The sequence below is a fragment of the Nuphar pumila genome, chromosome 5 (assembly GCF_984573655.1).
Source record: "Nuphar pumila chromosome 5, dmNupPumi1.hap1.1, whole genome shotgun sequence".
NCBI classification, from domain to species: domain Eukaryota; kingdom Viridiplantae; phylum Streptophyta; class Magnoliopsida; order Nymphaeales; family Nymphaeaceae; genus Nuphar; species Nuphar pumila.
This window is the reverse complement of record NC_143253.1, coordinates 129,368,618-129,512,796: the sequence shown is the minus strand read 5'-3', so window position 1 is coordinate 129,512,796 and position 144,179 is coordinate 129,368,618. Positions and strand designations below refer to the sequence as shown.

Genomic DNA, 144,179 nt, shown 5'->3' with positions numbered 1-144,179 from the left:
ACTCCATCAAAGCAGTCCTAGATATCCACAACTAAGTGAGTGTGTGAACAGAAAAGTTTTGCATCCAAGAAATTAAATAACATGTGATGTGCTTGCATCACTTACTCAACATGGGTATTTACCCGATTTAAATTGCTTTTGCATTTTTATTTTTTTCTTATTGTTTTTGCATTGCATTTTTAGCAGCATGCGATGCTTAGCACTAAGCATCGCGCAATTAGCTCAGCAACGTACCTACAAAGCACAAATATACAAAACAATATAGGGAAGAGGCTCGACCCCTCCCTAGCGAAAAAGAAAACATGGAGGGGTCAGAGTCCCTCCCTCGCATCTCGTAAGACAGGGAGGGCGCTCGACCCCTCCTTGGCGAAAAAAAAGGGAGGGGGCTTGGCCACTCCCTCTCATCCCGTAAGACAAGAAGACGGGGAGAAGGCACAACCCCTTCCTGGCAAAAAAAATAACATGGAGGGGGCTCGGTCCCTCCCTGGCAAAAAAAAAACACGAGAGGTGGTTGAGCCACTCCCTCGCATCCCGTAAGACAGGTAGACAGGGAGGGAGCTCGGCCCCTCCCTGGCGAAAAAAAATAGGGGAGGAGGCTGATCCCCTCCCGCGCATCCCGTAAGACAGGGAGATAGGGAAGGGCTCGATCCCTCCCTGGCGAAAAAATAGGGAGGGGGCTCGACCCCTCCCTGGCAAAAAAAAAGGGGAGGGGGTGGCTTACCAGAGGTCTGATGTGGGTCGCTGGTTGCCGCAGTGGAAGCGAGAGGAGACACGAAGGGGGGGGGGAGGGTTCTTGGGGTGTCTGCCAGACACAGGGAGGAGGAGGTGGCTGGGGCGGTCGCTGGTTGCCGCAGTGGAAGCAAGAGGAGACACTGAGAGGGGGGGTTCTCGAGGTGTCTGCCAAACACAGGGAGGAGGAGGTGGCCGAGGCAGTCGTCGGTTGCCGCAAGGGAAGCAAGAGGCAACACAGAGAGGGGGGGTTCTCGGGGTGTCTGCCAGACACAGGGAGGAGGAGGTGGCCGAGGCGGTCGCAGATTGTCGCAGGGGAAGCGAGAGGAGACACTGAGAGGGGGGTTCTCGGGGTGTCTACCAGACACAGGGAGGAGGAGGTCGTTGTGGCGGTCGCCGGATGTCGCAAGGGAAGCGAGAGGCGACACGGAGAGGGGGGGTTCTCGGGGTGTCTGCCAGACACAAGGAGGAGGAGGTGGCCGGGGCGGTCGTCGGAGAGAGGTAGGTGGCTGAGCCGAGCAACGTGGGCGAGAGAGAGAGAGAGAGAGAGAGAGAGAGAGAGAGAGAGAGAGAGAGAGAGAGCAAAGTTCATTTCATGCCCTAGATGGGCGTTTTGCATCGAAAATTCGCGACGGACCAATTCCATCTCCAAATTCGTCGCTAAGTAGCGACAGAAATATTCCGTTGCAAACACTGTCACAACTTAGTGATGGATGTAATTCCGTCACAAATTCGTCGCTACTTAGTGACAGATTTGGCGCCGGAATTGGTTGGTCGCAAATCTCGCAATTAAATCAAACTTTAGAGACATCATTTTCTCTCGCTAATCCGTTGCAAAATTACGACGGTTTAATTCTGTTGCTAATTGATGTTTTTCTTATAGTGAGAGGACATGAAATGGGGATGAAAACGATGATCAAAATCCGTGCAGGGATGGACTTGCGCTTTCCCCTGCCCTGCCCCATTCCCAATCCCAATTAGTAAAATGCTAAAATACTCTTTAGGGATGACTGTGGACCGAGGAAAAATGAGGCCCCGCCCTGCCTCGCCTCGTTTGGACCGAGGATGGAGGACATGAAATGCGGATAGAGGCAGAGATGAAAGTTAAAATCAAAACTCGTAAGAGGATGAAGGGCACCGGTGGAGACCTTGTCCGCCACCCCAATCCCGGTCCATTGCCATCTCTCTCTCTCTCTCTCTCTCTCTCTCTCTCTATATATATATATATATATATATATATATATATATATATATATGTGTGTGTGTGTGTGTGTGTAATATTTTTTTTGCAAATTCAACCTTACAGATGTGTTCGGCGGCATGGTGAATTTTCTAGGAACCAATTGCTGGATAGTGTATTTTAAATGAAAAAAAATAAAAAAATTGGAGGCTTCAATCATTATAAAGATTGTGAGCTGTTGATTTAAAGCATTACAAAATCTCATCTATGCATTATGATCAGATGATTCAAGAGCTGATCCTTGTAAACTGGAACGTGTAAATCACATCTGTATGGTTAGATTTAAATGAAAAGAACAAAAAATCTATGAAAACACAATAGTTCTCGTATTCTGGTGACTATATATATATATATATATATGAGTCAACCCAACCCAATTAGGCCCATGAACACAACAGGCATGCCGTAGGCCGAGCATTCAACAATAGGCCGGCCCGTCAATTGATGGACCAATATGGCATGGTCGACGGCTTGTCAGGCTGGGCCGAGTGAACCTGTTACCCAACCGTACACAGAGACGAAAAAAGATCAGGTGCTATCACATTGCACATTTTGTATGTGCTGCTGCATATGTGCACCCACCGTCTGCTGTTGGTCCCCATAGCTCACAGGCTGTATGAAAAAGTTGGAGAGGAAGCTCAGGTACGGTAGCAGATAAAAAATGTGCAATGTAATTGCACCTTATGTGGTTGACGCAGAGACTGGTTTAGCTGTCAAACTGATAATACAAGGGCGTCAAGCTTCTTGTGTGGGTTCTTCACAAATTCTAAACTACTTGTGGGGTCGATCATAGGCTTGGCTATCAGGCATCCATCGGAAAAACTTTCTACCCACCATCATTTGGAAGGTAAAACGTGGACATGAAATTCACTTCACATTGCACCCTTAGAAGATGGTTTTTGTGCTCTTTCGGTGTTTTTTTTTTTTTGCAGTTTCAACCCCATAAATGTGTTGGGCATAGTTGATTTACGTGGAATCCACACCTGGATCATATGTTTTCGATAGAAAAAATGATATTTGGTGCCTAAAAGATTTACAAAGATTTTGGATTGTTGATTTTTTGAACCTTATAAAAACCCACCCATGTGTCGGAATCGAACACTTCAAGAGCTGATCCCTATAAAATCAAGTACATAGATCACATCTGAATTGCCAGAATTTAAAAATAAAACAAAAAAACCTAAAATACCCATTAAGCACTTATCATTAAGCATATTTCATTAAGCACCTGCCCCTCACTCTATACATACATACATACATATATGTGTGTTAGTTTGAAGGTAAATTTGATTTTCCAGTGGGCATTTAAAGATGACAACTAATTACTAATCTTAAATTTAGAAATGCAAAAGATCGATCATAAGCCTAGCTAGAATCCAGATCTTCATTCACTTTAATTGTGCTCATGGTGATTGCGCTACAGGACCTTACACTGGCAAACATTCTCATAAGGCCAGGTCCCTTGTTTGACAATGCACTCTACGAGTCAGCAATTACAGATGAGAAGTGTGGAAGCGTCCAGCGTGCCTTCATTGTATGTGTGGAGGACAAATCCATCGGCATAGATCTTCGCCCCTGGATGATCGATGCATATCCACCCAGTGTGGTGCGAGAGATTGAAGGGACAGACCACATGGTTATGCTGTCCAAGCCCAGTGAACTCAGCACTCACCTGGTAGAGATTATTGCTGATACTTGCACTTAAGTATTTGAAGAAGACTCAGTGTAAAAGAGGTTACAGTAGCATGTTATTATTCAACCTGGTTTTGGGTGTCATCTAAACAGCCCTTAAGGCTTTTATTGTAGTTAAGAGTTGGATTAGTGAGTAATCTTTCTTGTGTATGGCGTACATACTCTATACAAACAAGTGCAGTACTTATCTGATATTTTATCCAAACACCTGCGTGCTTGTAAATTACACTTGATCTTCTCTCAGTTTAACTTATAATCAAACGAAACCAGGTCAAGTTATTGGGTCATCAAATTTTAACCAAACACCGCAGTAATACAAGATACATTAAGGGCTTAATTATATATCTTTGGTACCCTCGAGGGTATCATACTCTCTAGTAGCCTCATTGATTTTCCAATATTTGCAATGAAAAGATAACTAGAATGGTTAGGGTTGCACTATTTTAACCAAAGAATCTCATGTTGTAATCCCATTGAGGATAACTTAGAGTTTGATTGACAGGTAAGAAAGGGGAATTTGGGGTAAAATTAGATAGCTGGATGGTGAAGTCGCACTATTATAATTCAGGGGTCCCGGGTTCAAATCCCATCAGGTGATATTGAAAATCACCACCACTGGTGATATTTTCAATATCCACCCTCATTATGATGGTAGGGAGCACTACCACGGAGAGCCTTTTAGGCTCCTCTCATGGGCATTTTTATAACACCACCTCAAAGGCATTTTCGTACCACCGTGACATTTTAGTGCTACTGACATGCCTCTGTGCAAGATGTGTGGTGGTGATTTTCGTTATCACCAGATCCCAACCCGGGTTGTCCTCCTACTTGCATATGAAATAAAAGAAGGGGAATTTAACCCCATGCAAGTGGTTGCATCCTACAAGCTAAGTTCCTAATTAATAAGAGCGGATCAGGTCAGTGGCACCCATGATATTTGTATGCTCATTTTTACCATTCTTCTTCTAAGGACCAAACGCATGGATGGTCATGTTTTAATATCTGATTTCTTTTGCTTAGTAACTGTAATTTTTGGGAGTTGGGGAAGTGAGGCGTTAGTTCCATTTGCAACAGAAGACCTAGCAAGTTTTGGCAATTAAAAACAACATTAAAATATTTAAAAATAAGCCGAACAGCTTGGTTTTACGATACTGACAACATTGATGAAAAGTATGAAGGGTGGCGTGGAGCGGCCCTTTGATAATAGCTTTTTTTTAATCTAAGAGCTTAAATGTATGTTTTCAAATGTTAGGTGAAAGTGTAAATATCCCAATAGTTAGTTACCTTTTTTTTTGTAAATCTCATGAAACGGGAGTGAAGCCTTCCACTTTCAAATTTTTTAATGAAAAGAACTACTTTATTAAATTGAAAATGATATGGATTGCAAACCTAGAGTACTGAAACCAAGTAGATCGTACTCAAAAGCAATGCGACTAATCAATGAAACATCATTGTAAACATTAATTTGCCACCACAAGACTTTTATTGTTATATTGTCATTGTCAGGGGCATATAATTTTTCGCAAACCCTCGTTGGGAGTCAGCACATGCTCCATTCCGAAGGCTGGGCCTGGGACAGTCATATTGGGGCACATATTTGCTACAATTGGTTGTATATAAACTAGTTGAGATCACACAAGCTGAATCTAGCTGGGTGGTGTGTTCAACATAGTCCATTTAGTAGGAATAAACTCTTGGCCCATGCTTTTTCAATGAGAAAATATATGCTTTTTGAGTCAAGAATATTTGATGCATTTAGGACCACCGAATTTTGCATCAGTGAATAAACCAATACACACATAAAATGCCAGCAATCCAAAAGCTAATTCCTACTAAACTGAGCATGTAAAATCACATCTATGAAGTTTTAAGTTTTTGATCCAAAAACTTCGTAGATGTGACCTTACATGCTTAGTTTAGTAGGAAATAACTTTTGGATATGAAGTTATCTTTACCAAAAAGCAAAAAGGAAAAAAAAAAGGGCTTTGCTAGGTCGATTGTAACTAATATAAACCCATGACATTAATTCTAACAAGGAACAAGTACGCTTAGCCAAACAGAGCACAAACTGGTTCTATCAAAATGAAAAAAATAAAAAATAGAGCACAAACTGGAAGGGAAAGCAGACCAGGCTGAGCAGCTGTAGAATGGGAGCTCATACTGGATCAGGTCTCACCTAGTTGTTCTAATAACGTGGTTCGGTTCGAAAGAACCAAGGTCCACGGTCAAGATCACTCACAATAATATCTCATGAGTGATTGTTTCCTTTAGGTTTCTTATAAAGAGAAGGTAGGCACAATGAGAGCTAACTTCACTTGTCCATCGTGAGAAGAGAGTTTTTATTATATGAGAGAACGTTTGTTACAAAACGTGGTCTTGGATAGATGTCCAGCAATTTACAAAAACAGGAAAAAACTGATTACAAGAATGTACACAACTACGTTTGGAAATGTGATCGCATAGATCACTTTCCTTTTCATTTTCTAAGAATCAGTTGAGGAGGTGAAGTCTGCAGAATTGCCTTTCCTTACCACTTTTTTTCACTGATTTGGATAGAGTCCACTGAATGTGTCTTTCCTTCTTTGTGGTGTGAATCGGTTTCCTTAACATGCCCATGCAAGCTGAGTGTGGGGTCCCTCACGTTGAGCTTAGCATGAATATAAGTGAATTTGATAAAAGGCAGTGGTTTGGTCAGGCCATTAGCTAGTTGATCGTCGGACGAGATGAAACGAACATGAAGATGACCTTTGCTGACATGGTCACAAATAAAGTGAAAGTCTATCTCCACGTGCTTGGTCTAGGCATGAAAAACAGGATTGGCAGCTAGATATAATGTGCCAATATTATCGCACCAAACAATAGGAAGTGTAGGAGATAAAAAGCCAAGTTCATTGAGCCAAAGTCAGCACAGTCTTGAGACTTGTAATCAGCTTCAGTATTGGACGGTGCAATAGTTTTCTGCTTTCAAGAGGACCAAGAGACAATGTTGAGGCCGAGAAAAATACAAAACCACCAGTGGATTTGTAATCATCTGGGAAACTAGCCTAGTCGGCATCTAAATAGGTACTGAGTTGGAGCAAGGTGGATCGTTTGAAGAGCAGATCATAGTGGAGTGTGGCCTTTAGGTAGCAGAAAATGTTTAACGACAGACCAATGGGCAGTGGTGTGTTGGTGCATATACTTACATAGCTTGTTGACAGCAATACCATGGTTGGACGAGTGAGGGTGAGATATTGTAGACCTCTAATGATGTTTCGGTACAGGATGACATCCAAGAAGAGAGGAGAGTGATCACGAGTAAGTTTGGTGTTGTAACTCATAGGAGTAGAGATGGGCTTCGCTTCAACCATAAAAGCTTTGCGCAGGAGACTTAAAACATAGTGGTGTTGACACAAGTGAAGCTTGGCAGACGAGTGCATGACTTTAATGCCAAGGAAGAAGTGTAGTTGTCCAAGATCCTTGATAGAAAATGTCTTATAAAATACTTGGGTGAGCTGCAAAGTTATATTCCAAACCTAACTGTCATATTGCTTGGGTCTAGTTTGGGTTGAACAAATATTTGTGCCACTCTCCATCTTTGGGGACAGGCCTATCAGTTGTGGGGCGCAAGGCCTGATGGAGGGCAATCAGGTTCTTAATGCATAAATTTTGTGCCATGTGAATGCACCCGATCCAGACTCGGTTATGGTACACTACAAAAAAAATGTTAATTAGCGACGGAAATTGACGATGGATTATTTTCATCGCAAAGTTGTGACGGATTAGCGAGAGAAAAGTAGTCATCGCTAAATTTGAAATTTTTTGTGGAATTAACGACAAAAATATTTCGTCTCAAACTCCGTCGCTAATTAGCGACGGAAAAGCTCTGTGTCAAACTCTATCGCAACTTAGCAATGGATTAGCGACAGAAATTTTCCGTCGCTACTTAACGACGGATTTTGACACGAAACTTTTTTGTCGCTAATCCGTCACTATTTTTTAATATAAGCCCGTCTAAGGCGTGAAATTCCCTCTCTCTCCTCTTTCTCTGATTACCCCCAAATCGGGTTCTCAGTCAGAGAATCCTAACCCTCCGCCTTTGCCTCTGTCGACCTCTTAGCCTATGCCAGCCCCTTTGCCTATGCCAGCCCCTTTGCCTCGTCGACCCTCCCTGCATTCGGCTACCTGCCGCCGGCAACCTACGCTGAATCCACCCCGTTGTTGCTCCCTTCCCTAAGCCCCGATCCTCCCCTCACCTGAGGTCACAAGACGCCAGAACCTCCGTGTGCCATCTGCCACTGGCGACACCCTCTCTCTCTCTCTCTCTCTCTCTCTCTCTCTCTCTCTCTCTCTCTCTCTCTCTCTCTCCTTTTGTTTTTCGGCCAACAGGCAGGGGCTGTGCCCCAACTTGTCTCCCTTTTCCAACCGGCAAGCAGGGGCACCCCTGCCAATTTTTCTGATAGGTCGGCAAAAGAGACACCTCATGCCGCCTGTGACAAAGAACGGGACAGAGGCTTTGGTCACCTCCCTCATTCCTTCCGACCAGCAGGGGCTTTGCCCCTGCCTGGGTGTTTTCGGCATGCGGGGGCAAGGCCTTTTCCCCACCCGTTCCTTCTTTTTCGTCAGGGAGGGGTCGATTTCCCTTCCTGTCTTCTTTTTCTTGGGTTTTGAGAGAGAGGCTCCTCCCCCTCCCATTTCTCCTTCTTCGTAAGGGAGGGGTCGAGACCCCCTTTCTGTTGCTTGGGTTACGAAAGAGAGGTTCAGCCCCGATTATGCCTCTCCTCTCACAACCGCCATTGTCCCTCTTCGTCGTATATAAATGTGCATTGCATTATATAAATGTGTATTACGGGTACGTAGCTGAGCTAATTGCACGATACTCGGTGTTAAGCATTGCATGCGGCTAAAAATGCAATGCAAAAAAGAAATAAGAAAAAAATGCAAAGGCAAAAGCAATGCAAATCGAGAAAATATCCGTAGTGAGTAAGTGATGCAAGCGCATCATATGTTATTTACTTTCTTTGATGTAACACTTTCCAGTTTACACACTCACTTAGTTGTGGATATCTAGGACTGCTTTGTTGGAGTTCCAAGATCATGCTAAGCATGATTTGAATGTATGAAAATAGAAGTGCTCTTATTTTTGTAGTTCGGAGTCCATGCTAGTCATGATAGTAGTTAGCGAGATATTGGAGTGTGTTTATTGTAGGTACATGTTTGACATTATTGTGATATGAATGATTGAATATATTACAATGTTTGACGTGACTGTATCCATGCTTGTATGAAGTTATTTTTTAATTAATTATGCCCTCCATGTAAAATTATATTATGAAAACATGCTTAAATTGAATATATCATGTTTATGAATGTGATTTCATCTTTCTAAATATCTTTGTGATATATATATATGTGTGTGTGTGTGTGTGTGTGTGTGTGTGTGCGCGTGTGTGTCATGTATTCATGTTTACATGAAGTTATTTTCGAATTAAATATGCCCTCCATGTGAAATTGTATTATGAAAACATGCTTAAATTGAATGTATCATGTTTATGAATGTGATTTCATCTTTCTAAATATCTTTGTGATATAGGTGTGTGTGTGTGTGTGTGTGTGTGTGTGTGTGTCGTGTATCATGTATCCATGCTTACATAAAGTTATTTTAGAAATTAATAATGCCCTTCATGTGAAATTGAATTATGAAAATATGCTTAAATTGAATGTATCATGTTTATGAATATGATTTCATCTTTCTAAATATCTTTGTGATATATATATCCAACAATGCATGATAAATTTGATATTTTTTCCATCGATGCATTTTTATGATTCTCTTTTAACTGGTAAAGATAATATCCATAACATTATAGGATAAAATAGCTGAAAACCATGAATGGATATACCGTAGGATAGTTGATAATGAGGTGTCGCTTGAATATATGGATGGTGTTGACAGTTTTTTTGAATTTACAATGGCAAGTATCAGTATAATAGATCTCATCGGTCAGATCAGGTGTCCCTGCACGATGTGTAAAAACAATCAATTTGTAGAACCTTATGGCATTAGACATCACATATACAGAAAAGGTTTTGTGAGTGATTATCAAAATTGAACACTTTATGATGAAGAATTTTAAAACAATTTTGATGTACGGGTGGATGTGGTGCACGATAATCCATATATGCAACAATTTTATGCATATATCATGTCCATGATAAGATCAAGAGTTATATAACTGATCTAAATAATATTTTTATTTGTTAGAATATGGTTCGTGGAAGTCACAACGACCGAGCACCCAGTGGTAGAGGATCAAGTGGAGGCCATGATAGCCAGTCTTAGCCTTCGCCTTCGCCTTCATGTAATGCTTTGATAGGTATATCATTTAAATAATTATATACTTGATTAGTTTAAATGTGCATTGTGTGAATTTCTAACTCATTTTTTTATAGATGATGTTTCATGTACACATGACCCACCTACACCAGTTATTCATACACATCACGAGACAACGCCGGATGCAGAGTCTTCTTAGTCTGACACATGATGACTCATTCAAATAGTGTACATCGATAGTCGACCGTTTTCACTTATCCAATACTTATCTTATAAATAGTGTATTTCGATAGTTGATTATTAATGTGTACCAATTCATGTGGAGTGCGATGTTTGAGCCACAATAAGTAATACAAAAAATTAGGCAGTCACTACTTCAGCATCTTTCAAGATTGATCGCTCAATGGAAAGAGTACTCGAAGGAGGTGTTGGACAGATTGTGGTCATCATTCATGGTATACAATTGTTTATCATAGCTAATGTGTTTCATATTTAATTTTTTTTTATAATCATGTATAATAACTTCCTGAAATTATTTTTAGGCTTTGAATCGCTTTGTGACTACGAAGGAGGAGCAGGACGCGAGGCGGGTGTGGCAGAAGGTGGTTGTCAGTCAATTTGCCGATATGCTGTACAATATGAAGGCTACAGCAATAAAAATATCTGGTGGGATAGATGATCCACTACAGTGGAAGGGTCATGGCCCTCCTACTATCAGGTCAGATTATTGGGATGCAATGTGCGACAAATGGACGGGCCATGAATTTTGAAATCGCTCAGCAAAGGATGCATAAAACCGAGCAAAGATGCTCGATGCCCATCTACACACAGATGAATCTAGGACTTTTGGGAGCCACCAGAAGAAAATGGTAACTCATTCAATATATATTGTTAAATTTATAAGTATTATTGCATACTTTTAATTGTTTTTTTTATCATTTAACCTCGCAGGAAGCAGAAAAATGAGGCATTGTGCCTTACAATGATGTGTTTGTTGAAACACATAAACATAAGAGCACGAGAGAGTTCTTATCAGAGAAGGCGAGAGCGACAACAGTATGTATTTATTGTATTAATAAATATTGCAATAAACAAGTTACCATGAATATTATAATTCTTAATTATTAATTCATACTTTAATCATTACTTTGTAGGAGTCATACGAGCAACAGATGGTAGAGCAATATAGCGATGACTCCACTCAGCATCTGCCTTCTGATCATGCAACATGGGCGACTACAACTGGTGAACCAAAAAAGGGTCGTGTGTTCGAGTTTAGGAGTAATATGAACACCACACCAGTCGTTGCTTCTTTCGGCCAAGGCTCTCAGAGTTTTCCAGCCAGCATCAACTCTCAGCATCCGATTAACCCTACTAATTCTTGGGATGGTGTTTGTTAGCTTGTTAAGGACACAGTGCATAACTTTTTATATGAAGTCATTTTCGATGTTGTCCGTAATGAGTTGTGCGGCTTTTTTTGGGACATGGGAACTTCGTCTGCAGGTGCCCGTTAGGTATGAAAGTTCCATGTCATTTGTTTTATGTTGTTAGATTTCAAGCTAGTATATGCATGATTTCACCACATATGCGCATGATTTCATCACTATGAAATTGTTTGACAGTCTTATAACACATATATGCATGATTGAATCACTATGAGAGTTTTTTGACAACCTTAGAACACATATAAGCATGATTTCATCGCTATGAAAGTTTTTTGACTGCCTTATAACACATATATGCATGATTAAATCACTATGAAAGTTTTTTGACAACCTTAGAACACATATATGCATGATTGAATCGCTATGAAAGTTTTTTGACAACCTTAGAAGACATATATAAGCATGAATTCATCACTATGAAATTGTTTGACTGCCTTATAACACATATATGCATGATTGAATTACTATAAAAGTTTTTTGACAACCTTAGAACGCACATAAGCATGATTTCATCACTATAAAAGTTTTTTGACTGCCTTATAACACATATATGCATGATTGAATCACTATAAAAGTTTTTTGACAACCTTAGAACACATATATGCATGATTGAATCACTATGAAAGTTTTTTGACAACCTTAGAATACATATATAAGCATGATTTTATCACTATGAAATTGTTTGACTGCCTTATAACACATATATGCATGATTAAATCACTATGAAAGTTTTTTGACAACCTTAGAACACATATAAGCATGATTTCATCACTATGAAAGTTTTTTGACTGCCTTATAACACATATATGCATGATTGTGATACATAACTCATTTATTTGACAACCTTATAAACCATATATGCATGCTTGAATCACTATGACATTTTTTTGACAACTTTAGAACACATATCTGCATGATTGAATCACTATGGATTTTTTTTGTCAGCCTTAGAACACATATCTGAATTTTGTTAATGTCATTCACTTTATTGCTAGTCTATGTGTCATTCATCCATGTTACTTTGATTGTCTTAGATTAGGTGCATTGCATATAATTTATTTCATTATATTTTGTTTATCAATACTAACCTTTCTGTTCTCTTATAGGGTGTTGGAGATAATCAGTGTAGAGGAGCTGATGAAGGCATCAATGAAGGGCAGATCGAGACAATGAAGAGGATGATGCTCCGAATCTTGGGGATGATTAGATTCATATGTTGAATTTGTTGCACCTTCTTATTGTTTCAAACGAAACTCTTTGTATATGTTCACTTGTAAATAATTAGAACTTGGCGAGGATTATAGTATATCGATAAATTTTTTTCCCTTGTAACTTATGTTAAATTTGTTTCACCTGCTTTGTATATGTATTTTTTATGTGTACTTTATTTTTTATACACAAGATATATAAATTGTATAACGAGAAAAATTTTCTCGATATTTATATTTTAAATAAATTTTTTTTAAAATTTTTGTGATGGATTAGCGACGGATAATATCCGTCGCTAATTAGTATCGGCATTCAATTTAGCGACGGATTAGGAACGGATATTTATCCATCGCAAAATTGAATCAGTCGATGTTTTGCGACGGATTGTAATCTGTCGCTACAATAGCGACGAAATTAGCGACGGATGTGTATCTATCGCAAAACCAAATCTCTACGGATTAGCAATGGCCTCACGACGGATCATAGCATTCGCTAATCCATCACAAATACATCGCTGAACCAGATTTCTTGTAGCGGTAGACCTGAATATTATTTGAGTGGGTTAAATTGGGTATCTGACACAAACCCAATCCATTGATTGCCCTAATTAATGCTTGATAACCAAGTTGTAGGCAGAGATTAACCAAATATCAGTGCATGGTGGACTGTTTTTTCATTCAAATTCTTGAATGGCCCCTTTTCCAAATGCTACTGCAGAACACCAAAATAGTTGCCTCAGCAAACAACCGAGAGAAAGAGAGATCTGGCTGAACAGTTAGTAAAATAGGAAGTGGGCGCTAGAAGCGATTAGTGAAGTATAAAGCCAGAGGCGAGGATTCAAAAAATGCTTGTGTGTGAAGTGTGGATCATTTGGAAACATAAGTAGGAATCTATAATTGAAGCAAATACGAACTGGGCTTGAAAAATTACATAAAACATGTGCTTTTACTCGAGTACATTTTTTTAAGCCTTTTGTTCAAAAAAATACCCAATCATATTTTGGTTTTATATCAAAAAATATTTTAAAAAGTCAAATTTTCTACCGTGAAAAGTGTATTTCCAACCTTAATAAAAATTACAAATTTATATTGAAGAATCAAAGCTCCAAAATTTCTGAAGTGTAATAAATGCAGAAGGGCATCTTTCCTATTAAAATGGGTCAGACCTTCTCATATGAGAAAACACACTCCTGTCTAGCATTGCTGGGCCATCATTCGCCAGGACTTGGTATAATCCATAGATGGGAGCAGGAAAAAGAACGTTGGTGATTCAAATAACTTCAGAGCAATGAAATTCGTGTGCGCCCTCTTTTAGGGTGTTTTAGAATTCAGGAAATTCAGTGGAATTGGAATCCTATTTCACTAAATTCTTCTTTGCAGCTAAAAAATGAGGCATGATCCAGTGTTCGGCTCGAACACCTAACAGCTGTTCAGCCCTTTTGAAGGGAGTTGTTAGGTGTTCAGCCCAGAACACTGGATCTGCTTTGCTAGAAAAATTGCTCAAGGGTTTATTGGATTTGGATTCTAATTTCACCAAATTCACTTTATCCAAGCACATAAGGGTCAAAATTCTCCAAAAGGCTTTTCCCTGGCAAGTTAAACCTGCCCTGGTGGTATGGTCACTCTCATCATGTCACCTGTGTTTCTGTGATGATCATCAGGTCTAAGCATGTTCAAAACTTCAAATCGCATGGCTTGGAAGTTACTCGAGGGTACCATACTCTCTAGTAATCTCTTGATTTACTAAATTTTTGCAATGAACGATTTGTGGATTTGAGGGCATATAGTCAAGATTTTTGTAGCCGTTTTTAGTGAAAAACATGCATACAGGGTTTCAAAAGAATATAAAGCAAAGATCCAGAATGCACTAAAACTTCACTCAAAAAGAACCCAAAAATTTTTTATCATTTATTGGGACTTGGAAGTTATTGAAAAATAAGGTTGAAATGTGTGCACGGGTTATGATATGAGATCATATCTTAGAGCTAATTTTTCACATATAAAATGAGTACCAATAAATTTGCAGAGAAAAGCATCAAACTGCCTGTGTGCGTGTGTCAAGCGCATGATGTTTTCTCGGTTTAAAGTTAAATGAAATGAGACACTCACTTAATAAGGCGAAGATATGTTGAGGGCTTATCTTTGGTTCCCTCGTGGATACCATACGATCTAGATACCTCACTTGATTTTTGCAATTCTTGCATTGAATACTTCGTGGGTTTGATTATAGATGTGATCTCCATAATCTTCTTAATGACAACAAACATTTTGATACGTAGACGAGGTCTTTAATTAAGAGAATCTAAAGATTGACAATCCACAAAGAAACAAAAACTTCATCTTAACAAAAAGACATTACTACAAAGTACAAACCAAAAAAAAAAAAAAGATTTCACCAATTACAACTAAATAAAAAAACAAAGCTTAATTAGCTCTACACGCAAGCCAGTTCTTTACAGGACTTATTCAGAGCTTACTGGTCCTGTGCTCACCCATTTCATCAATCTGTCATACAAAGATACGTGTCAACTTAGTTTATCTTAAAGTGATATATTTGTATGTTTTCGACATCCAATTTCTTGAAATCACTAAGCTTCCTGGTCTTGAAAAACCTGCCCCAGTTGTACTCCTTGTACTTGGGAGGGTTCTTCTCATTCACCATCTCCTCTAAAGGCTTCACCATTACATGGTGAGCAGGGTTGAAAAAGAAAGGGATAGAGAATCTCTCCCTCTCTGAGTTCACCACAACCCTGTGCTCCACGCTCTCATACTTGTCATTGCTCCAAACCTGAAAAAGAAGAGTCGATGCCCATTTCAGGTCATTGCAAATTACCTGTTGATCTACAGAATTCACTCTGGAACTTTGAGCTTTTCTCACCTGAATTATGTCGCCGACATTGATGATATAAGCATCCGGCTCAGGCTTCACATTGATCCACTCGCCATCCGCCTTTCGTCTAACTTGGAGACCTCCCACATCATCTTGAGCTAGGACGGTGAGGGCGCCAGAGTCTTTGTGGCGGCCAACACCAAGAGCAAGGTCAGGAGTAGGACAGGGAGGATAGTGATTGAGTCGGATGAAGGAGGTCTGTTCTTGGAAATGACAGTTTAAGCGAGTTGCAGTTAAACCCAAGCTCAGTGAAATGAGCTCCAGAAGCTTGAATGCTAACTTTTCCATGGCTTGGGCATATTCCTTGCAAGCTTCTCTGGTTGTTGGAACAATAGGAAACAGATCAGATCGGAGCGTAATCTTGGTATCAGGGAATTTATCAGGTCGTCAATCAGACTTGCAAGAATAACTACAGAACATAAATTGTCTTAACTTTCAATCACTCCTTTGGAAGTCGGTAGATGTAAGCAACTAGGATATGGTTGAATTTATCAAAAAAATCATCTCAGCAGTATACCAAATTAGCTAGAATAAACTATTATTGAAATTAAAACAGAGAAGTTTTGGCAGGCTTTCCAGTGATATGGTAACAACCTAAAAGTTAAGTACTAACTAAAACCATTGTCACAAATCTTGCTCCCTGCAAAATCTTGAAAGTCCTGAACTGATCCGATATTTCTATAAGAGGTAAGATTTTGAAAATGTCATGTTTTTTGGACGTTATATCAGATTTTGAAAATGTGGCAATAACATCCCATATTTTCAATTAGGATGCTGAAACTGGCTTTGGCTATACTAGGCCCCGTTTGGAAACTACCTGTTGGAGGTAGCCGGAGTGAAAGTATGCCAAAGTCGTTTGGGATGGATGCAGTTGTAGGAAATAATGAAACTGGAGTGATATTGGACGACTTTATTTTCACGTTTCACTTTCCACCTGAATTAGGTGGTAGTTACCAAGTACTACACTATAGTTCCCACACCTGTGACTGCTCCGACGACCTTTGCAACGCTATTCCTAGTTTTAATTTCAGCTTTTCAGCTGCATTCCAAACAGCCACAAAAATGAAACTCAGCTGAACCGTTTCACTTATCCCAAACAACTGTGTACTGGTTAACCACAAATTTCGAAGATTCCGTATTTGCATCCCTAGCTGCCACAACAGGGCCTACATAATCAAACTGACCCAACGTCACGAGTTCGAAACCTAGAGGTATACGTTCTTTGTTGCTGTTTGCGAAGCCAAAGCTGGGTGCGTTGTCTGGTGAGCATGGGGGCCTGGGATTTCAGTAGGCTAATGAACTCCGTGAACATAAGCAGTTTTATTTTTCGGTTAACAAAGAAAGAATAAATAAAGGTACGTAACGCACAAAATACCAAAGAGTCCGTCTTCGGGGGAGAACACACACCACCCTCCCTTCTAAAAGACTTGCAAAACTGACAAAATATTTGTCCTAATAAACAGGAGGCACATGATCATCCTCGTCAGCATGAATTGTCCTATCCATATATGTGGGCCCTACCACCTCTACCTTCCAAACTTAAAACTCGTGGCTCAGAACTGCTTGCCCAAGAATGCCGTTAAAAATTAACTCTTTTTTAAAGAGTTATTTTTAGGGATGGCAGTGGACCAGGGGAAAGCAGGGCCCCGGCCCGCCTCGCCCGGTTTGGACCGGGGATGAAGGGGATGAAACGGGGATGGAGGCGGGGATGAGGGTTAAAATCCATCCCCATTCCGGGATGGAGGCGAGGATGGACTGACACTTTACCCCGCCCCGCCCCATCCCCGCCCTTCCCTCTTCTCGATAAACCCTAACGCAAACCCCTTTTCCTCATTTTTGTTCACCTCCCCTCTCACACAGCCTGATTTTTTCCCCTTCTACCTCCCCGCGTAAGCTCCTCCTCCTTCCTTCGGATCCTTCCCTGTTTGCAGATCTGTCAGAGCCGCACCATCGCCGTGACCAGTTGAAAGCCAACCATTGGAAGCCACCGTCACTGACCACCAAAGCCTCCTCCATCGCCGCACCACCTTCGGAAGCCAACCGCTGCTGTGAGCCTGATGTTGCTGCCACTTATGTCGGGAACCTCGACTATCGCCACGTAATCTTCTTCCTCTCTCCCTCCTCTTTTCTGCAACCCCCATTTTTGGGTTGTCGGGGCTGCTAAGAGCCACCATTACCCCATCCCCGCCACGATCCCCACTTCATCCCCGTCCCCGCCCCCACCTCATTCCCGTTTGAACCGGGGATGAAAGACATGAAACGGGGATGAAGGCGGGGGTGGAGGTTAAAATCCATCCCCATGGAGGTTCTAATCTTGAGGCAGGGCGGAGGTGGAGACCTTGATCCCCGCCCCGCCCCGCCCCGCCCCACTGCCATCCCTAGTTATTTTAGTGAGTATATTCATTTGGTCGTTCCCCACAGAGGTTCTACAGGTGGATGTAGGTTCGAAGTTACGGATGGAAGTGGACCGGGCCGCCGGCAGGCACCTCCTCTCTGTTTCAAAATCCTGACCTCCATTCCTGCCTTCATCCCTTCATGGGTTTGGATTTTAACTTCACTCCTGCTCCCATTCTCGTTTCATGTCCTCCATCCCTGGTCCAAACGGGGGAGAGGCAGGGCCCCGTTTTTCTTATGTTCATTACCATCCCTTAGAAGGATTGGGTATAGGGTGGGACGAGTCAGGAGAAAGTGTAAGTCCATCCCCGTGCATGGGTTTTGATTTTAACCTTCATCCCTGGACCTGATCATGGAGGGTGATAGTGTGATGAATACACAAATTTTTGTGCAATCACATTGCATCGGATCTGAACTCCTTCCGTAACAACTGTACCAAGGGGAATTCTAGGGATGTAATTTGGATGACACTCCTGGTGTTTGACAATTATGGTTTACCAAAAATTAATTAGGTTTTCAACTTATAAAAATTTGGTTGACAAAAAACATTTTGGGTTATTAAAAACTTAAAACAAATTAAAAAATAATGTTAGTCATTTTTTGGTTAAAAAAAAGAATATGAAAATATGAGGGTCTGACCATTTTCCGATAGGATGATTGGACGACATTTTTTTTACAAAAAAAGAAAAGAAAAGATTTCAACCATTTCCAGCCGACCAACGGTCGGAAAATGGCCGAACCGGTATTGCCCTGGCCAGGCGGTACCAGTCCAGCCACTTTCCGGTTAACCGCCAGCCCAAAATGGCTGAAGTCTGTTGTGGCTGAGGGAGAGGGTGGAGGACGTTGGAGAGGGGTGATGGGAGACCCTTCTCCCTGATAAACCAGGTTTTCAACCTAGAGGAGGGTTTTTTTTTCACTTACCTAATTTTTGGCAAAATCAGGTATTGGAGCCGTCATCAAACTGTGAAAACTTGGTTTTGAACCTAAAACCAAGTTTCGCCCAAAACTTGGTTCCTAACCAGGTTTTGGGTGTTATCCAAATGGTAAGCAACCAAACAAAAAACTGAACATGGGAAACAGATCCCTAAAAAAAACGATCCTATGTTCCTTGGCCACCAAAATTCTTGCGATATTTTGAAATTTATGGTTTTTCACAAGAAAATCTCATGAAATATTGGCATATTTTAAGAATATAAAGCACATATTAAAAAACATATATAAACATGCAAATGGTATAAAAAATATAAAATCTTGATAAAAACACGATTTCTTCGAAGGAGCCGTTATTTCGAAAATACCTTCTCGTGTTACAACGGCATTTGAAAAATCACGATAAAAACAATTGTAATATTTTAGAAAGGGATAATATTGGCTACGGTAAGAAACCACCTAGTTGGAAACTGTGTGATGTACATGTTTGGGTTAGCAGAAATCGGTGCTTGGATCATGTTATTCTTTGCAAAGATTGAAAAATCAACAGCCTACCATGTACCATACCAAATTTTCAACCCTCATAAATTTATATTTATGTCAAAAAAAATATGATACAAGAGTCTATTACTGCTATTTTTGACCATGCTGTCAAAACAACTTTTTACCAACAGTTCTAGCTAGGGGTTCCTTACCCACAAGTGTAGCCAATGTCACCCCTTTTATTAGAAATATCAGTGATATTTGTGACTACTATTTTCTTTTCTTTTTATTGTTAACATCCACGATGGTAGTAGTACTAGTACTCCCCGATATTAACGCGTAACAAAACTAAAGTTTAAAGTTATTTTTCATTCTTTCTCTTTTATATTAACGTTAAATTGCTGACCTGAACTCAGGCGGGTAACGGGGCCACTGGTTGTTGAGGGCCTGCAAGCCGTGGTCACCGGCGAGGTGGGAGGAGGGGAGGAGGGTGGGCTCGCAAACGACGAAGTCGAAGACCTCCTTCCAATCCCTCACGTTCTTGGTGTGCTCCGCCTCGTAGTAGCCCAGTGGGTTCTCCTCGTCCCTCTGGCACCGACGCTTCTCCTCCGTCGGGAGACCGAAAAAGACGGCCGCGCCTGCATCCACCCTCTCCCGGACGCCGGAGGGCACGCCGTGGTTCACCACCTGGAAGAACCCCCACTTCTCGCACGCCATCCCCACCTTCAACACCAACTCGTCGAGGCCGCCGGAGACCGGCGAGAGGTCGATGAGGGGGACGCCCTCCGCCGGCAGCACGTCGGCCGCCCGACGGTTCGGCCGGTGCTCTTCCCCCTGCAGGAACGCCGACTCCAATTCGAAACCCATCTCTCTCTCTCTCTCTCTCTCTCTCTCTCTCTCTGTAGATGACGATATAAATAGGGTTTTTTTCCACCTTTACAGAGTACTAGTTCAAAACGCTTATCCAAGTCATCTCCAATTCAATTTGTTGCCATTGAGCCAATTTACAGTGTTCTCCATCTATCCTATGTTATATTTAGACCAGCCAAATGGTTTTTTATGCGTCTGCATCTTATTTGTGCATTCAAACACCTTGTTGCACAATTAAAGTTAATCTTATAATTACACTCGTGTCATCCTTATACCAACAACTAGCCTTCAGTGTCCTCCTCTTACTACTATGAGATGTATTTGAATTGATGACTAGAGAAATGTTATGAAATAAGATTCACCTCAAAATCTCATTAAAACTATTTCAAAGATTTTTCCAACCAACTTCTTAAGGAGGAGAGCACACTGAGTCAGGTCATGAACCCAAACCCTGAACCTAGGTCAAGTCAAATATTGGTCAAAAAGCTTAGTTTGACCTAAGCAAGGGCTTGGTCAAACCTCCAAAAACTCTTAGTCGAAACCGAATTAGGTAGAAACCAAGTCAAATAAGACAAAAACTAGGCAAAATTAGGTCAAACCAAGTTATATCAAACCAACTGGGTTGAATCTAGTCAACTAAAACCAACCCTTCTTAAAAACTTAGTCAAACCCTTCCCAATCATATCCCAAGTCTTAATTTGGGCAAGAACCTAATCAAAATTCTCAAACTAGCCCAACTTAGGTAAAAAGGGTCATTTTTGGTCCTTTTTTATGGACTATGGACAAATTTGACCTTTTCAAAAGGTGGAGGGTCAAGTATGACTCTTATGGTGAAAAGGTCACTCTACTCCTTTGTCCCATTTGGCTTTTGTTTTTCTCTATTTTTTGTTTCTTAGCCTCTTTTTTTTTTTTTTTTTTTGGGGGGGGGGGGGGGGGTTGGGAACTTGGGAGGGCCTAAGGAAGGGGACATGGCCAGCAGCTTTGCTGCACATTGTACATTTGTATGACAGCAATGCCTGGTACACCATGCACAGCATGGTTACCATACTCATGGCACCATGTGCAGCAACACTATTGTTGTGGTACCATTCATAGCATGTACCACCATGTGTGTACCATCCTTAGCAGCAAGGGTAAGCTGCGCACGGCATTGCCATTTGTACCCACTGTGCATGGCAATGCCATGGGTAGTATGCCCGGACCCTTTATAAAAAGAGGCCTCAAACCCCCATTGAGGGGGGCACGGTTTAGAAGAAAATCATAGGAAAGAGAAAAAGAGAGTGGGAAGAGATAGAAAAAGAGATAAGAAAAAAGAGAAAGGGAGAGGAAAAAAAAAGGAAATAAGGAAAAGAAAGAAAGAATAAAACATTTTCCTAGCCCCCTTCACTATTTAACCTTGTATTTTCCAACAAACCCACAATTGTTATCCCAAAACCTTTAGAACACCAACTTAGAGACCCCCTCTTTAATTTTGGACTTGTTGAAGGATCTCGTCATGCTTGTCACGTTAAAGTAGGAAAAGGCAGCCTAAGCTCACATTGAGCGCTCTTTCTCTCTCGCCTTATTTAGTTCTCTAGTTATTTACTTGTTTTACATAGGTTTTTAGAGAATCTCATATGCATATTTTTGTTTTGTTTTTGAAACATCAGTAAAAAATTTATTTTATATGTACTACGGACTCTTATAATAGGGCACTGCACCCGTGTCATACCAGCACCTATGCAAGTGCGATACTTTGACACGGCTTCCTTTGTGTCAGGTGAAGTCAATCACACATTGATTGTGAGCCCAAGATAGGAGGGGAGGTGGAATTCAATGCATCTCACTTATCCCACCTACCCTCTTAGATAGATTTGTCAGATGGGACTTGAGAGATGGGAGACATTATAAGAAGCATGAAGACTGTTATGGATATCAATGGATTGAATTTTATCTAATATCCAACCAAACCCATCTCCATTTAGTTGGGTTTGGTAAGCCAAAACCATATCTAGATGATAATTGGATGCAAATATGGCTTTGATTTTTGCAATTGAATCAGCTGAATATCGAGATTTGACAGGCTTAAATCCACTTAAATGAAAAAAAAATGAATTTCATATGAACTTTTCATAGTTTGAATTTGTATCCAAACCTGAATCTGTTTAACCAATATCCAATTAATTAGATGCAGCATTGGCCACAACCAAGCCCAATCTCCCAAGTCACATCTCCCCATTTCAACTTCAGCCTTGCTACCCATTATTTTTTTTCCACTCTTACTATGTCTTCTTCTCAACAAAGGCTTCCAAACAAAGCCCTTGTATGATCACATACCATTCACACATGAATAGAACAAATAGCATATCTTCACGATATTCAACTTCAATGATGTTAGTAATGTATCCATATCAGATAACATCATTAATTGTCGAGTTTTTATCTGTTGCATTGAATAACTTGAAGTTAATTTAGACACTGATAACAACACCACTATTTCGAGACTTATTTATTTTTTTGTGGTGTTTCGTATGAAACTAGAAATTATTTATGACAAAAATCGTGTATCTTCTTACAACTTTTCAAGAATACTAAGAAAGCCATATTATTTCATTTTGAAGTTCATCATTAGTATCTTCATCATGTAGTTGACAAATCTATTACATTGAAAGTGATTAGATATATTAAAAATATGCATGAGAGGACAAGGTAGTAATTTCTTACATGGTCTCAAAACTAATCTACAAATTTGGCCTTATGAATGAGCTCAAGTTCGTGCTGACCCTTTGAGCGTTGACTCTAAAGCGATATTAAGTGTTGCCTACAAATCCAAAATTTTGCCCAAATGTTAGAAACTTATTTTAAAAAAATTATAAATAACAATTGAATATAAAAACAATTGTAATCTAATGAATATACGGCAATACAAATTCATTATTGAATATAATGTATGTACGGACTTGGTTCAATGTTGAGGGCAAGAGATTAAAAAATTTAAATTGAATTACTGTCGGCTACAACATTAACATATTCATAATTTTTGTATAGCCTATTAAACCTTGTCTTCACACCATTAAATACCTAAAGAAAAATATAAAATTTTCTTTAACCAGATATCTCTTAGTGATTGAGTCTTCAGGCTGACTTCTTTTATGCACATATGTTTTTGGCTTACATAAGCACCTGAAATATGTATACATCAATTATAATCATTAATAATAGATGATTGGTTAATAAATCACAATAGTGTTGCATTTATAAAGTATTGTTGTATGTACCATTTGATAGGATACAACCATAGGCATGTAACCAACCCACCCAACCTAACCTCTCATACTAGATGAACCGGTAAATGCACCATGATATCAAAAAATAAGGGCAGAAAAATCTTCTCTAGATGACACAATATCAAAACAATACGCTCTTCCAATTGTTGTTGTTCATCCTCGTTCACAACCTTCAAGCACAAGTTCTTGAAAAATATGCAGAACTCAATAAGCACGGTAAAGAAGAATATGATGCCTTAATTAGAAATAAAACTTGGACCTTGGTTTCTGCCCATTCGACCCAAACCTTGATTGAATACAAATAGATTTAAAAAATAAAGAGGCATGTTGATGAGTCCACTGTCAAACATAAAACTCGTCTTGTAGCAAAAAGATATAGTCAATACGAAGAAATTGATTATTTTGAGACCTTTAGTCCTCTTATCAAGCCTACCACTATAAAAACTGTAATGTTCTTTGCCATAAGTTTTGGTTGGTTCTTCCATCAGCTAAATGTCAATATTGTCTTTCTTCAGGACTTTATGCAAGAAGTGTATATGGCTCAATTTCAAGGATTTGAGAGTGGTAAATATCTTAACCATGTGTACAAACTTAATTATTTTTTATATGGGTTAAAGCAAACTCTCAAAGCTTAGTTTGACTTTTTCACAAAGCCTTTCATTGCAAGATATTGTAATTAAGTCTCTTCCTACTGGACATTTTGAAACCATAACAAAGCTTAATCTCACCTCTAGAGAGATGAGCTTGCGAGGGTGTTGAAAGACAAGAATCTAAGGTGGCCAAGGACTCCTCCCAAGGGCTAGACGGTTTTGGCGAATCCAAGGAAGTCGAGGACTCCCAAGGGTTGGATGATTATGAAGAGTTGAAGATTGGTGTTCACAAGGGTTCTCATTGCAAGAGTCCTGTTGCTTTAAGAGTTCTTAATGAGAAGAAATTGCAGATGAATGAAGAACATTGATTGAAATAAGTTTTTAGTAAACTTTAGAAATCAGTTAAGATATATTACAATAAGGAAACCTTAAGTTTCATGATTCCTATTGTATCCAATTAACAAAGATTATAAATAAACCTCTCATTCTCTTTGAAAATCTCATTGAAGAGAGAGAGAGATTCGTGGATGTAGGCAAGCCCCAGCCAAACCACATTAAACTGTCTTTCCTTTTCCTTTTATGATTGTGTGTGTTCGTTCTCCTCACTCTCACGTCAGACCCAAATTTATCAACTAACAATTCATGAGTTTAGGCAAACGAATGAATTACATTTCCTCATAAAGTGGCAATCAAAGGGCACGTTTACTTAGCCCCAAAGGAGGAGAATGATTCTCATTTGCCCCGATTCTCATGTACAAAGCAGGTATGAGAAAAATGGGGGCAGTGATTTGAAATCGCATTTGAACCTATTTTACTTGCTTTTCATGTGATTCAAGTTCAAATCCTCCACCTTATGATTTTGAATCATGTGGTTCCGGAATCACATTTTTGAAATTAGGTTCCATTTGTCAGGCCTGTGAATCTATGAATCAGATTCATCAGAGGCCCTTGGTGATTTTGATTCTCACGTAAATGAGTCACCAACTCTCATTTGCAAATGTGAATCCATTTCTCACCATTCATTTTTCTGTTGTTTGGTTAGCCATGCCAATGAGGTTCGTTCTCTGATTTGCATGAGGGTCCAAATCTCATGAGACGTTAGCAAGCATAAAACGTCATTTCAGATCAAATGAGACGCAAAATGTAAACTAGATTCAAATGTTTAAAATAAGTCAGGAATTTACAGTGATCTTGAGAGCAAAAGGGAAACACTAATCCTTAATTTCTTTGGAATTCAAGCAAAAAAGGGGAATGGTCAAAAAAATGGATCCGGCAGAAGTGTTTGCCCCAGTTTGCAACACTAATATCCATTTAAAGATTGAGAACAATGAGAAGTGAATTCATTGTCAAGAATGATGATATGAGTGCGGATCGGGTCATTGAGAAGGATGTCATTGCAATACTAATATCCATTTCAACACAACGACTGCACGATGGGCTTGCTGAGTCAAACTGCGAATCTGGTCACAGTAAAAGAAGCTGATTGGGCGCTCACCACTGGAGAATTTTGCTGATTTCATGCATTATGCACATGCATATAGTATGGGTTTGGAAGCAGCAGAGGAAGCTTTGGTATATGAACCAGATGGTATCGAAAGTAAAAACCCATATACTGCATTCAAACTTTTATGCTGCTGCTAGCAGAAGGGATGATGTCGCTTGGGTTAGGCGATGGATTAGACCTCAGAGTGCTGCTGGATCAAGACCAAGAATGAATCTCACGTTTTTTGTTGCTAGCAGTCAAATCCACCACACATTGAAGCCGTCCAAGTAGAGTTATAAAAGCCAGAAGAACATATGATCATATCAGATAGCTTCACTTGCATGCACTAGCTTAGAATTGGTGCCGCAATTAGACTCGTGGACTAAAAAACCAAGCAAATTACAAGGAAAACAAGATTCAAACACAGTTTCAGCTCCAGAGAAAGGAATGGCCCGGCTGTGTTAAATCCTGTATAGCTGATATTTTCAGTTATTATCTACAAACGTGAGTTTCCTTTCAATTGGAAATCCATACAACGAGTATGAAATGCATCGCCAAATTCAGTTCCGTTTGTGAAATAAAAAATACAGAAGTAGGAAATTCCAGTATTTACAGAAGCCGATGAAAATTCTGAAAGACAAAATTGACAAGGAAAAATGCCAGCAAAATAAATATGAAAAATAACTCTGCTGCAGCTTCAGTGGAACTTGGTTAGCAGTTCAGATGAGCGCAGGTGCAATTTGCTCTGCTTGTAGCTCATAAACAGTGTAGGATATTCTAGATGGAGGCCAATAACGAAGTATGGACCTGCCCACAATACTCTTTATAGGAAGCGGACCCCTGCAAACAAATTCAGCAAAGCTAGTTAGCCAAACACAAGAAATGCCATCGATGGATTGGAAAATGTAAAATCATGATGGTACTTGAAACTATTCATGTGTAAACAAAAAGTAGCCCACCAGAGGCAGGCAACTCCTCAGATCTATTCTTCCAGTCAGAAATTAGATGTCAAAGAGAATAACAGTTAACTAGTCATTAGATATATAATACATCAGGAAACACACATACCAATTATGGGAATCAAGACTGTTGTTGCGATTGTCCCCCAGCACAAATACATAGCCTTTAGGCACTCGCTGCATAAACAATAGAACAGAACTTTCAGAAGAAATTCAGGTTGCGACCATTAGTTCACAAGCAGCTGATCTCCAACACAAAATGTGATTTAGTTACATATATGAGGGTATGATTAACTGCATCACTACTGTTTATTACCAGCTGAATCATCCTCATGAATCAACCATAACGCAGCTGGTGACAAGAATGGCTTATGAAAGGTGGACCTCAAGAAGAACACCAATCTGAAAGTAAAACAGTAAAAGTGGGTAGTTGTTCATCCTGAACTTTTGAGTTATCCACATTCACAGTATGAGTCCAACTTTTAGGCACTAGTGCTCTTCCCTGAACTTTTGAGTCATTCATTCACAGTATGACACCAACTTTCAGAAACTGGTACTTTTCCTCATCCTGTGGAAATTACAACCATCTCTTTCTAACCTAACCGAGCTAGCTTTTCTGCAGACTATGCACCAATAAGTTCCCATGATCGCAGAGGTAGGAAGCATAGGTCTTAGGAATAACTTAGCTCATAACTACCAAATCAATAGCGTATGGAACAAGCCAACTCAGACAAGTTACTGTTCAGATTAAGCTGCAATTTTACACATTAAATGCTACAAGCGGAACAACATTTAGGAGAGAAATAGTACCACTTCATCCATTTCATATGCAAGCGGCTCTAGGATGAAATCTTCGTCTTGAACGATGCCATTCACCACCAACTTTCCGTCTCGAACCTGCCACAAGAGGAAAAAAAATCTTCTAAACTCTTTGTTACAACAGATGACAAAAGCCGAATCATAGCATGCAGAGCGCTCACCTCCACAGTATCCCCTTCAATAGCAACAACTCTTTTGACAAATTCATCTCCAGGACTGTAACCGTTTACCTGAGAGGGTCAATTGGTAGAAATTATCATGCTGCGCAGCAACAATAAACCAATTAATCGTCGAAATTGCATAATCCTCAAAAAAGTAAGTTTCACCTGTAAGGCAGGAGGAGCTCTGAAAATAACTATGTCAGCAACCTCTGGCTTCTTGAAAAAGTAGGACACCTGGGATATTTGCAATCATGATTGAATCAAGATGGTGCAATTACCCATAAAATTGCATCTACCAAGTGCAAAACAAAACATTCATTCCCAGAAATCTAATCTGGGTCACATCTCATTGTCAACCCAATTAGCCATCATGAGTTGGAGCACTAAATGTTCTTGGAGAAGATGATCGGAAAAAATAGAGCATCAACCAACATGACAAGCAACGGATGGTGAACCAAGAACTCTAATTTCTTACGAATAAGAAACTTCTAAAAGAGAATATGCACAAAATGGTTTTTTTTTATTAATGACCAACTATAAGAAAGAAAGAAAACAAAAAACAAAAGGAGCAACAATCCAATCTAATTTCTCCTCGTTGTCTCCATTCGCACAAATAACAAAACAATCAAGGCTCTTCTCTAAACCACAATTCTCATCCTTAGTGATCTAGCTAGAGATGCTTAAACTATTCTAGCAACACGATAACAGGGGGAAGTCTAACAAAAAAGAGTTAAATTCGTCCAATGAAGATGATCAAACAAAACTAAAAGTACCTTCTCTGCTAATATCCGGTCTCCCACATCAAACGTGGGATACATCGACCGCGAAGGAATCGATCTCGGCTCCGCCATACATGATCGGAACAGGAGCGACACGGTCACTGTTGTAAAGAGCATCTTCGCATCATCAGACCTGAAATTAACCCACTGCGGGAGCCAACTCCGGCCCTTTGAGCTCTCCTCAAGGTGAGCCATGTTCTTCCCCGAGTCCTTCTCCGTCTCCACCAAAAGCCCACCATCTTCCAGAACACTACTCTTCTTCATGCCCACCCTTTGCTCAGAACCTTGAAAGAACTCGTTGCATGGAAGCCACTTCGTCCCCTGGAAGAAGGGAATGATCGAAAACGACTTCAACCCCGACGACACCCCAAAGACGCCCACTGCTGCTGAATCCGAGTAAGAAACTCCGGAGATTTTCATGGCGGAGACCAACCCAACCAAAACCGGACTCATACATTTCTCGGGGAGAAGATCGCCATTGAAGTGCCCGTAACTCCGGCATGCCATGACTCGATACTGGCTGCTCGCGCAGGAATAATTGATCGAGGATGGCTCGAGATCAGCTCTACGGTTTGAGAAAAGGACCCGCGACCAGCAGCAGTCGTGGAAGAGCCTACAGTTGCTGGACCTGAATCCGGCGAGCGACTGCGCGATGTATCCTGAATACGCCGCCGTGACCCTGATCGCCATACCGGAAAATTTTTGGATCTGCCGGATGAACCGATACACCGAGGCCTCGAAGAGTGGAGGAGAGGCAGACGAGGCGGAGATCAGAGCGCCATCGCCGGAGAGAGAACGAAAACCGGGGAGACGGCAATGGAGAATATGGGGAGGGGATGAAAAATTGTGGAATTTTAGGAAGGAAAATCGGGAAGATTCGCCGGAATACGGGAGATCAAAGCTCGGGGAGGGAAGAAATTGGCGAAATTCCGACCTGACAGGTCGGAGAGAAGCCGCACAGGAGGAAGAGGAGGACAACAACGGAGCGAGATCCTCGGATGGGTTTATATAGTGCAGCGCGAAGTCAGATCAGTGAATTCGCCCCCGATTTTGTAAAACGTTTCATTTATGCCACTAAGAAGTTTGGGTGGGTAATGAGCCGCGGGCCAAGTTGACCCGGGTTTGGAGTCAAGGTTTTAGGCCCTGAACCGATTAGTTACCGAGCCAAACCCAGCCAGTTATAGCTATCGGGATAGATATTATTTCTATTTACCTAATTAGTTGCATTGATTATATGAGAAATAGAAAGATAATTAGATGGATGCATTATTCTTTTATTTAATTCATTGTTTTTGGTATTATATGAATTAATTTATAAACTCCATTGAAAAATAACCTAGAAATGGGTTTGGGTAGGATAACCTAGAACAACTAAAAACTGCAAAACTCGCATCCTGGAGCCGACCCATTTGCATCCCTATCTGTTGGTCATTGACAAGGATGTTTCTTCTCTTGGTTTGGGTTGGATATCCTACGGACTCGAAATCTTTGGTGTGTGGCTCTACACCATCAAATTTGATTGAATAAATGGCATGGATCTCGTAAGAAGGATAACAATTTCATGATTTTTTTTTAAAAAATATGATTGAGCTATTTTAGTTGTAAATTTGGAGCAGAGGAGACCCAAAAGATGATTGGATTTGGATCCCTAAGGGGTTTCCAAACCAACATGGATCTTAGTCCATATGTAACTATTCTAGATCCAAGAAAATTGGGTTTGATAACTTCCATGTTTTTTATTTTGTGGGGGTTGCGTTACGCAATCTGATGGCGCAGATGGACTTATATGGGTGTGTTTGGATTTAGGAAATTTAATAAGATTGAAATCCTATTTTACAAAATCCTTTGGTTGCTTTCCATTCATAAAGAGAAATTTAAAGCTTCGTTTGGGAACTGGCAGCTGGGATGGGAGTTTCCGCAATCAGGGGCCGTTTGTTTCATTCCCACAAATAAGAAGACACCATGAAAAAGGCATTCCATGATGGGAAGGCCATCCCAATGTGAAAATTTGCACATGGCCAACGTTGTGAAAAGAAAGTCACGATGACTGTGGGCCCCACAAGAAAATGGAGTTGACATGTTTGTTTCACTTGCATATGAAAATTTTCATGGAGAGTTTCATTAGTAAACCTTCATTTTCACGTGTAAATTGGGTGGGTGGGTCATTAGTAGAGCTGGTAAACGAGCCCAATGAACCAAACAAGGGCTGTTTGGGCTCGGCTCATTTACATACGCACTGTGTTGGGACTCGGCTCGTATGGCTCATGTGAGCCAAGCCAATCTGAGCACGTATAGGTTCGAGTCGAATGAGCCAAGCCCGAGTTTACTCGCCTAAATAAAAAAAGAGTATTTTTTTGAAAGGGTTTATACTGAGAATGTACCCATGACCTGTTAAATGCAGGTGTGCCCACCAATCTAACATACATTTTTTACATTACTGTACTATAAAATTTACATAGCATATCTAAACGAGCCTATATGAGCCGAGCCAAGACAAACACCTCTTGTTCATGCTCGACTCGGCTATGCATAACTAACAAGCTCATGTTCGGCTTGCCATCCAAATGAACCGAACACGAACTAGTTTGGGATGAGCAGGACCGAGTTAAGGCACGAGTTGCTTGGTTTGTTTACCAGCCCTAGTCACTAGTAGGGGTGGTCAGGCGGCCCAATGAGCCAAGCTGACCCGATCCGCCATGAGCTGGGTTTGGGTCAAGGTTTTTTGGTCCGGGCTCATTAGCTACCGAGCCGAAACCCAGCCCATTATATATGTGGCCTGAGTCGGGGTCAGCCTGCAGGCTATCTGCCCGGCCTGACAGACCTGAGTAATTTATTAATTTTTAATAATATAAAATTAAAAAATTAATTAATTGCATAGTAACTTGGTAACCATTATTACCGACCCGTTAGTAAATGAGCCGAGTCCGTTAAGAACCGGGCCAAAGCCCGACCCATTAGTAAATGGGTCGGGCCATCTTCGGGCTGGGTCACACTTAAAGCCCGAAGGGCCGAAGCTTTAAACATGCCCATGCTGGGCCGGCCACGCCCGGCCGCCCCGATGCCCACCCCTAATCATTAGTCATTGTCCTGATTGCAAATGTCAACTTTCAATAACATGTTTCCATGAAGCTGCTTCAATTGGTCCTCACAAAGAAAGGGTCCATCGTACGGCCAAGATTTGGCACATCCGTGTATAGGATCTGGCCACCACCAACCAAATTGTGAGTGTTACAGAGTTATTAGGTTACTTTGTAGCAGGATGGAAATGGCAAGAGGCATGATCAAGCAAAGGTGACTAAGTTCATGAAGTCTCAAAATACTACTAAAAAATGTTTGATCATCAACCAACAAATTTTCAAATTTTTTTATCACCCAATAAAATCAACCTGTCCCTCAGTCACATTAACTTTCATGCAATGTCACAAATCTTGTTTTTTTTTTTTTTAACAAACTCATCAATGAAAACCTTTTGTGATACAAAAAAAAAATTGTCCCCAATTCCAATGGTCGTCTATTTGGTACCTCTGAAATGCCATCCTTACCACTTCCATATAATTCTATCAGCAAACTCAAAGTTTATGGTAAAAACTTGGTCAAACTACCTTGGTGGTCGACGTTAGGAGTGGCCATTTCTTCTGCCTACCAAACCAAGCTTTATCAGTTTGGGTTGATTGTGCTTTGACCATTTCTTCCTTTCCTTGCAGGAGCCAAGATTTGTAGCTGGTCTAACATATGGGCCAGGCTCAGTATCATTTCCCAAATTGAGTTGGATCCACTAATCAGTTTAGTCTCCGCCTTTTTTTCCCTAGCTTCTAGAACGTGTCTGGATTTAGGGTACGCTTGGAAGAGAGAAAAACTCTCGGAAAAAAAAAGATTTGTTTATGAGAGTTTTTGATATGAGAAGTTTTCTAAAAGAACTAGTTTGTATAGCATGAGAAAAACAGAATAAAAAAATGTGAAAAATGAGAGAGAGGAGGAGGAGGGTGGTGGTGATGGTGAGATGATGGGTGGTGAAATGTGGTGAGATGGGTGGTAGAAAATAACAATAAATTCTCTTGGTATAAAACATTTCTCCACCTCTCCCGTGAAAGAATGTTTCCTATAACAGATTATACCTTTTAGAAAAACTCTCTCAGACAAAAAGTTTCTCTCGTCTGATAGGATCAAAGATTTTGTACGGATCTTTCATTTTTGCATCATTTTTCCATCTTTCTGGCTTCCAAACGTGCCCTTAGCAAACACACAAGATTTTCTTTGCCAATGATTCAAACAAGTTGGAAATTTGTGACGCATGCACATACGTAAACCAAGCAAACAAACACTAAATTCTTACTATCATGATTATGACCATTGGTACAGTCAAACATATTAAAAAAAGGAAGATGGATTTAGAGAAATGTTTGAGGTGTGGCTGTAAAAAGAGTTCCTCAAAGAAAGGGCGGTTGGATTGACAATTGATGATCATAATCTTCATCAAATCAGACCTCAAACACTACAAGAAAATTGTTAATTAGCGACGGAAATTTGCGACGGATTTTTTCCGTCGCAAATTAGCGACAGATTAGCTAGAGAAAACTTTCTTAATGAATCCGTCGCTAAGTAGCGACGGATTAGCGATGAAAGTTGTTTCATCGCTAATTCGTCGCTAATTAGCGACGAATTAACGACAACAAGTATTTCGTCGCTAATTCTCAATACAAGAAAAACATTTTAGCGAGGGATTTAGCGAGGGAAATTTTCCGTCGCTAATCCGTCGCTAATTAGCGACGGATTAGCGACGGAAAATTTCCGTCGCTAATCCGTCGCTAATTTTCGATTTAAACCAAGCGCGAAATTTTCCCTCTCTCCCTGTTTGAAATTTAAATCGACCGCGCTCGATTTAAACCGAGCGACGTCGGAGAGCTTATTGGAGAGCATGTACATGAGAGTGGAGGACGGTGACGCCGGAGGACAGTCGGCGATCGCTGGAGGACGTCGGCGCCGGTTGACGGAGGACGACAATGCTGATTCACGGAGGACGGCGACGCCGGAGGACGGTCGGCAATCGTTGGATGATGTCGGCGCCGGTTCACGGAGGACAACAACGTCGATTCACGGAGGACGGTCGGCGATCGCTGGAGGACGTTGGCGTCGGTTCATGGAGGACGATGACGCCGGTCCACAGAAGATGACGGCGACGCCGGTTTACGGAAGATGACGGTGCCAGTTCATGGAGGACGGCGACGCCGGAGAGCACCGGTTCATGGAGGACGGCGACGCCGGTTCGCGATGAGGCAGAGCGATCGTTATGTGCATGCAATGCCTGTCGGGTGCGGTATAAGTCCGGCTTAGTGCTGCCGGAATACCGCCTGACAAGGATCAATTTTTTTTTATTTTTTTTTAAAATTTAGCGACAGATTAGCGACGGATAATGTCCGTCGCTAATCTGTCGCAAATTAGCGACGGAATTAACGACAGATAATTTTTTTCGCTAATTAGCGAGCAAAAAATCGCGATGGCCTCTATCCATCGCTAATCCGTCGCTAAGCCGTCGCTAAACAGTTTAGCGACGGCTTAGTGACGGATTAGCGATGGATAGAGGCCGTCGCTAATCCACGGTTTTCTTGTAGTGAAATGGGACCAATTTAAAATTATATTAACAAGAGCCAAAGATGTTGATAGTTTGGATCTGTCAGCAGTATCATTAATACGATAGGGACCTTCATGTGGGCATTCAAAAGCATTGCTTCATATGCACTTGAGGATTGATATGTGCCAGTATCTTGGGGTATGTAAGACATGGATTGGGTGCATTATGAGATTTGGGCATTTGGAGCAGCATTTGTCAGGTTCGGTAGACAACCCATAGTGTTTTTTATATTTTATTTTTAATCAATGGCCAGTTAAAGTATAACTCACATGGGCTGTTAAAATCGGTTCACTAGGTGAATGGGTTTCTTAAAAAATCTAAGAATCAAATCGATGGAATGGTTTGTGAATCGATAACTTTTTACTATTAGATAACACTTGTCATTAAACAATAAAAAATATTTTAGAAATTTTTAAATAATTTTTAACCTCTTAAAAATATTAAACAACATGAATTAAAATAACACCCACACGATTCACGACCCCTTTTGAATCGATCTGAATCAGGCGATCCAGGCCAATTCAAACCGATTGTAACAACACTGGTGCGACCTAACCATCCAATTCTACCACATTAGATTGCTGGGACAACTCATAGTTGCCAGAAACAGGCACATGTATTGGTGTGAGGTTATGAAGTGCAGCATTGGTATGGGAGGGATTTAAAAAGGCTAAAGTAGACTGGGAGGGGAGGCCGGGGATACCTTTTATTTGAAACACATATTCATACGATAGATTTTAATAAGCATTGATAGCTAAGGTTTTTATAAGATTTAGTATAAGTTTTTAAAAAAAAGTTTATACCAAGTCTGTCAAAAAATAATAATAATTGACAGAAATAGAAGGCGTTCATACGGCCCAACTTAAAAATATTTGTCATCATCATCATCATCATCATCATCATCATATATATATATATATATATCATTTTCTCAACTTACCAGCTAGTACCACTTGTCCAACATGGAGTAGTATAATAAAGGAAAATATCTATGTTAAAACGACGACCACCAGCTTATCTTAAACAAACTACAATACATCCCTTAGCGAGCATTTAAAAGTCATATTAGATATTTCGAATACAATATAATTAAAGACATAGCACCCACATTGAAAATGACACCCAGTGCCACCAAAGAAGTGCAGCCCACAAAATTTTTATTCTTATCAAATTTGGTTGATTTCAGTGAGTCATCCAGAAGATAAGAAAAGTGTGAGGAGAGTTTGGACCTGTTATGGCATTGAAGGAATAGGTATAAGAAAGAAATTCTCACAAGGGTTTCTCGCACCTGGTTAGATGGATCTGCACAAGGCATTCAAGTTGAAGGACGTCAAGAGTTTCATAATTCATGGGGAGATTTTTTGTGGTGGGCAGAGGGAGGGAAAATAGTATTCGGGACACCGATAAACAACTGAAATAGGACATTACCAAAGTGGGCACCGCTTGCTGGTCGGAGCAGCTAGCGCATTTTACCTTGTGTTGGGACATTGCAAGTTTGAATCCCAATTGTATAATTGTATAACTGATAGGGGTTTGTTTAACCCGAGCTTGCCTATAAAAAATGAAAAATGATCGTATTAGACAAATATAATGTGTTTTTCAAAAATGCCTTAAAATTTTTGAAATCCGCCTACTTCCTAAAACAGCAAATAAAAAACTTTTTAGGACTTTTTTACCCTTTGCAAAAAATAACCTCACAAAGTTCACGTGATAAATAGTTTCACCCGTTGGCTAATGCAAAACCTCAATTAAATTTTATATTCGCATTTTTTTTGTAGTCCTCAAGAAGCGTGCAAACAATTATGTTATTTATGTGGTCTTCTCTGTTAATCATAAAATCTCAAATACTTTAATAAAATTGTATATTTTATACCAAAGTTGCTAGATATTATCCGAACATTTCTTTTCCTTTCTTTAATTGTCGCTTAAATGTATATTCACACCTATTTTTTTTTTTAGTCTTCATGAAGCACAAAAAAAAAATTTTGTGAACCTTCTTATGATCGTAACTTCGCAAATACCTTAGTAAAATCACATATTTTATACCAAAGTTGTTGAATACTGTGTGAATTTCCTTTTTCTAACCCTCACTTAAATGTATATTTGCGCATTGCTTTTTGCAATTCTCACAAAAAGCACAAATATAACTTATGCAAACCTCTTTTAATCGTAACTTCACAAATAACAAAGTCAAATCACATATTTTATAAGAAGATCACATATCTAATTGTGTGGAGAGACACAAATATATTGCTAACTATGGAGTAAAATCATATATTTTATAAGATCATATACTTTTTATTATTTATTACAAAATTCTAAAAAATTGCAACTCTTATGTTATTGTTTGCAACAATTATTTGCAAAGTTTCTTAAAATCGCAAATCCATCATTTTTTGTTATAATTTATTTGTTATCATTTAGTAGACATTTTATAATTCAGCAGACATTTCTTGTTATAATTCAGCAGATACTTACAAAATATTTTAAAACTATATACAATTCATCTGTAATATTCAAAACTATATACATTTATTCTCAACATACATTTAAACTATTATAAGTATTCAAAGTTAAATTATGAAATAAAAATTCAATTATAATTACATCTACTGACATTTACAAAATATTTTTACTTAATTACAATGATTTACAACTACAAAACACTACTCATAGCTCCTCGTTGACCCTAGCATAGTTATTGATAAACTCAATTTGATTCTGTATAAAGACTCCATATTCTTCATGTGTAAGAGCCAACTTTACATTTGCTTCACTTGCATTCTTTATGTGCATTCGACTCATTGACCAACGTTCATCCTCCTCATTCTCCTTAATGACACTCTTTTTAAATGCACTGCTTGCAAAATGTTGAAATTGAGCAACTACATCCTTATCATCGTCGGCAAGTACTATAAAGGATAAGTCAATATTTTTGCCATCGTTGTACCAGTCTTTAAGTTCAGAGAAAAATATGATGGGGTAATTGATCGGGTTTTTTTGTAATCGTTATTTTAAAACATATTTTTCATTGAAATACTTTGGAAAATCGCCAATCAAGTAATAAAAATCGACTTTCCACTATCGTAGTGAGTACGGATCAATCCACAGAGAACAGGATACACTCAGATTAAATCAAACAATTATACTTTATTGATATCAAACTTGTTCAATTACAGTGAAAAATACAATGCGAACTAAATTGAACAAGTTATGAAAAAGAGGAAGCGACGAGATGACTCCAAAGTTTAACGGAATATGCTGAGAACTGCAGTTTTGTATCACCTGCAAAACACAAAACCGAAGTTAGTTAAGCTACCTTGATGATTTAAAAATGGTTAAGTTTATGTTAATACTAAATGTAACTACGAATCTAATTTATACAGAAAACGAGAATTTACCTGAGCTAGCTCCTTAAACTAATTATTCTAACCATGAAAACATCTCTGGACTAATATTAGAATCATGATAAACTACTAAAAATCAAAATTAGAATGACTACGTAAATTAGAAAAAGACAAATATACCCCCATGCTATATGAAACCCTAATTCTTGATAGGCGATCGGAAAACGAAACGTAGACAGCTCAAACGGAGTCCGATTAGAGTAATTTTTATTCTGTTGAATTTCTGACAGAGTCAGAGATTCAACGAAACTTTTGGATCTTAAAAATCACTTTTGGAGCTCCGGATATAAGTGTCACAAAATCAGATAGAAGTATGAAACGAGCCTATCTAGAAAATCAAGTGTTGCGAGGGGTCAAACTATGAGGAAACCAACCCTAACAGTCTAATTATCGAACTAATGCATGCATACACTACTTATTAACCTAATCTTAATGTTAAAATACTGAAAATAACAAATCAATCACAAATTCTCGTCTCTTGAATCGACAATCCCGGCTAAAAGTAAAACCCTAGCCGGTTTGAGTCATATGAGCAAAGATCAATGTGACAAAAGTCTAGAACATAACCAAAAGCTATTTAAACCTAACTACACTATTTACCAAAGTATAGATTAACCAATCGAACACAGAAACAAGCTAGAAACAGGAAATCTAGTCAGTAACTTCTTAACCCTAATCTATTACTCAAAGCGAAAGTTAACTAGGCTACAACTATGTCAAGTGAAGCTAATGTACAACTAAACTAATTCACAAGCAAAATACACTACTCCTAGTCTGAATCAACCTACTGAACACCAATTAAGCTATTAGAAATACATTTCTATAATAGCAACCAATCAACTATATCGGGGTCAATAACCATCTAAATTGAGTAGGCAAAGACTACTCAAGTTTTTTTTTGGCATTCGGGTTGATCAATTGCTAAATTTCTAATTAACTATGAAGAATAGCTCGTCTAAATTCTCTCAATTGATCAACACAGCATACATGATCTAATTAGCACCTAAACAAGACCGTAGCATGAAACTACCAGAGAATCAATAAAGCTTATGGATTTTTTCAAAGCTAACATCAACTCACATACCATTAAACCTAAGCAATTCTAGCACCCAAACTAACTAATATAAAAGCAATTCGGAAAGCATAGCTAATGTTGCCTAATTTAATTCACAAAATACAGAGGGACTAGTAAGCACCTATTGTTGAACAACAATTCAGTTGAAAATCCTAATGCCTAACTTGACTAACCTAAAGCTGGAGCTAGTTAAGGCTAGGACAAACCAAACTAATCACATGAATAAAAAATAACGAATTAATCCTAATATTATCTATATGACTTCACTATAGCAAGGAACTACATATCAAAATTCTGCTAAAACAGAGAAATCACCGAATAAATCCTATATGCACACAATGGCCAAACCGGTTAACATGAAACAACCCTACTCAAGGCAAAAATTGGAACTATTCACATTATTAAGACTAGATTGATACAACCTACTTAAACTCTTAATTAACTAATGAACACCTAACTGATTACTGGTAACACAGAAAATTACTAACTACACAAAACATAATGCTTAATCAATCTACTAATTAATAGTTAAAACAACTAAACCTAAGACTAACACAGCATTATACAACAACTACTCACGTTCACCCGCCCAAATTGAAATACATCTAAGACATTAAAACAGGATTTAAACAATCAACAACTATTCTAGAGAGTTTAACATATCTACATCTGTTGTTAAAAGAAAATGCTTCAGCCGGCTAGATTAAATCTAGTTGGTTTCAGTGCTAGAGGGAAATCCAATTCAAGTGACAACAAAAATTATCAAAAACTCAAGCAAAGCCTAAAATCTAGACTCGATCTACATGTTGTTCCAAGCATCAACAGACTTACACTATGGCTAGAACAAAATAAAACGCAAACACAAAAAGATTCAAAACAAGCAATCGGTTTTAGCTAAATGAAGGGGGGAAAGACGACATACCGAATTTTAGGATGTCCGACGAATGGGAAGGTAGGTGGTGAGCGGTTCAAGCTCCGAAAGATGTGATTCCCAGACTGCTAAGGGTGCTGCTATCCCTGTCTATGGTTGCACGATGCTGAAGTTGTTGTTCAAGAGGGCAATGCCGAAGATGGAGGGCAATCCAAGCCTATCTCGGTTGGGGAAGGAAATTGGCAAGAAGAGATCGGTCTTTTTAGTAGTGCAGACAACACACCACGAAGAAGCAGCACTCCTCAATGGCTGCTTCACCTTTACAACACAACCACAGTTAGGGGTTAGCACAGAAATGGAAGTTGGAGAAGAAGATGAGGCGAAAATGATAAAGAAAAAGGGGCGATGAGGAAGAAGACGATGAAAAGGGGAAAAAATGCCATGGAAGGATGGAAGAGGAAGGGGAGGAAGGCTGGAGAAGATGGATGAGAGGAGAGGGTGTCTTCTGGTCGGCGTAAATTCCAAAGCAAGAACGAGAATAGGGTTTTGCCTTTTCCATTTTATAGGCAAGGTGTCTTTTTCTGGAAATTCCAGAAAAAGGATTAAAATGAAAGTTATTCTTGGGCGCCCTTTTTGAGGGGGGTTTTCTATAATTATTTTTAAAAATCGAATTTGGGTTAATGTGGGTTGAATTGGGTATGTTTTGCCCAAATCCAAGGCCCAAAATGGGCGTTTGGATCCACTTTTGACCCATATTGCTTTGAGGCCCGACCTGTTTCACTAAAAATGTGATATCTCTCTCGTTTTAAGTCTAATTCAAACAAAATTTGGATCATAACTCAATGACATTTAAATTCATCTAAGTGAGGGTTCTAAACTTATAAATGATGCATTTATGTAATAAAAATATATTATACTTATGAGTAATTTACGCATCATCAATATATAATCTTTTGTCCTATTCTTTATTATCAGAAGAACTATTTTGCTAACTATGCTAGGGAGACCGATTGGTTGTTGAACATAGCCAAATTGCAGGATCACTCAATTGGCCGCTTAGCATTCAACTTCATCCATATTGTGCAACCAAATGTTCATCATCGCAATGACCTTTGCTTGCATAACTATATCTTGATTCCCCTCATCTTCTTTTGTGTCTTCTTTGGAGCACCACTTTACCTACATAACGAAATTTCATTTATGGTTAATCGTATATTATATTACTTATAAACAAGTATAAAATATTATAAAAAATACTTACATTTGCCCATGTCAGCTTTCACAATAATTTTAAGTAATGGGAACCGTTAGAAATGTAATGATTAGACGCTCATCGATCAATCCCCTTTTTTGTTGCTTGACTGGTTTCATATTGCAATACATGAAAGTACAAGAAGAATGTGACCTCTTAGGAGCCTTCTAATAGATATGTGTTCCCATATTCAAACCTATTAGGATTCATACAATGATTAACATATTAATATATAGTATATTATATCATTCATGTTAAATAATATTTTAGTTTAAATCAACAGTTTATGTACAAATAAAGGAATAACTACCTTCAACAATACAAACATGCTCGTGATGTTTATTTTTCCAGTTTATACGCTATTCAGACCTTCATAGATGTGTGCAAATGTGGTTTTTACCTATGCATATTGGTCGACGCGATTCAAGTCTCCCACCAGTTCGATATACTAACTATGGATCAACTTTCTACCATTGTCGATAAATACACATGTGCTCAAGAAGTAGAGCAAAAATGCTCTTAGTTACTTATCTCAGATATTATCGGTACCGGACTTCCCTCTAATACATGATAGTTTCTCCTTCATTCTCCTCGTCCTACTGGGGTCAAAGTGATTCATCAGCTATGATAACTTCAATCTTTCTCTTATGTGTGCATCATCATTAGCTCTCAAATATATATCACGCATGTGCTTAAAATCTCTCCACCATTGTCCACTCATTGGTTCTCCTTGACACTTAAATCCAGTGATTCGTTATACGCCCTTCAACGTGATGGTCATCTCAATATCTCTGAACTGAAATGTGATGATTACCACATTCCAGAACTACACAATGGCCTCTAAGAAAGGGTGATTCATGTTCAATGGTGTAATCTCAAAGAATTTTGAAAATGTATACTTTCAAGCATGCCCTTCGCATCTTTCGATAGAGATAAGAACCATTGGTGTCCTTCAAACCAGTAGAACTGATGCATGTGACCTATTGGATCACTCTCCTCGCCTTGTGGGCTCTATGGATCGAGTATAGTTTGTGAAACTTTATACCAAACTGGGCTTGACCCAAGTTCTGATTAAAACCAGCAATTTTTCAATGTAAAAATGATAAAAATTATTTATTTACCGAGTATGGACCGGGTCGGGTTCATGTAGTTCTTATTGGGTTCGGGTATGGTTTCTCTTATGGTGGGTTTGATTAATTAGACCCAGGTTCGGACCCGATACCATACCCAAAAATTGGGGCCAAATATGTTTCCACCTAGGTCCGAACCAAACTTGACCAGTTAATGCCCCTAGTTCCCGACAAACAGTGTCTAGTTTTTATAGGTGCAAGTTAGGGAGATAACACCTCCTGGGATTCAAACATGAGACCCATCGGTTACATAGTGCTAACCAACGATCCATCTCATTCAATCCCGCAGCAAATGGAATCTGATATGTGACTTGGACCTTATTCTAAGTAGGGCCCTAGTTGTGGACCCTAACCCATATGACCATATCTATTGGGTCATAGTTCCATTGTTTGAGGCCATTTGAGACCAACGTAATAAATAAATCTCATTCTGAAGAAAACATTGGAGAGGAAAAATCTCCCAATATATTGAAAATTTTGCTTTTGTTGAGAAAATATTGGCATAATATAAAACATTAATGTACAGGTATATAAAAAATATAAATGATATACAATATCAAAAAAGTGCTTTATCACATTAGTATTGTGATAAAATTGCGCTATTTGCAAAATAGGCAATATTCTAGAATTATCACATTTTCTAATCACTATATGGGCTTTTGAGAATATTGTGATAAAAAGCACAATGCTTTCAAAACATCTTTTATGTTTGTTACATATCTATTCATAAATTGGCTCGGTTGGATCTTGGTCGATCCCACCCAAACTGTTTGGGTCTGAACCATTAACAGACCTACCACAACATTGTCAAAACCATTCAAATTAAGCTTATAACAAGGAAAGCATTTAAAGATTATATAAAAACAAGAGAAAGTACACAATATTGTTGGAGAAGTGTGGAGCATGTTTCCTACCTTGATATAAATTCATAATTTTTGCAAATCCAACTTCATGGTAAATTGGCTGGAGGTTGTAGACCCGTAAGTTGGGGTTTCAGTTCAGGCCCCGAAGTGAATTTTTTGAAGAATAGCTATTTATTTTATCTTAGTCTCCTTGTATTCAACAATACTAGTAGACTTCATGTAAAATTAGTATACTCGCTCTGTATTGTGTATCTCAATCAATAAAGAAAGAAGCTCATTGTAATTGTACATATAGACAGTTTTTGCTGATGAACCACGTAAAATTTTTGTTTTTGTGTATGGGTTTTTTTTTTTTTTTGCTTTTTTCATGCTTGTTTTTTTATTCATCTGTAGGTCGAAGAGTCATTCCCTAGTACATATTGTAAGCAATACTTGTTTACAATAAAATGTTGTGTTTTCAATAATGAGAAGAAACCACCGTTATGGTGCGGATGTCTCATTACTGGTCCAAAGGTGTCACGTTGATTGTATCCCATTTATAACATGAGTCTTCACCCATGAAAATCCATCCATAATTCAGGGACAGGAACAGCACTTGGTCATAACTTGACAATAACAGATCCCATGCAGCATATATGTCAATTAGATATCGATAAACATCACTTTTCAATGAAAATGCAGATTACATAAGTGCTGTTCTCATGTATTTTGGACGAACACATGATGTCAAATATTGGGCTTCAACACTTTTGAGTGTTGTGGGGTCCCACCCGGGGTTTTCTTCGCTTCGGCCAGGTTTCTCATAAAAAAAAACAGTTTTTGAGTGTCCAAATTTACTTTTATTTGAAACCTTTCACATGAAATACAAGTCCACACTAATCACTAAAAATTTTCAATGTTGGCTATCCCAAAAAAAAACATAGGACTATCCATTGTGTATTATTATGAAAGCCAATCTTTTCTAATCTCCCTACCATTACTTGGTCAAAAGTGAAGTCCCAGTTGAAAACAAGGAAATTTCCTATGATGCTTCTAAGATGAACACATTTCCTTCAGCATTATTAGGGCATGAAAGAAAAAGGTGTCCTCAATAGTTCTCTTGTCCCAAGCCTAGAAGTAGAAGGGACAAGGGGGAGGGTCGGCCTTTTATAGTGACTACTATGGAACTTTTGCCGTGCTCACGAGGCTTTGCTCATCTGGTATGAATCACTTAGAATGACACCAAGCTGAAGGGATGTCACGAGTTTGAAACTCAATGGTGTGTACCCCTGGATATGAGGTCAAAACTGAGTACACTCCTTGCTGGGCAAGTGGACCTGGAGTTTTTACACCAATGAATTCGAGAGTGAATAATTAAGGTGATTTTCCTCGGGGAGAAAAAAAAATTATAGAACCTTTATGGTTCGGTTCAAAAGGAAAGTTAAACCTTTTGTAGCAATAATAAAATGAATTTGAGTTAAACAAATAGGATATCATGGAATTAATGGCAAGAGAACTTCCCAGATCCACTTTGCTCAAACGCTCCAGCAAATGGATACTCTAATCATGGTCACCTCTAACCCTTACATGAGAAGTCATTTCTTCGAGACATCGCCAACATGACACTTAACATAATAATTCATTCAATTTGCCAAACTATTGAATGAGCATAATCATATGATTTATATAATTGTTAGTAAGAAAATGAGTTTTAAATCATGTGATTGTGACATATAAACAGCTTTTTCAAAAACTTTAGAAATGAGCACCTACGATGTATTAAAACTTCACAACACACAGTGTTTTTGTGCTTGTACAAGCAAACCACAACCTGGCTAGGTGGGTTGGTTTAAAGTTTTCAAGTTGAAAGAGGTTGGGAGTTTGATCCCAGATCTTTGCCTTAAGGCTTAAGACAAATGGATAACTATCCTGGCTAGCAGGGGAGAGTATTTGTGGAGTTTTACACTGTGAACAAACTCAGGTCCAATGACACCTCTCAGCCTGTGACATGACATCCAAACCATAGTTATAGTTTTTACACATAAAATTATATATAGGTAAATATTGGATACTAGAAGGTAAGAAACTAATGAGTAGAAATCACTTTTTATTCAAAAACTTTTAATCTTTTGTAGATCAAATGTCATATTAGTTTGTTTAGTAAGAAACTTGTTTTGAATCATGTAATTATGACAAGTAATTAGGTTTTTAAATAGGTCCAAAAATCAACAGCCAGGTTACATCAAAATTTCATAGCTCAAAAGATTACATGTTTACATCAGAAAAGCACAATCCAAGGCTTGATTCTTAGCAAACAAACCATGTTGAACACATCTATGTGTTAGATTGAGTCAATACAACGTGCACCTATGATTTCTAGCTCATTAGTTTCTTACCTTCATTAGTAGCAAATATTTTTCCTATATATATATAGAGTAATGGGTAAGTGCTTTTTTATGCCTACCACCAGTGGATAGGGGGTTTTCAGGTTGTTTTTCAAAAATTTGACCATACATATGTGTTTTGCATGATACTAGAAAATCACACTTGAATCATGTTTTTTTGAGAAAAAAAGATGATTTTTAAGCAACAACAACTACGCTTTCATCCCAAAACAATTGGGGTCGGCGATATGAACCAAAAAAGAAAATCATTATGGGTCCTCCACATGAATCCTTCTCCTCCAATCATTTCTATCCAATGCCATGTCCTCAGTGAGGTTCAAAGCCTTCATATCCTTTCCCATCATCTCCATCCAAGTCTTCTTAGGCCTACCTCGACCTCTTTTGTCTAATATATTTTTTCCTTTATCCATCCTTCTAATTGGAGCATCATTAGGCCTTCGCCGAATATGTTCAAACTACCATAAACGATTTTCTCTCATCTTATTTTCAATGGATGCAACGCCTACCTTCTTATGTATCTCCTCGTTTCGAATCTTATCTTTTATTGTATTTCCACACATCCATCGAAGCATACGCATTTCAACTACACTCATTTTTTGAATATGATGTCTCTTGGCAGCCCAGCATTTTGTACCATATAATAAAGCGGGCCTAATTGTCGTCCTATAAAACTTTCCTTTCAACCGCAATGGCATTTTAAGATTGCACTGCACTTTTCTATTTCATCCACCCAACCTTTATCCTATGGTTTACATCTTTATCAATTTCTCCATCATTTCAAATGATAGATCCCAAATATTTGAAACAGACATCCACCGATATTTCTTGTTCGTCAAGCTTCACTACACTCTCATCACTATTGTGTTGCTTACTAAATCGACATTCCATATATTTTGTCTTACTCTTACTCAACGTAAAACCTCTTGCTTCCAATGACTGTCTCCATAATTCTAACTTAGCATTAACCTCAGCTCTAGACTCAGCAATCAAAACAATATCATCAGCAAACAACATACACCACGGCACATTTTCTTGAATTGATTTTGTAAGCTCATTCATCACTATAGCAAATAGGAAATGGATTAATGCAGATCCTTGATGTAACCCAACTGTTATAGGAAAATTGTGTCACCCCTCCACAAGTGCGGACATTGGTTACCACTCCTTCGTACATATCTTTAATTATATTAATGTACTTTAGAGAAACACCTTTCTTCATTATTGTCCACCAGAGAACATCCCTAGGTACTATATTGTATGCCTTCTCTAAATCAATAAAAACCATATGCAAATCTTTGTTCCTCTCTCTATATCTCTCAATAACTTATCTAAGAAGATGTATAGCTTCCATAGTTAATCTTCCAGGCATAAAACCAAATTGATTCTCTGATATCATGACAACCTTCCTCAACCTATGCTCAATCACCCTCTCCCAAAGTTTCATAGTATGACTTATGAGTTTTATACCACGATAGTTTGTGCAATCTTGTATGTCACCCTTATTCTTATATAGAGGCACCAAAGTACTCTTCCTCCACTCCTTAGGCATCTTATTTGTCCGCCAAATCTTGTTAAAAAGCTTTGTCAACCATTCTAAATCATTCTCACCCAAGCATTTCTAAGCCTTGATAGGTATACCATCTGGTTCAACTGACTTTCTTGATTTCATTTTCTTTAAAGCCTCTCAATTTCTTTCTTTTGAATCTTGCGCATGAAGTCACGATTCATCTCATGAGAAAGAATGGAGAAGTCTCCAAGATCCTGAGCATGACTTCCATTAAAAAGCTTATCAAAATAATATTTTCATCTCTCCTTAATCTCCTCATCTTTGACTAAAACCCTTTGAGTTTCATCTTTAATGCATCTAACCATACTCAGATCCCTCGATTTTCTATCTCTCATCTTTGCAAGCCTATAAATATCTTTCTCTCCCTCTTTGGTATCCAACTTGTCATAAACCTCCTTATATATCTTTTCCTTCATGTTTTGAACTACTTTCTTAGCTTCCTTCTTTGCTATCATATACTTTTTCAAATTCTCATTATCATGACTTTTACTTAGATTTATATAACACTCTCTTTTAACCTTAATAGCTAATTTTACATTCTCGTTCCACCATTGATTTTACTTTTCCAAATTCTCATTGAATATTTTTTAAAATTATAGACCATTGATTTTTGAATAGTATAAAAACTTAACTTGGTATTGGAATCGGATAATCTAAAAGTCGATTCCCATAAAAATAAAAAATGTCGATCACATCTGTATGATCAGATTTTAGAAAAAGTAGAAACAATCTTTTCAAAGCTTGGTAGGCACACGGTGGGTAGAAAAAGCATCAGGCACCTACCCATTACTATATATATAGACTGTGGAAGCGTTCTACTTAAAAATGCCTGCATAACATGTATGCGGAAACAAGGAACTGCCCAAATTTGCTGTAATTGCAAGTGGGTGGTCCACCACAACAAGAGTACTAAAGCAAGATAAGGCAGCATTCAGCATGAGATTAAGTCACTAGGATGCCCCACTGGACCACACGTTCTGGAGTCAAGAGAGCGAAACCCATATGGTCATTTCAAACACTGAGTCCAGGGAAAATGGATTTTTCAAAGGTCATATTTAGCGTTCACACCATGTATGGCACTTTCCCAGCAGCCAGTGTCTTGAATAAAGACATTCATCAATAGAAGTTTGCTTGGCCACTTGTGAGAATCACATTTTCACCTGCCGCAAACGTTAGAAAATGGGGCTGTGAGAGAATGAATTGGGCACGTTTGTTGTGGTGACAAATGTGGATTCCTCAACCTGTGATTGTTGGTCGGCCACAAGTTCACACTTGCCACCAACTTCTACACAAGTTAATATATACGTCTCAGTTTTTCACAATCGAGATTTCATAATCACAGGCTACACATTCTCATGTCTCTTTTTGTGATAAAAAATCACATATAGCTGGGAAAGTTCAAAAATCATAAGGCAAAGCAAACGTCCATTCTCTCGATTTTGTGAGAGTAGGAGTCACGGGGTTGACTAATTTGACTCCAACGTTTTCATGAGAGTTCTCTTTACGAGAGAATGATTCTTATAAGAATCACAATCTTTTCAATTGTGACACAAAGCTGTAGGACAAACAACTAGCTTTGTATTGTTTTACTTTTGGATTTATAAGTTTTCTAAAACAAAATCAGGATAAAATGAAATGTCACCAACTTGACGGGATGTCACGAATTCAAAATCCATGGGGAGCGTTCCTTGCTGAAAGGTCCAATCTGGGTCATGTACTCCTTAGTGGGCAGGAGGAGCTCATGGATTTTACCAATTAGAGGTCTGTCAATATGCGATTGATGATAGGGAATTTTTCCTTGACATACCCCAAAAAAATAAAAATAAAAATCAATTTTCTTCATCTGGTCCTGATGAAGACCAAGGATCTTGGGCATCAATGTGGCATTGATTCTTCAATCAGAACCAACGAATGAGCTAGATATTGTTGTAGGCAAATAAAAAAGTTCATAAAAACATGCCTGTTTTTTGGCCTATTAACGAACACACTTTACTTTGGAGATATTATGAATACACTCCTAGTGAGGTGTGCATTTGTAAATAGACCAAAAGTTAGGTGTGTTTTTGTAAATTTTTCACACACACACGCACATATATATATATATATATATATATATATATATATATATATATATATATATATATATATATATATATATATATATATATATATATATATTATTAGATTTTCGTGGTTGTTTCTAAGTTGTCACCGTACATATGTGATCTATATGCTTATTTTTATAGGAATCAATTCTTAGAGTATTTGATTTTGATGCATGGATAGGTTTTTATAAGGTTTCAAAAATCAACGGCCTACAATATTTATAAATTTTTGCTGCTCCCAATACCAATTTTTTTATCCAAAATGCATTATCCAAATATCATTTTCTAGTAAATCAATCGTGCTGAACACACATCTATGGGGTTGAAATTGTTAAAAAAACACCAAAAATCTAATAGCATCTCTCTATATATATCTCTGTACATGTATAGAGAGAGAGAGAGAGAGAGGGCAAGGATGTGAAAATCTTTGACATGTCATCAACAGGAAAGAATGGGATAAACACCTTTGGTAATTTCATTATACCTATGCAACATATTTTAAATTAATATACTCCACCAGACAACCTACCAGTAACTTTTGGAAATCGCCAAGTATAACAACACGGAAACAGCCTCTAGAAAGCCCACATCTATCAACAACCAAAGCTCTTAATTTTGCATTAAGAAAAATGCATACTGAGAGAGGTCCATATTCAGTTGTCTTGTAAGATCTCCGGTATGCTTTTTCATGCGGAGGAGGGAGGAGTCTTCAAGGGGTGCAAAGTGTTGGCATCGGTCTCTATATCTCACAAACTCTTTGTGGATGACTTGCTTATTTTTGGTGAAGCTTCAGATAAAAAACTTGTGGGCACTTTGGGTGGTCCTAAAACGCTTTTCTAAAATATCCGACCTTCATATGAATGAAGAAAATTGTCAAATTTTGGTGCTTAATGATCACTCCGGTGTCTCATAAAGATTTGCTTCATCTATTTTTAATTGTGATTCTGGAACTTTATCTATGAAATACCTCAGTTCACCTCTTCATCTGGGGGTTTCTTGGAAATTTCATTGGAGTGAAGTTGAGGACAAGATTTGCCAAAAGCTTTAATCTTGTGATTCTCGATTACTCTCTAGAACGGAAAGGAACAACCTTGTTCGATTCAATATCTCTTTCATAGCATTGCACTTCCTACAAGTTTTCAAGATTCTTAAGAAAGTTGAAAAGCGCATAAATGCATTGTTTCAAAGATTCATTTGGCAAGGGTCTATTGAGGAAAACTCTAAAGCACTCAACCTCTAAGAAATGGAGGCTTGTGAATTCATAATCTTGGGAGATTCAACATTGTGCTCCTGGCCATGGAGGATTTCTATGAAAGAAGGACTACTTGGTTTAATATTCTTTGAAAAATATGATTTGGCACGTTGATCATGGAGTTGGCATGAAAATCACAAATGTAAAAAGAGATCCGGGATTTAAAAAGGTTGGGTAGCATCCTTAAACCATTTTAATTTGGTGGCTCGAGTCAAAGTTGGTAATGGCTTGAGGATGTTGTTTGGCAAGATGTTTGGTGTAGGGGAACTGAAGCTAAGAGACAAATTCCCTAACCTATTTTCCGCAGAGCGAGCAAAATATTGAAAGCTATGTGAAGTTTGGTTGAGTAGAGAGGAGCTGTGGGATATAGTCCTAAGAAGAAACTCGACTGACTTGGTTTTTTGAGAGTGGGCTGAGCATATGGCTTTGCTGCAAAACTATCATATTTCGCAAAGAGAGGATGAGGTGAGTTGGCCTCTAGCTAGTGATGGGCTATTTCGGGCTCGTCATTATATTGCTTTCTTGGTTCACCACCTTTATCATGGCTTCCACTGAAAGCATTATGGTCAGCTGGCCTACTACTTCGTGGCTCTCTTATGGGCTGGTTGGTTCTCAACGATGTGGTCAACACCACTTTAGACTTAACAGGTAGAAATTTCATCTTGCTAGTTGGTGTTTGTTATGTTTGTGCGAGGAACAGTCTACAACAGCCAACGGATTTTCAAGAGAAAGGCGACAGATCTGGAAGCCATTCTTTAGCAGATTAGGTGAGGATTGAAAGATCATGTTCTTAATAAATGGCCTAACATCCAAGCTGATTGGCTAGGGGTAAATAGATCTGATACTTCATTGTCGATCTGAAATGGTGCATTGCAAATGGCCCAAGCAGGACTTGAGATGGATTGGGGATTGGAGGGTACTCATTGATAGTGAGTGCCCCATAGCTTCACTCGGACCCTGATGCTTTTTTTGTCTTCAGCTGGACTGGTATGAAGCTGCATTTTCTCTCTCTTTCTCTATGCAGTGGCTGGATTTTGCAGCAGTTGATTGGAAATCATCAGATTGTATCTGCTTTTATTCTCTGTTTTTCGGTTATAGCAAGTGATACCTCATCGCTTGCTGCAGCCTTGTAACCCTTAATTTTTCAAACATGCTAATGCATTATCCTTTCTTTCAAAAAAAAGATCAAATTAAGTCATCACGGCCACAACAGTTCAGAGAGAGAGAGAGAGAGAGAGAGAGAATTGGGTCTTTCGTGTGAACAACTCAAGCATGTTTTAGTGCACCATAGGTTTCTATCGACAACAATATAGAAGAGAAGCCTGGCGTCATTTGGTAAGACACCAAATTTGCAGTTTGTAATCCTTAATGAAATGCCTTTAACAACCCTTCTGGTACTCCAAATCATTACATTTCCACTCAACAATGAAAGAACTGAGATTTGAGCATTTGAAATATAAAAGCCAAGAATAACAAGTCATATCTTCATTTAATTTGAGCCTGTAGATACGTTTTCATTGCTCATTTATCATAAACATGCTTTGGATTGAATTGATTTAACAAAATGACTTGAAATGTCATGGGCCTACTTTTTCAATAGGCAAGTGCGGTGTGATGGTCCTTCTTTACCACCGTAAGCCTTCCTGTTGCTTTGTCTTGGGTATAGAATCTTTCGCGAACCCGCGATGGCGCCAGACTACCCAGTCTCGTCAGCCTAACGGTCAAAGGCCACACAATAACACTTTTTCATGTGCTGAATCATTTTCATTGACCTTGTACACCACCTCATGTGCAGCTACCTAGCAGAATTTGATCAAACACAATTTTAAATGTGAATTTCATCTAGTTCATGCCGCTTAGTGTATAGCTATGTCATACCAGGTATCACTTTCGAAAAGGGCACAAACTTGCCTTAGCCTTGCGTACCATGAAGCGTATTACGACTCCATGCGCACGTTACAGCAAAATCTTGTCACTCAAACAACAAGACCTTGTAGTCCCCAGAATACCATAGCAAAGAGCATCACCCAGACTCATTCGTCGGCGCCTAGGCATTCACTCACCTAGCTCCAAGTCACCATACTATGTTGGAATCACCTAAGATGATCCCTAGAGGAATTAGCCCTAACTCACATGCACTTTCGTGTGTTGAACCGCTACATGTGGGAAACTCCTGCAAGCCGAGAGGTCCTTAACCAAATCTCTAAAGGCAACATCATCTGATCCGCTGGCATTGTTTAGCCAAACAATGCTCCACGTTTGTGCCACTATACAGTGGTGCACTAACGACGATACCATTGTCTATCGCATGCAATGCTACCACCGTATGTCACTGATCAAGCCAACGCACACTGCGCGCTCCTACACTTGATGCATTTTCTACTCAATATAACTTCGCATTGCAACTGTCTCATTTTGAAAAATTGGTCTGGGATATTCTCCCCCAAACAAACTATTGTCATCCTCGACAACGTCGATGCAGGTAAAAACACAGTCTTAAGAGATATGTCAGTTTTCCTTTGTACTTATCTTTGGTTTACTTCTTTTCTTTAACCTACTCAACTTGTTCTGGTTTTCATCCACCCTCGCCGCAACCTTTAACAAGCCAAGTCTCATTCCTTAATGCGCCTCCAATCACTTAGACAACGGTCTTCTACTCCATCAACATCAAGCATTCTTTGCTCGTGGGATCCCAGTACAATCTCATAAACAAGTGGGTCATCTTCGCCCGCACGACAAACTTGTCATCTTCAAGCTCATGGTTGGGGTGCCTTTCAACCCCAGCAAGAGTAATTTCAAGTCCTTCATGGTCCTCGTAGAGAAAGACGACCACCAACACATGTCGTACGGATATCAACTCCCTTAAGGCACCAACTTGTGGTTTTTCAACAGTCTAAACTAGTCCTCAAGTTGGGGATGCATACTTGTGTATCACCCTAAAGTGGTCATTCAAAGTGTCTTCTTGGGCACTCGTCCTCACAAGGGGTACCACACCCAATGTTGCAACTCTCATCCAAAGCCAGCACGCTACAACTCTCATTCAAAGCCAACAAAACATTCTTGCAGAAACTAAAATGATGAGTCATGATCAACAACTTTTTTGCACACACAATTCATAGAGGAATTGCCAAGTCAAGGAACCAAAACAATGAGCATTCTACTCAAGATAGGCACTCTGTTAACCCACAATCTTGGGAGAGAATATATATGTTTAGTTGAGTCTCCCATACTCAAATGTGCAAATCCATCCAGCTGAATCCAATGTGCATTCTCTGTATGCACAAAGCAAACGTCACGCTCCACCTGCGAGCCTAACGCACAACTAGTAGGAATCTTTGGCTTATCTATGTTCCCTTAGCCAAGTGAATAACAACCTTACACTTTTGTTTGTCATCGACAAGATGACCCATACCACCCTGCCAATATCTTGCTTTTGTATTCAGTCAACAATACTTTAGCTGCACAAATTTGTGAAACCAAGATAAACTATCATTGTCCTCTTCAGTGTCGTACTCAATGAACAACAAGGTCTTCGTGAATCTTTTTGCTCTGATGTCAATTGTGAAGGTCTCTATGAATCTTTATGTTCCCCTGTGACCTACTTTGTATAGTTATGCCTAGAGTCTGTTTTGCTTTGGTTGAGTCTTAATATCAAGTGTCGAGTCACTTGTAACTTTCTCCAGGCCACCCTTGTACTTTGGTTCAGGTTGATTAATATCCTGAAGGGTTAGCCTATAGATCTGAACAGTGACAAGCTTGCAGGCAAAATTGTGAATGAATGTAAATGTGAAGAGCTTTCTTTTGTTCACCCTCGTTGTGATTGCTTTCGAGTGATTGCAATTTCTCTCCCTCTTTATTCTATCGCTTTCTTGCACTATTAACTCTCAAAGCTTCTGCAATGGAAAGTGAGCGATCGGAAGGTTTACGATGGTAAGGAAGGACCATCGCGTCGCACTGGCCTATTGAAGAAATAGGCCCGTGACAAGGGATACCAGATCTCGTTCTCGAGCTGGGGAAGGGAGTCAGGAGTCGGTGTCAAGAGACGTGCTAACAAGCCGCGCTTTGTGAACAAGACATTATAGCGTCCTGATACAAATTACGTAGCACTAAAGAAAAGGCAGTTGTCGAAGCTGAGGAGATGGGTTCACCTCGGGGCCATGAGTAGATGGTCGAGACTGTCAAATGACTGGTGGTTGATGTAACTTCGCATGAGGAAGTGATTTCACACGCAGTTGAGTCATTTGGAGGACTGGACAACGAGGTGACAAGCCTGCGAGAGCAGGTAAACTTGTTGATATGACAGGTTACTTTGCTGACTACGATAGTAGCCACCCTGCAGACTAAAGTAGGGGAGCTTGAGTTGACGAACTGCACTCTGCAGCCGATAGTTACCCTAAATGGCAGAAATGGCGATAGGTCATCAAAGATAGATATGCCGAGGTCAGCTAAATTTAATGGTTTCAGGGATAGAAAGTCCATAGAGAACTTTTTGTTCCAGGTGAAAGACTACTTGGATATTCAGAATGTATTGACCGAAGACCTAAGGGTGAAGGCAGCAGCAGCTCTACTTAACGAAGATGTTATAGCCTAGTAGAGACGAAAATATAGCGACATGAAAAGAGGGTACTGCATAATTGATACCTTTGAAGCCTTCAAAATTGAGCTACGAAACTACTTTATGTCGAGAAATGTACAATGCCAAGCTTATCGGATAGTGTCAAAACTCAAGCATACTAGAGCCTTGATAGACTACATCAGGACGTTCCAGAAGCTCATGCTAGACGTACCCAATATGCCAGATGAAGAATGACACAATTGGTTTATTGTGGGACTACAGCATTGGGCACAGTCCAAAGTGAAAATGAGCAATTCTGAAACTTTGAAAGATGCATATGTGACGGTCGAGCGACTAAAGGATACACAACGCAAGTCCTTCACTGCATCGACTAAGGCTGGAAAGAAGCTGGCCCACGAAGGCAAAAAGGAGGATCAGTACAACAATAAAGGTGAGGTGTCGACCCAACACCATTTTGACAAGAGACAGAATTGTAAAAAACAGAACAATAACGGCAATAAAAGGTCGGTTGTGACTTGTTGGTTTTATGGTGATAGACATATCGCTAGGTAATATCCAAAGAGTCTCGTGAGGGACAACAGGTAGGCCAATGCAATACAGGCAGAGAGTAGTGACATTGAGGTCGTACAACCAATGATGGGATCCATGCAAACAATAAACGCAGTTAGAAGTTGTGCAGCCTAGTGCATGCTGGTTAGCAAATAACTCATGTATTTGAAAGTCATTGCGAATATAAAGTTTACTACGTCAATGATAGACTTTGGAGCCACACTTAAATTCATCTCGCGAGAAGAGGCAGAGCGGTTGGGCTTGAAGCCTGAGCCAAAGCAAATGACCATCAAGACAGTGAACTCTGAGGCCAAGCTAATCTTTGGTGAAGCAAGGGATGTGGCTATCCAAATTGGGAGTTGGGCTGGCAAAGCCAACTTCTCAGTGGTGTCCCTAAACGACTACAAAATGATTTTGGGCATCAAGTTTCTTCGCAACCAGAATATGATGATGTTGTAGAAGTTCAACTCGTTGACAATCATGGGGCCAAACTTTTCACACACGGTGCAGTGTCTTACTCTTAGAGGCAAGTTTTCAATGATATATGTTATGCAATTGAAGAAGGGTGTCAAGCGGGGAGATCAGACATCCCTAGTGGTCGTGCACAACAAAGAAGGGAAGGTGGGAACAACAGTGTCGCTGACCCTTACCCCACGATTGGTTGAGTTTCGGGGAGTGATGCTCTCAGAACTATCAAAGTGTCTGTCGTCGAAACGTGAGGTCGACCACAAGTTATAGTTGACCCCTGGAGCAAAGCCCCCTGCCATGGTCCCTTATCGCCTGGGGTCGGCTGAATTAAAGGAGCTGTGTAGACAGCTAGACGAGAAGGGAAGACCATCCTTTGCCTATCAATTTGTTCGAGATTGACACGAGCAGACTGAGCTGGCGAAGGCGTTTCTGCACAAAGCAGCCAAGAGGATGAAGAAGTGGGTGGACAAGCATCGTCAGCCTGCTAGGTTCCATATTAAGGACCAGGTGTTGGTGAAACTTTACCTGAATCGCACAAGCATCTTCCATGGACAGCACCACTGACTGATCAGGAAGTACGAGGGACCATTCACCATCACCAAGAAAGTGGGCAACCTAATGTATAAGCAGGACTTGCCCCCAGACTCCAAGGTGCACCCATTGTTTCACGTGTGCAAACTGAAACTGTTCTATATGGACAAGGGAGATCTGCAATGTAATATGCCACAACGCGCTCCTATCATGCAGAGGGTCTCGACAGCACAACGGGCCGAAAAGCATTTCAGTAAGATCCTTTGCCACAAGGTCAAATACTTTGGTGAAGCAAAGAAGCATATGGTGCAGTGGGAGGAGACAGCGAAGTCGAAGTGGGAGCCAGCATTCCGAATAAAGAGCCGTTATCCAGCTGAAGTCAGGGCCTACCATGAAACAGATGACATTGAGGGCGACGCATGATTTGAATGGGGAAGCCTGCTCTCATGTGACCTACTTTGTATAGTTGTGTCTAGAGTTTTTTTTTGCTTTGCTTGAGTCTTGATGTCAAGTGTCGAGTCACTGGTAACTTTTTTGGGGACATTGTTGTACTTTGGTTCAGGTTGATCAATACCCTGAAGGATTAGCCCATAGATCTGAACTGTAACGAGCCTACAGGCAAAATTGTGAATGAATGCAAATGCGAAGAGCTTTCTTTTGTTCACCCTCGTTGTGATTGCTTTCGAGTAATTTCAATTTCTCTCCCTCTCTATTCTATGCACTCTCAACTATCAAAGCTTCTGCAGTGACAAGTGAGCAACCGAAAGGCTTATGGCGGTAAGGAAAGATCATTGCGCCACACTGGCCTACTGAAAAAATAAGCTCATGACATTAACATTATATCATCAAGTCTTATTACGATATGAGCTGATTTATTCTCTCCAAAAAAATACATCCCAGGGTTAAATAAAAAATATTTAACCTAGTGCATCTAACTAACTAACTAACTAACTAACTAACTAACTAACTATATATATATATATATATATATATATATATATATATATATATATATATATTGCAATACACAATCATTTGTGCATTGTAATAACGTTCACAAATAGGTTTAGGACCTAACGTACCCCTCAAAATGATCATTATGTAATTTTGACACTAGGAATTTTTGTCATTTAACTCTTTTTTTATTGTTGAACCTAAACGATCCTACCCTCAGACACCCTACACATTTTCCAAAACTGTCCTCCATCCACCTACCCCTAGCCCACCTTCCTACCACCAAAAAATGGTCGGACATATTCGAAGTTGCCAGAATCGCATCCTTCAGGCATTTTTCTGGCCATATCATAGAATCTATGGCCCTTGTTGCAATGTTCTAATACCTATGATAAAACAAACTCAATATTCTATAAAATAAAAAAGTGAGCTTCTTTGCATGAATTATTATGTCACGACATCCTCCAAACCTCAGCCTATCACACACCATTTGATCTAATGAAATAAATTTTCAAAAATCAAGGTTAATTGGGTTGGTGGGAGCTCTCTTTCTTATTAAAAGAAAATTGATTTTGAGGTTTTGCTTTCTTTGTTTCAGAGTATGGAGGGTGGAGCAGCCATGGCAACCTTTCTTTCGGTTCGGCAATGTCTAAAATGTGATGCAGGACTGCAGATTTGGGAAGAGTGAGGGCATTTCATGGCTTCTATTTAGAGGTGAGGAAAGAGATGTTCTGAGGATTCAATATGATGGTGGATGAAGATGAACTCAAATGGCAGTTGAAAATGGATGATAACAACCACGGTAAGAAGGGTATAGATGTATTAGGAGATTTTGGAAAATAAGGAGACGAGGGATTAGGTTGCTCTCTTTTTTGTTAGGTCACCATAAGGACCCTCCAAAAACTACAGTTTTAAATGTTTCATGTTAGATCTGAACTGTTAGATGTGTTTATCATTGTTTGCTCAGTAAAAAACATGTTTTTGATTAAGCATATTAATGCTTAGACATGTATTTTAAAAGGTAAAAAATCAATGGTTTATACTGTACTAAAATCTGGTGATAAAATATTCACATTTTTACATCAAATCAATATAAACAAAGCTTGTGTCTTAATAAATAAGCAATGATAAACACATCCTAACGGTTCAGATCTAACATAAAACACATAAAAGTATTGTTTTGGAAGGTCCTGACAATGACATAACAAGAAAGAGGGCAGGATAAAAATTATAAAACCAAGCATGTGGATCACATCTATACGGCTAGATTATAGAGAAAAGAATAAACAAATAACGTAAATCGTAGTTCACACTGTAGTTCTCATACTCTAGGGACTATATATATATATATATATATATATATATTGAATGAGGACAATCCAACCAAAGAAAGACCTATCAACAATCGATGATGATCAGAAATATTCCTTATCTGACAATCGAGTTTTTAATCAATCAGACTTTACATATTAATTTTTTATCATTTATTTAGTGACATGTTTTAGATTATGAATTTTCTATTTAGATGTGTTTTTGAAAGCACTAAAATTTAACAGCCCACAATACCTTGTATTTTAAAGTTTTAAATGAATTGTGAAATATCAATTTTTCAGGTTTTGAAAAAAAGTCTAGATGTAAAGTCTTCACTTAAAGCATGTTTTTTACTAAATGAACTATAAAGAACAAATATATAAGGTCACATCGATGACACACTAAAACATTGGAGCTGGGGAATGGTCATTATTTGTAGATTTTGTTTGGATGGCCTCCCTGCCATTATATATATATATATATATATATATATATATATATATATATATATATATATATATATATATATATATATATATATATATATCTTCAAACACTTAAAGTGTTTGAAGATTGTTAGGACAAAGCGTCCCCATTGATCGCGTAAGATCAAACGGCAACGCTGCTGTCTTTTTTTTTTTTTTTTGCGCTACAAACTTTTAGTGGTAGTCTTGACCGCTAAAAGTCTGGGCGAAAAAATGCACATTTAGCAGTGGTTCAAAAACCTCCACTAAATTGTTTTTTTCTTTTCAAAAAAAAACACGGCATTACACCGAGTGTCTGAACAAGTTTGAAGGAAAAACCCATCCGAAGATACTGGATTTCATATATATATATATATATATATATATATATATATATATATATATGCTACAGTCATTTGTACATGAAATCTAGTATAAAACATGTAATTTTCAACTTTTGAGCAGTTTTTTGTTAATCCAAACTTGTAGATGTGGTATACATTATTTGCTTAGTAGAAAATAGATTTTAAATCATGTTGGTGTCAAATTTGCAGCTTTTTCAAGGGCTTCAAAAATCAATGGCTCGCAATGTGCCAAAATTTGATACGTGTAACCCTTAAGAACGCGAATGAAAGGCTCCTTTTATGGGGTAACATTGGAGTGGGGAGACAGGCGAGTGCCTGTGCATGTGGGCATATGAGTGTTTGAATTGTCAAATAGAATTTGATCCTCCGAAAGTGGCAGGTTGTTTAGCATGTGCATACTGCACAAGCACAGGCACAAGCATGCGTGCTCTGTGGTTCCTGTACTGTATTAAAGAGGTTTTGCCAATAAACATACTGAACCTGTTTAGAGGCCAGGCAAGGCTCACAGGAGTACGCCTAATAAGTCATAGATATTCAAATAAAATTGTTTAAAAATGTTGAAAAAGTGTTAACTCACACATGAGGCCTGTTCCACCCAAAAAGCAATATTCCATTGACCTGGTGAGTTGACACGAGGGCTTCAGATTGCAGTTCCACTCATGGCCTGGTGAGTTGACACCACTGTTTGAGTACCTCACTACTTTCCTTAAAGAAAGCTGCACCCAACAGCTCTCAAACAAACCTTCTGTATACTCTGTATACACAATGGATGGCAAATAGCACAACACAGACACCCTTGTCCAAAAAATGATGATTTTTCAGACACTGGATGGGAAATAGCAGAACAGCACATAAGTTCCTTGTCCAAAATGCTTATTTTCAGGGACGATTTTAGATCTTAGAAGGAAGAAACAGGATTTCAAGCAATTAGAAGTCAAGCCTAGAGAACCTAAGTTAACATCACAAACTACGACATTATGAAACAGGGTTCCACCATATTCCCTTGGGTTGTTCTTAAGATTTCCCCTTTCAGAATATAGGAGGACAATACAGGAATAATTTCAGCTTTACTTTTTAAAAGATAAAGTTTAACTATCGTAATAAAAAGGAAAAATAGGACAGCTCTAATAAAGTAACAAAACAACAATAAAGTTTCACTTTCCATCTATGAAAAGCGTCTCAGAGAAAGGTGTGAATTGAACACGGAATACTCCACAAGCCCCCTTTGGAGATACCAAGGAAAGTTGGCACTGATGATCTAGACAGAACTGATCCCTTAATGGGTGTGCAGTCACCATCTGCTGTAACGTACATGACAGCCAGCATTTTGCTTTTCATTCCACTTCAACATTCTTGTTTTAAAGATCAATCAGACAAAAGAATAATGTGCTTGTAACTTCAAATCTAACCTACATCCTAATTTGCCCAAATAGAAGCCAAAAGTTGCAATTGATTATTGGCATGATGGCATCACAATAACCATAGCATAAAAGGGTTTAATTGTCTGGCCAATCACATTGAAAAGTTCTATAAATACCCTACCTGAGCTATGGATAACAAAGAATAGCCATGTTCAGCGACCTAACACCCTTATATGCAGAAACCTAGCTTTCCTACAGACAGAATGAAAGACCTGGTAGTGGTATAGGTAACAGACATCACTAGTACACAATTCCACACAGAAAACTCTGTCTATTATTCACATCAGTACAGGGATAAGACCATACCTTATGGCGACCACCAGCACATGGGTTCGGTGGTTTATTCCATCTCTTGCACACTGGAACTGCAACCAGGAAGCAGATTGGTGTGCAAGTGATGGAATATGCCATTGATCCATGCAATTAAAGATACAGCTTAATTGTTACCTGAAAGATGTACGGAGCTTTGGTCTACCCAGGTAAGCTGCTTCTGCATCTTTCTGTGAGCTATGAAGAATAACAGGCACACATGGATATAGATGCTTTAGAATGTACAAGTATTCTAATGCATGTGCATCCATGTGTGGGTGTGTTTATGTGAGACCTCTTCCTTTTGCTAGGTAAACTGAGGAGCTTGAGATGGCTTCTGAATTTCATTACACAAGAAATGATGGCACCAAACCTCATGCAGTAAACAACAAACATAACTACCGACTTGTCTCAAGACTTTTTGGAAGACATTTGAGCAGGATAGTATGGTGGTGGACATTGCTCCAAACTCTAGCACTGCTTTTCCCAGTTATTGATGGTCCTTCACTGTAATGCTCAGGCAATAAGGATCTTTTTCTCTGGATGGAGCATGGTTGTCGAGAAAGATAACTTGTACCAAGGCCTTTGAAGATGGTAACCTTCAAGGTTACTGATCAAGCCGGCCAACCACTACGAAATGTAAGAAGGCACATTGTTGGAAAAACTTACTTTTTGTCTATGTAAATATATTATTCAACAAGTATGTTTCTGGGCTTCCTACATAATAAATAAAGCTTCAAAGCAGAGGAAATAGGGAGCACATACATTTTTCCTAGTAAAGTTAGTGAGTTAAAAGAATGCATCCAACTGTAATGATTATGTATTTCCATCCACTAGCTATCAACAAATTGAAGGTCTAAAATATCTTGTAAAATTCTGAAACAAAACAAAGGGCCGCTTGTAACTATGTAATCCTTGGTGAAATAGATGGTTAAGATCTGTTTACATTTGAGATGGAAGCTCTCATACAAAATCATGTACAATATTCAGTAAATTCTAACCATGATGCAAGCGAAAACATTGTATCATCATCATGACTATGGTACCTGGACACTCCATTTTGCCCTCCGTACCCGCGTCAACACCTGGACACACCATTTTACCCTCTGTACATACAAGTTTGTATTCAATTAATAATTTATAATTACATTTTCAGTTTATAACTTTATATTTCAGTATATACTATATATTTTAGATATAGCATATATATTTAGATTATATTCAGTTTATTTTGAATTTATTTTGTATTTATGTGATATTTAATATATATACATAATATATATATATATAGCCGTGTCCCCGAACCCACATTTTTTGGAATTGCCATGTCGTACCATCCATACCTGAACCCATACCCAGGTGACATAGCATCATGATAAAGCTTCCCAATTGGACTTTCTCATCTGATCACCACCCCTTGGCAAAAAGAATAAGAAAAAAAACTTAAACACGGTGCACTTAAAGAAAGAAAAAACAAAAAATAAATATTAGGAAGGAAGACCCTTAGGAAAGAGACTGCAATTAGCAACCTGCGTAGGCATTCTAAATACATGGGAGAATTTCATGTGTTCATCAAAATATGCATCTTTGATAATTAAGAACTATTGACTATAAATTGGATTCTATTAGATTTCAGATATTTCTCAAGAAAGTTTGCAGTTGTGAACCAATCAAGGTAAAGCTAAACATCTCTTTGGTGAAGAAGACGTGAGCAGGTCAGTTTTCAATCTTGAACATGCTATTGAAGTTATCCAGAAAGAATAGCACCTACTGTAATCATTCCTAATGTTTGAGACGTCTTTAGAGTCAGGAAATGGAAATGGCATTTATATAACTATGTACAGTTGTACACGCTTGTCTTGCAAGCAAAATATAGTGCCAAAACACAAACACACATGCACATAGTAAAAACAAATTATGTAACACCATGTTCTAATGGAAAGTTCTAGAAAACCTCAAAATAGCGTGTTGATATTTTGATCTTTTCTCAAACGTGTTTCATATTTCATGATTTCTTTACAAAAATTTCTTTAAGCCATATATTTTCTTCCACTGTTCTTTGTCCTCCATTTCTTTTGCTTTCTTTCCCATTCTCTTGGATAGGGATTGCAAGAAAAGGCCTCCATATCATATCTCTTTGCCATCTTTGACTCCAAAAAGAAAAACAAGATATAACAGAAAGCCATCTTGCACCAAAGTAGACGAAAAAAAGTGCATAGGTTTAGTAGGAAAAAAAATTGGGTGCTTTGTTGGTCAGGACCAGTGTGGTCCGCAACACATAGGAGCATCCAGATGGGCATTGGGAAAACCCCAGCCGGTTTGCATCCATGTATTTATATATACCCACCTTCAAATATAGTATACATATTTTTTGTTCTCTTTTTTTTCATAAGTTGGGGTTATACATAACCCCAATTTGATTTATTCAAAGTCACCAAATGGTTTTGAAACAACAACTCACAAAGATTTTTCTACAAAACTGTTTTTATTTTTTTCTCAAACACAGACAACTTGGAAGTGTTCTTCGACGTTTCTCTTTTGAGATCAATCATGACTGGCTGAATGCATGTGTCCTTATAATTATATCAGTTCCACCACATCAATACATAACAAGGACAAATCACATCTGCAACCTATAGTTTACTTTCCTATAGGTAAATCTTTTATTTTCCAACTTTTGAAAATTTCAAGTGCCCCTAATTCGTCATTCATGGCTCCTATCCATTCACGGTATTTTTTGGCTTGGTTGTAGATAGTTGGTTTAAAATAAGACAGGATTTTAGCTAGACAAGCTCTATACTGGGGAGAAAACGATTCGCATGAAATGAATCTATCAGGAGGCCTGGGAACCTTGCTTAGTTGTCAAAAGATGCACCTAGGCTCCACCTAGGCTGGCTAGGCGTAGGGCCACCGCCTAGGCTTATGGGTCTAGGCAGTAGGGCCCTGTTTTTTACCTACGCTGCCTAGGTTGTCTATGACTAAGCTGCAGGGACATAATTGTCATGTTTTTTAAAAAAATTGTCTTTTTTTCTTCTTTTTCTTCTTCCTCCCAGCCCAAAAGCTTTCTTTTTTTATTCTCTCATTTTCTTCTTTTGTTTTGCTTTTTTACCTTATTTTTTTCTTCTTCCTCTTCCTTTCACTCCTCCGATTAGTTGTCAAAGGCGGAGCCTAGGTGCCGCCTTGGCAGCCTAGCCGAGGTAGTCTCTCGTTCTGATACGCAGTTGTACACACATAAATATGTTTTCGATGTAATTATATATATTAACACATCATAAACATATATTATAAATTTACAATATTATGTGTTTATATTATATATATAATTATATATATACATATCTATGTACTTAATTCATATATAATCTATAAGCGTATGAATTATCTATTTGACTGTTTTTATGTAATATAACTGTTTTACAGTGTTCGACAACATATTATTTGTCTATTGCTTATTGTTGATTGGTTTTATGTTGTATACATGTTTGTTATTAATTTTAGTAGTTTTTTTACATATTTTGTACATTTTTTAGTTTTTTTTTATTTGGGGTACCGCCTAGGTTTAGACTAGTCTTTTTATGGGCTCAACGCCTAAGCTCTGCCTAGCACCTTTGACAACTAAGGAACCCTGTCAGATCTTCTAGGTTCACCTAAATGTTGTCTTTCTAAGTTGGAATAGTTTTCAAAAGCACTAGGTTGTTTGTCATTTCCACGTCTACTATATTGAATTACTATGGGCTCAATTTGTTTAAGATTAGCACCATCCTGGATATTGGGTTGAGGGTCTTAGTTACCAACATCACTAACCATGCAATCATCATTTCTCTTAGGCTATGTAGTCAAAAGCGCTAGGTGGTGCCTAGTCGGTAGACTCTTAAAAAGACTAGTCGAGGACTAGGCGGGACTAATCGGTACCCCAATTAAATATAAAAAAAGTACACAAAATATACATAAAAATATGTTTAATTCTTTTATGAAAGATGATTTCATTATACAAGTACAAAATTACATATGCTTTCACAAAATATATTAATATACATAACCAGAATATACATATATATAATTGTACATACACAAATATATATATATATATATATATATATATATTTCAATTATTCATAACATATTCAATATAATCAACAAAATAAGTTTTCAACCTTTCATAGAAGCACAATAACACATACATATATAAATAACATATTACATAATTCGTAATGCTAAACATGCTTTCAGGCTTTTGTAGAAATATTCATCAGAAACAAAGTAATACACACATATATAAAAAACATAATCAATTAAAATTAATTGTGCATGCTTTTAATGTTTCACAAAAAAAATCCTAAATGCAAAGTAGCACACACACATATATAAATATAATAACTAAGCATGTTTTCATGATTTCACAGAATAAATCACATAAACACACACAAATACATATAATTATATATACACAAAAAAATTACAATATATATATATATGAATAGTAAAAAATAAAACTTCCCTCATGCCTAGGCGGAGGTAGCTTAGGCGTTGACTAGGCGCCTTAGTCGGTGCCTAGTCGGCAAAATTAGTACTTTTTAAGGTACCCACCTAGGAATTGCAAAGCCTAGGTACTTTGCTTAGCCTAGACTGACTAGGTGGACTAGTCAGGACCACAAAGCTCTTAGGTAATAATTCAAGCAAGAATCTGATAAAAATACTTTTCTTTAATAAATAGACATTTATATAGACATAAAGTTTGTCTTTGTCAAAATCATAACACCGAAATCCGTTTTGGTTTTCTCCGTACCCAAGAAATACACAAGGTATGGCTTTTGAAGAAAGCTTGTCATTTTTGTTGGCAAGGACAAAACATTAAAATTTTAAAAGGCCTTAGTCTAGAATAATTCAAAGAGATTTTAAAGAGTTTTTTATAAGAAGAAATATTTTGAAGTTTGGTAGACGAAAGTCTATTGATAAGGTAAACAATGGTTAAAGAAGCTTCAGCCCAAAACTCTTTTGAAACATGTTTTGAAATTAGAAATGTCCTAGTAGTTTCAACATTCAACTATGTACCTATGTTTTCTTTCGGCAAAACCATTTTGTTGAGTGTAGGCACAAGATCTTTGATGTAAAATCTCATTTGATTCAAGGTATTCTTTGAAATCATTTGACATAAATTATTCACATGAATCGGAGTGAAAGATGAATATATTTGTTTTAAATTGATTTTTGACAAGGTTATGAAAAACTTTGAATATTCCAAAAACTTTATGTTTGTGCCCAAGAAAATAAATCCTAGCAAATCTAAAATATTCATCCACAAATATCACAAAGTATAACCACCTTTTGAATGAACGAGAGCGAGATCTCATACATCCGAGTGCACTAATTCAAAAGGTTGTGATTAGTAGGAAAAGGAAGAGGTTTCATTTTACCAAGAATGCAATCGGTATAATAAATTTCTTTATTACAAAAAAATTTCAAATGTGGTACATAAGCCAATTTAGATATATGCTAGGATGTCCTAGCCTTTGATGCCACAAAACATTTGTAAATTATAACAAAAAGTTTTCATTAAAAAAACAAGTTGATCTATGTAGTAGAGGTTTTCTTCTCTAGGGCATTCCCCAATCCGCTTGCCTGATGGAAGATCCGGCACCCAATATTGGTTTGATGAAAAAGAGATACTACACCCAAGGTTAACAATTTGAGAAACAAAAATTAGGATCAACTTTAATTTAGGAACAAATCTAATTTTTTGAATGAAAAAAATTGAAAACCTTTGAAAATTCCTAATACCCTTTATATCAAGAGAGGACTTGTCGGTAGTAAAGACACGTTTTTGTTGAATTAGTGTCATAATCGGAAAGTAAAAATTTATTTAGGATCATATGAAAGGAAGCTTCGGCATCTAAAAGCCAAGAAATCTTACCCGGAGGAGATGATGTAAATGTTAGAAGTATTGAGAAAAGAGAGGGAAAAGAAGCAAGGGTTACGAAAGGTTTAAAATAGAGAGAGAACGAAAGTTCTATTCAATACAATGCATAGTGAGAGGGCTCACTCTTACATAAAAAGGGTGGAACCCCCTTAGTGTGCAGCAAAAGAAATTAAAGTGACTAATATACCCCCTCTTATTAGGTTATGTACATAAGGATCCGATTAAGTTATATTACACATAACTATACCACTATATATTACACAGATTTTTAATAATCCCCTTCAAACTTGGAAGGATGTAAAGGAATCATTCCAAGTTTGGAAAGCAAAGAACTGAAATGCAAAGGAGAAAAACTTTTTGTAAACACAGTTGTAATATGATTCTTTGAACTGACATGCTCCAAAGCTATAATTTCATCTTCATAAGTCCTTATATAGTGTCAATCTATTTCAATGTGCTTGGTGCATTCATGAAACTCTGGATTCTTGGCAATGTGAATAGCACTCATATTGTCACAATATAGTTGAGTTCTCTTTTCACATAAAATTCCTAATTCATTTAATAGTCATCGTATCCAAATAATCTCAGCCACAACTTGAGTCATAACTCTATATTCTGCTTCTGCAGTAAACAAAGCAATTCGTTGTTGCTTCTTGCCCTTCCACGAGATCAAGGAGCTTCTAAGGAAAACACAAAACCCTATAGTGGAAAGTCTATCTCTTATAGAGCCTCCAAAGTCAACATCATAAAAAGCTCTCAACTCTTTGCCAGTTGAGGATGAGAAAAGCATGCCATAGTGCATAGAGTCTCTGACATACCTGATGATTCTAAGTATGACTGTCAAGTGAACTGATCGGGGCGCACTCATAAACTGATTGACTACATGAATTGCATGATTTATATCTGGTCTAGATATAGTCAAATATATAAGACTCCCAACTAACTGCTTGTATACTACCGGATCCTCTATCTCAACACCATCAGTTGCCCTCATCTTCAAATTTGCCTCCATGAGGGAATTTACCTGTTTTGAGTCATCTACTAATCTTGCTTTCACAACCAAATCTATAGCATACTTATGTTGGGACAAGTACAGTCACCTTCGAGAGTAAGCTATCTCAAGCCCAAGAAAATACTTTAAACGTCTCAAATCTTTCATCTCGAGCATATTAGCTAGTGTCTTTTTGGTCTCTTAAATATTCTTTATGTCATCTCCAATGAGAATCATATCATCAGCACAAAGAAGCAATATACATTTTCCAAGAGCAGAGGAAGACACAAACAAAGCAGGATCATGGTGACTCTGCTCAAAACCAAGTGACCTCACTGTCGAATTGAACTCAAACCAAGCTTGAGGTGCTTGTTTGAAACCATAGAGGGCTATGCGAAACCTGCACACTCTACCTTCTAGATCCGAGTATCCTTGTGGTAGTTCCATATACACTTCCTCTTGTAAATCTCCATTCAAGAATGCATTCTTGAATCTAACTGCTAAAGATTTCACTGATGTATGGCAGCTACTGCTAGTAGGGTACGAATTGTAGTCATATGAGCCACATGAGCAAAAGTCTCAACAAAATCAATTCCAAAACGTTGACTATAACCCTTAGCTACCAATCTGGCTTTATACCTCTCCACCGACCCATATGTCATTGTCTTTACCTTGTATACCCATTTGTTGCCAATAATATTTTTCTTTGAAGAAGGTTTTACTAGTTTGCATGCCTGCATTCTTTCAAGTGCATTCATTTCATCAACCATGACTCTTGTCTAGAACTTTTACGTACCTGAGAAGACACAGAAGAAGATGATAACTCTAAGTTTTGTTGTTGTCTTGGATCAGATATTGCAGGAATGGGATCAGGATTGGCCTCTTCACTTCCTTGCTCTTCCACTTGATCTAAAAATAAATTTTCAATCACATCTTCATGTCTCCTTGAGTAGGTTTGGCCAAACCTATTTTCTCTATCCATGACTTGCTCCCGTTTCTCCCCTTGACTCTCCATCCTCTCTCTCCCACTTTCTCTTGCTTCAAAAGTAATAAAAAAAAGACAAGTCAGACTCATTTTCTGTATTTTCTCCATACTGACTAAAATATAACTCTCTTAAAAAACATGTTGAGATATCCACACTTGCTTTCCAACTGGATCATAGCACTTGTATCCCTTTTGATCATCAGTGAAACCAAGAAATCAACATTTGACAACTTTAGGAGATAACTTGTCTTTGTATCTGTCAAAGTACACATTCTAACAGAAGAGCTCTTGTTGTCTCCAAGATATGTTTTTTTTTTATCAGCTACACCATTTTGCTCAGGAGTGTAGGGACGGGACTTTTGATTAACTATACATCTCTCTTGCAGGAATCCTTCAAACATATAGCTAATATATTCACCACCAAAATCAATTCGCAAAGTTTTAATCTTAGCTGCAAATTAATTCTCAATCATGACACAAAAGCTCTTAAAAAGTTCACAAAGATCACTTCTATTTTTCAAAAAGTATATCCATTTAAATCTTGTACAATCATCTATAAAAGTCACAAAATAAGATGATCTTCCTTTTGACACAACAGAAGAAAGACCCCAGACATCTTAATGTACCAAATCAAAAGGACTCTTATTCCATCACTAGACTTGAATGACAAGGCATGACTCTTGGCCAATTTACAACACAATCTTTGACATGATTTGACACAACTAACTTGGATTTTTCAGCACTTTCCAAAGACACTAAACTTTGCAACCTAGAGCTAGAAATATGTCAGAGTCTTTGGTACCACAAAACAAACTCATCTAAAACTGAAGCTCCATATTCAGTTCCAACTTCCTCTTGCTTCCTCATATCAATCCAGTCCAGGTAGTACAGATCTCATTTTCTATGTCCAATCCCAATTTTCTTTCTAGACAACTGGTCCTGCACAACACAACCAACAGAAGAAAAGATAACATTACAGTTAAGTTTGGTAATTTGATCAAAAAAAATAAGATTCATAACAAAGGATGAAACATGATAAACTTGAGAAAGAATAAATTTACTACCAAGATAAAAGTCACAAGTAATTGAACATACTTTGGAGACAAACATAGGGGAACCATCTGCAGTACGAAAAATGTCACTACGGGGATGGCAGACTCATGAGGTGTCATATGGCATGAAGCCCCAGAGTCTATTAGCCAACCAGTAAAATGAACTGAGATACCTAAAAAAGCAGTACTAACAGAGGAGGCAGGAGTGACAAATGAAGGACCAATGGCTGACTGAGCAAAAATCTGCAGTTGTTGGATCTGATGTTGAATCTCATGTTGAACCTACTCTAACATTTGAAATTGTCCACTACCCATCACTTCGCCACCAGCAAATGATGGAGGAACTGATTGCTCATCCTTGGGCATTACACCCTTACTCTCAGTAGAAGCTGCATATGTACCACCTTTCTTTTTCTTGAGAATGAGAATAATTCTTCATATGGCCAAAGCCCTTACAATAGTGGCACTGAACAGAATTAAGGTTACCTTTTCCGCCAAATCCCAACTCTCCACGTCCTCCAGTCCTACCACCACCTCTTCCACCAATTCTACCGCCCATCTACCTAGATACAACCATGACAGTATCCCCTGAAGAGAATGATCCAAGAGACTTTAACTTAGTCTCTTCTGCAATTAACTATACAATGACTTGAGTTGCATATGGTAAGTGAAAACGATGTAAAATAACACTCATCATTCCATCAAATTATGGTTTGAGAGCCATGAGAAACTCAATAACTCTGTTAGTCTCACTATGTTGATCAAGAAGCCCCCAAATAAGTCTGACATTATGTGCAAGACACATTTAGTACATTTTTCACATTTCTTCTGGCCCTCCATAAGTGCAAGGGCATCCCAGATTCTCTGCATATCTGAATAAATTTTCTCAATGGACTTACTTCCTTGGCGCATACTTCTCAACTCTTGAGTGAGTTGATAATGCCTTGCCCAGTTCTCTTGCCTATAAACTTGACTGAGTTAGGTCCAAGTTTCTTTTGCCTCATGAAATTTTGAAATATTCATGGCAATTCTACGTTCCACAGACCCAAGAATCCAAGCACTAACTCTCGCATTGTTAATGACCCATTCCTCTATAGACTTATCAAAACCCTCATCAGAAAACTTGGGTTTTGTCTTTGAACCATCCAAGTAGCCTCCCAAGCCTTTCCCAACAACCACTGCTTCCAAGAAATCAGCCCAATATTTGTCCCATTTAACTTAATGGAGATAATTTGAATCCCTTCCTTCTCCATGTTACCTCCAACAATCAGTATTACCAAAAATGGAAGGAATTAAGTTCACCAAAATGCCAACAAAGACACTCCAAGAATCAAGTGGAAGTCACAAGGCATAAGCAGAAGTTACAATGCACTTTATATGCACAAGAAATGTTGAATCAACACAAATACAGCACAAATAAGACAAATAGGGGCTAAGTCACAGGGACTCGGCAAAACAGGTGCCGCACCAGCGTCGACGCGATGCGACGCGGGTGCGCGTGCGGCACCAGGTGCGGTCAACGCACCCAGGGTCATTTTTGTTCACTTTTTGGCGTTAAAAAAAAATCCCCGATGAAAAGGAGGATTAGGGCAGAAATTTTTTTTTTGCCACTAATCTCTCCTCTCCTCTCCCCCTGAGCTCAAGCTCTCTCCTACCGACGCCCCAACTCCACCTCTCAAGCTCCTCCTCTCCTTTCGCAGGTACGTACCCTCTCTCGCTCTCTTCTTGTGTCGGCAGGGGAGGGGTCGAGCCCCTCTTGCACCCTCTCGCTCTCTTATTGGTTTAGCAGGGGAGGGGTCGAGCCCCCCCTCTCTCTCCCTCTGTTTTCAACAGGTGAGGGACCGAGCCCCCCCCCCCTCTCACTCTCTTGTTGGGTCGGCAGGGGAGGGGCCGAGCACCCCCTTCCCTTCTCGCTCTCTTGTTGGGTCGACAAGGAAGGGGCCAAGCCCCCCCCCCTCCTCTCTCGCTCTCTTGTTGGGTCGGGAAGGGAGGGGCTGAGCCCCCCCTGCTCCCTCTGTTTTCGACACAGGAGGGGTCGAGCCCCCCCCCCCCCCATCTCACTCTCTTGTTGGGTCGGCAGGGGAGGGGCCGAGCACCCCCTTCCCTTCTCGCTCTCTTGTTGGGTCGACAAGGAAGGGGCCAAGCCCCCCCCCCCTCTCGCTCTCTTGTTGGGTCGGCAAGGGAGGGGTTGAGCCACCCCGCTCCCTCTGTTTTCGACACAGGAGGGGTCGAGCCCCCCCCCCCCCCCCCCTCTCGCTCTCTTTTTGGGTCGGCAGGGGAGGGGCCGAGCCCCTCCCCTCTCTCGCTCTCTTGTTGGGTCGACAAGGGAGGGGCTGAGCCCCCCCCTGCTCCCTCTGTTTTTGGCAGGGGAGGGGCCGAGCCCCCCCTCTCGCTCTCTTGTTGGGTCGACAGGGGAGGGGCTGAGCACCCCCTGCTCCCTCTGTTTTCGGTAGGAAAGGGGTTGATCCCCTCCCATTTTTTGGCAGGGGAGGGGGCCAAGCCCCCCCACCCTACTCCCTTTGATTTCAGGGGAGGGGTCGAGCCCCCCCTCTCGCTCTCTTGTTGGGTCGGCAGGGGAGGGGTCGAGCCCCCCTCGCTCTCGCTCTCTTGTTGGGTCGGCAAGGGAGGGGCTGAGCCCCCCCTTCTCCCTGTGTTTTCGACAGGGAAAGGGGGTCGAGTATAATTGATTTGAAAATTTGAATGTATTTTTTTTTGTGTTTTCAGGATAAAAATGACGGATAAAGGAAAAGGACTTGCATCATCCTTGTCCCAACATGTGAGTTTTGCTGCTAGTTTTGCTGATAGTTGCAGTGGGATTGATGATATGGGGTCACTATGGGTACATGTAGATAAACTTGTAAAAACTAGAGAAGGAGACGGTGGAAACAAGAGATTTTGATGCAAGATCTGCGAAGAAGATTTTATTGGGTCTTACACAAGAGTGAAGGCTCATTTATTGAAGATACCAGGACATGGCATTTCAGCTTGCAGAAAAGTTGATGAGGCGCAATGCAAAGACAATACAAGAAAACACAAGAAGAAAGAAGAGAAAGGCAATGGTCGATTCTTGTGCAGTTAGTGTGTCATTTGCAAGCCACCAAGAAGATGCTGAAAAAAAAAAGTCAATGTAGGAGGTAGAGGAACGATACAAGCAGCATTCAATACATATGGAAGAAAATAATTAAATAGAAAAGTTGGGAGGTATTTTTATTCTGGTTCACTCTCATTTAATGCGGCTAGAAATCCTTATTGGAAGGATTTAGTAACATCCTTGGCAAATTGTAATTTGAGTGGTTATGTGCCTCCAAGTTCAGAAAAAATATGAACCACACTTCTTGCAGAAGAGAGGGCAAATGTGGAGAGGTTGCTGGAGATTAAAAAATATTCATAGGAGCAAAATGGAGTTTCTATTGTGTCTGATGAATGGACAGATATTCAAAGGCGTCCATTAATCAATTTCATTGCTTGTTCGCTTAGTGGCCCAATATTCTTGAAGCAGTTGATGCATCTGGGGAATATAAAAATGCAGAGTATTTGAAGGGATTGTTTATAGAAGTGATAAAAGAAGTGGGTGATCAGAAAGTGATACAAATCATTACAGACAACGCTCCAGTTTGTAAAAGTGCAGCGTTGAGTTTGGAGAGTGAGTACCCTCATATTTTTTGGACTCCTTGTGTAGCACACAGCTTAAATCTAGCCCTAAAGAGCATCCGCAACCCCAAAGAAGAAGAAAATTCGCAAGCATATGCTTTATGTTCATGGATTGAAGATTTAGAAAGAAATGTCAAAAGCATTAGGAATTTTGTTGTTAACCACCATCGTGTTAATGCTATATTTAATAGGCATTCTGATTTGAAATTGTTGAAGGTCGCTGAAAAATGTTTTGTGTCCATCATTGTGATGATGAAGAGGATTAAAAGAGTGAAGAATGCTTTGATTAACATGGTGACTGATGAAAATTGGACATTCTATCGTGCTGAGGATGATATCAAGGCTCATGAAATTAAAAAATTCATTCTTGATGATGAGTTTTGGGACAGAGTGGTATACTTCTTTTAATTTACGCAACCTATTTGGGAAATGTTAAGAGAAGTTGATAAGGATGAGCTCATGCTTCACAGAGTTTATGAAATGTGGGATAATATAATTGAAAAAATACAAGCTATAGTTTTCAAGCATGAAGAAAAAAATCATGCATTGGATGATTCAGATTTTTTTAATCATATTCATTCAATTTTAGCCAGAAGATGGGATAAGAGCAACACTCCTTTGCATTGCATGGCACATTCTCTTAATCCAAAATATTATGCAAATAAGTGGCGGGCTTGTGGTATTGGTCGTGTCCCTCCAAATTTAGACCCAGAGCTATAAAGACATAGAAATATGTGTATGACAAGACTTTTTCCAGAAGCATATCTTCTACATCAAGTCACACAAGAGTTTGGAAATTTTTCATCTTCGAGATTATATGGACCGGCATTATTCGTGAGAGAAGAAGATAATATAGATCCTATCACATGGTGGTCAACATTTGGATCAGAAACACCTCTTCTCCAACGTCTTGCATTAAGATTGCTATCGCAGCCTGCTAGTTTATCTTATTGTGAAAAAAATTGGAGCACATATTCTCGAATCCACAACATAAAGAAAAACAAACTCACCAGCAAGCGTGCAGAGGATTTAGTATATGTTCATTCAAATCTTCGATTACTTTCGCGAAGCAATGATCAACACAGGTACTAATTTGCTCTCTTTGTTATTTGATTATTTCTTAGTTTTCATTTAAATATACTTGTATTGTATTTAACATTTTAAAATTGGGTTTGTAACGCAGACAAGGAACATCCAAATTTTGGGATGTAAACCCAGAAGAGTGTGACTTTGAGGGAGAACATGATTTCAACATAACAAACATGGATTTAGCTGAGCCCAGTATTCCTTCTAATGATGCATTTGATGATGAAGAAGAAAATTATTAACACCCATTACTTCATCAGGATATACTTTGGTATGTAATTTAGTTCTTTTATGCTTTACTTATTTGATTGATATTTAGGTCGATTTATGTAATTGCTTTACTTATTTGATTGATAATTTGATATTTAGGTTGATATACTGCATGCATGATGAATGATATTATGACAACATTAACTGTTAAATGTTAAACTGTTAAAACTTCAAAATTATATATATATATAATTTTTTTTTACATGTTTGCCCCTGCCGCACCCCCGCACCCGGGTTTTTTGGAAGTGTCGCATCCCCGCACCCGCACCCGCACCCATGTGACATAGAATAGGGGCAGTCAACACTTCGAAAACCCTAAATATAGCTTACCGCAAGCTATGGATACCTCAACACTTGCTCAAGTCTCCTCCAAAACCCCAAACCAGCTGTCCCAGAGAGTTTTCTTCAACTTTCTATAGCAAGCACGATCAAAATAGGTGCAGCACCAAACACATCAACTAAAACCCAAAACAGAGTTGCCACCACCTATTCCTCTCTTGAAAAATCCTCAAAACTCTCCAATTCTGTGTCTAATCCAAACCAAGTTTGGTTTCAGATTTTCTAATGCAAAAACAACCCAAACAATACCGATCTCCCACCCTAAACCACAGATTCCCAACTCTATCCAGATATGCACCTTAAAAACCAAAAATTCTTAGACATCCAATAGAAAATCCAAAACTTACACAAATCTCATGAGATTTGCTTAAAAATCTCCTAAAATCACCAACTAGTGGATGCTCAAGTCAGCTTCTTCAACCCCAGCCACCACAGCCAGTCGTTGGGTAGGATGAGGATACCGGCACGTCAAGGACGAGCTTCACTATTTGGGTTGAATTTGCTGCACACGAGATGCTTCTCCTCCTCTCTTTTACTGCAAAGATGGCTCTGATACCATGTTAGAAGTATTAAGAAAAGAGAGGAAAAAGAAGCAAGGGTTACGAAAGGTCTTAAGTGGAGAGAGAACAAAAGTTTTATTCAATACAATGCATCGTGAGAGGGATCACTCTTACATAAAAAGGGTTGATCCCCTTTAGTGTACAACAAAAGAAATTAAAATGACTAATATAGCCCCTCTTACTAGGGTATGTATATAAGGACCAGATTAAGTTATATTACACATAACTATACTACTATATATTACATAGACTTTCAATAGTAAACACAATGGCTCCCGAAATGGAGGAAGAGGAGGTTTTGAGGAGTGGTTGTACGGCCTCCACAAGTTGAGACAAAATCATGATTCCAATGGATTTCGAATCTTCATCGATTTCACTCTTGTCATCTTGGGAAGCTCTCACGGATGCCACCTTTTTTTCTTCTCTTTGAATTTTGGGCAATAGGGCTTAATGTGCCCCAGTTGTCCAGAAAATGTGACATATGATCTTCCTTCTTGCATCATCATTTAGAGGTTTCTCGTAGTAAGGCTTGAAAAAATGAGGTAGTTGTTGGCTCCCAGTATAGATATGCTAAACAAATTATCTTTAGATTCGGACATGGATTTCAACCTTATCTCCTCCATACAAACTTGGGCCAATACTTCATGTAAGGGAAAAGATTTTTTCCTATGAATGATATTCACCCGAACTTGTTCAAATTAGGGTCTAAGGCCTAAAAAGTTTCCCTTAAAAAAATTGCTTCTTTCTTTGGAGAGCATCATTTGGAGTTTCCCATATTAGCTCTAATTTGGCAATTTGATCCCAAAGGTTTTTTAGAGCACTATAGTACTCTCTAACGGTCTTGTCACCTTGCTTATAATTATGGATCTGATCTCTTAGATAGCATTTGTGAGAGACATCTTTTTGGGTATAAGTTTACCTAATAAACTCTCATGCTTCGTCCACCTTCTCAAACTCAAGTATGTTGGAGCATGGTTCTTCAAGCATACTCCCATAAAAAGAGAAAGGACCTTGGCATGGCCCACTTCCCATTCTTTATAGGTTTTTTGTATTACAATAAGGTCTTTTCTCTCTTAATTCCCTTCAGAGTTTCTTCTTTAAGTTCTTCATCTTCTCCTGTAGTAGTTTTTGTGAGAATAAGTTGAGATTTCGGGGAGGAACCATCAACATATTCCCACAACTCGTCCATTAGGATCCTCTTTATCGTCGTGACCCACATATTATAGTTTTGCCCATCGAACTTGATCGGAACAATAACGACCTCTTTATCATCCATGGGAGAGAAAAGAACAAAAGAGAGAAGATGATGAAGATTCCTCCAAGATGCTTTCACACGAGCACACTAACCTTCAACACGAACACGATCTTGAATCTACAAGCTCCAAGAGCCCCCCAAGGCTTTGATACCATGTAATAAAACAATAAAATAATACAAGATAGTGCCTCTAAGGGCTACAAGAACACAAGAACAAAGTGCCACTTATGGGCAAAATACAAATTCACAATGAATCTCACAAACACAAGCCACTAAAGGGCCACAACATAAAAAATATAAATGATATTAAGTGTAGAAAATGCTTAGAAAAGCATTACAAATACATGGGGAAAGATCCCTTTTATAAAGCCAAAAAGGAGACAAGAGGGCTAGTCCAACTAGTCGTTGGACTAGCACAACGGCTAGTTGGACTAGCCCAACAGTGAGTTGGGTTGTCCCAACAGATATAATATACAAAAAATAATAAATAATAACATAAAAATAAGCTTTCAAATCTGCCCCTACTAGGCACTGCCTATTACAATCCAAAAAAGTCTAAAATGCCCTTAATGGGCATAACCTATTACATGCATATCCAATATATAAAATATATATACATGCATGTATATATACACAAAATATGTACAACATTAACAATATTTGTTTTTTTGTTTATATAAAATTTGATATATGTGTGTATGATTGTTTTGTGAAATGATGAAAATGTGCTTAGTTAATTACATCTATATCGATTATGTTATATATATATATATATATGTTACTTTGCTTTTGGGTTTTTTTACTATGAAACGTTGAAAGCATGCATAGTTAATTTGAATTGATTATGTTTTTTTATATATGTGGTTACTTTGTTTCTAATGAATTTTTCTATAAAAGCGTCATAGCATGTTTAGTGTTATGGATTATGCAATATGTTATTTATATGTATGTGTTATTGTGCTTCTGTGAGGTTGAAAGCATATTTTGTTGATTATACTGAATATATATATATATATATCCCAATCTCTTGGAGTGAAACACAAAAATCAAAGCCACTTCACAACCAATCACAATCAAATAATCTTATTGTGTTTACTTATACTACATTGTTTATTCATTTTCACTTAATGCTTAATTTATCATTTTATAATTACATTACAGCTTGCTATTTTCTCCTCTCTATGGCCCTACCAACCCCCACCTTTTTGCCTCTTTTAACGTGTATGTCTCTCATATTTAACGACCCTTTCTCTCAACCAATGAAAACTTGGCAAGTACCCCCCTTCCTCTTTTTCAATACCTTTCTTCTCTCTCCATTTAGTCACCTTAAATGCATTTTCCAATGTCCCTTCTCTCACTTATTCACTCAGATAACTCTCTTCTTATTCCATTCGCACGTAACCCCCCATTTTGCCAATGCATTTTCACCCTTCCCCATGCAGAAAACCAATTGCATTAATTCTCTATCGCTCTCTCTCCAATCACAAGCTAAAAAAAAATATTTTAATAAATAATAATTTAATGCTACTTGGTCCTATCACCCATTTAATGTTTCATCTTTTAATTTTTATAAAACTATCATTATGAGCATCCCATCTCTCTCTCTCTCTCTCTCTCTCTCTCTCTCTCTCTCTCTCTCTCTCTCTCTCTCTCCAAAGCAGTTAAACATCAAAAACCTCAATAAATAAAAATGGTAAATGATCCTCATTTCCAATCTTTTGGAGCATCTGCACATACTCATGGGAAGCAAACCAATTGACTTTGACTGGTGCAGGTTCATTTTCTTTTCACTATTGGCAAACTTTCTCATCTTTTTGTGATGTTTGGTTTTGTTTTTTCCTTATAATTTTGGATTTGGATGGTGTCTTATTTGACTTTTTTAATGATACTGATGTTGCAGATATAAAGATAGAAATTGGGATATTATGTTGAAGCATGATAATACCTTCAATTAGAGATATTTTCACATGATATAGAGTCCTCTAGGTTTATCGTGGTGAACGGATTCTGGTCGCGTTTCGTGTTTGATTGTAAGTATTTTGTTGAGTTTCATATTATGCATCCCAATCAAAGTTAACTATCACCTTCTTAGAACTTACTCTTTTTTCTGTTCTTTCTACCATCTTCTTTTGTTTAATCATTCATTGGTGTAACTTAGCAAATAGAAGTTTATGTGTTGTATTTTTCTATTTATTTATTTATTTGGCTCCTCTCTCTCTCGGTGCATTTGCATGGGTTTTCTACTAGTGTGTGTGTGTGTGTGTGTGTGTGTGTGCGCGCGCACCTACAGTTATATATGTATATTCTGGTTATATATACATATTTTGTGAAAGAATGTGTAATTTTATACTTGTGCGATGAAAACATCTTATTACCAGAAGAATTAAACATATTTTTATGTATATTTTGTATATTTTTTATATTTTAATTGGGGTACCGACTAGGCCAACTAGCCCTGCCTTGTCCTCGACTAGTCTTTTTAGGGGTCGACTGACTAAGCACCACCTAGCGCTTTTGACTACATAGCTCCTTACTAAACTTAAGGACATTATTATCTTGGATGCCTAAGTTGGTATGGTCAAAATAACATGATTGATTCTTCTAAAACTAACATGTCACAAGCACACCAAGTGGAAGAGGCCTTTACAGACCAAGAATTTTGCCAACAACCTCATCTACTATAATAAATATAAAAACTTTTAATCACATTCTATCAAAAACAAGCTGCTTTCCTCTCCCAATACATGTAGCTCAAAGCTAAGCAGAAATTCTTTCTTGTAGCACTTTGAACAATTTCAAACAAAAGTAGTAATCAGCTAGAAGCTGACAGATCAGAACAAACCTAGAGTACCTATATATCCTCAATAACCAAGATTCATGAACTTGGTTTGACACATCAAAAACTTGAGAATCATTAGGTCCATGGATCAATTGCATCATTCTTGATCATCAAGCTAAAAGGTTCCTTCTTGCCATCTGCTGCAGTTTTAGAAACAATAACTTTATGGATTTTGACTGTAGGAGGATCCAAATCCTACTGAAAGCCTTTAAACAACTAGAGTGCAATTTCTTCTCAACAATATCTATACTTTTCTTTCATATGAAAAGCAAGTCTACCATCTACTATTTAACCACACAGAGAACATAACATGGTGTTCCTCCATTAGCATGCATGTTTCTTTTGTCATAATAACTGTAAGACAATTTCTGGCAGCAAAGAGCAAGGTGAACTTGATGGCCACTAAATTCAGAATGGTCCTCAATTATTTCTCCACCTTTTAGTTCAAAGTCTCAATAATTAAAAAAATTAGTTACTTGGAATAGGCTGTTCCATTCAACTTTGTGGAATTCAAGTGGGAAGATGAACCAAATCCACCATGCTCTTCTATGTTTTCTTGTCAGGAAAGTGTTCTTGAGAACGAAAAGGTCTTGGGTTTTTAGTGAAAAGAGACTGTTAAAGATAAACAGTATGATGCAATAACTAATAGAAAGGTATCTTTTATTGTAGGAATTAGATCTTATGAAAAGGTTTGACAATCCTACAAGACATTCTTCAGTTTATCAATTCTCAGAAAAACAATTCCACAGAGGGTTTTCAGCTCCCCTAGATCACCCATCATCTCTTCAGGTCCCATGTGCACTTTGACCTATCAAATAGAGAAGGGTGAGTCGCATCTTGGATGTTTCTCCCTAAGATTGCCACAAGTTTTGACCTCTTTTGGTGAAATGACATTCTGCAGTCTTTTCTGGAGCCGCATTCCAACCACCTTTCTGCAGTTGTTGATATGTTTACAATCACTGACCTGGATTAGCTTATAAACAATTTGCCAGGAAAAATAGCTTTAATCATTCACAATAAATGGCGGCTTGTTCACTTCAGGACGGAGCCATTTGCATATCTATTATAATTCCAGCAGCAGCTTAATACAAAAACTTGTAAGGATAGCATTTCCAACGAGAAACTTTCAACAACAGAACCAGAATGCAGGCTTAGTGTGAAATCAGCATTGTTAGATTCTTGTCCTATACATTGTTTACAGGATCAGACTATTTGAAATAGGGATGTAGTCCTATATTCACCCTTTAAAGCTGTTGGAAATTGTCTTGGAATGCAGCAAAAATTATCTACTCCATGGGGAAGCCCTTTGAGTGCATAAACTTTTAAGTTGATGGAATGATGGAGTTAATTTATATCAGACTAGTTAATTGAATGATCGGTTTTATTCTGGATTATTAGGAGTGACTCTCAGATACACAGGAGATGGAGCACAATGTGTGTACGAGTATGAGGATGTTGTGCACACACACACACAGACATATATATATATATATATATATATATATATATATATATATATATATATATATGTCACATGGCTTAAAGAATTGAAAATAACTAGAAAACTCATTGAAGTTCACCCAACCCATGACCTGATATGGAGATGATCAAATTCACAAATCAACTTAACATGCAACCCAGAAAAACCAGACCAATTAATAAAGCAGTGAAACTCGGTAATCATATGTCATGACAGAGTAGGAAACATGGATTCTTCGTGATTGTGAGAAGCAATTACAGGAGTATGATTATGAAAGAAAGCTTTGATGCAGGCGGCTTCCTCTTGAAACTGTTACATTTTGTTGTTGTTTATGAGGCATATGAGTTACCTTTCTCTTTCTTTTTCTTTTTCCTTTTTCTTTTTTTTTGCAGAAGAGAAATCATGGAGAGACTAGGGTGTCCTAGTAACAGTCTGAAATCCTGACACTGGATTAATAGCGCCATGTTGGAGCTCATTTCTTGGAAACCCAACCTGATCCCAGTATTCCCAACAAAAGGAAACTCATTAAAAGCAACTAAGACAGAATCAGGCCATACGAAGCAAGTTTTGAAATTGACCTATACAGAAGAAAACTTATGCATTTCGGAACACAAAGAGACAAAGCAGACACATCACCAAACCTTTCAACAAGAAAACACATTTTGGCCCATCATCCACTTTGACAGAACCTTCTAATTCTTCCGGGTCTTTTCAACATGTACTTTTGATCTGAATTGATCATTAATTTTTGGTAGCACGTTAATCACATCCATAGACTTGTAAGAAACAAGTGAAAGATAAACCACACCGAACTGATTGGATGATTATGGGAACTAGATGAAACCAAACAAGACTACTGAAATAAAGGGGAAAGTAATTCATTTTTTAATTCATGCTGAGTCCTTCACCACCATAGTGAAGCATCTGTTGCTTGACAGAACAAAACCAGAAATCTGAAGCTTAAACTCATGAACAACAGCATAAAAATTGACAAATCAAGACCCGTATGGACCAATCCAAATTCATCCTGGATAACTCAAGAGACGGCCACTACAGCAATTAATGTTAAGTCATTAAGCAATTCAAGACTGAAGTCCAACAGAAACAAACTGGAAAGAAAACCAAGCATATTTGAAGTGATAACCATCATAAAGAAAGCGCACTTTCAATGCTCTGGAATCATTGAGACTTGAGAGATTCTAGTTAATCTAATAAGATTTTCTCCCACAATATGTGACTACACAAGTTTCCATTCAGATACAACAGCCTGCCTAGAACGCAATCCAAAAAAAATCAAACAAAAGCCTGTCGTTTTGATCTACCAGCTATCAAAAATAGGTACCATTGGACGTGAAAGAATTCCTCCTCAAATATTCAAGGATTCAAGAGATTGAATTTAGGACTGTTGCTGGTTTCTAGGCTACGTTCAGAACTACATCCCCATTCATCTGAAAATAAATAAATAAATAGATAAATAAAGCATGAGAGACATTCAACTCGAAGAAAGAAAGGAAAAAAAAAAGGAGTGACAGGAAGTAAGGTCCAGTTCTTACAGATGCAGCAAGCTCTTCTGCTTTCTTATCATCAAAACCAAGAAGAGCCAGTATCTTGTGACCAGCTGAATTCTTCTCTGACCAAATACCGAGCAGCAAATGAGTTACAGTCACCTCCCCACTTTTGCCTACAACAGAAATCTCTCTTAGCCACAACTTAAAGAGAGGATGAGGAAATAATTCTTCAGATTGTCTCAATGAAAGCAAATCATTATGAAGTTTTTAGGCAGTTGGCACAAAAAACACCAATTAACAGATTAACACTAATTGCCCACTGTGAAACTGGAAAACTTGGTAAAGTCTTTGTAGTGGTAAGTTAGCAAGGGTGAATGATGCTGGAGAGAAACACACGAAGGAAAGTCCAAACAAGGAAACATCTATTCAAGACACTTGATAAAAATAACAAAAGCCTATGGCCTGTGTGAGGAGATTTTTTATTTCATGTATGGTTCTGCTTTTGCATTTATCAACATTTCAGCACTAGGCACTAACATGGTTATTTGCATGATTCCTAATACAATATTCAATAAATATTAAAGACATTTATTATTTGTTACATTGTTGAGAGAGAGAGAGTACTCCCACACGCCAATTCAAACTTACAATAGCCTCAGACATTACAAATCTTTCATGCTTACACGTACATAGATTGGTGATTGATACACGTGGCAAAAAGCTTGGCACTAATTAATTTGACCTTTGCAGGAAGGTGGGAATACCTTGGTGCTTCATGCAATGGCAAAATACAGAATCAGCGACATCATCCAAGTACTCTGATTTTCTTAAAACACAATGTACTACTCTAGTACTGAATCTTTTGTCTACGAGTAACAATAAGGTTTGACCACAAATTTTCAAGACGCCAGAGCATTTGATCAAGCAATTTATTTCCATTTGTTGTTTCACCAAAATAACTAATTTGTACCAGCTAGATAGAGTCCAAATGACATGCCCCATCACAATCTGAAGCAGCAAGAGGAGGAAAGTAATGCCACACGCAATTCACCAGAGATGCACTAGCTGAACTTGGTTGTGAAACTCAAATATCATCTTTGTGATATGCACCAACATCCTCCAATGTCTCTCAAGCAGATTTTGAATATCTAATAAAGAGGTACGAAATCTATGGGCAAGCAGGACAAAGATAAGTAGTGGTCGACATACCTGATTTAATTTTTTTATCCACAGCCCAATCAAGTGCCCTCTGTGCTGGATCAGTCAACGGTGGATGTTCAGGACTGAAGAAATACATATCAGACTTCCCAAGCAATTTGATAGTCTCCTCCCGCACTTTAAAAAGTGCAACGCCATTATTGCGCAAAAATTTTGATGCAAAGCTGGTTCCTGACAACAGAAGATAAAGAACAAGAAGAAGCCCGCAATAAGCAAAAAAGATGATACTAATATTAGATAAGACCTTCAAGAAAAGAGGAAGAGAGTGTTAAGATATTGTACCCAATATATATATATATATATATATATATATAAACTTGTATGTAAACTGAAGTATCCATCAAGGGTATTTCAGTCATTTCCTTTTGTAATAGGGGTCAGCCCACTAGGGCCTGATTTGTGATACCTTTATTTTTATTTTTACTTTTATTATTTGTATCATGTGACTGATTGGGACAGCCCAAATAGTCGTTGGGCTGCCCCCTTTGCCCTTTGTTGTGCTTATAAATAGGGATATTCCCTATTATATTTTTCCATGCTTTTCTAAGCATTTTTAATGAAATATCTCTTATATTTTTACTTGTGACTCTCTTTGTGAGTTGGTGTGTATCTCCATTGTCAGAGTTCTTTTGGTCCATAAGTGACCACTATTTTATTGGTATCTCATTGTAGCCTTTGTGACACTCTTTTGAGATTTTGTTGGTCTCATTACATGGTACCAGAGCCATTGGTTAAGGAACTTGTTTGTGTGGACGTGAGAGTGTGGATCCTGTGATCGTGGGCTCGTGGTATCCAAAGAGAATTTTGCCTTCATTCTATCTTCTTTCTTTCTTTTCTCTCTCTTTCTCTCTATCTCTTCTTTATAAAAATGGAAGATGATCGAGAAGTTGTCATCTTCATTCTCGTGAGACTCAATGATACAAAATATGTAATCTGGTCATCCATAGTAAAATTGAAAAAAATATGAGAAAAGGGTCTATGGGGTTTGGTTGATGGCACTGAAAGAGAACCTAAGCTTATGCTTACCAAGACCGAAAATGTCTAAAGTCGTTGTCGAATATGAAATAAGATGGAAAGAATGGAGGATGGGTCATTCCAAGATCATTGGATGGCTCATCAATAGTGTTGACATCAAAAAGTGTTCAAGTTTGACAAATTTTGATTTTGCTAGTGATGCATGGAAGTATCTTAAGGATATGCATTATCTAAAAGACAGCTCATGTATGTAATGTGCAAAATAAAGTCAAAACTATGAGAAATGAACATTAGGAAATATTATAATGCTCTTTCTTTTTTGGGGATGAATTGGCTCTTTTAGAGCCTAAGTGGCATTGTCCTCAAGACGTAGAACTCCGCGAAAATCAAATCAAAAGAGAGCATTTCTACCATTTTGTTAATGAGCTTAGAGCTGAATTTGAAGGGACCAAATCGGCTCTCCTTCATAGAGGTGTTCCCACCATAGTTAAAACTCTAGAAGAATTGACTATGGAAGAGAATAGATTGAAGAACAATTCCTCTACCAAAGACGAGGAATCGGTGCTTGCTATGTCAAGGCCCAAAAATCACACAAGAACTTATAAACCTCTTCACTTTGGAAGAACCTGGAATGACTATGGAAGGAGCTCAAATGACTATGAATAAAAGAAGAGTGATAAATTAATATGCAACTTTTGCAATGAATCGGGTCACATTAAGCCATATTGTCCAAAAAGAAAAAGAGAAGATCGAAGAGATGAAATGAAAGATGCCTCTATGGAGTCATCTAGCGAAAATGGTGGTGTAGATGAAGGCTAAAAAAATGTCACTTTCTCAACTCATGAAAGTCCTTCAACTACTACTCAAGGCTCATGCCTCTTATCTTTTCGGTGTGGCCATCTCTACATGTGTGCACCCCGGTAAGACTTGGATTCTTGATTCCGGTGCTTTTTTCATATAACTCTTAATGAGTCTGTACTATCTGAATATTACATTAACCCCAACAATTCTTATGTTTCAACCGCAGATGGAATCTCTTTAAAAATCAAAAGCTTTGGTACTTTGAAAATTTATTCTAAAAATAGCCAAAAAATTTATGTTCCAATCATTAGAGTAGTACCTAAACTAAATCTAAATCTTTTATTTGTTTCTCAAATCACCAACCATGGATGTAGTTACTTTCTCATCTACTAGTTGCTTAGTGCAGGATCTCCGGTCCGAGAAGCCGATTGGGTGAGGCCATAGAAGAGGGGACCTCTACTACATGGACAACTTGGAACTTTTCAATCAAGCTTTTTGTAATTTTGTTGAAAAGGAAATTGAAAAGTGGCATAGAAGGTTAGGACATCCAAGCATGTCAAAATAGTATTTATTTCTCTTTTTTGAAAATTATAATGAAAAGGAATTGGTTTGTGAAGATTGTATTCTCGAAAAAATGAAATATTTAGATGTATAGGGGACTGACACCAATTATGTATAAAGGAGTTGTATCTTATTTTGTTATATTTGTGGATAACTATAGGAGGCACACATGGATTTATTTTCGTAGACTCAAATCCGATGTATTTGATTGTTTTCAAAACTTTCATAGTTATGTCAAAAATCAATTTAAAGCCTCTATCAAAATATTTAGATTTGATTTCAGAGGAGCATTTTTATCAAATGATTTCAAAAAATACCTTGATCAACAAGGGATTATTCATCAAAAATCTTGTCCATATACATAACAACATAATGGGTTGGCCAAAAGAAAACATTGGCACATCATTAAAATTAAGGCTCTTTTTATATCAAAAAATGTTCCAAAAAGGTTTTGAGTCGAAGATGCCCTTATGCCATCAACCATTCTTGGAAACATTTCTCCTATTGAAAAATTGTTTCAAATGCCTCCCGATTATAAAAGATTAAGAATATTTGGTTGTAAATATTTTGTCATTTCTAACAAAAATATTAAGAAGCTCTCTGCTAAAGTCATCCCTTGTGTTTTCTTAGACTATGCCGAGAACTAAAAAGGATATAGGTGTTATGATATCGAAAAGGATACTTTATGTTTCAAAAAATGTTGTTTTCTTGAAAAGGAAAATGGATTTGGAAAAATTGAGTCTAAGGAACCTTCTGAATACTCATTTTTGCTTGATTTAGCTAAAATGAATGATGATGATATGAATAGGCATGATTATGATATTGTTAATGGTGTGAATGATAATGATGTTCAAGATGTAAATAAGAGTGACTATGATGACACTCATGATGCATATGATTCATCTATTGATATAGTTGAATCTAACAATGAAGTGCAAGTTTATTCTCGTCAAACTCAAGATCATCCTCCATGTGCACTAGAGAGGTAATTCCAAAGTCAAGACATAGATCAACCTAGTGTAAGGAGATCTACAGGAATGACTAAAGCACCTAGTAGGTTTGTATACTATGAATCATTTGAACCTAATTATAGAGCTTGTCTCATTGCCATTTACTCCTATATCTAACCCTTTTCATATAATAAGGCTAAAAATTAACAAGAATGGATTAGAGTCATGAACAATGAATTAGAAGCTATAAAAAAGGCAAAAACTTGAGAAATTCAAACTTTACCCAAAAGAAAGAAAGCCATAGGATGTAGGTGGGTCTACAAAGTTAACACCAAGGGTGATGGAACCTTAAAGAGATACAAAGCTAGACTTGTAGCTAAAGGATATAGTCAAGAGTATGGTATAGAATATGAAGAAACTTTCGCTCATGTTGCTCGTATGACTACTGTTAGAACCCTTGCCTCTATAACTTCAATTAAAAAATGGCAGATTTTTCAGATGAATGTTAAAAATGTCTTTTTAAATGGTAACCTAAATGAAGAATTTTATATGGAATCACCTCCAGGTTTAGGATTGGTACATGGAAAAGCTCTACGTTTGAGGAAAGTTTTATATGGCCTAAAGCAAGACTCCAAGGCTTAGTATCATCGATTCAACACTGTAATGATTCAACTAGGTTTTAAGTTTTATTATACTGACACTACATTGTTTGTTAAATCTTCTAATGCAGGTATAGTTATCTTGTTGCTCTATGTGGATAACATGCTTATCACAGGAGGTGATAAACAGGGAGTTAGTCATATTAAAGATGTTCTCAAATTCAACTTTGATATGACAAATCTTGGTTTTTTATGTTATTTTCTTGGTATTGAAGTTACATATTTACCTCGTGGTTATTTTTTGTCTCAAACTAAGTACGCTACCGAGATAATAGAGTGATCTGAACTCTCTGATGAGAAAAGAGTTGATACTTTAAAGGTCATCAATGCAAAGATTAAGAAAGATGATGGAGAACCCCTGAAGGACCCAACTCCATATAGATAAATGATTGGAGCTCTGTCTTATCTCTCTATTACTCGTCCTAATATTACCCATGATATTCATTTTGTTAGCCAATTTCAGCATACTCCTACTACAGTACATGTGAGTGTTGTAATGCGGATTGTTAGATATATTAAAAACTCTATAAATTATGGTTTATTTATTTCATCTTCTTCTTTGTTAGAAGTTATTACATATACAGATTCTGATTGGGGGAAAGGAGATGTGAATGATAGACGATCAACCACCGGTTCTTGTGTTTTTTTAGGTAATTCTCTGATTTCATGAAGATGCAAGAAACAATAAAAGGTATCTCTTTTTTCTACAGAAGCAGATTACCGTGTCATGGCAATAACTACTTTTGAATTAGTACGGTTGAGACAGTTATTAGAAAACTTGGGAGTTCACATTTTAGAACCCTCAAGATTGTGTTGTGACAATAAGAGCGCAGTATACATAACAAGCAATCATACATTCCATGAAATGATCACACAATGAAATGGATTGCCACTACATTCGTGAGAAATTTCTTAAGAAGACCATCACGTTGCCATATGTACTATCTGAGTATCAACTGGCGGACTTCTTCACCAATACACTCCGGTCACCCAGATTTCACTTCCTCCTTGGCAAACTCTCGGTTGTTGCATCGTGAGTTTGAGAGGGGTGTTAGGATATTGTATTCAATATATATATATATATATATATATATATATATATGTGTCACGAACTGGTGGGGAAGGCAATAAATGTGATAAATGTTGAAGTATAACAACAATATAGTAAGAATACACTTGAAGTCCACAAAGGAACACGAGGATAACACAAAATGCACTCAAAGTGCTAACACAAAAGCCACAAAGGAAAAAAACACTTGAAAGAATCAAATTTTATTAACAAATAATCATTTCAAAAGGATGATATTCACTTAGGATAGAATGCCCTATTTAGTTGTTGGGCCTCCCCAATAGCTGGAAATATATTTGTTAACCAACAGCTAGAAATATAGTTGTCAGGGAGGTACCAACAGCTATACTTGTCTTCCCAATAAAACCCATGACAAGTGTACATATTACAACAATAATAAAAAAATAAAAAAGACCAAAATAATAATTACAAGTATGCCCTTATTGAGCACGAACTATGCAAAATAACAAAATGACCAAAATACCCTTGAAGGGTATTTTGATTTACATAGAGCCAAGCATCAAGAATATATATATATATATATATATATATATATATATATATATATATATATATATATATATATATATATGTATATATAATATATTTTAACAATATATACTTGTATGTAAACTAAAATACCAATCAAGGGTATTTTTAGTCATTTCCTTTTGCAATAGGGGTCAGCCCACTAGGGGCTGATTTGTAATACCTTTATTTTTATTTTATTTTTACTTTTATTATTGTTTGTATCATGTGACTGATTTATTTTTTACTTTTATTATTGTTTGTATCATGCCCTTTGTTGTGCTTATAAATAGGAATCTTCACCATTGTATTTCTTAATGCATTTGTTAATGAAAGTTATCTTATATTTTTACTTGTGACTCTCTTTGTGAGTTGTTGGTGTGTCTCCATTGTGAGAGTTTTTTTGGTCCATAAGTGACCACTATTGTATTGGTATCTCATTGTAGCATTTGTGACACTCTTTTGAGATTTTGTTGGTCTCATTACAGAGGGACTGTGACAAATACAAAATTAATATTGACACTGGTTATTGAGTTAAATTGCTTGAAAAGAAAATGAAAATAAAGACCTGTTACTTAAAAAGAGAAAAAGACAAATTAGTGCATATAGAATTTCAGCGACCAAATGAAGATCAGCAATTTTCAGCAACAATGAGAAAGGAAAAAAATTTACATATGTAGTCAGCATAAAATGCCCAATATTTTAAAAAATATACAAATATTTTTGTTTCCTTTTCTCTATTCTTCTCCGCAACTATTTCATAGTTATTAATGTGATTTTTCAAGAGGGTTTTAAAGAGCAAACAAGTGCATGACCTAGTTGACAACATTAAGGAGATCAAAAACATAAAATGACATCTGCAGTAAAATTTTACAAAAACGAGATCAAACTCTTTCAGACCATAAAGCACAAGATTGGACAAGTGTAAACTAGCTTAAAACAACCTTTTAAACATAAAGCGCAGTTAGTTGGGTGCAAACTAGTGCATCTACACAGCACATAAGATGATAGAAGTTGTTGCTAAGCCATTACTTGGTCGAGCCAATGTTTACACATGGGTTGACATCATCCATGCAAAAGAAAGGGGATTTAAAATTTTAAAGTAAGGGCATCTTCTGAATAAAAGTTGGAATATCCTAAATATTAGAAAATCCAGGTGTCAGCAAGGCATTGAGCTTCACCGGGCCAAGCAGTGCAGTTAGGTACACCAGGCATCACCTGGAACTCAAATGCAATGGGAAAAGAAAAAGGTTGAAAAAGGTGGGAATTAACTTGAATCTAGTTTCCGAGAATAACTAGCCAATCACTGCAATATATAGCAGTTGCTAGCATTGCTATTAAAAAAAAGAGTTAATATATTTACGTACATTAGGGTTGGTTGACCAAATTAGAAATACATTTTGTAGACCATGTGTGTGACAGATATTGGATTCAAAGGGGCATTATAGTCAGATATTGGATGTCTCTTATATGACCTGACAAATACCCAAAACAAAACCATAATCTGACTATTGTATATGTGAGTGAATTAGGGTTATATGCAATCAGCAAGTTCTTTTGATCAAACGAAGATTTGCCAAAGCCTGTTAATTTCAACATCAATTTCTTTATACTTTGTGGAAGAAGTAGCATGAAAGAAATTGAGAAACCATCAACAATTAATACGCCACGATGTGCTGGCCTGGGATCACACAACAATGATAAAGGACCAGATTGCTTCACCATAGTACCCATGCTGAAGGAATCATTTAAGCAACTATTTATGTTTTGATATATTAATATGGAGTGAAATTTATTACAAAAATAAATTGTGGTAGAAATAACAACAGTGGCAAACGTACCCTTCGGTATTGATAAAGTTACAATTCATTGCTTTTGATTATTCATTTGTTTTTCAAAAGAATTCAAGGTGCAAAAAATCCATGGTATGATGTTGGCATAAGATTTATTTTCTATTTTTATGTAGCAGCACGCCTGAATAACAATTTGGCTTATTCATCCTTTTAACACCCTGTTAGAAATGAATATGGTTATCAAGTGTAAAAATGTATCTTTAGCAATTAAAAAGATGGGTGTTGCAACAATCGAAAGAAAAAATATAAATAAATAGAGCCCTACCGTGATAAAATTCCACCTTGGAGAAAAGTGCAATCACACAAATGACAAACTAATGAGACATGAATCACAAATAATACAAAAAAAAAAGACTCTTTCATTTCAAGAGAGATCAACAAACAGTTTTAACTAGCGACAATTCCATGTCATATAATATAATGAATCAAATTACAACAGGAAATGTTCAAAGAAGCGTAAGAAGAAACTCTCCCAAGGGAACAGCATGTGACCAGAAAGTGACATCGTAGTAACAAAAAGAGACGTCTAACCTTCAACCAAAATTCCCATAAGAAGGGCCTCAGTCCCAGTATTTGGATACTTAAGCTTTCTAGCTTCCAATTCAGCCATGGTAAAAGATTTAATAGCCCTTGCGGACCATCTGCATTTCCAATAAACTAACAAGTCAACTAAAACCACCAGTTGATACGATAAACATGAAATTGGTAAAATCCTCCAGAAATCAAGATGCAAACCCAAATTAAAAATATGCAATCAAAACAATAAAAGTAACCTATTATATGGTGTATACCAAAGATACCAAGGAATCAAAATAGCCCTCAAGAAGAAGTGAACGAAAACTCCAACAAGTAATTCGAATAAACAACCCCAATTAAAAGACAAAAAAACTGCAGATGAAAAAAAAACTCTAGATATGCCATCACCATGTAAAAACTTCTTGGTATCTCATAAAAACGTAGCACCTTACAGATAAATAAAAACAAAACTAAAAATATTTAGAATTAATCGCATAAAAAAGAGGGAAACCTACTTAGAAATGTTACCGGTTGAAGCATTCTCTGGCATTCTGCAACCAAAGATCCAAAAACAGAAACAAGAACGATGATGAAGATGAACAAGAAACACTAATTCTCCACACTCGAATGCACTAATCATTCCAAAAGAACGAATAAAGGGAACGAAACAAACGAACAAAATGGAAAAAAGAATCAGAGAAAACTCACGCTGTGGGAAGCATAACAAAGACGGTAGTCAAGGAACGCCTCCTCCGAATCGAAGGAAACCGATTCCCGGTTCGGACGACGAATTTACCCAGAATTTCCCGCTTCAGATCGAACCGCAAAGACGGAGCAGAGACACAATCCCTTCGAGGACTGAAATTCGAGAACGGCGAAGAAGAAACCGGTACGAGAGACAGCGAACGAGCAGCCATCGGAAACCCTAAAACGGCGTGCCCCCAATTCTGCAAGAAATGAGACAGAGAAGAAGAGGTTCAGGAATCTACGGCTACAGTTCCTAGGGTTTATAGTGGTTGGGTCGCCTTCCGGTGACCGGAGATCGCCGGAAAAGGGTTATTGCGCCATCGCTCTTCTGCTCCCTCAGTAGTCGGATAGCGGTATAGGAGAGGCTTATTCTCGGCTGAAACGGATCGGGTTAGGTCCAACCTACAACCTGGATTCGACCCAAGATCTCGGGGTTCTTCATAGGGCTGTCAATGGTTCGGGTTTGCATCGGGTAGTAAAACCAATCCGAACTTGAATAACAGGTAGGGATGTCAATGAATCGGATTTTATCCGATATCTGACCCAATTCGATTCGTTTAGATCCATTTGGTTTGTGAAAACCATATCTGATTATACTCAGATGCGGATATGGTTTTGATTTGTTGTGACCGAATCTGACAACCTAAATCCGAATTCGAATTTGATTTCGTTTAGCCCACGTCCAATTAATCGAATATGGTACGTCGTTCAAGTTTAAAAAAAACATATTTTATAGATACTCTAAATTATCTGGGTTGGGTTTAGGTTTCCAATTTTTCGATCTATCACGTAGAAATGAGACGCGCCATTTTTGTGCAATTTTTCATTGAGAATAATAATTCATAAGGGACACGACACCGGCGTAAAGGGTTAGTACACTCTGATGGTTGACATACATGACTTGTTGACAGTGCATAAACTAGGATCAATGCTTGATCATTTGGATTGAATTTGGAATTATCCCGACGAATCGTGTCTGATTCGGGTTCATATTGGAACTGGTTGTCAACTGTTTTGTTCGGTCTACTATGACTAGGGTTGTCAACTGATCAGGTTTTGTTTGGATTCAGATGGTTTTGGGTATGGTATCGGGTTTGGACCTGAGTCTAATCGAACTTATTATAAGAGAAACCATACCTGGACCCAATAAAAACTACATGAACCAGACCAGGCCATATCCAGTAAAACATATTTTGTTATCATTTTTACATTGAAAAATTGCAGGTCTTAATCGAAACTTGGGTCGGGCCCAGGTGTGGTATAAAATTTCACAAACTATACCCAGGTCCATGTATTAATCCGACCTTCGGGTCCAGACTCGGGTATTTTTATTTATCATCATACCCGGACCTTATAGGATTTGCTTCGGGTAGGGTACAGGTAAACCTGACCCGTTGATACCCCTCATCTATGATGATACAAAGTCGGATCTGGCCCCCACCTTCATGTCTTCCAAGATTCAGAGCTACGTGTTGGATCTAGATTGTGCTTGAATCCATTCATTTCAACCTCCGGCATCAAAGATCTAACGCCTGGGTTTGTCACCTGACATTGAACAACCACTGTTTGAAACCCAGGAGGGGTGTAATCTTCAATGGGCAAGTGGGACCTCAAGGGTTTACCAACCAAATATTATCATTTTTTCATGTCATTGTTTAAGAGATTCTTTCAAGCCTTATAATGACTAGTAATTTACAAACTTTTTTTTATTAATCTTGTACTATAGAGCTTTTAAGTTATTCTATGTAAATCTCCTCCTCTAAGACATGATTAAAAATTGTAGTTTTAACATCCATTTGGTGAATCTCCACTTTGAAATTTGATGTTGAAACAATCATCGTTTTAAATCAATTTTATTCATCAATTTGAGCTTAAATAATATATTGATGAAATAGCATTTACCAACGAACTTGTGGTTCTTCGATGGTATAATGCTGCCTAATTTTATCATAACTTCAAAACCATGATTTGTAGGTAGGATGACATATGAATGATTCTTAGTAATAGTGGGTATGTGATGCACATTTTTTTATGATTTACACACTTTTTAAAGGTGAAGCGAAACTCCACATTCTCTTTTCTATGAACCATAGTTTCATATGAATCTTCTATGTAGATCTTATGATATTTCTCTAAGATTTTATATGTTTTGAACATACTTATGTCATTATATGAATGAATCATTGATCCAGAATCTAAGTATCACTCTTTATTTGAATTGATTAAAGTATCGCAGTTACTACAACAATTAGGTTATTATCAGGTTTACTAGCCTTGGTGCTTTTAAATTTTTTCTTGTCTCAACACTCTCTCACATAGTGACCTGATTTACCACAACTATAACAAGAAATAGAGTCTTTCTTCTTAGTTACAGTCTTGGGTTTTTTATTTTTGTTCATAAGTCTAAGTTTTAAATCTTGGTTTACTTTCAATCACGTTTACCTTAGCACCAATTTCTTTTAGTTTATCTTTCTTATCTTGAGATCGAACTTCTTTTTTTATTTTAAAATATTTTTATTTTCAAGTAAACTTTTCAGCATTATGTTTTAATTTATTTTTATAATCTTTTTAAGATATAGACAATCTACCAATAATTGTAGTCATTTAGAATAATTCATTAAGGTGCGTACCCTCAAACTTAATCTAATGATCAAGGATATGCATCTAATGGACTTGAGATAATAGTGGCTTATTATTGAAGAACTTAAAATCTATATACTTATTAACCCAAAACATACAATTTTTTATATTATCCATCTTATATTTGCTTTTGAGTGCTTGTCATGGCTCTTCAGTGATGCCAATTTTCAAGTAGAGATCAAACAATGTGTTCAATAGTGCATTTACGATGTGTTCATGACACACAAAGTCATCATCCTTTCATTTTGTTCTTTTCTGATTCTTAACAATGATCTTGATCGTTCTTCCATTCTTCCAAACATGCCTCTATGAGCACGTACACCATGTTCTCAATTGTAAGGAAAAGGTGAACCTTGTGCTGCGACTTTTTGCAAATTGTGCTATCAAATTGAGAAAGCTTGGGCAGCTCATGGTTGTCAATCTTCACCGATTGAAAATTATTGAAATTTTTACTTTAGAGATATGGCAACTCAGCATGAGTCTTTCAAGTGATAATTATGCCACTTAGGACCAAGTCTTTATGCAATGGGTATTTATGCAACTTCACTCCAAGCATACAACCTTGCTTTTACCTACTTGTGAAGGTTGGCCCACACCTTATATTGGGTGAGACTGAGTTACTCAACACAAACCATGTTGAATAACCTCTTGACTAGATTAGAATTAGGTGCACCCTAGGCTCTACAAGATAACTCTTGACTAAGTCAACACCTAAACATCTCACTAAAAAGAGGAAAGTGCTAGGGAGTGATAGAGAGAGAGTGCTTAGAAAGTCTAAAGAGCATGAAAGAGAGAGAGAAGAGGAGAGGTGAGAGCGATAGAGAGAATGAGAGAGCTAGGGTATATATGGACTCCAACTAAACAACTAGCAATAAAGGGGTCTGGGCGAGCCAAATGGCTAACCATAAAGGCCCCAACAACTAAGAGAGAGAGTTATTACCTGGGCACAAACAAAGGATGAGAAGGGCAATCAATAAGTCAGAAATGACCTTGCCAAGTCCAAAAAAGGTTCAAAAGATGGGGCATGATCAATGGTCAACATGATTGGGCATCTATAGGATGTTGGGTAATCAATGCTTTCATGAAAGAACGTTGGGCCATGTCAAGGGTGGCTCCAACATTAGGGTGGACTAGGTCATGGTCAAAAATTAGATGGCCAAGTCTTATAAATGGGTTGGTCAATGCTTAAATAGGGTCAATCAAGGTTTTTGGCATAACATTGTCCCAAGACACAAAAAGATTGATTAAAGTTTAAGAATGACCAAGACCAAATCGAACTGACTTGAGCTGGGTTGTACCAAACTAAAATTGAAACCACAACTCAAATCCAAGGTCCAAAGTTCAATTGACATACTCTCAATGGGTCTTTCCCATACATACAATTCTATATTATTTAAATATGTGAAGTTTTGTTAACTCTTCAGTCTAGGACTAAACTTTTGAAACGAGTGATAAACTCACTTAGGTAAATCTAAGATAATAGCTAGGTAAACCTAGGTTCCAACTCAATAGTTTTGAGACAAAGCCCCAAAAGTTTCTCCTTAATTATCCAGAAAGGTTCATCTTATTTCTTGTAATTCATGTTTAATCTATATCAATCGCATGAAGGAAGTACAATATCCAAGTTTGATGTAATCAAGGATAACACGTGCTTGGACACTAGTTATGAAATTCATGAATGAGGCTATATTCATGGGTGTTTAGTGTAATGCCTCCAAATTTTAACCCAAAAATTCATGAGATTTTTTTTAATACTTTTAAAATTAACAGCAAAAACCATTTGCTAAAAAGATCGTTTAAAGAGATTGAACAAGTTACAAATCTATCAAACCATATATTGAATTAAATTGAATTTATCAATTACATAAATAACTTAATTCAGTCTCATAAATTTAAAATAACATCATGGTTAAATTTAATGTCAAACAAAAAATCTCTGATAAATGAAAAAGATTGGCTCTCAACCAGTCGCCACATCCTGCCATCACTAGGCCTCCTTCCTCAGTACCTGCATTGATATTTTGGGGTAAAACTCATCAAGTCCCCAGTAGAAAATACTAATCCAACATAGGTAAACCAAAACCAATATACTTAAGCATATTTAAATAAATTTACACATTAATTCATGTAAGTATCTATTTCAGGTATGCATGATATCACAATTGCTTAACAAGAATAACATTTAAAAATAATTAAAATCTTATGCATAAGCAAATAAATAATGCATGCACTTATCGATGAAGAACTAATAATATTTTAATCCATGAGTGACTTTTAATTGCCTTTATTTAAGTTTTTTTTACATGATGCATGTCATAGCTATATAAATGCACAAATATTTAGGGTTTCGCTTAATAGCCTTATAGGTACTACATAGGCTTAACCTTGATTAGGACCATGACTCAGGAGGTATAATTTCAAACAATTTATGACTTAACCTTGGTTAGGCACCTTTCACCAGTTTTGGGTGAGGGACGACCTAGTCAAGAGAGAGCTCTCAACACCTCCATCCTACTTTATTTCTAGATTTCTTACCTACCACCCCACAGGTCATATAGAGGCTTCTTCTAGCTTCGTGGTTAAAGAAAAGCGACCTTTCGTGCTAAAAATTTGGTTTCATAGAGCTTGGAGTATCATTTACCCTCTCATTGTAAGCCTCGATATAATTAATATTCACATTACCTTCTTTTAATTACATTAACTCTTATTTTTTCATACACACATAATGAATTTATCTCTAAGATGCGTGCCTTCAGTTTGGGCACATTGATGCATGATTATGTCAATAATGCTTTCAGGTCATGCATGATAATTGTAACACATACACTTTTACTTAGGTATTCATTCATAGGCATTGGATATAATTAATAATATGCATCCACACATGGTCACATGCCACACTATAAGGCACATGCATATGCAATTCAATAGTAGTGGCATTCAATGATGAGCATGCAATAATAATTCATCTGATGTCATACTCATTAAAAATTTAAAACATGCATTTGCACAATAGTACATGTCACATTTGCATGTTATATGAACATTTAAATTCATGCATTAATATAAAGAATTCATACTTTGTATAGCTTAATCAGCTCGTACTCGGTTCGGGGCCCGATTAGGCAAAATCTGCCATGTTACAACAGTCACCATTCTGTACATATACTGAAACCAAAGCCCATTTTTCTATAGAATATGCATATTTTAGTCAACTTTCATATGCCGCAAACCGTTTATAAAAACTCCTCTGAATGATGGAGTTACAAACATTTTACTAAGTAATGGTTGGTTGCCACATTCATATAGGTAACGTTAATCAAATGGTAATTAGCAACCAAACCATAATTACTTTTTTTTTGTCGAAACTGCTGTTGAGTTGCGGCAAGCCTAGGGCAGGCTCGTAGCTTACTGCAATCAAGCAGTGGTGCACCAGCAAGGTCCCACTTCCTAGTGACCAAGCTGAGGTTGGGCTGACCTCACCTATACAGATGCAACAGTTGTTGCCACCGCTCGACACATTTCTATGCAGCAGGGCAACAATGGTTGTGGTAACTTCAGGTCATCCGTTGAAGACCCAAAGAAAGTTATAATTATGAAAGGGCACTCGTTTAGCATAAAAAAATCCCATGATTAATTGAAACTTCTTAATAATGATGGCAAGTGAACATGATTAGGAAGATGGTTGTCATTTTTAACAACACTTTGAATTTTCAAGCCCCAATACATTCACGCATATTCATAACAATATTTACAAATAGAAAATACACTAACCAAATTTTCTTGTTAAAGCAAGTATGGAAATGTGAGAGGGAATATAAAGAAATAAAAGAGTATTAGCTAGCTAAACTTGTTTTCCAACATATGATGTACGTTGATGGGATAATCGGGCATCATGAAAGGCATTATAATCACATACATCCCATATGGACAATGAACTTCTCTCCTCTAAAGAAGGAAGGATGGTAGGAGAGCAATCACATAGTTGAGGGCACATATTTACAATAAAATGTATGCGTCAGAATGGCAAAATATTCATTAGAATCATATATTTGTTTTTTTTAGTAAAGGTGAAGTCCTAGATTTATCAAAGATAGGACCATACCCCTCTTCTTCTTTTTTATCTTTCTTTGAAACTGAACCAACCCAACCCATATTAGGACGGATCTGGTTTGTATATAGAGGTTGATCAGAATTGATCCAAGGGTGGATTGATCCTTCTGAACCGGTTTTACGAGAAACTGGCTAGGCGCATATGCTCGATTCCCACATCTAGCGCCTATACAATTTCAAATCGCACCAAAAATATCTTTTTATGAAAATTGAACAGTTCAGGGGACTGTTATGGTTCAACCAAACATATTTAGGTCTGCTAACACTCTATATAAAGTTGAACCTCAGTTTGGTCATGGAAAAAATGCCATATCTATACCGAAATTGAGGTTTTTCTCAGAATCGATTTTGAGTATAAATGAAACCTTAAATCCTAAAAATACGTCCTTTATACAAATTCTAATATACATGAATTGAATTAGAAACCCCTCCCTCGATTTGGCAAAAATGGTTGATGTGAAAACCAAAATGATTGGCTCTTCGGCTTGATTTGCACACTACCTTCAAAGTGTGTCTGGAATTCCTTGTTCAACTCTTCTAATGAAGTTTCATACCTCTTAACTAATGTAGAGGAAGAGGAGAAAACATGAAGAAAAAGAAAGAGAAGAGAGATAATAAGAGAAAGAAGAGAAGAGATAATAGAATGGGGGTGTGAGCTCCTCCCTTAGGTTTTTGTTTATTTTATAACTTCCTAAACTCATCCCAATTCCAGACCAAAGTTTCTAAAAAACACATTTTGTCAAATTCCAAAATAAATTTCCTTGTTTATCTCATATTCTAACAAGCTATTTTTTTTAAGTTTTAAACCTAAGTTATACAAATTACATAATATAAAATATTATATATATATATATATGTATACATATTGCCTTACCTCTTAAAGAGGTTCCAGACATGCACAATAAGGCCCACTAGGATGGGATGCCCCTCCTGTTCCCAAAACTTACCAAAACAACATTTTAAAAACCTTAGATTTTAACCTTCTAGCTTATGTAAAAATTTTAAAAGTTTTGACTCTTACTATTTTTAGAAAGTTGGATTTTCAACCACATAAGAAGGACCCACTAGGGTAGGACGTCCTACCCGAAGGAGTCTCCTTACTTAACAAAAACAATCAACCAAAAATATTCTATTTAGCTAGTTTTTCTCTTTATTTATTTTCTTTTTAGCCTAGGTTTATTTTTAAAAACATAGGGATATTAATTAACTTTGATTTCAAGTAGGAGCTCACTTTACAAATTTTTAGAATTTTACTGAGTATGAAATGCCACATAGGATGGGCCCACATAGGGGGATGTCTCACCCTATAAACTCCTACAAAATATAAAATTTAGTTAATTATTAATTTTCATCTCATAAAATTTCTTATTTAGAATTTCCTATGAATTTTCATTTTGGATTTCAAATACAATCAAGATCCAATTCTATTTGAGTTACATCCATATCCAAATAAGATTCAAATTTACCTTAAATTTAATTTATATTAAATTAAATTCTTAATGCAAATTTGCTTGAAATGAATTAAATTCCAAATATAATCTAGATCCAATGTTTGGCATTGAATTTAAATTGATTAAATTTTGATTCTCCATAATACACAAATTAAATCTCAATTTATTCTTAATTAAGATTCTATATTTCCTCCAAATTAAATATAAAAATGTATTTTTATTATTTATTAAATACCAAAAAATCCAAATTCAATTCCAATTTCAAAATCAATAGATATTCAATTTCACATGTATTTCAAACTCAAACGTATATTCTTAATACTACTAAATTAAAAATCCAACTCCAAATATATAATAAATTATACTAAAAATTAAATTACATGTTAAATATAAATTCACTCTTAATTACATTCAAATTAACAAGTAATTCAAATTCGAATTGACATTCAATTAAATCTTAATTTAGACAAAATTCTAATCAAATTTCAAATCCAATTATAATATTCAAGATCCATTTATTGAATCCGAATTAAATCCAAATCTGAATTTAAATTTTAGAAATTGAAATCCAAATTCAATAAGACTCTAATTGAAATACACTCTCAATTCAAATCTGAGTTAACCTGGGCATCCTTCTGGGTTTTGCTAAAACCTGGCTTGGCTTTCTGATGAAGTTTGACTTGCTGCCAACCATCCTGCAGTGGGGTAGAATCACCTGAAACATGATTTGCTTTCGGAGTCGGACATGTAGAGGTTAAATGCTTGGTCGACCCATACTGGGAACACAATAGAATCTTCTGTTGGTAAAGAATTTCTTGTTGAAAGGTGTGTCACAATCTAGCAAAAGCACACCAATTCATGCCTTGCGTGTAGCCATCAATGTCTAGAAGATGTCCCTGAAGGCACGCAACAATGCCTTCAAGCACATTTTTTCATCCTACACTTTGTGGGGTAGAATCACCTCAAGTAGGTTTAGATGATTCCATTAAGCATCAATTTTGGGAAGATTTAGATGGAGTAGTACAAGGGATATCTTATGGAGAAAAGCTTTTCATCGGCGGTGACCTTAATGGACATGTAGGCATTAGTAGGGATGGATTTGAGAGTATCCATGGAGGCTATGGTATAGGAGAAAGAAATGAAAGTGGAGAAAGGATTTTAGATTTTTGTTTGTCCTATGATATGATCGTAGCAAACACTTGGTTTAGGAAGAGGGAGTCTCACCTAGTAACTTTTAAAAGTGGGGTTAATACGAGTCGGATAGATTTTTTCCTACTTAGAAAGAGAGATAGGGGTTGTTGCATCGATTGTAAGGTTATACCGGGAGAAAGTGTAGCTACACAACATAAAGTCTTAATTTTAGATCTTAGAATTAGACAATGTCGCAAAAGGGATAGACATAGGATAGATCCTAGAATTAAGTGGTGGGCTCTGAAAGGAGCTAAACAAGGAATGTTTGTAGAGCAGGTAGTTAAGGAAGTTGATTGGTGTCTCGAGGAGGATTCAGAATCAATGTGAAATAAGATAGCGGGTGGCATGAGAAAAGTGGCTAAGGAGGTATTGGGTGAGTCTAAAGGCGGTGCACCACTAGGTAAGGATACATCATGGTGGAACGAGGATGTCAAATTAGCTATTAAGGTTAAAAGAGAGTGTTATAGAAATCTAAGTAAGAGTCGTGATAATGAGAATTTGGAGAAGTATATGATAGCAAAGAAGGAAGCTAAAAAAGTTGTTCGAAACGCGAGGGCTAAGGTATATAAGGAAGTTTATGACAAGTTGGATACCAAAGAAGGCGAGAAGGATATTTATAGGCTTGCAAAGATGAGAGTTAGGAAATCGAAGGATTTGGGTATGGTTAGATGTATCAAAGATGAAACACAAAGGGTTTTAGTCAAAGATGAGGAGATTAAGGAGAGATTGAAATATTATTTTGATAAGCTATTTAATGATAGTCATGCTCAAGATCTTTGAGACTTCTCCATTCCTTTTCATGAGATAAATCGTGACTTCATGCGCAAGATTCAAAAAAAAGAAATTGCAGAGGCTTTGAAGAAAATGAAATCAAGAAGGGCAGTTGGCCCAGGTGGTATACCTATCGAGGCTTGGAAATGCTTGGGAGAGAAAGGTTTAGAATGGTTGACAAATCTTTTTAACTTGATTTGGCGAAAAAATAAGATGCCTAATGAGTGGAGGAAGAGTACTTTGGTGCCTTTATATAAGAATAAGGGTGATATACAAGATTGCACAAACTATCGTGGTATAAAACTCATGAGTCATACTATGAAACTTTGGGAGAGGGTGATTGAGTCTAGGTTGATGAAGGTTGTCATGATATCGGAGAATCAATTTGGTTTTATGCCTGGAAGATCAACTATGGAAGCTATACATCTTCTTAGACAACTTATTGAAAGATATAGAGAGAGGAACAAAGATTTGCATATGGTTTTTATTGATTTAGATAAGGCATACGATAGAGTTCCTAGGGACGTTCTCTGGTGGACAATGATGAAGAAAGGTGTTTCTCTCAAGTACATTAGTATAATTAAAGATATGTATGAAGGAGTAGTAACCAATGTCCGCACTTGAGGAGGGGTGACAACCAATTTTCCGATAACGGTTGGGTTACATCAAGGATCTGCTTTAAGCCCTTTCCTATTTGCGATAGTGATGGATGAGCTTACGAGATCAATTCAAGAAAATGTACCGTGGTGTATGTTGTTTGCTGATGATATTGTTTTGATTGATGAGTCTAGAGTTGGGGTTAATGCTAAGTTAGAATTATGGAGACAGACATTGGAAGCTAGAGGTTTTAAGTTGAGTAATAGTAAGACTGAATATATGGAATGTCGGTTTAGTAAGCAACGAAGTAGTGATGGGAGTGTAGTGAAGCTTGGTGAGCAAGAAATACCGGTGAATGATTATTTCAAATATTTGGGATCCATCATTCAAAAGTATGGAGAAATTGATGGAGATGTAAATCATAGGATAAAAGTTGGGTGGATGAAATGGAAAAGTGCAACTGGAGTGCTGTGCGATCATAGAATTCCATTGCGGCTGAAGGGAAAGTTTTATAGGACGACTATTAGACCCGCTTTACTATATGGTACGGAATGTTGGGCTGCCAAGAGACATTATATTCAAAAAATGAGTGTAGCTGAGATGTGGATGCTTAGATGGATGTGTGGAAATACAATAAAAGATAAGATTCGGAACAAGGAGATACGTAAGAAGGTAGGTGTTGCACCCATTGAAAATAAGATGCGAGAGAATCGTTTACGGTGGTTTGGACATATTCGGCGAAGGCCTAATGATGCTACAGTTAGAAGGTTGAAGAAATGGGAAAATATATTAGTTAAAAGAGATCGGGGTAGGCCTAGGAAGACTTGGATGGAGATGATAAGAAAGGATATGAATGCTTTGAACCTCACCGAGGACATGGCATTGGATAGAAATGATTGGAGGAAAAGGATTCATGTGGAAGACCCAAAATGATTTTCTTTTTTGGTTCATATCGCTGACCTCAATTGTTTTGGGATGAAGGCGTAGTTGTTGTTGTTGTTTGTTGTACTTTGCGGATAGGCCCAAGAGTTTAATTCAAGCTTCAAATCCATGTGGGTCTTCCATTGATGTGCCACCAACATTCGGCCAGCCACTTTCCATGGGCCCCATGGAGAACATGAGACATGCCCTCCATGTTATTGAAATGTATCATAAACAGTCCTTCGTGAACATATGTGAAATTCACAGGAATTTCCATAACGCATGTCGTTCATGAAAAGCATATTGGAAATCTTTGTGCTTTCTTGAGTTTAGTCTAGAGAATCCTTTCAAAACCATCCATTTGAGTGATATCATCTCATCGTGACGGTTTGTCAGGATTTCCAATCAAAGAGTAATGCAGGAGCAAAGTAGAAGACTCAGGTTTGAATTCGATATTTAGATTTTATTAGATTAGGATAATTAAAAAGAGTTTTATTTTTTTTAGGATTTTATCATATTAAGTAGTTTACTTGGAATGGGATTTAGGATACCTCATCTATAAAAAGATGAGATCCCTACATAGAATGCAAATTGGAGCTTGGATGAATAAATTATTCTTAACTTTATTCTTTATTTCCTTCTCTCTCTAAACCCTATTCCCTTGTGTTCCCTTTGTAGTTGATAGCATAAATCATAGATCATAGATAGTTCTTTGTTAATCAAGTAATCGGTTTGCATCACAGTTGTATTAGAGCCCAAGCCAAAATTCAAGGATTTGCGATGTTGCAAACTTCAGAAAGTAGAAGTATCAAGGTTATGAAGGTGCGCGTTGGTCGGTTGGAGAGTGGCATGCGTGAGATGAATGTGAACTTGTGCAACATAAATGAGAGGCTCAAAACTTTGATGCATGACATGACATCAATTATGACAACGATTATGGTGAAATTTGGATCACATACAAAACATTAGGTGAGCAATCCTACGCAATAGAACCATGGTGGACCAGGCATGTCAGGAATCCCCACTACAAGAAAATGGAGTTTTACTGGCGCAACATTTGCACCAGTAAAAACCTTTATTGGCGCAACTTTTGCACCAATAAAAACCTTTACTGGTGCAATAACTACGCCAATAAAGCTTTTACTGGAACAATTTAGATTCACTAGTGTAAAAACACTTTCACTAGCACAATAATTGTGCCAATAGGTGTGCTAGTAAAGCTTTTACTGGCACAATTTACATTCACCGATAAAAAACACTTTCATTGGCACAACTTTTGCACCAATAAAACCAATTTTGTGCAGCTTTTACGCCAATAAAAGTGGCTTTTCTGGCATAATTTCTGCATCAATGATATTGTTTTAACTGGTGTAAAAATTGCGCTAGTGAAACTAGTTTTGCGCAACTTTTACGCCAGTAAAAGCAGCTTCTGCACAGGTGATACTCTTTTTACAAGCACAAAATTGTGCCTGTGATAATATTTACATTGGTGCAATTTTTGCGCCAGTGAAACATTTAAAATTGTTTTTAATTGTAATTAGGTTTTGATGCCACCAACAAAGAGGTTGCATGATATTATCCAACCTACATGTAATGCCCCAAGATTTTATCAAAAAATTTTAAGGATTTTTTTTTTACTTATCTTTGTGCAAACACAACAGAATAGTAAATTCGAAACTGATTCAAACTTTGGGCGGGTTACAATAACACATCAACACACATACAACTGGATTAAAAAACTTAATTAAAGAAATTAATTCAAAGCAGTACTCAAATAAATTCAAACCAGTACTCAAATAAATTCAGATTTTACACATCTCAACAAAATTCAACTTAATATAAAAAATATCTAAAATGAAGTTGGGTCCTTCAAAAAAGAGAATGATGATGATCTATCTTATGCTGTCGAACAACTCGTCATCACACTAGCTCATATATTATCTAAAAAATGTTAAAGTAGAGGACATTAATCCACAGTTCTAGTAGGATACATCAAACAACATAAACATGAATATAACTCAAACATAAGAGATAAGCATTGATATATCTTCAAACAAACAACTAAAACATGCAACACATCATGACAATATAAATTCAATGCATATATTCACAACCAAACATGCTTACAATCAATATTCATGACAATTATCCTACTATGCATAATTTTAAAGATAAACAGACAATTCATAATAAACTCTATAATCATATACAGACTGTAGTAATGCTAATTATTCAGTACTTAATGTTTTGCTTTTTTTCTCCCCTTGAAGGGTACACACTCAGGGTTAATAACTTCGATTCAACCAATTCAATGTGGTGCATGTTATGCCATGCATTTTATTAGCCAGATTGATTAGAAGAATCTATCAACTCCCTTTGAGTTTTTTTTTATTGGAGCGGTTTGTGACCAAGAGAATCTCTCAATGGTCCATACGGAATCAATTCCTACTTTATTGAGATTTGAGACATACCACCAAAGCCACACGATAGTCTAGCCCCTATGACAGATGACTGGGGGCCAGCAGGGACACCTAGCTCTCCAAAGCGACAAATAGTCAACCAATTGAGTGTACCACTACCCTTTCTAAGGTCGTCCAAGGTTTGAATCAGTCATTAGGTATTATTTAACATTAAACTCATAAATTAATTTCAAGTATTTTTAGCAAACATGCTCACTAACCCAAGTTTCACTTGGAGAGATTTCATAACACAGGGTTATTTTTTAACCCATTCAAACTGTTTGCAGTATAAACCACATCTTCGAGTAACCTTGAACATGACCTCCTTAAGGCAATTATGGGATTATGTGCATGTATTTTTAAGTATTTTCTTCCCTTGGTGCTCCATAAACATCTGTGAGTCCCACCGAACCCAAACTCACTTATAAGCCATGTTATGCTCATATCACATATCCATTGTCATCATGCATACTCTATATTACATTATCACATGCTTACATAAAGGCTATATGTAACGCCCTGGATTTTTAAAATAACTTGGTCAAAAATTCATGATTTTTTTTCTTTGCACTGAAATTTAGAAAAAGTTTTTAGCAACAAAAATAGACGATAATGAATCGTCGATTTTAGAAGATGTTGGGCAAGTCACATGTATGTGGCCAAGCACTCATTGACCACCAAAGTATTCCATTTATCAAAATGAGTTGTTATTATAAACATCACTGCTTGAAAAAGCAGTATTCTATGAAACTGGTTTTATAAATGAAAATGTTCAACATTATCTAGAGAAACCTTGAAACTCGATGTTGTCTTGCTCTACGTAGAACATCGTAGATTCAATACTTGTATCCTCCATAAAATGGCGTCAGAACCATCGTTGGTCTGATATTCAAATTCAAAGCAAGTATAAACTATAAAAATATAAGGAGCCTCTTAGGGTTGCAGTTTGAAATAACGTCGCTCAAGTTTTCACGACTTAGCGTATAACTTAAAAGTCTCTTCAAGGCCACGGTTGGAACATCATAGCTCAAGTCTCCACGACTTGTCATGTTGTTATCCCATGAATCCAAGCGAGAGCTCCTCGAGTTTAGCTTAGTCGTGCGGATACAACTTGGGGTTTTTGCCCTATCGGTGTAGCAGTATACCGATATCAACACCTTTTACAAGGTTATGCATGAATCATCAGAACAATGTGCATCCATACATTCATTCATTTATCGTTGATCTATAACTAATGCATTGTTTCGATATTAACCATTCACTCCCTGGTACGCAGAAGAAGCATGAACTTCGACATCAATGCGACATTCTGAGGCTTTATTATGCTATGTATTTTATATACCCCAGAGGCCTGATGACCTTGTCTATGGTGGAGTGGTAGTCAAAGCTCATATCAGGATAACCCCGCCAAGCCAGTTTTGATGCATCCTTTTACTGCAGTAGCGGGGTTCAATCTCTAGATCTTAAGGATAACCTGACCTCCAAACCTCTTGAGTGATGGGAAGTCCCTTGAACTCTTTTATTCATACATAATTCATGTCATTTGCGGTTATACCATCACCTTTTATTCATACATAATTCATGTCACTCGCGGTTGCACTGCAACACATCTTTTATTTGACAAAGAAAGCAATACACACTTTTCAATCTCGGTGAGCATCTTTTAGAAAATTTGACACTACCTCATCTCTTCGACGGAAAAAGAGTTACACTCATTTAAGCTCGATGAACATCATTTCAGAAAATTCAGCAGCACTTTCTCTCTTTGACAAAAAAAGCACTACTTAATCAAAGATAAATGTGCATTGTTGTACGTACTTTGCATATACCATGGTCTATTGGAAACCCAAACCCTAGTTAGGTCATACACAAGTAACTTAGATATTTATGTAAAAGCGATTTTATATAAAGAGCGAAACCTTTTTAATATAGGTTTTTTTCGCCAAACAAAGTCTTGATCGAGGATAAGTATATAAAACTGCATCTAGGTAAGAGTTTGGGTCTTTGACCTCATGCAGTCTGGATCCAATCTAGATGCTCATTTGGTCCAAGATCCAAACTTAGTGTTGAAGTAATAAAAAAACTTTTATGTCTCTATGGGGCCCACTTCGTGATTTCATGAAATATTTATATGGGGCCAACAAGATATTTTTGGTGAGATATTTTCGTGGGATCCACCGGATAGTTTTATGGGTCCCGCGTATTTTCAGGATTTCACCAATATTTTTCGCAAAAAAATATGAATACACCATTTTTTTCATATTAACGAAACTAAGTGAGTTGGTTTGTTGAAATCTCCTCATTTTGTCTAGAGAGAGAGTTATGACTCCCTGACTGTTTGAGCATATATCTTTGAGGATATATACGTCATAAGTATAATTGGTTCGTTGAAATATATTTGTTTCACGTATCGAGTTTGTATAATAGTTTTACATAAAATACCTCTTAGATTTATTCAAAATTTATACTGAAAAATTATGGGTCCTACATCATTATCTCCTTAAAAGAATTTTATCTTCGAAATTCTGTTAAAAGTACTACGTGAATAGCTCAAGATATTTCTCCCATTTGTTAGATTTGGGTTTCCAAGTGCAATCGCCTATGTCATGTTGTTGCCATCTCACTTTAAGCAGTGGGATGATCTTTGATCAAAGTACTTGGTCTCAACGGTCTATGATTTTTTATTCATCTTTCTTTCACAATGATGTCTTCTCTAATGTCAATATCTTCATGTTGAATAACGTGAGAAGGATCGTATATGTATTTTAAAGCAATAACTGTATTTTAAACCAAAAGACAATCATTTACAACTGCAAGTTGATTTCAAAAGCAACAACATCAAACACCCTCTCCCATAATGAAAAGAAAGGCAATCAATGCACTATTCCCAAAATAATATTAATGACCTACACATGTAATCATTCAAATGTACTGATATTGTGCTTCTGTAAAACCCATATTTAAAAAAAAATCTTTTTGAACCTAGGTCGGATTCGGACCAGATAACCCCCTTTAGGGTTATAACACCCGATGCAGGGGGTGCGAGGGTTTTTAAAACCCTCTTCCTCCACCCCCCGCTGCTTTCCACTTCGACTAAAAAGGGAAACTCTTCAAGGGTTTCCTGAACCGCAACCCCCGGAGCCCTTTAAGAGCAGCGCAGAGGGGAGGGAGGACTCACATCGCCTCCTCCTCCTCCCCTCCTTCTCAAGTCTCCTCTCCCTCTCGACGGTGCTCTCTCATCCCCCTCTCTGCTGCATCATTGACGCCGCTCAAGGGAGCCCGTCGTCGCCTCCTCCCTCTCGTTGCGTTCAACGCCACTATCACCGGCAACCTCATAGGTACACCTCCATCTCTCTCTCGCTCTCTATTTTTCTCCTCCCTTCATCTTCTTTCTCTCCTTCTTTGTTTTCCTCTGCTATCGGAGGGCCAGCGGGAGGCTGGCAATCCCTATTGTGCCCTCCCCGTCTTTGTGGCCTCTTTGTTTCAGCCGACAGGTAGGGGTGATGCCCCTGCCTGTTCCCCCTTTTCGGTAAGACCAATAGGGGATTTGCTTGTGTGGCAATAGTTAGTGCACATCACCTTGTGTTGGGACACTGCAAGTTCGAATCCCAATGGTATGGTTGTATAGCTGGTCAGGGTTTACTTAACCCCAGCCTTCAGGTTAGCCGAGAAGGTCTGGGCTCGTCTGGTTGTCAAGCCCACACATGTCGCCCCCTACTTCCACTGTGTGGGGTCTACACCCCCCTGTTTCCCCTTGATTAGTCGGTAGGCAGGGGCGATGCCTCTGCCACCGTTGCCACCTTCTATCATGTGATAGGTCGGCAAGGGCCGAGTCCCTGTCACTCTGCATTTTCGAGTGGATCGGCAAGGGGTGAGCCCCTGCCACCTCCTGTGTTCGTCAGCGAGACAACAGGGGCCGGGCCCTACCATTTTTTTCGCCTTCCTGGTAGGTCGGCAGGGGCCAAGCCCTGCCCCTGTTTGCGATAACAGAAGGTCGATAGGGGGCTTGGCCCCTACTGCTTTCTGTCTTCCCTGCTGTTCGGCAAGGGTTGGGGCCTTTATCGCCTTCTGCTTCCCCTTGCAGTTTCAGCAAGTCGGCAGAAGTCACTCATGCCTTTGTTTATCTTATTTAACATCAGGTTGGGTCCGGCTCGCAGATGAGTCTGCCTGCCCCTCCAATTTCCTTTCAAATGGTTAATTGATTACCTTTTTCGCAGTTGGTGCAACAGAGCACGCTCGCCCTCAGGTCGATTATGAGGTACGGGTTCTCTATTTTGGATCAAGTGAGAAATCGAATGCTGATTCGATTTCCCGTGCAATATGTGGTGTAAATCCATGATTAGAGGGTAAATCTATATATTTACTCTAAAATACATGGATGATGGTCCATGGTTTGTCTTCTTGTAGTGTGTTTTTGATACTTTTCATATTCTCATAAGGGTAAATTTTTGTGCATAATGAAACAAAATTTTTATTAATGATAGAAGTGTTCTTTTATGTCTCTTTTGATAGACATCGGTTCCTTTGACTGATGCATATAAAGGACCATCATGTTCATGTACTCTAGTGACTAATTGGTGTATGTGCATGCATTCATCAAAAGAAAGGAATACATATCGTAGGTTGGTGAATCCGAGTATTTCGTTGGAGTGGTTTGTATACTTATACATGCATATTAGTGTTAATCATACCTAATGCATACTCTTGAAGCCACGTATGCACCCAAGTGCATACAGGGGTTCTCAAATTTGAATATGCATGCATACTGCAAGTTAATAGCATGCATTTATCTTCTTATGAAAAATAATATTTTCTTGTAGGGACTCTATGTTGATATTTTTTGTTTTGATGGCATGTTTGGGTTGTGCAGTAGGACCCAGCCGAGTAAACTCGGCTGGGCAGTCTGCTAGTGTTTTGAGGCTGCAGGTATGATCGGGTTTGGCAACACTTTGACAGGTTGCAGGCCTAGCTGAATCCATTCAGTTGGCTCGGCCTGTTAGGCTAGGGCACCCAGCCAAGTGGCTCGGTTGGGCAGCCTTATGGGCCTTGCAAAAAAAATAGGGAAGCTAAATATAAAATTTGTACATCCATGTAGTCTGGCCAGATTTGGCCAGACCTAATTTGCCTCCATGCCGGGCTGACAGGCTGGGTTACCAGGTCTGTCAGGCCCTATAGGCCCAGCCAAGTGGGCTCGACTGGGTAAGTGGGTATTATTGAAAAAAAAAGAACATCTGATTTTTTTTGTTGGGACTGTCAGCCAGACTCTGACAGCATACACAGACCCGGACTGGGCCTGTGCATGCTGTCAGGCCCAGTCGACAGTCTCGGCTGGGCCTGATCTGGACCCTAGCCGGTTGGTTGGGTGTTGAGACTATTTTAAAAAACAAAACAAAAAATGGGGTTTTTACACGAGTGCTGGACCATCTTATAAATTTCCATATTTTTGTTAGTTTTGTCTTTCACATTTTTTGACTTGACATGATAAGCTTCAGCAATGTGTTACTGTCAAATGGTTTCAAGTGCACGTGCACACATAGTAAGAGTGTTCAGTGATGTTACAACAATATTTTAGTTTTCAGATTTTCCTAAGCAGGGTTGGTTTATTTTTATGCATGCTGATAATGGAATTTTTCACATGCTTATTGGACACACCCTGCTTGCTTTTGTTTTGAATGCAAATTAGTTGTCACATGCCTACACAACTTCGAAGGTGGAATGTTACAATATGTGCTTATGTGGGAGTGTGTCTCATGCTCACTTAATAAATGAAAGCATGTACAGGGCATAGTGGGGCCTAAACCTTTAGCCGACAAGGTCGGCAAGGAGATAGGCCTACTTAAATTTTTTTTGTATATTTAACACCTTTTGTTTGTTAAATCTGGAATTTGAAAGTAATAAGCATGATGATTTCCAGATTTATTGTGTGGATGTATTACATGCTAAAAGTGGAAGATTTCACATGATTGAACTTACGTGACATGCCTAAACATTATGCTATTATGAAAGTTGTTCCAGTGCATGTGAATACATGAAATCGATGTGTGTTTAGCATGTATAATCCTGCACAAATATTCAGATGTATTTATGAATCATGAATGAATGCATGTGTGTTAAGTGATTACATGAAATTACTTGCACATGGATGGTGGACACATGCATATGACTGTGGTAGCTCGTGCACATTGTTAAATTGGTATGAATGGATGCGCATTTGGAAACATGTTGGTATCATTGCATATATTGCATATTGTTATGATTTTTGCATACAATGCATCAATGATCAAAATGAATCATCATGGGCCTGGTGGGCCTCGAGCTTTGGTTTGCTCTTTCTTTATGTATTTTAAATGCATCACAAAAATATCATTTATTTTGATTGCCTTATATTGTACTGTTTTATGGGTTTCCACAGGCGGGAGTCCCGTGATGGTTCTTGCAAGGGTAGATGCGAGCTCTTGCCTTTGTTTTTGCATGTTGAATTGCAAAACTTAATAATTGGCTTTTAATAAAAAAATAATGAATAAGAACAATGTTATATACGTTCTCAGATCTTTCATCAGAAAAATGATAATCTTAGAGATTCAGTTTTGGGAGACCACGAAGATACAAAAAAAAATGACTCTGTGTGCTTTATTTATTATCCTTGAACCCAATATTGAGGTTCTTTCTCCTGGCCACGGTTTTAGAGAGAGTCCATCACTTTACCTGGGGGTAGTATGTTAGACACAGTTATTGTTTTGGTATACCAATGAAGTGACACTTGTGGGCGTGGAGTGTCTCTAGTGTCCCCGACATTAGATGTCAAGGTCTAATATTCTGAAGGTGATCGGTCGAGGGCTAAATTTGGAACCTAGTAATAAAATACAACTTGTGTGTTAAGCTACCCTAAGAACTTAACCTCAGACATTTTATCCGTTTGGTGTATCCGCGGACAATGATAATTAAAAAGAGAAACTTAAATTGTATGCATTAATAGGGCATGCATATGAAAAAATAAAAACTTTAAGGAAAGATAATAAAGTGTTCATGCATTGCACATAAATCATGTATAATCCTATTATACATTAGAACAATGCATATTTTACCTGTTCCCTGAATTGTTACATGTTGGTGGATACATGATGTTTAATTTCTAATGCATGTTAAATGTCTTGTTTACTTAAATTGTGATTTCTATTATGGATTAATGTTCTTTCATGCTTAATAAATGTTTTCTATTACATGAATACTTAACTGAATTATGTAATTGTCATAATTGCATTTCATCTAAATTATTGTATGAAATTTTATTTGTATTCTTTATGCTCATTTATTTCATTAGAAGGATTCGTACGCAGAATTTGTTAGATTTTTGACACCCTCTATTTGTGGTTTTTCACAGTCACAGGTGATTAGTGAAGCAGCTAGCTTCTAGTAGAGCTACGAGTGTCACACTTTTGCTGGACAGTTCACAGAGAGACAACGTGGCTTTTGCAATTATTATTAAATAATCTTTCTATCATGATTAATAGATAATGAGTTGCTATGGGTTGGGATGATAAGTGTAAGTTCTATTGTGGCTGGTTGTTTTATCCAATTAGGAGTGAACTTGTAAATGCCCCGGGTTTCTGGAAAAACTTCCGCAATTATTTAAAAAAAAATTGCCTTTTCAAGGGATATGAGTTGGGGTCGTTATAGCTTTTGTGGCGATGATCATAATAAAAGATAAACAACATAAGCACCGTGCAAATTGACGTTTCCAAATTAGATTGAATTGCATTAACATCATATTCAGCTAGCGAAAGAATTCACTTTCTCCAAAGTAAACATATATGATAACATAATGTTTTTCTCAAGAGAGAATGCCATTTAAGAATTATCAGCAGTACAACAGTGGCACAACTAAAAAACCATAAATCAACACTAGGGAAACTAAAGCAGAATATGCTCCAACTAAGATCATTAAGACAAGCAATGCAGTTTCAGAGAAAGAGAACGCCCAATGCAAAGCAAAAACGAATAAAATTAGAGAAAAAATTACCTATGGGATCGGCAGCAACCTTCACTTCGGCCGTGAAAGCTTTAGAAGAATCGTGCAGATTTCTTTTCAAAACATAGTCATAAATATATACATCGAGCCTACAATATAAAAAAAGAAATATAAAGATTCGGAATCGAAAATCACAGACGAGTTGAAACATCAAATTTTCATAAGGGCACCATTTTATCCCCTTCCCAATTGCTCTGCGCCATACTGTGCAATCTAATACATCGGAATGATGAAAGATACAAAAACTAAGCTAAAAAAGAAAAAAGAAAATACATAAACCAAAACATGAAAGGGAAAATCCATCAAAGAATAACTGATTTGTATCCTATCGTACCTTTAACTCAATAAACACCGAAAATCAACAGGAATGTTGCAGACGCATAGCTTCACCGTCACACCTGCCCTATGGTGGATGGAATGCTGCAGACGGTGATTCTTTTTTTACGATTAGGCTTGGTCAATGAGATCTACGGGATATCGATCCAACTCTCAATGTGATTCAACTTCAAAGAAACTAAAAAATAGCATTGTTATGTGTTTCTAATTCAAATGTTTTTTAACAGACTTTTTTTTTTCGTACACTAGAGGGGAAAAAGGGTGAGGGCTTGGTCATTTCTGAGTTTCTAAAACGGTTTTTAAGTGAAAACTTGCAAACTTTTGGTTGAATGGACATTTTTGTCCCATTAGCACGTGGTAGCATTGCGGTACAAACCCTTGCGTGGAACCAAGCGATCCCATGTGCTGTGTGTACAATGTTTGATAACGCCAGACAAAGTTGGCTGCACGGGATGCACTGCATCCCATGTCAACTTCCTTATACAAGAAGGCCACCATGACATGGTTATTGAGCAACCGTAAGAGGAGAAATGAAAATCAGAGAGAAAAATGGCTAAACCAAACACGAGCAGGATATAAATGGGCCCTAAAGAGACGCGTTAGACATTCCTCCATAAATACTCAAAGGATTTGCGACACTCAACACGAGACAAAAAAAATCCTTAACCAATGGATAAAAGTTTCCAAAAAATGATATTTAATAATTTAAACTTTTTTCATAAGTTCAAAACAGTAAGCAGAGCAAAATTCAGTTGACAAGCCTCGAAAGGGTATTGCCCTAAGTCCAACTCTAGGCAATAAAAACCCTTTAAGCTTTTAAAAACTGATCAATATATAGCTAAACAATTTTTAATGTATTAGAGGTTTCCCTTCAAAATCATTTCTCAAAAAGCTTAGACAAATAAGAAAAAAATAAAGTTCAAAAGAGGAGATTCCAAAGTCGTAATTTTCCTGCTTGGCTAATGGGTTGGTTGTGAAGGTGCTGAGACGAAGGCAACGGATCAAACCCCATTAGCGCACGTGTGTGTCGATAACTTTCAGAGGTGGGCCACGTAAGGCAGGGTAGTCGTGATGCCCCACTCGAGGTTTTTCTCGCTTCGATGAGGGTTCCTCGTCATAAAAAAAAAATCATAATTTTGAACCAAACAACAATAGTTTGACCTGACATGCAAACACGCCCTTAATATCCCAACGCCCCATCCCCTAATCTAACTAGTGTAAATGGCTAAAGACCATAGTCACAAATATCACCAATATTTTACTAGGGACATTACACACACAAAAAATGACATTTTTAACTTGTCCCTTTAGTTCGATATTAACCTGGTTAAAACACTTTGTATGAAAATTTGATGTTTTTAATTTTTATTGTATATATCTATCTACTATTCCCAGATTTTCTTCAGAAAAAACTCATTTATCTTGAGAGCGCAAATCTGACTACGGTTTGGAGCCGATGCATTGGCAACCACATTAAAGATGGGAATCAAACGACTCAATGAAGACATGGGAAAGGGCACAAAGGACCACCACTACAAGAAACCTGTGGATTAGCGACGACCTAAATCCGTCGCTAATCTGACGTTAATTCGTCGCTAAACTGTTTAGCGATGAATAACTTTTATCGCGAATTTTTCGACGATAAGTAGTGCCATAACTTATCTGCCGCTAATTTCGTCGCTAATTTGTGACGGATTAGCGACGGATATTATCCATCGTGAGTCCTTCGCTATTTTAAATTAGTGATGGATAATATTCGTCGCTAATCCATCGTTAAATTAAAAATAAAATAAAAAAAATTTTGCTCGCTGCCGCCGCGTTCTCCGGCAGTGAGCAATTTTTTTTGCATAGAACTGGTGCATTCTGGCGTCGGGACGCTCTTCCGCAGTGAGCCATTCACGGCGGGAGAAGGTGAGGATGGTTTAAATCGAACTGGGGCTGAGTTCTCTGCTCTTCTTTATGTTTTCCAGTCTGCGGGCAGGGCGTACGAGTTCTCGATTTCCCGTCGAGGAAGCACGCGAAGGAGGAAGGAGAGGGACAAGTTCCTGTTTGGATGAGAACTAGGGTTGGCCGGGAGGAGAGGGAGAAGGAGACGATGCACGCGATCTGGCTGTCTCTAAAGGAATCCCTGAGGTGCACCGCCAATCCTGGAGCGGTCTTCTTGCCGGAGAAGCTCAAATCGGACGATCGCGGAGAGGCTCGCGTTCCCGAGAATGGTGGAGTTCACGCCGGAGATGGAGAGGCCGTCATTGTGAGGGACGGAGGCCGTTGACCGGATCCCGGCCGGAATAGGTTCCCCGGCGAGTCCCTTCTCTTTTTCTTCCTCCCGCCGTTTTGTCTGATAATCTAAAACCAAGACGGCCTTTCAGGCGAGAAGGCGAGAAGACGGTGGTCGGCCTGAATTGGTGGCACTTCACCCATTTATTGAAAATCTCTTTGAATCGGTTTAATATTTTGTGGTGGAAAAACAAATGGAAGAAAACTTTCGAACGGGGGGGAGGAAAAATTTTGCGCCTCAGGCGAGACAGTTTTAAATCGAAAATTAGCGACTGAATTAGAGAGGGAATTTTTCTGTCCCTAATCCGTCGCTAATTAGCGACGGATTAGGGACGGAAAATTCCCTTGCTAATTTCGTCGCTAATTATCATTTTTTGTAGTGTTTTGGCGACGAAAAAACGTTGTCGCTAATTCATCGCTAATTAGCGATGAAAATATTTCCGTCGCTAATTTTGCAAATATTTCAAATGTTAGCGACAAATAGTATTCGCTCGCTAATCCGTCGCAAATTAGCGACAAAAAAAATCTGTCACAAATTTTCGTCGCTAATTAGCAATTTTCTTGTAGTGCACATAGAGTGATGGATGATGGCATAACAGCCTTAACAGCCTGGACTAGTTAGAATTGCACCATCTTAACTAAGAAGTCTCAAGTTTATAACTGATAACAAGCAATCCCCTAGCTGGACATGAAAAAGAGCATCTATCTCCCCTTCTTTTAGCTTCTTGATGTAGATCTAATTTTGTTTTTGGCTTAAGATATAATTGTTTATTTTTTGTTTTATGCATTTTATTTAGATTTTAGATTGCTTGTGTTCTAAACTATTCTAATCAGTGCTTGGCATGATCAAGAAGTTAGGATACTATATGCCTGTAAGTAGGGTGGACAACGGAATGGGCGGCCCCGATGGGCCAAGCCGACCCGATCCGCCATGGGACAGGTTTGGGTCAAGGTTTTGCACTCTGGACCGTTAGCTAACGGGCCGAAACCGGACTGTTATATGCGTGTACTGGGTCCGAGTCGGCCCGCCGGCTACCATGCCTAAGCTATATATTAGTTAATTTTTAATAATAAAAAATTAAATTTTTTAATTAATTACATAGTAACTTGGTAACTAATATTATTTACCTAATTAGTTGTATTAATTTTATGAAAACTAAAAAGTTAATTACTTGAGTACATGAAAACTTATTAATTGTTTATAATTATTTACCTTATTAGTTGAGTTTGGGCTGGGCCAGCCCGCTTCACATTGGCCCATTGGGGCAATGGGCCGGGTCATGGGCTGTTATTCAAACCCGAGCCCATTAAGAACTAGGCCAAAGCTCGGTCTGTTAGTAAATGAGCTGGGACATTTCCGGACCGAGCCACACTTAAAGCCCGATAGGCTGAGCTCTAAATGGGCTCAAGCTGGCTCCATGCCCACGCAAGGGTGTCACCTTCATCACTAAAACTAACCGTGATTTATCACTTGACATGAGAAGACCATGCTTCAAAACCCACTGAGGCATCTCTTGTTGCAAGGTTGAAGTTGGGTGTACTTTCCACCACGTGAAGAATTATACCTCAAAGGTTACCAACCAGAGTCTTGCCAATGTGCCATTGGTGATTATGTGTTTTCCCTTGGAGAGAAAAAAAAAACAAAAAAAGAAAAGAGCGTGAATTGCTACTTGATTGAAAAGGTGTTCAACGCTAATTATCAAAGAGGGGAACGCTCTAGTCTATTAAAAAAATATGACCCTACCAATTAGGGCTGCAAGCTGATCAGATATTAAATTTGAGTCCCGCAAATTTTTTTGAATGTGGATTCTTTAAGTAAAATCTTAATGTGGATTCAAATTAATTCAATCGGTTCACTTTCGGATTCAGACAAGCATTTTAAGTCAGATTTGGAGTTGATTCTAATAAAAATTTGATTAAGTTAGATTTGGAGTTTATTCTAATCAAAGTTTGACCTATTTTTTTTATGAAAAGTGATTGTACTATATGGCTAATTCATCATTTTTCAGAAAATCAGGTATCGTTGAAAAAATATTTTTGTTTAGTTTCTTTGTTCTTTTTTGTACTTTTCCAAATTTGTTCATTTTCTAAGTCGAAACATCATAAAAAAACTATCCATTATTCAATTATTTCAATCTACATAGTGTGTTTCTATTATGGTTTTAATACTAAAAAATAGCAACTGTAGAGGAGTTTTCGGTTCTGACTCAAAACATGAAAATTACATGGTTATATTTTAGATTTTTAAGGACTAAAAATAAAAGTTTTGACGTCCCATTGAAAAGATACAAATCTTAAAACTGAGACATTTGTGTCAAAAACAGTCATATATTTGAGAGAAAGTTTGCCTATATGTGCAAAGGGTAAAAATACCTTTTTAAATTTAGATATTTATGATTTTAGATATAAAAAAAATAAAAAAAAATTATTAAGTTTTTAAGAAAACACATCAAATTAGTCATACAGTACAAAAATTTTCCATATGGTACAATCATTTTCCATTTTTTAATGTAAAAAACTTGTTTTGTTTTGTTTTTTCTCCACTCAGTATTACCACATTGGATTCTGATTCGGATTCAATCTAACTTCCTTAGATTTGATTCAGTATTTCGAATTTGGATCTAAAAGGATCTGCCAGAATCTGACCGGTTTTGCACCCGTACTCCCAAGATCTCTGCACAGATCTTGTCAAGTTAAATTCTTATGTGTTCTTTTGTTTAATTAGTGCAATTCAATTAAATAATTGAATTGATGCTTGCCGACATCACATCCACTAAAATCCCATTTCCCCAATCCACTTTTATTTGATGCTTCACGCTTTACACTTCACGTATCTACGCGTCTCTTTGAACAGTCACTTTAAACTACAATACAATTTGGCAGTGAGAAAATTATAGGAAAATACATGTGTAGAAAAGAAAAGGTACATTTTTCCAATTATTTGAAGCAAAAAAAAAAAAAAAAAACTCTTATGAAAAATCTCTAAAAAATCTGAGTTCTTTTATATGAAGAATTTCTCCATATTTGGAGATGAAACTTTTCAAATGACAATCTCTCTCTCTCTCTCTCTCAATTGAACTTTCACATGTCATACAAACAAAATAAATTTTTTTTTTGTGTGAGAACTTATATGTAACATTTCCTTTCCATTATAAGAATTTTTTTTCACATTTCCTTATTTTGTGTTTATTACACAGTAAGATTCAGTAAAGACATTTTGTGCGAAATACACTCTCCCATGGCAAAATGCCTAGGGAGGGTGGCAAAATGCCTAGGGGGGGGGTGGTTGTAGGGGTGGCAATTTCTGACACGACCCGCCAACCCGCCTCTTAGGCGGGTTCGGGTTGGGCTTAAGCCAACCCGTTTAATAAACGGGTCGACCCGCGTAACCCGTTTATTAAACAGGTCGGGTTCGGGTTGGGGGTATGCCAACCCGCCAACCCGGCTGACCCGTTTAATAAATGGGTTAGGCGGGTGGGTCGACCCGCCAACCCGCCAACCCAACCCGTCAACCCGCCAACCCAACCAGCCAACCCGTCGACCCGCCAACCCGACCCGTCAACCTGACCCGCGAACCTGAGAACCCGTTTACCCGACCCAACCCATTTATTAAATGGGTTGGCGGGTCGTGTCGGGTTACCCGTTTATTAAACGGGTCGGGTTCATGTTTGCCACAGCCGACCCGTTTAATAAACGGGTCGGGTTCGGGTTGAGGTATGCTGACCCGCCAACCCATCGGGTTGACCCGCCAACCCGACACGATTGCCACCCTTAGGTGGTTGGACCTTGTTTTCATATGGCACCACCTCTCCATCTCAGGCCCGTTTGTTTCATTGACCATGGAAAAAGACCCATTTCCTACGAAAATGCTCATTTTCATAATAATTTGGAGCGAAACAAATGGGTACTTTAGGAGGCATTCGTGTAAGCCCAAAACGAGATATAGAAGACCATTTGCTTGCAAATTAGGTCTCTTCCCCCACCAAGGATGAAACAAACACAAGATAAGATAGTGCACGTGTTTTTCATACAAATTGGTGCATCTTGAATTAATGTTCACAGAACAGGAGTTAAATGCAAGCAAGCATGAGGAAGGAAACCACCCGTGAAAGACAGTTTGCGTAAGGGCTCATGTGGCATATCACCATTCACCACCCCCACCTCGTGTGTAAAATCTAGGGATGGCTGTGGATTGAGGCCGGGGCGGGGCACAAGGTCTCCACCCCGGTCTGGTCTCAAAATACTGCCCTCCATCTCTTCCTCCATCCCTCGCACAGGTTTTAATTTTAACCTACATCACCGGTCCAAACGAGGCGAGGTGGGGCAGGACCCCATTTTCCCTCAGTCCATTGCCATCCTTAAAGAAGGATTGAGGACGAGGCGGGGCGAGGCAAGGCAGGGATCAAGACGGAGACAGGGCGGGGGAAAGCGTAAGTCTATCCCCGTCTTCAACCCTGCACGGGTTTTGATTTTAACCTTCATCCCCATTTTATGTCCTCTATCCCCTGTCCAAACGGGGCGCGAGGCGGGGCAGCATCTCCTTTCCCCCCGATTCACTGCCATCCCTAGTAAAATCTTCTTTCCTACAATGAAAGTCTCTCCATCTCTTCTGCCTTACAACAAAGAACACACCAATGTTGTCAGTTTCGGGCCTGAATCGTTTGGCCAACCATTCGGGTGAATCCATTGATACCCATTCTCAATTGAATCATTCTGAATCGGCTAAAAATAATTTAAAAAATATTCATGTCAATCCAAACATGACACATGATAAAACCATTAAAATAATATTAAATTTTTATTTTTAAATAATTTTTACATTTATTAAAAAAATAATCGATTCAGGTTAGTATCTTATCGATTTTTTGTTGATCCGACATGCATCGACGACCGATACAGGTCTATTCAGGCCGATACTGACAATATTGGAACACAAACCCCGGGCATCGAACTGGTGACGCCCTTCAACTTGAACATCTTTAAGCCGACCCGTGCAGAACCCTTGCGGGCCACGTATGACGTACTTGGGAACGTGTACTTGACGGCCTTGGCCACCAATTACGCTGGCCATGTCTCTTCAATGAGATGTGGATCCACGTCAAAGGTTGGTGGCATTAGACACAAAGTTCCATATCATACAATAAGGTAGTTATGTACCCACAGAGATAAACCCATTTACACCATTAAAGTATTTCTAGACCCAACTCAATCCATTACTTCTTTTCTTTAATGTGCGTCATCCGTCTTCACATGTTTGCCAGTGAAAAAGGTGTAGCATCTGTTTTAACAAACAAAATGCTTTATTATATAGACTTCCATGCTTTTTTTTTTGGACAGAAAAAAACCCAAATATGTAAAATGGTATGAACCAATATATATATATATATATATATATATATATATATATATATATATATATATATATATATTAATTTCACTGTATAGATGCCATCTAGATGCTTGGTTTTATAGAAACAAACTCCTGGATCATCTGGAAAATCAATTTTCATAAATATTCAAGTATAAATATCATATTTTATGATCCAATTACGATAATCCAACAGTAAATTCTATAAAAAATAGACCATGCCAAATGCATCTGCAAGATTAGATTTATAAAAAAAAAAACTATAAAAATCTCCATTCATACCAGCAAACATATTTGATTGGCAAACATATTTCAATTTCTCAATTATAACTAATGCAATGACAAAAAAATAAAATATGACACTAGAAAGAAAAATCAAATGACAATGACATTTAAGTATTTAACTTTTTTTTTATGATGAAAGAAAACCTTCAGTGGAAAATGTGCCAGCAAAACTCAAGTTGAGGTCACAACCGCTCAGCTGGCGCAAAAGAGCAACTAGATGTTAACAATATATGAATAGTGACCACACACACCTTTCTAGAAAAATGCAACGAGCTACTCCTGGCAGAGATTTGGCCCAACGTCCAACACAACCAGTCAGCCTGTTTGGCTTGCACAGACCCACTTGGAACCTAGAGTCCATCTAGGCTAACCAAACCAGAGTTAGCCTGCTCGGCTTGCATGGACCCACTTGGCCTGGATATAGGGCCCATGCCCCCAACTAACCAAGCTATCTTGGCCGTGACAGGCCTCAAAGCGAAAAACTCCACATTTGCATCAGGCATGCCGTCACAGAGACACTCGTGTCGTGTCTACTCATATACTGTTCTTAAGCAAATATGACTCAAGAATAACATGTACGGTGTCCTTTTACCGTGTCACCGTGATTCAAAAGTCACCATTTCTCATTTTATCCTAAAAAGAAGGGGAAAAAATAAAAACCACCACAGAAGAGAACGAATAGACTGAATCAAATTCGCAAAGAAGATCCCATACATCATCACACTTACCTTCAAAAGCTTCTCCAACGAAGAAGAAGAAGAAGAAGAAGAAGAAGATTTTACAGTATGTTTAATTAGAAGACTAAGAAATGAAACCACCAAAAACCAGACACATTTTCCCTTTTTTTCTGTACCCCAAAATCCCATCTCCTTTCGGAACAATAATCCCTACGTATAAATCCCCTCTACAAAAAAAAAAAATCGAAACCACCATCATCATGTAAACAAGAAAGAGGGTGAAGAACAAGGCACCCAAAAAAGTAGTTCCAGAGTTTCTCCACACACCCGTCGGAATTTCCTCACCGGAAGCTCTTTCCAGGCGCCGGAATCGCCAAATCCGACATTCCGTTCACTCCCCAATACTCGTCGTCAAGCCCCTCGCCTCCAACGCCCTGCCAGAACGCTCCATCGCCGGATTCCGGCACGCCCCACCCGGATTTCCCGATACCCATCTCATCGAACCCCATACCGCACGCGCCAACCAGGTCGGACGGCCACCCGAGCCCGCCGAACGGCTCCCCGAAGCACCCACCGGACGCGAGAAGCGAGCTGAAGGTGCCGGTGACGTCGAGAAGCCGGTCGCCACCGAGATCATCGGAAACGGCCGATCCCATCGTCGGGAATTCGTGCTCTCCGGCGATCTCCTCGGCGGGCTCCGGCTTGGGCTGCCGTGCAGGCGGCTGTTTCGGCTCGTGCGTCCGGGAAGAGGGCTTCACCTTCGCTCGTGTCGAGCTTTTCCGGCTGCCTCCGCCCACCGGAATGTTCCTCAGGGAGCCGCCGAGGGTCCAATAGCGCCGGCACGACTTGCAGAAGTGGCGCGGCTGCGAGAGGTTGTAGTTGTTGTAGTAGGAGAACTTGGTGTTAGTGGAGTCACAGCGCGGGCACCTCTGGGTCTCATCCTCCAGCGCCGTTTGCGGCTTCGCCGGCCGTCGCTCGCCGGACGGCCTCTGCGTCTTGTCACCCTCACCTGGACTGAACAGAGGCAGTGTGACGTGCGTTTCTACCTCTCCCATCTCTCTCTCTCTCGACTAGGCCAGCCTGTGTATGTGTGAATCGGTGGAGTAGATGGGTGGATGTTTCTCTCTCTAGAGTTGGTGGTGATGTTTAAGAAGAGTGGGGAGTAGGGTCTGACTCTGAGCTATAGATCAGCTGAGCAGCTTGACGTACCCTTCTTTTTCTGCACATTGACCAACAACTCCCTGGAGTAAGCGACCCATTTATATATAAAATGATTCTTTTTCGTCGAAAAACACACAATAAAAGTGTCACTTTCTACTAAAGCGACTATGTTGAACATATTTGAAATATCAGATTTTATGAGAAACACTTCGAAAAAACTCCCTTGTCTCAAGTCAAGAACATATTTGAAATATCAGAAATCCATGTCTGAAACCGCATTTCCAAGTACGCAAGAGAAGAGAATTAGGGACAGATATGACAATAGAGGAAGAGTTAGGGGTATTTTTATAATTTAGAGGGCACCATGTGGCGAGCTACCGGCATCAGAAGCCGAGCCAGATGAGGGGATTCGACTCGGCGTGTACGCGTGAAGCGGTGGAACCGGAACATCTAACCGTCAATGCCAGAGAGCATGTACCGACAGAATCATTATGTCGGGCGGACAGCCTCTCATGTGAAGTCACCGCATCTGATTCGCCCCAACTCTCTCCCGTGTGGTCCCAACCTGACCAGGACGCTTACGTGTCGGATTGGATTGAATCACACATTCAGATACTGGAACGGTTTTGGATCCGTTTCCACGAACCTTATTATATAAAATCCATTTTTTATGTTTTGATTAGTCATAGTTGAAAATATTGTTTATGACAACATGGCGATCATAGTATTAGTCACAAAACCATTTAACTGAAAATCTCCTCCGAAAAAAATAGTCTTTTATAACTTTTTTTTGGTTTTAGTACAGTTAGTTTCATGTGAAACGGGTATGATTTTAACTATTTTAAGAATGGGACAAAGCATCTGCTTCTGTAGAGTTCGTGACTATTTTCTTTCTTGTTTCTATTGTACTGTGAGAGCGGATCAGGTCAAGGGTGGTACTGAAGGAAGCAGATCAGGTTATGCTGAACATGAGCGTTTTTGCTCATGCCGACATCGTGGCCGTCTGTTTGCATTTTTGATGAATGCCACGTGGTTTTGTTGCCTTTTAAAATGCAAATCGAATGGCTTTTTTTTTTTTTTTTTACAGTCCATTTCCTACGGTTAAGATGCCGTTCATCTACAACGCCATCGATCGGTCGACAGACTTTTGAAGACGCCGATTATTTCCGTTCATCGCTAGATGAACGGCCATCTCTTGCTCTGCTGCTCTGTGGTACTACTGTACGTCACCCACGGAGTCTAAACAGAGAGGGAGGAAGATGATCGGTGGCGGACGTACGTCTCGGTCAGCGTGAGCTTCTTCAGGCCGGTTGCGGAGATGTTAACTCCACCGTTTGCAGCTGACACGTGTCCCTCCTCGTTTGGTGATCCCAGTCCCAATCAGATCCTGCGGCTCGTGAGTTGGTGAAGGCGACGTCTTCCTAACGTTCTCTCTGGGGCGCTTGATGAACAGAATCTAATGGCCACGGTTTTTTGTTTTAAAAAGTTTATTCGTCGTGGTCCTCAAAAAAAAATTTTTTTTTTTTTTTTGTGGGGACCCACCTGAAACGTAAGCAACGGCTGACAGTATTACCAGTCTTGGGCACAACGCTGATCTGTCAAATCAATCTGGCCACCTTCCACACCGCCCAATCTGCTCCACGCCCATAGCGAGAATTGGTGTTAGGTGGGCTTGCTGTTTTGATTGTGAGGTTGCATAGGATTTTTGAAAATAAAAATATGATTTTTGAATGGTTAAACCCACCCTTTTTTTTTTTTGAAAATCAGGCTGGGGTTAGGCAGACGCCGCAGACCCCCACCAGTAATTATTCAACCTACTATTGGGTTTTGAACTTGCAACGTCCCACCATAAGAGACGTGCATTGACAGCTCTTATCTTGCAAGGCACTCTATTCAAATCATTGGATGCCACAATACTTTCGAAATTGGGGAAGGCAATGGGCTGGCCCGAACCCACCCCACCAGATGCACACTAGAACCTGACAAACAAGGGCTCAACCCTAACCTGCCGACAACCTAATCCTACACCTATCATGTCAAAACCGAGCCTTGGGTCCTTCAGGGGTTTGGGCCTAACGAAAGAACCCTTGCTATTATTCTTTCCGACCAAAACCCTTGATTAGGCCTGACCATATCCAGGTTTATTGGGTTTCAAGCGCGGGTGTCAACGGGTCGGATCTGGTTTAGTCTCAGGTGAGACCATACCCGGATTTGTTTTGAGACGATGGTACCGGGTCTAGACCCGGGTCCAACAGGACCCACCGTAAGAAACCACACCTGAGTCCTATAAGGATTACATGAACCAGACCAGGTTCCCGGTAAAATAATATTTTTTACATTGAAAAGCAAAGTATCTTAATCAGAACACCAGTTGGGCCGTGGTCTGGTATGAAATTTCACAAACTATACACAACTCCATATATTAGTCGGACACTTTAGATCTGACCCAGATTTTAATTGGACCTCCTTCTTTGTCACCAAACCTTGATCCTACAGGCCTTTCCCAAAACCTTGATCCTATAGGGTTTGGTACAGGTTGAGCCTGGATCAAACCCGACCCATTGACACCACTAGTTTCAGGCTGTACATGGAACCCAAACCCAGTCCATACAGGGGGTGCTACAATACTACAATCTGTATTCTCTAAGGGTATTCAAAAGAGTGACAAAAGTTGAAGTTATGAAATGGATCCAGTTCGATCTTAAAAAATGAAATGGATTCATATCCAAGCGAATTAACAAATTCATTCAAAATGATAAAAGAAAAACAATCATTATTTCTCACTTTGCATTTGCAATGACTTGATAAAACTTTTTCAAAGTTCAAACCCATGAAAAGCAAACATTTCAAATTTCAAAATGCCTTGAAGGCTTCTAGGGAGTTTGAAGCTAACGGCTATATAAAGTAGCGGGTATTTGAAATTTCAAATGATGACCAGCGTGTTTATCTCTTTCCCTTCTTTAAGCCAACAAAAACCAGCATTTTGAATTTCAAAGGCCATAGGCCCACGCAATGAGAAAGTTACCAATGGTCTGAAAAATTGCATCTCTGTTGAGTTATTTCAAATAAAAACCTTGAAAATGATATTGAAATAAGAACCAAATCTTTTTCTTTTTCTTTTTTAATGGGCAATCCGGTGCGGGATTCGAACATGAGGCCCTTCCGTTATGATAGTTCGGCCTAACCACCCAGATATTGGGTTCAATTCCTCCACCCCACCCCACCCCACCCCACCCCACATTTGAAATTTTTGTCAGAGAATTGGGATTTGAACTTGCAACCTCCCAACACAAGTGGAGCCCTGTTGTTTTTTTTTTTTTTGTTATGACAAATCCATCAAGATTGAAACCTAATTGACCTCACCCCATAATGATAAGAATTGGGATCAGGTGCAATCACTTTGCACAAATGCAATGTGCCGCTGCTTTTGATCACCTTTAAACTAGACTGGTTCATGGAATGGGTTGGGTATCCGATCTTTTAACAGCCCTAGTACCAAGCCATCCAATTCCCAGAAGTAGGGGTGTCAACAGGTCGGGTTTGGTTCGGACCTAGGTGGAACTGGACCCAGATACCATAAAAGAAACCATACCTGAAACTTATAAGGATTACATGAACCAGACCGGAATCACACCCAGTAAATTTATATTTTGTATCCTTTTTTTACATTGAAAAATTGTGAATCTTAGTAGGAACTCGTGTAGGGCCCTTGTCTGATATGAGAGTTCACAAACTATACCCTGCTCCATAATTAATCGAACCCTTTGGGTCCAACCTGAATTCTATTGAAACCTTCTTATTTATCACCAAACCCCACTCGTGTCTGATACTGGTCGGGTCCCGGCCAAACCCAACCCATTAGCACCCCTACCCAAAAGCCCCATCTCTCAATTCCCATAGAATTTTCAATACGACACAGCAAGCCTTCCTCCAACGGAAAAGGAAACGAAGCCGGTGCAACAAACTACAAAACTTGGTACCCTTCACCTCAAATCACCAATTAATGATCCAGACCCGAAAAATACCAGCCTAACCTTCCCTCAAGAATGACAAAATATCCTTGCAAAGTTATTCGTCCAGGTTACATTCTCCCACTCGTGGAAAGTCCTTTTCCTTTGAAACGGCCACATGGGAGGGAAAGTGCTTCCCGACAAGGGAGAGGTATGAACCAATTTTGACACTAAAGTTGTTTTTTGGCATTTATTATACTAAAAATGATCAATTGTGTAATTTTTTTGCTGTAAAAAGACCTTTTTTATATTTTGTACAAGCGAATTTCCTTAATATATGTGAACTTCCCCTCAAATATCTAAATATATGAATTTTCTCTTAAATATGCAAATTTTCTATCTCACGTTTGCGAATGTCCATGTGCCCCTTATGCAATTTTATTAAAAGGTGGCTCTCATATTTTGGAGACATTTACAATCATGAGTTGCAAAGGTTTTCAAAATGTGCACACCTTTTATAACTAAATACTCACATTTGGGAATGTTCTCTGTCTATGCCTCTTATGTTATTCTAGTAAAAAGTGTTTGCACATTTTGAAGACCTTTACAACAATTCATGGTTGCGAATGTAGTATTGTATTTGTGAATGTCAAGGCATGTCATGCAAAGGGTCTCATGCCTGGTATTTGTAAAATTGTCTCTAAGGTAAAGAAAAACTTTTATCAGTGCTTCAAAAGCGTCGCTAATGATGGTTTAAAAGTGCCGCTAAAGCCTTTTTGAAGAAATTCACATATTTAAGAAGGAATTTATATATTCTCATATTTAAGAGAAAATTTATATAATTAAGAGAAAATTTGTATATTTGGATACTTAGGATAAAGTTTTCATGTCTAGAAAAATTTGCTTGTGCTAAAGGTAAAAAAATCTTTTTACAACAAAAAAATTTGCGAATTTGAACATTGAGTGAATTTAAAAAAAATGTAAGGCATTTCAGAAAATGCATCATTTTTGTCATTCAATATGATCATTTTTTGTTTATTATATGGGTTCCAACATATGTTTTTCTGTTTGTTTTCCGAAAAAAAAGAGATTCTTTCATAGAAAAGGGCATGAAACAAACGCCCTTTTGGGGGAGGGGTTTCGAAGAGAAAGGTTTTATGGATGCTGAAAGTTATTTTGTCTTTGCCAGGTACTCGGCCAATTACGGAATCTGTTTTCCTACGAATTCCAAACAACATTCACGCATGTGTGCGCACACGCGCATGCCACAAAACAGTTGGAGCATTTTCTTATTAAGCATTTTTTCAAACACAAATAATCAAAATACAAAATGTATAAATAAGAGATAAACACATCGACATCAAGGGGGGGGACAAGTGAAAACATGATAGAGGTAGAAATTCACTACAGAAAGATAGTTGGCATCACAACACTGGCCTTCCATCCATCGATTTGTCATCACTTAATTAATCACCTTCTTGATCACAAAAACCAGAACACAACCAGAACAACCCTCAACAACAACCCAACCACAATAGTGAGTGATATGTCAATTGTGTTACAAATGCCACAGAGTGTAGAGATTTATCGGCGAAATGTATCGGTCGCCATGGACGAGTTCCTTCACGATCACGAGGTTGGCGGCCTCGCTTGGATGGTAAGGATCCCAGAAGACATTTTTGGATCGATCATCACATAGGGAAGATGTTTGTCCGCAAGGGATGATGCCTAGAAACCGTCCACCAGAGCCACAGCAAGCCTTGCTTGCTGTCTGAAACCCTGCATCAGAATATTAGACCTATATCATTGAGATAAATATGATAAGCTACATTGCAATATGAACAAAGCAAAAAAGAAAACATTTTTGTATAATTAAAAATTGCTCCTGACATTTGAAACTTTTTACTTTTTAAAAATCAACTGCAATTAATTAATAGTAACTTATCAATACAAAAATTTCCTAATTTTCCCTCCAACAATTAGAATATACTGTTGGTCTTATTAACTAATCTAGGATTGTAAAGCTTATGAAATAGATGGGTTTTAGTTGGATATGTACCTTTCTCAAGATCATAGACCTAGTCATGCTGGCTCAGCCGGACGTAATTAGTGTGATTAATAATTAAATTTATATTTTTTCAATTTCTCAAAGCATATTTCTTACACTAGTAAAAAAAAACCTCCTCAGAGAAAGAGAGAGAGAGAGAGAGGAACCATATTTGGGATAGTTGGAGATGAGCTCCATGACGAGGTCATAGACGTTAGCCAGGCAGAAGGTGGCGCCGGGAAGGTTGTCGTTGAGCTGGGCCAGCAAATCCTTGAGTTTAGCGTTGTACTGGAGGGCCAGCTGGTTGGGCAGGTCCACGCACTCGTGCTCGCCCAACCCATTGATGGTCTTCTGGTAAGGGATGCAGCCTATGGGCCCCACATTTGCCACCACAAACTTCCTTGCATCCAATCTGTACAGCCTCTGCTTTTGAAAATTGAAAATTAATTATCTTTTTTTTTTATAATAGAAATTTACAATTGATGGATTCAATTTTGCATAAAAAAAAACAGAAGCGTGTGGATACATGGGCATGGCTTTCCCTAGACCCAGAAACAACTGATGATTTTGAGAACATCATGGTTTCAGCGAGATACTAATTTTGAATGGCTGGCTAATTTTACTGAAAATAACACTATATTTAAAATTCTAAATTGAAAATATCGTACTTTAACATGATGTTAACCCATTATAAACACAATGAGAAAATTGATATTTGCAGTATTTTTATATTATTTATATTTTTACTACATACACACATAAATATTATAATGCCTTGTATGATAATATATATACACAGTTTTTTGATAAAACTAGATTTTTGAAAATTAGATTTTTCCCTCGCCGAGATTTTCCCGAGAATAAGATTTGCTATTATGGTCTTTGGAAAGTGAGTGGGAACTCAAAGGTCTACCATTTTTAGATGAAAACTGGAAGCCAACTCTCAACACCATAGCTCATGTTCTCTCGGTCAAAGCGGGTCCAAACATAGGAATGTTCTCTCTCTCAACACCATAGCTCATGAAGGCTATATATGTAACCAAACAGGTGTATCATGCCAACAAGCCTAGCTGGGTCTAGACCTACATAACTGGTCATATAAGCTGCTGAGCCAGTAGGGTTGGACCCGCTTTGACCTAGGTCTAGTCTTGTAGAGACAAGACTAGAATCATGACCACTAGGACTCAGTTTCATAAGTGACGCGGCTAAGTCATCCTTGAGTATATATTAATAGACACTAACCATTTAAAACTGAGAGAGAGAGAGAGGGAGAGAGAGAGAGAGAGATTCACAGTACAGTTAATTGGGATCTGAGGTTGGTGATGAGTTCATCAATGAACTGGGTGGGCGTGTAGGTGAGCCGCTCTGCAACCGAGATCACGGGCAGGAGGTAGTTGTTGAGGAAGTCGTTGGACCCGACGGTGACCGAGAAGATGGAGTCCTTCATGATGTAGTCCCTGGCTTTGGACTCACCCAGCAGCTGGTCGTACTCCCTCCTCGTCGTGTTGAAGTTATCGATCTGCACGTCCATTCCAATCCGTCCGATCTGTTGCAAAACCACGCCCAACAAATCCCGAGCACACGATCACCCATCAGTGAGATACAAAAATCATTGATTCAAGTATCAAACATCGTTATCATTTTTCTTGACCATTAAAACAGCGTAATGGATTTTGAATTGGATCTAGCAACACAATATCAAGCATGGGCCCTATTGGATCATGAAATCTAATTTAATGGTCTCGGTTAGATCACCAGATCCACCCACCACCCACCGGAATCAACACCTTGGTAGTCCTACAGTTTTTTTTTTGGATAATCCAAGGCAAAACCCTCCATCACCGCACCGTGGCTGGCCTCCCATTGGTAAAACCTTTAAGGTCCTCCCTGCCCACCGAGGAGTACACCCAGCTTCGACCTTGCGGCAAGAGACGTCACCCGTGGGATTTGAACTTGTCACGTCCCGTCAACTTGGTAGTTCTACAGTTGGTAAAACCCTCCATCACCGACCTCACCTTGGCTGGCCTCCCTTTGGTAAAACCTTTAAGGACCCTCCTGCTTGGGGGAGTACTCCTAACTTCATGAATGATGCCCTTAATGGGTTTCAAACTCGTGACATCCCATCAACTGGGTGACATTCTCAAGTCGCCCCTACCAGATGAGTGCAGCCCATGTGGGTAGTTGATGCCGTGGATATGAGACACCTATTTATCAAGTTAATGGGATGGCTATGCATTGTGCCTGATTAATTATCTCAAACCTGCCTGGTTTAAACTAATAAGCTCACTGCGCACATCTATCAGTTGTATAGGACATCTTCGATGCCATAGGCCACTAATGTGGGACTTGACTGGCTCGGACCCGGTAGTCCTGATCCATTTGCACTTGGCATTTGCTTCAGAAATGAAACTTATTTTTGTCAATTTAGAAAAGGTCAAAGGACTATTGGTCAACTTACAAAGATCCTGCCGGTCTGGTTCAGGATCCCTCCTCCTCCTGATGCATAATTAACCCCGTTTAGGATAACAGTTCCCGTTGTGTTTGGTGAGAGGAAAGGAAGAGCATAGTTTGGCTGCCCAAGCTGCTCCCCTGCACAATCCCAAAAAAAAGGGTTTAACAAACTACCAAAATTAATTAGCCTTACAAAATACAGATGCAAGTATCAAGAACCATTATCACCCTCCCAAAGCTGGGTTGCACACAGTCCATCTTTTAGATGGACAGCCACCTAGGCTCCTGACAATGTAATTATATCCTAAATATTATAAAAGCAGAAGCAAGGGCATCAGGTGCAAAAAATTGTATGCTTTAACTTTTTTATTACTTGACATTCTTGTCATGTGAGTTGAGAATTTTATTAAAAAAATTTATAGGCAATAGTATAGAGCTCTTTCTCTCCAACGTTTTTCTCCCCCTTTTTAATAGCCATAGACTGAAAATATTTTATAATATTTTAAATTTATCAATATGTTTATGATTGCCATTATTTTTCCTTTCAATCTTAGATTTAAACCTGTTTTTTATGGCCCGGCCATAATGAGCGCACTTACTTAAATTTCTCACACACAGGAATCCTCATCAATGCAAGTAAACAAGCATACAAACAGACACTTGATAGCATACTGACTAAAATTAAAAGATGATTTTCTCTAATAATCCAGGAAAACCACCTCACTCAAGCACGAGTTCATTGGTGGAAAACCCCCAGCCCCACCTTGCCCACCAGGGAGTACGGCGAGGCTCACCTATGGGTTTCAAACTTGTGATGTCCCATCAGTTTGTTGACTATGATGAGTTGCCCTACCAGCATGGGCAAAATTAAAGGATGGTTAAAATCATTACTACTTGTAGGCACCACGTGAAAGATGTCCATGTTCATCAACTCGAAAAGTTAGAGTTTGTGAACTTGGCCATGTTTACAATTGATGCCATGTAAAGGCATTGAGTTGATGAACTTGCAGACACTAATTAGCCTTACCAACTATGTCACCAATGGTCCTGCCATTAGTGTAGCGTCCAGTGGGTTGTCCTCCTGAATACGCGAAGTCAATCCCATTTGGCGGTAAGTCGGCCTTCGATAATGTCGAGAGGTAGTTGTTATTTCCGGCATCGACCAACGAATCGCCAAAGAGGAAAGAGGCACCAAGAAGGCCATCACCATTATCTGCACCAGTGCTATGAGCCAAGAGGCTCAGAACAAGCACCATGAATGGAATGCAGGAGCCCATAGCCATGAAAGATGCTTGCCTCTCCCAAGTAAGAATGTGTAAAGATGACCATCAACTTGTAAGGAGAAAACTTGATAGAGATTGTGTTTGGTTTGACTCTTATAATTGAGGGAAGCGAACTTTGGTGAGAGATTTCTTTGGTTGGTCATCCATACACCAAGCATGAGTACTTTTCGTGTGAAGACACGTTTGTTAAAAGAAGAGTTTTGGATACTCCTTTAAGAATCCAAGACAAATAAAAACTTTCTCTAGCTTGCATTATAGGGACCCAAAACAAGGATGGATGTTTCTAGAACCAGTTTTTTTGAAGAAATTTTTAGAACCAGTTAAGATCTAGTTAAACTATCATATCATTATACACGTGGACGACCCCTTACGGTCTTAAATCTTTTCTGCAGTAGTCAATAAGAATATCAACATCATGTCTTGTTTGGTTATCTGACGGACTCATTTCCATGCATTAAGTCCAACTAACATCTGAATTCTAAAACCTGACAGATTGTATAATCATATGCAGTGAGGGTAAAAGAGCTAAATTAATCAGTTCTGGATCTGGTCAAGCTAAATTAATCAGTTCTGGATCTGGTAAGTACTTTTTTTATCCATGTCCAAGTGGACTACCCCAACATTCGATCACGGGGGATTTAGTAATGCTCGTATATCTAATCTGAATCCAAGCCAACACCCTTGGTTGCCAACTTCCTTTCCTTCTTTGACCGAAGGAATCCACGACTATATAAATTTGAACAAACTGTACCAAGCTGTTAGTTGAAATTTAGGTGTGGTTTGAGGGACTGCCTTAAATGAAAGAAGGGAAGAAAAAGCAATATGGGACACGAAACACTAATTTTGATTTGTGTGTCACATTATTTCTTGAAGGGTAGAAGAAGCAATATGGGACACGAAACACTTATTTGGCTCGTATGTCACATTATCCATTTCCATTTTCATCTCTCTCACTCTCTCCTGAATTGAGGTCAGGTGCAATATTGTGATTGCACACTTCAAGTGTGCTGCTGCACCTGATCACCCACCATCTGCTGTTGGGCTCCACAGTTGACAGTCTGTATCCCAAAGATGGTGTGTGGGTGATCAAGTGCAGCAGCAGCACACAAAAGGTGTGCAATCACATTGTACTTGATCCTCCCAGCTGGGATGGCACTTCATAGAGTTGTGGCTTGAAAATTGAAACTACTTGGGAGGGGGAATGAAACATGGTTTTAGAAGGATGTCTTGTAGGACCGGCGTAGGATCGACTGGATGTGCGCAGAGAGAGAAAAGTGAGAGAGAGAGAGAGTAAAGAGAGTGTGGGTGTGGTTAATGGCTTTCTTCAGGAGGGATGAAACTCGATAGAGATATCGATGGATCCCCTTGAGATCAAGAGGCTGGGCATAAAATAACCTTCCCTGCCTGATCGTGCATCCGGATTATCCTCCAAAAAGGTAAAACAATTTTTAACGAGATAAGCTTTCAAACTGATTTTAGATCATTTTTGAAAAAGCACATTTGGATATGCCCACATAAGAGCAACCCATGTGTTATGGAAAGAGTGAAACCTTTTTTTTTTTTTAAGACCAGCTGGGGTTAGGCAGACCCCTACTAGAAAAACAGCTGCCCCATGTGGCAGAGGGATTCAATCCTGCACCTTCAGCTTGACACAGGACCCTGCTTATCACATGAGATACCACCTCTGTGGTATGGAGAGAGTGAAACCTATCCTCTCCTTAAGACTCATGCACGAGTGGGCGCATGGCCACATCGGTTGTCATATACGGCCAACATCTCTCACTTGGCAATGCGAACCGAATCATGATGCAAAATTTTTCCTCTTAGTATTAGAGTCTTACACTTGCATCAAAAGATCTAACAATAATGTATTTTCACTTTTTCCCATTCAGCTAAATATCAAAATTAGACACATCTCAATCTCATACATGATACATGTTTTGAAAACAATTCTTCACGTATACCCTTAGTTAAAGGATCAACAATCATGCCATTGGTAGATAAGTAACTGATTGTAATTTCATTCTTTTCAATCATGTCATGAACATAACGATATTTCACCATTATGCATTTAGTTTTGGAACTGTCTCCTGTATTCTTCATAAGAAAGATAATTGCTTGATTATTACAATAAATATGCACTGGCCCATTTGTTGTATCTGTGTTCAAATCATTGATGAAGCGGCTTATCCAAATGACAAAAGTGACAATATCATTACAAGAAACATACTCAACTTCTTGGATATGCTGAGCTACACAACCTTGTTTTTTGCATGACTAAGAAATTGCACCTCCTCAAAGGAGAAAATGCATCAAGAAGTGCTTTTACTATCTCCACTATCATCAAAATCAATATCAGAATATTCAGTCAGTTCTAAGTTATCCTCTTGAAAACACAAATACAAATTTTCAGTCTCTTTCAAATATCTAAATATTCACTTTACTGCTTGCCAGTAAGGCCAACTAGGATTACTCTGGTAGCAACTAATGAGACCAACAATAAAGTTGATATTAGGTCTCGTGTATAGTATAACATACATCAAGCTTTGAACAACTTGTGCATAAGACATTCAATTTTGTGTCATTCACTAAACAATCATTCTTACTTAATTTTGACATCTTTTAGTACGGGTGTTTTAATTGGCTTGCAATCAATCAATCTAAACTTTTTGAGTATGTGATTGATATATCTTTCTTGACTCAAGCCAAAAGTTTAGAATTTTTGTCATGAGTAATTTTAATACCAAAAACATAGTGTGCCTCTTCCATGTCTTTTATCTCAAATTGAAAATTTCACCATGACTTGGTTTTGACAATCATCTTATTATCATTTTTAACTAAAAAAATGTCATCTACATATAAAGAAATGATAAAAAATTTGCACTCACTTTTTCATACATGAACACAATGGCCAAATTTATTTGCCATAAATTCTAGTGCAGTAATTGCCTTATAAAACTTTAAGTACTATTAATGTAGGGATTGCTTAAGTTTATATAGGGATTTTTTCAACTTATCAATTTTATCATTTTGGCCTTAACAATATATCTTTGAGGTTGTTAAATAAATATAGTTTCATTATGATCGCCATTTAGGAAGGGAGTTTTAACATCAATTTGATTAGATATAAATCATAATACCAAGATTATCCTTATTGTGGCAAATTTTTTAATAGGTGAATAAGTATCAATATAGTCTAACCATTTTCTCTGATAAAATCTTTTACTTACCAACCTAGCTTCAAATTTAACTATATTTTCATCGGACTTGAATCTTTTCTTTAATATCTATTAACATCCAATGACTTTTCTTTGCTTAAATAAATCACTTAATTTCCAAACTTGGTTTTTTTCAATTTTCTCGTCCATGACTTTTATCCAGTATGTTGATTCAAGTGAATTTATTATCTTATTATATGACAGGTTATTTCTTATGCCATCAAGATCTATCGAGTAACATAGTTCCTCTAACAAGTAAACATAATAGTCATCCAAGTATGAAGGAAGAACTCTCGATCTTTTATAGCCAAGATGAATATGATGTGAAGTAAAATGATCACTAACAATTGGTTCATCATTACCTAATTGTTCTTTTGGATGATCAAAGTCATAAATGAGATCAAATGAATCATCTTTATTTATTTCAGAGATTATTGGTTCAATGTTTTGCTCTTTCAAGAATATAGTGTCTCTGCTTTCAATTAAACTCTTATCAAGATAATAAAATCTATAACCTTTGAATTCTTTCAAATATTCAATAAAGGTACATCTTATAGATCTGCTATATAGTTTATCTCTTGATCGGTATATAATTTTTATATGAGTTGTATTGAACCCTATCTTCGAAGATAACTAAGGTATGGTTTTCTTTCGGTTCATAACTCATAGGGTGTAGAGAAAGTGTCCTTACATAAACTTTATTCAAAATATATGTAATTGTATAAATGGCTCCCCCGAAAAAACCTTGGGTAATGAAGCATAAGACAATATGCATCATACCATATCAAGAAGAGTCCTTTTATATCTTTCAGCCATACCATTTTGTTCGAGTATTATAGATGTTTGAGGTTTGAATCCAATTGCCTTACAATATTCAAAAAATTCATTTGAGATATATTTTCCTTCTTAGTTAAACCTTAAGATCTTAATCATTCTTCCAAGTTGGATTGCAACTTCTTAACGATATTTTTTAAATTTCTCTAATACCTCAGACTTGTATGTTATAAGATATATAACTATATCTTGAGTAATCATCAATAAAAGTTATAAAATATTACACTTTTTTATGAGTTTGGGTCTTGAAATGTTCATAAATATTTGTATGGATAAATTTTAACCGTTCAAATATTCTAATTACATAAGTTGAAAATGGATTTTTTATTATTTTTTCATAGATACACGATTTACATTGATGAAAAGATGTTTCTTCAAAGTTAGGCATTAGATTTAGTTTAATAAGTTTCTTTATTTTATTTACATTAATATGTCTTAACCTTTGGTGTCATACATTCACATCAAACTTAATTCGACTATGATTTTCCACATTCACTTTTTCAGGTACAAACCTTACTTTAAAACCCTTATTGATCAGGGCTAGAACAAACACTGACTTCTGTTACTTGGACTATACATATAGGACATCAGTCAACAAGATATTATTTTTAGAGGTTTCAATGCGATAAGTTTCAACACCCATAACATCATAATAGGTGTTGTTTCCTATGTACACTCGATGTTCATTGGGTTTATACTTCGTCATGTCTGCCACCTCTTCCTTGATCTTGCCAATGTGTCGAGTTGCTCTCGAATCTACCCACCATCAAGAAAGTTCATGGTTAGCATAAGAGCACTCTATATCAAGCAGATTATGTCATGCCTCTTCTGTTGTCCATTATTCTTGTTGTTTCTGTTGTTATTATTGTCGCGACTGTGGTAATCTCCTTTGAAGTGCCCACATTTTTTATACTTGAAATACTTTAATTGGAAGGTTATTTTCTACGATTTGCGAAATGTTGGACCCTTTTTCTGATCAAATTTACCAATTTTTTTAATTGTTTTTTTAATTATGGATGCCTAGAAGGTCTATAGCTACTATTAGGAACATCTCTAACAAAATATAATGCACTCTTCTATTCTTGTTATATGTGTTACTGCTCAATTTTTAACTGAGCAGGTAGCACTTTCAGTGACAGGTTCATAGAGTTCAGCCTAAGAGTTGTGATAACTATCCTCCATGAAGATGGAAGGTTATGCAAAATGATTGATATTTGCATATTGGTATGGGATCACATTTCCAACAATAGCTAAGTCTTTTGTCATTACTAGCATCTTGTTCACATGATCAACTATGTTGTCACTCTCTTGTATCTTGCATGAATTATGTTGTACATATTTTAAACCATGTACAAGATATACACATTTCAAAACACGTATAATTTAAGACTGAAATATAAAGAGTTTTATTTTTATTTCAAATCAGAGTATAAAAATAATGGTTCAATATTTACATGATCAAGTACTTAAAACAAAAATTTCATATCTACCAAGATCGTAAGGTAAGAGTGGACCTTCGAGGATGTAGCATAATGAGTTCTTCGCTTTAGTTACTCAACATTCTTTACCTACAGTACTTGTCTCCCATAAAATAGGGTCAGACTCGCTAAAGCCTGGTAGGGCAAACCCAACCCAAGCTTAAAGAAAACAATCAAACATTCAAAGGTAAAGACATGATATATCATTCATCAATTGATGGACAAGGAGACAACATCCCATAATTCAATCATTCAAGTGTTTGAATATAAGGCACTTAAAAGCATTCCCTTTAAGTGAAGTTTTACCCATAATTTATGCGATTTCAAGAAGTATATACGAAACAATAGGATATTTGTGAGAGGTCTTTCATAAATATTTGTATGTAAATTTTTTTATTATATGTGAAACAATCAGATATTTGTGATTTTGTTGGTTTTAATTTCACAAAAAATTGCAAATAAATTTATGTGATGTTCATGAGGTCTAAATTCGCATAAAAAAACTTGTGATTCTATATTGAAGCGGAAGTTGGACCTAGCCGATGGGTGGTACAATTTTATCACAAAAAGGCCTTAATTTGTAGTTGTGAAAGTAAAAGGGCCTTAAAAATGTCAAATATTTGAGATTTTGGAATTCTAAAGAATATAAAAAATTGTATGGTTTTTAAGAAATTGGGTCAAATTATCCATAAAGTATGACCATTTTTCGTATAATTTTTGTGGGATGCTCAACTAATAGTTACTAAAAGCTTCTTGCTACATAGGAAAGCTTGCTTCAAAAGCAAGAAACTCTTCATTTCTCTAAAAGGAGGGAAAGCTTTGAGAAACCCACTTTCAAAATATTGAAAACTCGATTCTCTTTAGTGGGAAATCCACTTGCTCCTCGTTTCCTAAATTGATTCCTTTTACTTCTTTAACATTTTTTTCTTGCTTATTGTCACTTTTCATTTGTTTTCCTCAAACTTTCTATTTTTTTCATATTAGGAAAGAATATTTCTTTAATAACAAGCTTGCATGTAGGATGATTGTGGACTAGGGGATAAGGTCGCCACCCCCGCCTTCATCTCCGCACGGGTTTTGATTTTAACCTTCATCCATAGTCTATTCTTCATTTTATGTCCTCCATCCCTAGTCCAAACAGGGTGAGGCGGGGTGAGGCCGTGTTTCTCTCAACCTTCTGTCACTGTCGCCTTTCATCGTTAGAGGAAGGAGATGAAAGAAATGGAAGCTCGTGCGGCTTGTTAGAGGAAGGAGAGAGGAGAGATTCAAGAAAGGGTTTTACATTAAGGTTAGGAATATATATATATATAAGATTTTATAATATATAAGGGTATAATAGTAATTTTCTTAACAAAGATCAAGGATGGGGTGGGGCAGGGCGGGGCCAGAGTAATTCCATCCCCACCTCCATCCCCGCACAGGTTTTGATTTTAACCTTCATCCCCAATCCATTCTCCATTTCATGTCTTCCATCCCCGATCCAAACAGGGGGAGGCATAGCGGGGCTCTGTTTCCCCCCGGTCCACTGCCATCCCTACTTGCATGTTGGTTTTATATCATTTTTATACTTGCGTTCATGTCATTTCTTATTGAAAATTTGTCATTCAGAAATATGTGACCCAAATTTGAAATTAGGGGCAAAAGGTTCACCCGTAATGAAATTTTTTCCTTATTTGCTTTGGACCACGTATGATATTGTTTTTCTGTGTGTGTTTTTCATGTACTTGTTAGCTAATGCATGTTTTCTTGAACTTTTGCTTTTCACAAATGGCTCTTGAGGGGCGCTCTGAAGGGCTTGAAGGGCCTTTTGAAAGGCTTTTTCAGGACTTCAGAGGGCTCTTCGAGGGTATGAAAATGGGCCTCTCGCACGTTCGATCGCTCCCCAGCAAAACACAAAAATACAAAAATGCAACAGAACGAAGAAAACTAAACACAAACTAAGGTTAATTTACTAGAAATTCAGCAAGAAGAATTGAAAGGCATTAGACAAACTAACTACACTAAAAGCCGAAATAGCAAAACTAACTATCTAATAAGTTGTGTAACAAATTTAGAAACTAACTAACTAATGAATCCTGCAACAAACAAAATAGACCACTAGATTGAAACAAAAAGGAAACATGAATATACTGTTAGCTGGAGTAAAACAAGAACGAAAAGTAAATAGATAAAACAAAACATAAAGCCAAATTACTTAATTAGCACCTGATGAAAACTAACTAAACGTGCAAGTATACTAAAACAAATCACTAATTCAAAACAACTTGCACTTAAATAATGTCATGGGTTCTTTATAAACCTAAGCTAATTAATTAATTATGAATCAATAACAGGACATACCACTAAATAATAACACAAACTGTATCAAGCAACCTAATGCAATCATTGACTAAAACAAACTCCAAATTAACTAGGCTAGCTGAACAATGCAAAAGACATCTAATTGCTGCAATTAAAATAACTTACCCAAACAAAAAAAATCATGCATAGCAGAACGTTTATCTAACTAACAAAACAAAATCACGCTAGTTATACCACTAACCTAATAGCTTTGAGTTATAAAAAAAATAACTGCAGCACTATGCTACTTCAAAGCAAACTGGCTATGGACGTACCTAAAAATGTAAGACATCTAATGAACTGATCTAATAAATTGTCTAACAAAATAAAAACAACTAATTTGCTAATCACGCCAACCTGAGCGAATAAGACAAAAAAACTTGCTGATACCAAAAACAATATCTGATGACCAACTACTATGACCGAATAAATAAAACTGAAAGAACTTGCTGGAACAACCTGTTTGACGCTGATTCACGTTGTAACCAAAACATATTCAATTCTGCAGATAGCAAAAAAAAAAGAACTAAAAACTAAACTAAATATTTTGATTAAGTATCTAATAAGACTGACTATTATAAAAGAAAGGAATTAAACAGCAAGAACAATCAATCTATGATATAAACTATTCTAATCTAACCTAAGGTACCGAAAACGAACATCACAAAATAAAACAAGGCTAACTACGATTTTCTTTTTCTTTTTCTTTTGCAAAGGCTGAAAACAAATATTCTAATTAGATGTAATGACAGCAAACAATAATAATAAAAAAAACTTTATGCAATGCTCATGCAAAACGTAAAGAAATATGCATGCGATGAATCTAAAATCTACAGAGATGGGGGAGAAGAAGAAAACCGTACGATCTGCTTCAGATGGAGGGGTTGAGAAGAGTGATTTTTACCTTCAATCGGCGCGTGCCTTCGTCGAATAAGACAAAAAGAATCGGCGACAGAGATACGTTAGAAGCAAGAGGAATCCGACGAGGAAAAGAAGATAACAGGGAAGAACGGATTGGGATTGAGGAGGAAGAGAAGAGAGAGGGGAGAAGTGGCTACATTTTTCTCAAGAGGTAAAAACAGCTTCCATGGCTGGAAAAGTTCTATTTATAAACAAAAATTAGGTTAAAACATATTTTCTATGAAAGTCTAAAATATTTTCAAAAATTCTAAAACAGGTCTTCCTCAAAAATGTGTTTTTCAAAAGGGTTTTTTTTCTTAAACTAATTAAAACTTAGTAAAACACTCCTAATTAGAAAAATTCTAACTAATAAAAACACTGAAAAATGTAGGTCTGAACCAGAAAATGCGATTTTTCTCAAAAATTTAATTTAAAGCAATTTCTCGAAAGCAAAGATAAAGATAAGTTTTTAATACAATTTTATCATGGATCATGCATAAATAAAGATGAATAAAATGCAAATATTATGCATGATCAAATTTCTCCATGCTTATTGTTTGCTAGTCCTCGAGCAAACTGAAGCAAAAAACAAAAATAACAACTAACTAAAACCAAAACCAAAACCTAACTCACTTTCGTAGGAATCACGGTTGCATTTAGCATATGCAACAAGCCATTTAAACCTTTGGGTTACCCCAGTGGACAAATAAGGTCTCATGAGGGTTTGCAGTGATGCTACCCACAAACATCTCTGTCATGTATGCATAAAAATTCAATTTTAAATAGCATTAGGCAGTTAAAAGTTTATTTTCATAAATATTTCATGGTTTTACATTATCAAAACATAATTAGAGT

At 37.9% G+C, this 144,179-nt stretch overlaps 5 protein-coding genes across 6 annotated transcripts; all 5 read right to left on the bottom strand.

Moving 5' to 3' along the window:
• Nucleotides 1–14,939: 14,939 nt before the first annotated feature.
• Nucleotides 14,940–20,231, bottom strand: LOC149838691 (fe(II)/2-oxoglutarate-dependent dioxygenase 4-like). The gene is made up of 3 exons (XM_090006744.1): nucleotides 19,734–20,231; nucleotides 15,509–15,836; nucleotides 14,940–15,418 (listed from the first exon to the last, which is right to left on the bottom strand). Exons 1-3 carry the CDS (start codon nucleotides 20,192–20,194, stop codon nucleotides 15,161–15,163), a joined length of 1,047 nt encoding a protein of 348 aa, XP_089862870.1. The 5' UTR covers nucleotides 20,195–20,231; the 3' UTR covers nucleotides 14,940–15,160.
• A 5,704-nt stretch (nucleotides 20,232–25,935) lies between these two features.
• On the bottom strand, nucleotides 25,936–29,230 carry LOC149838690 (thylakoidal processing peptidase 1, chloroplastic-like). The gene is made up of 6 exons (XM_090007765.1): nucleotides 28,249–29,230; nucleotides 27,641–27,709; nucleotides 27,476–27,544; nucleotides 27,306–27,392; nucleotides 26,605–26,672; nucleotides 25,936–26,376 (listed from the first exon to the last, which is right to left on the bottom strand). Exons 1-6 carry the CDS (start codon nucleotides 28,942–28,944, stop codon nucleotides 26,256–26,258), a joined length of 1,110 nt encoding a protein of 369 aa, XP_089863891.1. The 5' UTR covers nucleotides 28,945–29,230; the 3' UTR covers nucleotides 25,936–26,255.
• A 53,034-nt stretch (nucleotides 29,231–82,264) lies between these two features.
• Nucleotides 82,265–92,892, bottom strand: LOC149838689 (ATP-dependent Clp protease ATP-binding subunit CLPT1, chloroplastic-like). 2 transcript variants are annotated; one of them, XM_090006742.1, is made up of 6 exons: nucleotides 92,509–92,892; nucleotides 92,316–92,351; nucleotides 91,816–91,925; nucleotides 83,880–84,059; nucleotides 82,716–82,843; nucleotides 82,265–82,610 (listed from the first exon to the last, which is right to left on the bottom strand). In XM_090006742.1, the coding sequence occupies exons 1-6, from the start codon at nucleotides 92,715–92,717 to the stop codon at nucleotides 82,578–82,580; spliced, it is 696 nt and encodes a 231-aa protein (XP_089862868.1). In that variant the 5' UTR covers nucleotides 92,718–92,892; the 3' UTR covers nucleotides 82,265–82,577. The 2 variants fall into 2 exon arrangements, with proteins under 2 accessions (XP_089862868.1, XP_089862869.1); XM_090006743.1 differs by lacking the exon at nucleotides 92,316–92,351 and having other exon boundaries at nucleotides 92,509–92,877.
• Nucleotides 92,893–124,003: 31,111 nt separating this feature from the next.
• On the bottom strand, nucleotides 124,004–124,717 carry LOC149838688 (uncharacterized). Its single transcript, XM_090008297.1, has one exon. It carries the CDS (start codon nucleotides 124,715–124,717, stop codon nucleotides 124,004–124,006), a length of 714 nt encoding a protein of 237 aa, XP_089864423.1.
• Nucleotides 124,718–130,058: 5,341 nt separating this feature from the next.
• Nucleotides 130,059–134,539, bottom strand: LOC149838687 (GDSL esterase/lipase At2g23540-like). The gene is made up of 5 exons (XM_090007764.1): nucleotides 134,299–134,539; nucleotides 133,279–133,409; nucleotides 132,118–132,366; nucleotides 130,988–131,243; nucleotides 130,059–130,552 (listed from the first exon to the last, which is right to left on the bottom strand). The coding sequence occupies exons 1-5, from the start codon at nucleotides 134,525–134,527 to the stop codon at nucleotides 130,332–130,334; spliced, it is 1,086 nt and encodes a 361-aa protein (XP_089863890.1). The 5' UTR covers nucleotides 134,528–134,539; the 3' UTR covers nucleotides 130,059–130,331.
• Nucleotides 134,540–144,179: the final 9,640 nt, after the last annotated feature.

Bases quoted from the DNA above. Each gene is read 5' to 3' on its own strand.
- LOC149838691 (XM_090006744.1), bottom strand. From the start codon at position 20,194: ATGGGTTTCGAATTGGAGTCGGCGTTCCTGCAGGGGGAAGAGCACCGG. The intron at 15,837-19,733 runs GTCAGCAATTTA...TCCAACAACCAG, and splicing joins CGTTACCCGCCTGAGTTCAG to AGAAGCTTGCAAGGAATATG. The intron at 15,419-15,508 runs GTGAGAAAAGCT...CTTCTTTTTCAG, and splicing joins ATGTCGGCGACATAATTCAG to GTTTGGAGCAATGACAAGTA.
- LOC149838690 (XM_090007765.1), bottom strand. From the start codon at position 28,944: ATGGCGATCAGGGTCACGGCGGCGTATTCAGGATACATCGCGCAGTCG. The intron at 27,545-27,640 runs GTGAAACTTACT...TGACCCTCTCAG, and splicing joins GAGCTCCTCCTGCCTTACAG to GTAAACGGTTACAGTCCTGG. The intron at 26,377-26,604 runs GTATGTGTGTTT...ATTTGTTTGCAG, and splicing joins AGTCTTGATTCCCATAATTG to GGGTCCGCTTCCTATAAAGA.
- LOC149838689 (XM_090006742.1), bottom strand. From the start codon at position 92,717: ATGGCTGCTCGTTCGCTGTCTCTCGTACCGGTTTCTTCTTCGCCGTTC. The intron at 92,352-92,508 runs GTGAGTTTTCTC...CTTTGGTTGCAG, and splicing joins TTTGTTATGCTTCCCACAGC to AATGCCAGAGAATGCTTCAA. The intron at 91,926-92,315 runs GTAGGTTTCCCT...TTGGAAATGCAG, and splicing joins TCAACCGGTAACATTTCTAA to ATGGTCCGCAAGGGCTATTA.
- LOC149838688 (XM_090008297.1), bottom strand. From the start codon at position 124,717: ATGGGAGAGGTAGAAACGCACGTCACACTGCCTCTGTTCAGTCCAGGT.
- LOC149838687 (XM_090007764.1), bottom strand. From the start codon at position 134,527: ATGGTGCTTGTTCTGAGCCTCTTGGCTCATAGCACTGGTGCAGATAAT. The intron at 133,410-134,298 runs GTAAGGCTAATT...GGGATTGTGCAG, and splicing joins GACCATTGGTGACATAGTTG to GGGAGCAGCTTGGGCAGCCA. The intron at 131,244-132,117 runs GTACTGTGAATC...TTTCAAAAGCAG, and splicing joins ACCTCAGATCCCAATTAACT to AGGCTGTACAGATTGGATGC.